General features: G+C 41.3%; 1 protein-coding gene and 1 long non-coding RNA gene across 6 annotated transcripts; one reads left to right on the top strand and one right to left on the bottom strand.

Moving 5' to 3' along the window:
• Positions 1-1,830: 1,830 nt before the first annotated feature.
• On the bottom strand, positions 1,831-103,575 carry GPR65 (G protein-coupled receptor 65). Of its 5 annotated transcripts, XM_070593698.1 has the most exons (7): positions 103,482-103,562; positions 78,225-78,534; positions 48,228-48,358; positions 39,411-39,525; positions 19,842-19,951; positions 17,346-17,474; positions 2,092-2,212 (listed from the first exon to the last, which is right to left on the bottom strand). In XM_070593698.1, exons 3-6 carry the CDS (start codon positions 48,308-48,310, stop codon positions 17,360-17,362), a joined length of 423 nt encoding a protein of 140 aa, XP_070449799.1. In that variant the 5' UTR covers positions 48,311-48,358; positions 78,225-78,534; positions 103,482-103,562; the 3' UTR covers positions 2,092-2,212; positions 17,346-17,359. The 5 variants fall into 5 exon arrangements, with proteins under 5 accessions (XP_070449800.1, XP_070449799.1, XP_070449798.1 ...); XM_070593697.1 differs by lacking the exon at positions 48,228-48,358 and having other exon boundaries at positions 103,482-103,568; XM_070593699.1 differs by lacking the exons at positions 48,228-48,358; positions 103,482-103,562 and having other exon boundaries at positions 1,831-2,212.
• Positions 9,667-20,682, top strand: LOC139079344 (uncharacterized). The gene is made up of 3 exons (XR_011532912.1): positions 9,667-12,105; positions 12,800-12,902; positions 19,799-20,682. It is a non-coding gene; the product is annotated as an uncharacterized lncRNA (long non-coding RNA).
• Positions 103,576-118,679: the final 15,104 nt, after the last annotated feature.

Raw genomic sequence — 118,679 nt, 5'->3', positions numbered from 1 at the left:
AGGCACCAACCCAGTTCTCTGACCTGGGGCACACACAGATCATCTGGGTTTGGGAAGCACAAAGTGCAGGAGCCCTGATTGCCTTGTTACGAGAATGGTCACCCAAGAGGTAGTGAACTGCCCTCAGGGAATGTGTGGGAGCTCAGGTATCAGTCTTGGGACTTAGAGGTTGGGATGGCCACTAGGGTGGATCCAGGCACATGGCTGTCTCCTAGCCACCATGGGTGGGCACCACTCCCCTGTCATTCTACAGGCAGGTAACCTAAAGCTAAGCCCTACCAGATGGGTGGTGGGGTTGGAAGGGGCAAGAGGGAGAGCTGAAGCAACACAATGGTTTCCTTCCTCAGGCCAGGCTTGGTTTGGAACTAGACTAGTGTAAGGTGCTGGCCTTGGATAGCCCAGTTGTGACAGGGAAAATGGAGAGCTGGGGTGGGAGTCTAGATGTACTGAGAGATTATTTACACTAATGTTCTGTTAAGCTGGGAGGTTTTCTGATTGATAGCTGGGCTGTCTGAAAACAGTCACGTACAAATGGATGCTTAATGTTGTTGTGGAGATTGATAATAAAGTTGAGCAGGAGAAAAAGCAAGACTTGTCAGGGGTTACCCAATCAAACTTGGATCAGTGGCAAACCCTCTGTCCATCTGACACAAGGCTGTCCCTGACCCTTGCTGCAAGCCTCTGTTCAGGACTCCTCCTAGGAGATGATGAAACCAGTCAGCTATCTTTGGATCCCCAGTTGTCTGACTTTATCTTGATTCTCCCAGACCCACTTCATTCAGGGAGTCCATTTCTACCTGTACCTTTTGCATTTTGTGGTCTGGCCCTGGCCTGAGACCTAGATCCAGAGCCTTGACTTAAGAGAACTAAGCCTTGGTTTCTGATCCTGTCTGCTCTTTGATCCGCCTCTATATTCCTGCCCCTCCAAGGCACTTGGTCCTGGACCACAGCTTGGCCAAATCTGTCTCTGATCCACATTGTGCCCTTGGTTACAGCTTCATCCATGCTCTCTCTCAAAGCCAAAGTTAAATCTCTGCCAGAGGCAGATGTAAATATTCAGAGCACAGTATTGTATACTTGGCCTACTTGAGTAACTTAACAAGGAAGAGAGAGTCTGAGGAATAATAACTGCTTCTGGGTGAGACTTAAAACTCAGTGCCAGACCTTTTCTTATAAGACCAGGGATACATTTTCTAAGCACCAAGGAACAAACAGCTTGTTAAGAGCAGCATCAGGTTCTTGAAGTCTGCATGAAATTCAGCCCACTGCTTCAAATACAGCATGTCTGAAATGGCATTTCTCTTCATGTTCTGAGACTCCAGTGGTGGTGGGCTTCATCCCCATTTCTTGCTTCGTGTGGCCATTTCCCTACCAGCCTCAGATTACGCACTTAGTGTTTTCCAAAAAATGAAAACCATGCCTAATCCTCTTGTCATGTGAACACTTTCACTTTTATTCTTTAACTGATCCAATAGCTTTCCTTTCAAACTGGACAGGCCTTATTATACCCCAAAGATGCCCACAAAATGCTAAATTAAATGATTTTTAAGGGCCCTCAGCCTCTGGTAAGGCCATGTCACCCTACAGCCCTAGCAATAAATTTCTCTCCACTGCTGCCAATGCCTTGGTCTTTTGGATTATTTGACTACTTTGACTAAATATGTGTGCATATACATATTTCAGTCCAAAGATTCAAAAGTGCTTAAAACATTATGGTAAAAATAGGGCGATTGATCACTGCAGTTTTGCAGCTAATATGACTGCCCTGATTTAAACATGTTTTGCTATACCAATTCAGTAGTAGGAAAATATTCAAGAAATTCATGAACCTTTTCTTTTTTTTTTTAGGGAAGAAAAATTAGTGTTTTTTTAAATACATGGAGTCCAGACCAATTCAGCACATATGGGATGCTGATGAAGTGAAAGAGTCAGTACCTTTTCTCGATGGATGCCCTGCAAAGCCGAGTGTTGCTGGGCTGATCCTTGTCTTCTGCTGGCAGCCCCAGGGAATGTGAAGCATAGATAGCACGTCTATATTTAAATTATATGTAGGGTATATTTAGCCTGTAACAGAGACACTTGAAGAAGAGTGTTCCCCGGAGATTAGTTGCCAGCTGGTGTTGATGATCCTTTGGACTCTCAAGCACCTCCTGGTGGGCTTTTATTTCCAGGAAATGGCTGGTGTCTTAATCATGGCTTCTGTCTTTGCCTGCTAAAATAGAATTGATATTTGGGAGTCTTTATTTGATGTAGCTTCTCTGTCAGCTGCCAATTAGTCTATCTCATTTGAAGAGGAATAAAACAGCTGGCCGCCCCATCAGGGCGGTAAAGGAGGACAATTCTGAGGGCCTGTGTAGTTCTTTCTGACCCCCTGAGTGTAGAGGAAGTCTCAATTCAGAGTGACGGGTTTCCTTGGGGCTTCCTAGTAACTCACGGTATGATCGCAACATGGAAAGGGCTTATCTTTGGAAAGGAAGTTGTTTCAGAAAAATATACTTGTTGAAATTCCTAGGTGTGGAGATGTTTATTTATGCAGAGATATTACCTAAATGTCAAAAGACCCAACAACCCCCTAACCCAAAAAAACAAAAAATATAGGCATGACACCTTTTGTTTCCATGTAGACAAGGCTTTCACCACTGTGAATGATGTGATTGGTCAAACCAGCTCTACCAGTAGATAGTCGTGGGGCTCTTGAAGAACACTGGGGATAACAATGGAAGAAAAGCCATTGGTCCCAAACACAGGCCTAAGTTTCTTCATCCTTACTTCGGGGTCCATATTCAGCAGGTGTGGACTAGCCCTTCTGTGCTGATTGTTTACTGCTGGAATCCGTTCTGATTGGTTGGTGCCTATACCTATACCAGTTGTTCAATATGTTGAGCATCTGCTCTACCTAGCTCAGAATAGAATAGGGAAAGGAATAGCATTTTAAAGGATGTGAATAAGTCAGAGGTGACACTCTCAGATGGGAACAGTCTCAGTTGTGACAGCACTCAATGGGAGGAGGATAGGTTGGTGAGGGGGGAATTGACTGGATCACCCAAACTGGGTGCCAGTAAATTTGAGCCTTTAAAAGCCTTTCTTAAAAGGCCTGACTGTGGAAAACACATTGACATGTGAAGCCCCGGGAACAAGAGTGGGCTGGAAAGGGAGACAAGGCCAGGGTTCCTTCTGGAGTTCACGGGAACGATGTGCCCAGGAGGGTGCCTGAGTGAGCACAATGCACAGAGCTGGAGTGTGAATGGCTTGCCTTGATTGGTCACCAGGCAGATGACCAATGGAGCTGGCCGCCCTGGATGCACTGGGTGATGGTGGGCCCAGCCTGAGTGTCCTGCCCTTTCAGCTGATTCTCCTCTTGCTTTCTAGCACTGATACCAGAGAGCCAGCTCAGACTAGAATGTGTCCTTGTGCAATGCCCTGGCTGAGGATTACCTGTCTCTCCTCTACTCACCACATCCTTCTCATGGTCCCTGTTACTTGTCTGAGTGTCTAGAATGGACCCCAGTTGACAATTCATATGGTCACTTGTTTTATTAGTGCTGGTAACTCAGAAAGAGAAAAGGTCAAACTTGCCTTATACTATGGTTATGGTATATCACCATCACTCTAACTTTCAATAGCTTTGATGTGTAAAAAAATTCAAGCATGTGCATGCTTTGGTTTTTCTTATCAGATTCACTATATTACCCACAGACAATTTAATGTAACAGAATTTCTGGAAACAATCTATATTTGGATTTAGCATGCGCTATGTGGCTTTCTCCTTAGCAGGTTAACTGTCTACTTCTCTTTTGGGGAGTGATGTTAAGTTAGATTTTATTCCTTGATGTCACACCAACACAAGGAGCAGGTGAGTCAGGCCTAAACTAAACCTGGATAAGATGAACATTTTCCTCTCAATCAATCACCCGGGAGTAACTGAGAGTGAATGCTATTCACAAGGTTCCACATTATCTCTTATTTTTTGGTGTGCCTTAGGTCGGCTACTTATGATGGTATTCTTGGGGGTTAGAAGAAATGTTTCATGTTTAATGAGCTAACGTGCTGCTAGCTAAGGATTTTCAATTTGTTGTATGTACATAGCCAGTTTTCATAATGTGATGCTTCAATACTATATGGAAGTAAAGGCTTGAAGACTCATTCAGTATCTGAAGGCCCCTCAAAAATTGGTTGGTGTTCCTTTGGGGAATGGATACCCAACCTCTTGTAGAGGGATCAAAGTACATAGGGCTAGACACATGACTTTGAGTGGAGGGTCAGTGCTAAGGACTCCTTGGCATTAGCCAAAGAGAAGTCCACTAGAGATGAGGAGATGACTGTTTGAAGCAGACAGCTCACCCTGTCACCTCATCTTGTGACTTTTTTATCCTGGTAGAGGTAGAATCTGTGTAATGGCCTCTGAAAAGAGACTTTTCTCTCTGCACTGGAATTTCTGCCGAAGCCTTAAAGTTGAGGGCAATGGACTAAATAAATACATGACTTCACTTTCATTCAGAACTTACCAAAAAATGAGCCAGACTTGTCCTTCGAACACCTGCACCACTCAACCAGGTTCTATCTTATAAATTGGAAGACTGGAATGTATTGGGTGAATTATTTTGATGGGAATTTGTACATGTAAACCCAGCTGTGGATCTCCTCCTTGGGGAAGGGAAAAGAGGAGAAGATGTTGCTTCTTTTTGCTCTCATCCATTAGCCAAATGAAGAGGACCCAATTAAGCCACCAGAACTTCTCATAGATTCTGGTGTCGTCTGCTAGAAAGGGGTGATCATGTCACATTCCTTGGCTGAATACCAGCTGGGGTTCAGAAACTCATTAGTTTGCCTGTATGAGCACAGAGTTCTCTAGAAAGCTTGAAGGGTGTCCCCTGGAGAAGCCAAGTGGGAGGCTGGCTGGGGCAGCTCACAACAGTAGGGAAAGAAGAGCAAGCTCAGTGGCTGGGCAAGCTGCACTTGCACCGTTTTGAGGGGCAAGAATGTGTCCCCAAGGCCTCAGGCAAAAAATGTGTAAAAGGATCAAGATTCAAGTTGTCTTGACAGAATCCTGTCTAAGAAGGCTATCTGCTGGGGTCAGGGGTCCTCAGAGTTATACTACCGGGGCAGCAGCTGATAGGGCTGGGGTCATAGGTGCTCAGCCAGGGGAAGAATTGTTTGGATTAGGGGATGGTGCCCAAAGGTGGTCTTCAACACACCGAAAACACCTATAATTGCCACCCACAAAATAAAGCCAGTATTTATATGATGGAGGCACTTCAAGAGCCAAGAGAGCCCTGAAAACAGCACCAATTAACTACAGCTTTCTTTGATCTTTTCCCTCTCATCTCTCTTGTTCCTGGAGAACCTACAAGACAGCATTGGGTGGAATGAGGTGGGGTAGGAGGTATTGCAAAGAGAGAAGGTCAGACAAGGACCCAAGATGCTGATTCCCAAACCTGAACTTAAGCCTGAGCTGGGTGGAGAAAGAAGTTTTAATTGAATGCAATGTTAAAGTTTTGATTTAGAAGGGTTTGGACTGGATTTTTAAATTCCTGAAGACGGGACTTTTTTTTAATGGCTGAAATTGACTAGAAAGTGATGTAATATTTCCTAGGCATTGGTGGGAGAAAACAAAACCATTTCTTGATTGTATCATGCCCAGTTAAACCCTGTACAAACCTGATAAAAGTCTGCATTCCCGATGTATCAATGCAGCTTTGCTTACTTTTCATAGCTATATTGGCTTTATTCTGAAGACCTACCAGGAGAGAGGTAGTTCCAGGCACAAAATGTCTATCTCCACTCCAGATATTTAAGGGTAGGCAAGAATTTACCTGAAGGGAACAGAAGTATAATGCTTTCTGAGGCAAGAGTATCACGGAGGAGACTTATTCCAGACTATCCCGTCCTTTCCAAAGCTAGGGGTTCTTTGGGCTCTGGCTGGATTTTTTTCCAAGAGAGTTTTCAGCCCTTCTCCATGGAGCCATGTGGCTCCCTCTTGCTGAGCCTGCTTTCTCCGCAGGAAAGACTCACTTTGAAGGGTCAAAAAGATCAAACTGAACTCTTGTGGACAGCCAAAAGCCAAAGACTTCTTTGGGAACTTTTCTGACACTTTCCACTTGAAAGCCCCAAGAAGAATTCAGAAACATGCATTCATTATCTGTATTTATACTAAGAATCAAGAGTGGGCAAGTTTTTGTCTCATCCATTCCATGAGCATTTTCTTTCTTCTCAGAGTTCACTTTAGGAGCCTTACAATTAAGTGCAGACCAAGAACAAATCAGGAAGCCTCAATAGCTTCCTTCATGAATGACAGATCAATAATCATTTACATTAATGGTCCTGGTTGGGTCTCTTCCTTTCCCACAAATTGCTCCACTTGACTGTATCTCAACTTGAAGATAATTTTCTTTGGTTGAATGCTGGCAGTTCCATATTAACGTCTCAAGAGAATATTTTCCAAAGAATACCAAGGCATTGCTCAGGTCCCCAAGGATTTATTTAAGGTGTTCTTTGATAGTCTTTTCTTCCGTAGATGACTAAACATTGCTTTAGTCATACTTCTTCTTTGCAGAGGCAGAGGCAGAGGCAGGAGAAACAGATGAGCAGGGTTTCAGAAGTGAGGGATTCAGGGTTCTCTTTGTACCACGGCCATGGACTTCCAACTAAACTTGAGGCTCAAAGCCCAATACATTGTTAAGGATTTAAGGCCAGAGGGAATTGGAGCCTTTCTGGAAGGCTATGTTTAAGTTGCCTTTTGTTTTGGAACAAGACAGCTCCTAACACCCAAATTTAGTTCATAAGGTCTTTTCCTTAATTTCAAACCCAAACCCTAAAATCTGACTTTGTTCATTTCTGACTTTTCTCTGGAGCTAGTCACATTTCTTATTACTAACACAATATTTTAAATTGTTTTTAGATTGAGTCGAACTTTTTTTGACAATATGGAAAAATCACAGGAAACATGCTCCTGACTCTCAAAAGTAGGAAAAGGTAGCAATTGGAGGAACCACAGCACTGTGTGCCCCGTAAAAACAGTGAATGAGGGTCAGTGGGTATCTTGGTTGGAGTTTCTTGGTTTTACAGGAAACATAGGATGAAACTTGTAAATCCTTTTATTTTTTGTAACTGGAATTTCTTGACTGAGGATTCAGCTCTATTTCTTTTGTTCATGCTGCAGAAAACTCAACTTTGGTTCTAAGAGGCTGAGTTGGCCAACTCATATCTAAATTTGACTTCAATGGATGCCAAAAATTCCTATAGCAAATGTCTGCTGTTTGGCCCCAATGAATAAATCTCCTTTACTTTTAAGGGAGTTAGGACTGTTAACTTTTGTTTTGAGCAACTGAGAATGAGGCGGAAGTCAAAATACATGGCCTTAGTGAGGTCTTTTGAACAGAGATCTCTCAAACAGCCAAGAAACCAGGGCAAAGGTCACTGAAGACAGCCATCAACATGGATTCATGAGGAGCTCCCCAATCTCCTTGCTGGGATTAGAATCTTGCCCTGACTTTGAAGCTTGCTTGGCCAGCTGACAATTTTCTTAGGTACTTTTATTCTTCCGGGAGGACAGATGCTGATTGGCATGTCTTCAAATGTGCACGGGGATAGTCCACTTCAGACAATAGACTCTCTAGGTTCACTGCACTGCTGGCTTTCTGAATTCCAATTGTCATGGGACTTCTTCCCAATAGGGCTGACAGCTTTGAGTATTTAGGGCTGGTTGAAATTTTTCATGGGTTCATCATGTCCCTCTAGGGGCTTGTGGCTTAGCTGCTGGCTGTGGCTTCTTGTCTTTTGTTGTGTGTGTGTGTGTGGGGGGTCTCTCTCTTTTTTTTTAAAGATTGGCACCTGAGTTAACATTTGTTGCCAATCTTAATTTTTTGGCTGCTTCTTCTCCCCAAAGCTACCCAGTGCATAGTTGTGTATTCTACTTGTAGGTCCTTCTGGTTGTGCTATGTGGGATGCCACCGCAGCATGGCCTGATGAGCAGTGCCATGTCCATGCCCAGGATCTGAACCAGCAAAACCCTGGGCTGCTGAAGCAGAGCGTCTGAAATTCACCACTCTGCCATGGGGCCCGCCCCGTTGTTAGAGGTCTCTTGACCCTTACAACCAAATCAGTTCCTCTCGTTCTCACAGTGCTAGCTCCTTCTCTGTCCCCATTAGCCCGTGGCTGAGGTAAACAGTATGCCTTAATGTCACTTCCATCAGAGTAGTGATACATAAGGGACGTGCCCAAAGGGAAATATTTTGAGAACAGTAATTTTTGAGAGCTTCAGAAATTTTTCTATTGGATGGTCCATACTGCCAGGGATCATAATAATTCTGTACAGAGGCAGAATTTCAGTTCTTTTGGTTATGTACTTTTGAGACTATCCTACAAAATTCTGAAACAACCAGTCAGTACAATTTGCTACTCCTTTAGCAGGAAGGACACAAATATAATCATACCTTAAATAGTGCAGTTGTAGTGTCACCTGTTTTCTATCAGCAAAGACGAGGGATTCAGTGACATCTCAAAGTAACATCCCTTGGCATAAATTTTAAGGGCTTACAATTCAGTGCAATGCAGTTGAAAAAATATTCATCGGGTTTCTACTATGAGCAAGGAATTATGCTAAACATTGTATGGAACTCAAGGATGAATGAGGTGGGATGAGAAGATACAGTGAAAAGAAATGAGAAGATCTCAAAACTTCATAAGAATTGAATTGACCTGAGAAGGAAAAAAAATATATATATATATAAAAGAAAAAACTACAGGCGAATCCTTGTGCAAACGCACAAGAATAAATATTCCTTATGAACCTCTTTCTTTGGTCATACTTTGGTGAGCAGCAGTGATGCTTAGAGTAACAAAAAAGGAAAGATCCCAAAGGGAAGGAGGACCCACAGCCGATGTGAGAGCACCAGGAACCATGGAAGTGTCTCAAGTGGGAAGGGAGGCACGGGAACACTTCCGGGTCAAGATGGTGGATTGGACACACATGTCTAACTTTGCTCCTTCCTGAAATACTCCTAAAAACTCACAGTAAAATGATTTTTTAAGGACATAAAGCTAAAAAGATGGAAAGCAGCCCACCTGGAACATTTGAAGAGTCCCTGACCAAGAGTATGGAGGGGCATGCTATATATTTGAAGTATTTAAAAGTTATAAATCAAGCTAACAAACTGTTATAGTTTCTCCTCCCACCTTTACAAATATACCCTCATAATGACAAAATTGAAATATATGTGTATATTCATACCAAACAATGGCAGAGTGCAACTAAAATTCATTTTACTTTTGTCAAAGCTGTGACTTGCTTTGGGAAGAGACAGTGGTGCACACACGCGGGCCCTGCAGCACATGTCCAGTTCCATTCTCATCCCTTGCAAAGAGCTCTTTCTTGGCCATCCCTCAGGTCTAGGGTGCACAGCCTGCTGGATTGACCCAGGAAGAAACTCTGGCAGGCCCTAGACATGTCCAAGGACTATTTGGAAAGGCAATTTGGGGATCTTGTATACCCAGAGTGTGATCCCAAAGGGATTTTAAAGACCCTGGATGGGCATACCCCTTGCTTCAAGGAATCTTTGCCTCCTTGGGGTGGGAGCTGCTCAGAGCCAGCCCTCTCTTGCCTAGATCTGAGGCTCCACCAATGGGACAAACCAGAGAGGAGTCCAAAGTAACAAAGTTTCTGAAACTGGAAAATGAAATGGAGAAGCAGTAACCGGCTTGGCAGACACAAGAAGGTTCAATTCTCAACCAACAGCCGGGAAAGGGAAGAACCAACCTGGTTTAACCACAAAATCCTCAAAAGACTCTGAAATTGGGAGGAGAGTGGTGGTTCAGAGACTTCCAGAAGAGAGGATCTCCTATGAGAAAGAAGGGTTGAGAGCTGTTTAAGAACTGGTGAGATCCCTAGATTCTCTCTCCTACTCCACACTGGTGGGGAAATCCCTCTTCTTTCACCCAGGAAAGAGACTAAGCTTATTATCCGGAAAGGGACAAGATGGCCTGTGGACCAGGAGCAGCCAAGCATCGTGAAAGGCAGGGTGCCAAACTGAAAATAGAGGGGTTTAACCGAAATATGTCTATGGAATGGAAAGACCTCACTTCTACCTCCAGCCATGTTCCTCCATTCTGTTTAGGAATATTGGCATCCAGGCAGAAAATTGGAAGATCTTATCTGGAAAATACGATTGGATCTTCAAAGTCAACAAGCCCCCTCATCTAGTTCTCCATGGGAGCAGACAACCAATGATTAGGAAAGGTCTGAAGAATACTTGTAATAATAAAAGCAACAAGAAAAAAGCATTTTGGAGGAAACCAATTGTGCATGAGAAAAACTTCAAACAAATAATATCCTGAAAGAAATTTTTTAGAAAAGATATAGTACCCATGGGTGAAGAACAGGCTACCATAAAAAAGTATTCTGAGAATATAAAAGAGTTTTTGGAAATTAAAAACTTGATGGTAAAGAAGAAAGCCCAATAGGGGCTGGCCCGGTGGCACAGTGGTTAAGTTCACACGTTCCACTTCTCAGTGGCCCGGGGTTTGCCGGTTCAGATCCTGGGTGCGGACATGGCACCACTTGGCAAGCCATGCTGTGGTAGGCGTCCCACATATAATGTAGAGGAAGATGGGCACGGATGTTAGCTCAGGGCCAGTCTTCCTCAGCAAAAAGAGGAGGACTGGCAGTAGTTAGCTCAGGGCTAATCTTCCCCCCCCGCCACCCCAAAAGAAGAAGAAAACCCAATAAAGGGTTAGAAGATTAAGTTGAGCAAATCTCTTCTGAAAGTAGAAAAATAGGAGAGAAAACAAAATCATGAAACTAGCCCAGGTAGTCTAATATCTGACTATCAGGCATTCAGAAAGGACAATAACAAAGAAAATGATAGAATATAATCCACTAAATAATTTCAAGAAAAATTCTCCAAATGGAAAGACATGAGTTCCCAGATTGAAAAACTCAGTGTCCAGACAAATGAATGAAAATAGATCCACATGGAGACAACCCATGTGAAATTTATCTCAAATATCTGGAGCATCAAGGAGAAAATTGTAGAATTCCAGGCAGAGAGAGAGAAGCAATAATAACAAAAAAATCCCCAAAATGAAAATCATGGCCTGTGTAAAAGAATCAGGATGATGAGACACTTCTCAAAAGAAATAGTAATTTTGGAAGCTAGAAGATCGTGGAGCAACGGCTACAAAATTCTGGAGGAAACTAAAATTTCCAATCAAGAATTTTCTTCTCAGACATGCAATTAATGAATGTGAGGCTAGAATAAAGAAATTTTCAGACATGTGAGGTCCCCCAAATTTTACCTCTCCATAACCCTTCTGAAGAAGTTACTAGAAGATGTGCTCCATAAAAAAAAAAAAAAACTAGAAAGAAAAAGAAGTGTGTCAGAGACAAGGCAATGTGTCCACCACCACACCATTTCCTCTTCCCAGCACACAGGAAGACTACATATCCCAGCATCCCTTGCAGTTATATTGGAGCCATATGACTGAATCCTGGACAATGGAATATGGGCAGAAGTGATGTAACCCTCCCCATCAGGTCTGGATATAAAAATACCCAGAATGATCTTCTGGTCTCTCTCTTCCATGGTCACTTTGAGGTCTTGTGTTCCAGATGGCTTTCTATGAGATGGAGAGCCACCTGATCTGCACTGGATAGTGACATGAGTGAGAAATAAAGAATTATTAAGTTAAGCCACTGAGATATGGGGTTTTTCTGCTGTAGCAACTAATGTTGCTTTCTCACACTCCTAGAAAGTGGGTGCTGATGTAAGAGAAACTTAAACTATGTGGCATTTGTTGAGTGGCTCAGCGGCAGGCAGCAAAGGAACTGATATCAGAAATTGGGAAGATGGGGACCCAAGTTATGCAGCAGCAAACATTCGATAAAACTCTCACGTGCTGTGATATGGGAGCCAGTGGCCTGAGGAGAACTGATTACAAAGAACCCAAGTGTTGGTGGGTGTTGGCCACTCTGGGACTCATTTATCAAGTTGTCAAAAGAAACAGACAGCCTAAGGAAATAACTGGCTGGTCTGCAAGGAAAAATAAAAGGAAATAAAAAAGGGGCAGAAATTTGGGCCCAGAAAGCCGTCTTCTTATAAACCACAAAAGGTAAGAGATAGAAATCTTCAGTAAAACTTCAGTTAGATAAAGTGACTTAGGTATGATGGTCCCATTTAAGCCTAATAGCCTCAGTGTGGTTGTCATTAAATTGGGAGAAAGATGTGGAGAAGAGAGGAGGCAATGAAAGCACTGTATATCTAGAAGCATAACCATGTTTAGAAAAGAGCTTTGGGTGTGGTTTTGCATACGAATGCCATTGAAAGCAAATACATCAGAAACTTAGGTCTCTGAAGGAATAGTATTGCCAAAGAAACCATGAATTTGATCAAAAAACCTCAAAACAGTTTCAAACTAAAACAATTCCTGTGGCCCAACCTCCACAACTGCAAAAGAGGCTTCAAAATCTCCCTAAACTTTCCTCCCAAAGAGACGTGCTTGTCAACACTCAGGTCAGATGTGACCAAGGAAAACACAAATCAGAATCTCCCAGAGAGCAGAGAAAGAGGCCACAGAGAATAACAGCCAAAGGAGTTCCTTCCCAAGGCAGAATCAAGGCCCAATCCAGGAACTCCCCCTGCCCCCAGGGTTGGGGCCCCTCCCAGTGCCCAGTGGGATTTCAGAATTGCTATGGGGCAGTGATTGTCTGAGGTCTGCTATTCTTCAAATTTTTTGGAGGTATTTTCTGTTTATAAGCTACCCTTTTATTTTATTGGTTTATGCAACTGATGATTTTTGGTTTTAGTTCATAGGTGCCAGAACAAGAGAGTTGGAACCAATGGAGATTATTGCTGTGGGTTGTCTTCTGTTTACGCAGTTGAAAAAGAATAAAACGGTTTGGTGATCAGGTGAGCAAACTTGGCAGACAGAATGCTAGATGTTCCCCACATCATTTCTTCTTCTTCACACACAGGAAGATGACGTGCCCTAATCCCCCTTGCTAAGTTTGGGATCTTAAGACTGAGCTCTGTCCCAGGAGGAGGGCAGAAGTAATGCAAACTGTTTTCAGGCCTGGCCCTTAACAATATCCCTCACAATCCTCCAACTGTCTCTTCCCCTTCATAGGCAACTTTGGAGGCACTTGTTACAGATGATATAGTTAAAAGATGGAAGCCCGTACATAATAAGCATTGCCACAGTTGCACCTGGCTGTGACAAACATGAGAAGCAAAAATGTATTGTGTAAAGCTCTGAAAGGTCAAGGTTTGTGTCTGGTAGCATTTCTCACTCTAATGCACACGTAATATTGGAATTGGGAGACGTAACATGGCAGAAAAGCATGTAAAATACCCAAGATGAATGGAGTACACCAAGCATAATGGACCACCAATCTAGATAAGGCAGATAAGGCTCTCCCAGAGCCTTCCTCACTAAGATGAAACTGATGGAATATCTAGTGTGAATGCATGTCTTCAGAGGGGACTTAAGACCCTTTTGGAAAATCGGAGATAGAATTAACTGATAAGAACTCGGAAAGTAATGGGTGGAGGGGGACAATAATTAACTCCAGGAAAAGGAAAGCGTGTTTCAGAAAAGAATAAAACAAGTTACAGTTTGCTGCATGTCTTATAAATAGCATATAGAATCATAATTTTATAAGCACTGATATAACCATATTGTGCAAAAGGAGACAGGAATGGAAAACGTGAAAGTGTTGGTGGGAGAAGGAGAAGAAAGGAGAAGACTTGTTTTTCATATCAAAAAACACCTGGAGACGAATGAAAATGAAAATACGACATACCAAAATTTATGGGATATAGCAAAACAGGTTCTAAGAGGGAAGTTTATAGTAATACAAGCCTACCTCAACAAATAAGAAAAATCTCAATCTAACAGTGCACCTAAAGGAACTAGAAAAAGAACAAAGCCCAAAATCAGTAGAAGAAAGGAAATAATAAAAATCAAAGCAGAATAAATGAAATAGAGACTAAGAAAACAACAGAAAAAAATCAATGAAACCAAGAGCTGGTTCTTTGAAAAGATAAACAAATTGACAAGCCTTTATCTAGATTCACCAAGAAAAAAAGAGAGAAGGCTCAAATAAATAAAATCAGAAATGAAAGAGGAGAAATTACAAAAGACACCTTAGAAATACAAAAAATTATAAGAGAATACCACAAAAAGCTATATGCCAACAAATTGGATAATCTAGAAGGAATCAATAAATTCATAGAATCATACAAGCTTCCAAAACAGAATTAAGAAGAAACAGAGAATTTGAATAGACCAATCACCAGTAAGGAGATTGAAAGAGCAATCAAAAACCTACCCCCCGCAAAAAGTCCAGGACCAGACAGCTTCCCTGGAGAATTCTACCAAACATTCAAAGAAGACTTAATATCTATCCTTCTCAGACTCTTCCAAAAAATTGCAGAGGTGGGGAACCTTCCTAACTCATTCTACAAAGCCAACATTACCCTGATACCAAAACCAGACAGGGACAACACCCAAAAAGAAAATTATAGGTCAATATCTCTGATGAACATCGATGCAAAAATCCTCAACTATATACTGGCAAACCAAATACAACAATACATTAAAAAGATCATACACAATGATCAAGTGGGATTTATTCCAGGGTTGCAGGGATGGTTCAACATCCACATGTCAATCAATGTGATATACCACATTAACAAAATAAAGAATAAAAATCACATGATTATCTCAATATATGCAGAGAAAGCATTTGACAAGATACAGCATCCATTTATGATAACAACTCTGAATAAAATGGGTATAGAAAGAAAGCACCTCAACATAAAAGGTCAAAAATGACAAACCCACAGCTAATATCATCCTCAATGGAGAAAACCTGAAAGCTATCCCTCCAAGAACAGGGAGCAGACAAGGATGCCCACTTTCACCACTCTTATTTAACACAGTATTGGAAGTGCATTTCTATATACTAACAACGAAGTAGCATAAAGGGAATTAAGAATACAATCCCATTTACAATTGCAACAAAAAGAATAAAATACTTAGGAATAAACTTAACCAAAGAGGGGAAAGATCTGTACACCGAAAACTATGAAACTTTGTTGAAAGAAATTGAAGAAGACACAAAGAAATGGAAAGATAGTCTTTGCTCTTGGATTGGAAGAATTAACATAGTTAAAACGTCCATGCTTCCTAAAGCAATCTACAGATTCAACACAATCCCTATCAAAGTAGCAAAAACATTTTTCACAGAAATAGAACAAAGAATCCTAAAATTTATATAGGACACAAATGACCCCCAATAGCCAAAGGAATCCTGAGAAAAAAGAACAAAACTGGAGGTATCACACTCCCTGATTTCAAAATATGCTACAAAGCTATAGTAACCAAAACAGCATGGTACTGGCACAAAAACAGACACACAGATCAATGTAACAGAATTGAGAGCCCAGTAATAAACCCATCCATCTATGGACAGCTAATTTTTGACAAGGGAGCCAAGAACATACAATGGAGAAAGAAAAGTCTCTTCAATAAATGGTATTGGGAAAACTGGACAGCAAAAGAATGAAAGTAGACCGTTATCTTACACCACACACAAAAACTAAATCAAAATGGATTAAAGTCTTGAATGTAAAACCTGAAACCATGAAAGTTCTAGAAGAAAACATAGGCAGTACACTCTTTGACATTGGTCTTAGCAGCATATTTTCAAGTACCATGTCTGACTAGGCAAGGGAAACAATAGAAAAAATAAACAAATAAATAGCTTCTGGGGCTGGCCTGGTGGTGCAGTGGTTAAGTTCGCACATTCCACTTTGGCAGCCCAGGGTTTGCTGGTTTGGATCCCCGGTGCGGACCAATACACTGCTTGTCAAGCCATGCTGTGGCAGGCGCCCCACATATAAAGTAGAGGAAGATGGGCACAGATGTTAGCTCAGGGCCAACCTTGCTCAGCAAAAAGAGGGGGATTGGCAGCAGATGTTAGCTCAGGGCTAATCTTCCTAAAAAAAAAAAAAAGAAAGAAAAAAAAGCACAGCAAAGGAAACCATCGACAAGATGAAAAGACAACCTAACAACTGGGAGAAGATATTTGCAAAGCATATATCTCATAAGGCGTTAATATCCAAAATATACAAAGAACTCAAACATCTCAACAACAAAAAAACTAAAAACCCAATTAAAAAATGGGAAAACATCTGAACAGACAGTTCTCCAAAGAAGATATACAGATGGCCAGTAGGCACATGAAAAGATGTTCAACATCATTAACTATCAGGGAAATGCAAACCAAAACTACAATGAGATATCACCTCACTCCTGTCAGAATGGCTATAATTAACCAGACAGGAAACAACAAGTGTCGGAGAGGATGTGGAGAGAAGAGAACTCTCATACTCTGCTGGTGGGAGTGCAGACTAGTGCAGCCACTGTAGAAAACAGTATGGGGATTCCTCAAAAAATTAAGAATAGAACTACCATACAATCTAGCTATTCCACTGCTGGGTATTTATCCAAAGAACACGAAAACACGAATGTGTAAAGATACATGCACCCCTGTGTTCATTGCAGCATTATTCACAATAGCCAAGACTTGGAAGCAACCTAGGCACCCATCAAGGGACGAATGGATAAAGAGGATGTGGTATATATACATAATGGAATATTACTCAGCTATAAGAAATGATGAAATCTTGCCATTTGTGACAACACGGATGGACCTGGAGGGTATTATTATGCTAATTGAAATAAGTCAGAGGAAGAAAGTCAAATACCATATCATCTCACTCATATGTGGAAGATAAAAACAACGACAAACAATCACACAGGGACAGAGATTGGATTGGTGGTTACCAGAAGGGAGTGGGGAGGGAGAAGGGTGAAAGGGGTGATTAGGCACATGTGTGGGGATGGATTGTAATTAGTCTTTGAGGGGTGAACATGATGTAATATACACAGGAATTGAAATATATAATGATGTACACCTGAAATTTATATTATGTTATAAACCAATGTTATTGCAATAAGAAAAAGAATTGCTAGGACAAAAAAGTTGTCCTTGAATTTAAGATTCTTAAAATGCCTTAAGATTAAAACATTTTATGATGATAGTGTCAATAAGCAATTATCAGTTGAATTTTGTGGTATACACCAGTGCCTCTAAACTGGGGTACTCAGACCCTTGGGGTTCTTTTTCTGACATTAGAGAGCTGTCCTTTCCCATTCGCCCTCTCCATAATGCATCTCCCATTTCATCTAAGAAATGTAAACACTTTATCTTTCACAATTCTTACTGTTGCCGATTGCTTTGGGTTATAAGGCCCTGCAGGATACAATCAATTTGAAATACTTACTAGAGAGAAATCTTTTAACTGGTGAAATCAAGGACCACTCCACAAATCTTCCTTTCCTTTTCTATCTTGTACATATTTCTGTTAAATGGCATGGCATTGGAAATGGGGATATTCTGGCTCCTTTGTGTTCTGAAATCAGAAATATATTAACTGTGGGCCATGGGTCTGACTTTCATTTAATGACCTACTTACCCATTGCTATTATCAAGAAATGCATAGCTCTTGAGAATTTGATGAATTTAAGCAAAGAATGTTGCTAAGAAATAATGAAAACTAAAAATGGCCCCCGCTTGGCGTCCTCCCCACCAACATATTTCACATAAATTGTTCTCAGTGCTTATCCCTAGGTTAGTCATTAGCCAGAAAGGAAAGCACGTGTGAGCAGCCCAAGTAGAATAGGTTTTAGATAGTTAATATTAAAAATGTAACTGGAATATTTGTAGGAACTATCAAATTTTCAAGTTACCTTGGATAAAGCCTATGGATAAAATTTTTGTGTGGTTTCTTTTAGCTTAAATCTGCATTATAATCATAACAGTAAATATATATTTAAACCACAGACAATGCTTATCTTATTTCACTATAAAATGTTTAATTTTGTCTACCTCCTGATATAAAAAACACAGTGGTAAAAACTTGATGAAAAGTTTATGAACCACATAGTCTTTTGTGTATATAACTTTTTCTTTATTTACATAAAACCTGTTTGATCACAATGTCTCAAAATTAATGGTGCTATTTGTTAACCTCATACATTACTCTTATTTAATTTTTCCTGTTAATGTGTTTTCTATATTATTTGAGAATATTCAGTTCTTTTATAAAAGGCAAGAGGGCAAATGGGGTAGATAAAACTCGCAAGAAGTGTTAAGCATCATAAGAAAGCTAGCAGTCCATGAGATACAGGCAAAATTGATAGGACATGTTTGAGATAGAAAATGGGCAAACAGCTTGTGAGACTCAGGCAGAATTAGTGTGTTAAATACAGATAGTAAGTAACCTGTAAGACATGTTGAAGAAAGAACAAATCGAATGCGTGATGGAACAAGCAAGAGTGTTGCTTACAGATACAATGACATGGAAAGACCATGTCACAAAGTAAGATGATGCCACTACTGGGCATCCTTAAATTGGTCATCCATTGGAGGCTCCCAGTGTGATCCTATTCTGGTCCCACATGTGCTCTGCCTAAGAAGCTCAGTCAGTCAAGCCCCAGAGCTATCGAGCAGGCTAGTTGCCAAGCTATTGTTGTGCATCCTTGTCCTGAGTCTCTTGGATGGAGCTAGTATTTGTATTGGTTCTAGGTACTTTCTGTCTGCAAAACCCTCTCTTCAAATCTCAACTCTGATTTCCATAACTCCATCACTACTGGAGAATATTGATGCGGGGGAGACAACGTGTGAACAGTGTGTGACCCCAAATTTGGGTAGTGTGGTATTTCCATTCTGGACTACAGGATATCTTTTCCTGGGCACTGGCCACTTGAAGCTTCCTTCCTGGGCCATTTCAACTACCAAGAAATATTTAAAATTATACCTTATTACTGCATTGGTATAAAGACTAATATATTCCAGGCTGGATTACATTTTTTCTTCCTTTGATTTTAAAAGAAATTAAAACAGTTTTGGGGGCCCTAGGCACTATGTCTACGGTGCCTAATGGAGAAGTTGTTCCTGGTTCCATCCGCTTGTACCCCATCCTAAGTATGTTAGCTTACTCTATCTCTTTCCCTTGCTTCTCACTGTGCTGTAAGTTGATTAAATCAACCTGTGTGATTCAAGAATTTTAATTTGGTTGCTGGTGCTTTCTGTTCCGTGACCTTTGAGATAGCTTGCCTGACAGCACAGTTGGAGGCCACCATTGCATCCAGGTAATTCCCTCCATAACAACATTCTCCGAAGCCCAACATTTGCGTTTAGTACAAACATGCACATCCACCTGACAGAGTAACATATGGCCTTTTATTCTAGGCCTCCCTTCATAAAGAACTTACAATTTTAACTATACATTAAATTTTGAACTATAGCAAGTTAAGTATTGAAAAACAGCAAATAGATTTATGCTTGATTTTATAACAAAAATCCATACATTAATGATATTAGATTTATATAATTTTAATCTTGACAACTTTAGTAATTTATTTTACGATATTGCAAGCTTACCATTGTGATATGTGTCTTTTTCAGTGGATTTTGTAATTAATGCGTTTAGTGGATAAAAAAAATTGTCAGAGTTTGTTTTTCCCTGACAGTAATTCCGATTTGATTGATTAACTTGATAAGGCAGACTGGCTTTGCTAACTAGGTTATGTGGTAGATATTTTTCATAAATATGTAGATCCAAGATTTTGACTATATATATATTCTACATATATATATATTCTACATATATGTCATATATTTATATATATAATTAGAAAAACTATATTGAAATTTGGAAATTTATTTTCATAGCATATTGGATTAAACAAGATAACAACAATAACAAAAAACTCACGTCAAAGTGGCATCTGTCTTGGTTTGAACTGCCTTCCTCTCTGCACTTGGCTGTGACCCAGCTTCAAGTTCTTCTGCGGTAGGCCCCTGAAGATGTCCATGCTTTAATCCCTGGAAACTGTGAATATGTTACATTACGTGGCAAAAGGGACCTTGCACTTGTAATTAAGGTTATGGACCTTAGAATAAGGAGAGCATCCTGGATTATTCAGGTGGGCCCAATCCAATCACACAAGCTTTAAAAGCAGTGAACTTTCTTCAGCTGGAGACAGAAGACAGAGGGATTTGAAGCATGAGAAGCATTTTACTCGCTGTTACTGGCTTTAAAGATAAAAAGAACTATGATCCAGGCTCTTGAAGCTGAGAAAAACTTCTGGCTGACAGCCACCAAGGATACAGGGACCTCAGTCCTACAACCAAAAGGAACTAAATTCAGGCCCTGAATGGGCTTGGGAGCACGTTCTTTCCCAGAGCCTCCACGGAAGAGCTGAGGCTGGCCAACACTTTGATTTTGGCCTTGAGATCCAGGAAGAGAGAGACCAGGCAAGCTCATCCTACCTACAGAAGTGTGACATAATAAATTTGTGTTGCTTTAAGTCACTAAATTGGTGGTCATTTGTCAAGGCAGCAATAGAAAACGAATATATACCCTCTTAACTTTCAAGAGAGTGCCATGCTTGCAGCTGGCTTATTTGCTTGCTTGTTTTATTCCCTCTGGGAAAGTAGTCCTTATAGAGAAAAATGTGACTGTACATGTTTTAGTCACACTGTCTTATTGTTATACTGACTCTAGTAGCATTCATTTGAAATGAAACGTAATTAAAAGAGATTACTTTTAAAAATCTTCTTATCTATCTATCTATCATCTATCTATCTATTTTAATGGCCCAGGTGACTGGGCAGGGGAATCTTGGAGAGGCTTCCTGTTGAGAAGATCAGTGGTTACATCTCTGGAAAATGACTCCACTGACCCTTGACTCAAGATAATGTAACAGAAGACTAGGTTCTTCATAATGGAAGGGAGGAATGAAACATTCCATTAATAAACAACTTTAGCTCCTAGCAGGTTACACATACCACAGATTGCAGAAGAATATTCAGGTGTTCTCTACTTCAGGTTTGAGTCTCATTCTTGAGTCTATTGCCGATTCACGGTGGGAGGGAAGATTTGTGAGTGGTTTCCATTCTGTACAATTCGTTCTAGACTCCTCCATGGTCCCAAGTCACGTCCTGGGTCTAGTGGGCAGTCTCCAATGTTCAATCTTCTTGCAGTATATTGGAAAAACTGTTACTGCACAAAATTGGGGTTCTCTGCCTGATGCACGTAAACAAGCCAATTAATTATGGCATCAGGCTTTGGGGGAAAAATCCGCTTTTGTTCTGTGTGATCAATCTGCAGGGAGACAGGTGGCATGTGCCCTCAGATCTGTCTCCCAGATCCAGGATTTGGGGCAAAATTTAAGAGGTTAAGGAACAGGCTGGCATGCAGAAATTGTGGTGGGACAGGCTTTGATAGGTGGGCTTCAACCATTTGTGGTCAGGTTTTAAACATTTATGACAGGGTGGAGAAGGAATTTCCATACTAGATGTTCCTGAATGAGGGACCCCTCACTTCTGATGAGTCCAACTTTCAAGTTCCGGTCATGTCCTCGTGCTTGAGTTCCGGTCGAGGGAGGATCTCTAGTTCTGAGGTTGTTTCAGGTCACTATTTCTTCTTTTGCACATGGCCTGGCTATGTGATTTTGCAGAATTTCCCACAGGCAACTCTTAATCACCCTGTTGAGAAGAGATGGGGTCAGTTGAACTGGAGGCCCTGGAGGGCCTGTGGTTACAAAGCCATCTCTCATCTTAGAGCCTTGTTTCTCCCTACCCAATACTCCCATTTAGTTCCTTGGTCCCAGGATCCTACCTCAGGGTCCCAGGATTCTTCTAAGCCTGGCTTCTGGCTAATCATTCGGTTCTATCTGATTTTCCTCTGGAAGAGAATGAAGTGATGGTGGTGAATGGGCAGGGAGCAAGGGGTGAGCTCTCCAGATCCTTTGGGTAGAGCCACAAGGCAAGCAGCCCTTGGATATAGCCAACATGAACTTCGTAATTCTAATGAATTAAGCTCAAAGAGTCTCTTATTCCCTTATTACCTTGGGCTAAATTGCCAAAAGCTATATTATTCTAGCTTTGTTACATGTCTCAACCCTAGTCAAGAATTGGGAAATGGAGAACAGAACTACAAGAAGTTAATGGAACTTGGAGAGAGAAAGCCTATGTGGACAGAGAAGAACTGTGACCTTCAGTTAACAAATGTTGTCAGCTCATGGCAACTCCACAGGGAGGGAGTTGGGGGGGATAAGTACTCTGACTTCTCTGTTCTCTTGCAGGGGCTCCCCACTCATTATACTCAACTAAGAGCTAAAGGGAAAGGCAACCCTTTTATAGTCGATGCAGGTCAGACGGCAGGGCACGGAGCAGGTTGGAGAGCGTACCTAGAGATAGAATGAAGGGTATCCAGCAGCCTTGAATAGTGTGGCACTAGAGGCAACCATAACTCCAGTTTGGCTCACTGGATAAGATCCTAAAGCTCTATAGGAGTAGGGGTTCAGATACAGAGAACATGGGTCCAGTAGTGACTATGCTCTTAGGAATCTAAAATGCTTACCTTGGAGTACTATGTCTGAGGAAACTGACAAATGGCATCACAAGTAATAGTCCTGGGGCACTGAGGGACATCCTGACAATTGCCTCAACTCCAAAGGATATATCTGTGAGTATTTCATTGAAAGCTCTGTCCTTATTCACGACTATGGCACTCAGGTCCCCTGAAAACAGGATACGTGTGTGTGAGAGAGTGTGTCCATGCACATGTGTACACATGTGCTTAATCCTGAAAAGTCAGGGTGTGGAGTGTATAAGACACATTTTGGGATTGTTGTCTTATTCATAAATATTCCTTTTACTACGGGAATAGCCCTTGATTTATAGGAGTTGGTTTCTCAATAGCCACATTTGTCCTAAATAACACTGTCCCTTTAGCTACAGTTGAGTGATTCAGGAATGGGTACCTGACCTATGTCAAGCTAATTTGAATCCTTCCCTAGTATCTTTCTAACTGGAAGTATGAAAAAATAAACTTTCTAGTCTAGGGGAGGGAGGTATTACTAAATGGGATATTCAGCCACTGTTGGATGTCCTAATTCCTGCCTCGTGGAAGAAGTCATCAGCTTTGAGAGGAAACAAAGTTGACTCCCAGGAAGCAGAGGCAAGACACAGAGAGTCCAGGAAGTGGTCAGTTTCAATTGTTCTTGAATTCCAGTTGCACTTCTGACCTTGCCATTTGATTGTTCAATCCTTTAATAATGTAAGTTACTCCAGTATTCTTTCAATAAATATTCCTTTTTTTTGGTCAAACTTGCTTGAGTTGCATTTCTAACAGAGTTCTGACCAATACAGTTAATAGTTCATGATGAGGATTATTTTAAGCTGGTTACTGTTAAAAACTGCAGACAGGGAGGAGGCTCTGAGGAGTGGAATTTGCTTGCCCTTTGATGAGAGACATTTGCATTTGTGAAGGAAGTTTCCATCTGTGGGGGGTGTCTCCCTCTCTGCACCAGGAGGAAGGGGGGATAACCTTATCTCTGGAAACTCTTAATGGGGATGGCAAGGACTTAAGTCTTGTTTATTGTGCTTGTCTGGTAACCTCATGTAGCTGACTCCCCCCACCACCAACATCCTCTTTTGTCTTTAGCTGAAGATAATATTTAAGGTGGTGGCTTCTGCCATTTACTTAATTCAGTTTGATTCTTATCTAAAAGTTATAAGACCACCCAATAACCAGACCCCACTGGCACTGATACCATTTTAACAACTCTTTTTTACATATTCTTTCCTTTGTCTTGTAAAGAGATTACTCACATACATATGCCTTAAATTTAGCCCTACCCTCAACTCATGTTTGCAGCAGCAGCAGCAGCAGCTCTTTACTGCCCACGGGTCCTGTCCCCATGCTATTCCACACTATTCTCTAAATAAAAGAGCACTACTGCCAGACCTTGAGAGTCCAAGAAATCTTTCTTTTGACTCTTTGGCTCGCCGACCCTGCATCATTTCATGTTAATTCTGCCATACGAAGTACAGATTATGGTAAGTATCAAGTGATAGGAAGTCAGAAGCTAGAGAGATCCTTATGGATGGGGAGGTAAGTTGAGAAGCTTGACTAAAGCTTTGACTTAGTTGGATGGGGAAGATTCTCAAGTTGCAGAATATGTCAGGCAAGGAGAATAGCATATCCAAAAGGATGGTGGTCCCAATCCCAAAGACATATTTACAAGACAAAGATACTACCTTATACCCACTAGGATGGCTATAATAAAAAAGGAGACAATAACAAGTGTTTGCGAGGATGTGGGCAAATTGGAACCCTCGGACATTGCTGGTGGGATTGTAAAATGTCACAGCCACTTTGGAAAACAGTTTGGCAGTTCCTCAAAATGTTAAACATAGAGTTACCAGCAATTCCATTTTAGATACATATACAAGAGAACGAAAACCCATGTCCACAGGAAACTTGTACACAAATATTAATAGGAGTATTATTCATAATAGCTGAAAAGTGAAAAAAATCTAAATGTCCATTAACTGATGAGCAGATAAGCAAAATGTGAAGTAGTCATACGATGAAATATTTTTCAGCCATAAAAGAAATGAAATACACGTGCTACAACATGGATGAACCTTGAAAACATCATGCCAGGTGCAAGCAGCCAAATACAAAAGCCCACTTATTATATGAATCCATTTATATGAAATATCCAGAATGGGCAAATCCATCGAAATGGAAAGTAGATTAGTGGTTTCCAGGGACTGAGGGTGGGGAGAATGGAGAGTGACTTCTAAAGGGTATAGAATTTCTTTTTGGGGTATCAAAAATATTCTGCACCTAGATAGTGGTGATGGTTGCACATCTCTGTGTATATGCTGAAAACCACTGAATTGTACACTTTAAAATGGTGAATTTTATAGTAAGTATGTATCCATAAAGCTGATACACACCCATTTATTAGCTCAATAAAGCCATTAAGAAAACATTGATTAGCTCTCAGTTCTGCAGGTCAGAACTCCAGCACGGGCGGCTGGGTTCTTTGTTCCGGCAGAGGTGAGCCCGTTGTTTGGCTGTGTTCTCACCTAAAGCTCTCAGAGGGCTCTTCCAGGCTCACTCCTGTTGTTAGCAGAATCCAGTGTCTTGAGGTGGTAGAACTGGGGTGGCTGTTTGCTTGCTGGCTGTACACGGGGGCTGTTCCCTTCTGGAAGCTGCCTGCCTCCCTTGTTGTGTGGCCCCTCCATTCCCAGGCCAGCAATGATGCATCGAATACTTATCCTTCAAACCCCTGACTTCTGTTATCATCTGAAGAAAAGCTCTGCTTGTAAAGAGCTCATGTGATTCAATTAGTTTCTGTCTTAAGGTCAATTGACTTGGTACTTGAGACTTTGATTGCACTTGTAAAATCTCTTCAAGACAGTAGCTCTATTAGCATCTGAATGAGTAACCAGCGGGTGGTAATCTGGGGTGTGTGTATATGTGTGTGTGTGTGTGATCTTCAGAATTCTGCCCACCACAACCCATGTGTTGACAAAAATAATCCATAACCAATCTCTAAATGAAAATTGGACTGAGTTTATTCTGAGCCAAATGTGACAACCATATACCCCAGGGCCTTCCTCCCCCAAGGAAGGAAGGGCATCAAAGAAGTGGGGTGTACAGAGTGGTTATATACCCTCAAAGAGGATGTTCCACATATGATCGAAATGTCCCTTTTACAATAGTCATGAGACTGCTCTGTCTGCACAGAGATTGATGGACACAGCAGGTAGTAGGTCTGCTGTTTCTGTGGACACAGCAGGATGGCAGGTCTGTTGTCTCTAGCTGGGTGGTCACAGGGTGGGTGCAGCAATCAGTTCCTAGCCTAAGGAGAGATGCTTATCCTTAAGGAAATACCAGTGTGGGGCAAGTTACATCTTTATCTCAAGGGCATTTGTTCTTGCCTTTGGGACATAGCAAATGCTTAAAGCAGATATATACAATGCATGCTCATCGGCCACGTCAGGCCCTTTTGGAAAAATAAGGTCAGACCGAATTAGGTTTACACCAAATGGCTTCCTCATATACTCCAATATATCCTATTGCTCGCCATTTATTTGTCACCTGTCTATGGTTACTCTTCTTGGGATGAGGGTGACTGTGACCTTTATTTACCTCAAGTTTCCATGTCACTGAGGTTCTGTCCAGTGTTTTGACTTCTCCCACTGGGCTTCAGCACCGTCTCTCAGGAACAGTTCACATGAACATCTGGTGGTGTTTGGCTCCAACCTTGGCCTCAGAGGGTCGTGTCAGACTGTAATGCCTTAAGTGAGTCAAAATGCCTCCTTATGAAGGTCCTATGAGGGGGGTACTGGTGGTGGAGCTCCAGGCCGCACAGCCTCCTATGACTGTGGTTCCCTGGGGTTTCTCCCTTGGTGACGAGAGAGTTGGGGAGCAGTAGTGTCCAGCCCTGTCAATGCAGCCCTGACCTGGGGTCTTGCCAGTGCTGTTCCAGGCGGCTCTGAAATCACCTCTCCCTGTTTTCCTAATTGGGATCTCCGTCATTTCAGGCTGCTGAAAACCCCAGGACTAATCTCTATGGCACTAAATGTTCGCTGTGGCGGGGTGGTGTTTGTTTGGGGGCACAGGAGGGGTTGAGAAGCATCATGTGGAAACAGAAAAAAGAGAAGTCACATTTTCTAGTACAGAAGGAAAGGCCCACATCCTCTGTTACGTTTCTTTGAAATCGTTCACTAAAAAGTCACGTCCTGGCAATAGGCAGTAAGTACCAGTGGAATGAAGAACCTGAGTGAAGGCTGTGTCAGGTGCCCTAATGTGCCTGGTTTATGAATGTGTCACAGGCCTATTTCCTTTTAAATTGTTTTCTTGGAGTCAAAATACAGACTCTCTCCTCCAATTATGACTAATAGTGGATTTCATTATTCACAGGCTAGCAAAGTCCCTAATTCTGAAGAAGGTTACAGACACAGGTACACATTAATTCTGCTCCATTTGGAGCCCAAGAAAGATGACTGACAGGCAGGCTGGCTGCTCTCTGGGCCCTTACTGCTGAAGCCTAATCTTTCCACGCGGATGCTGAACAGGCCTTGTGCAATCCGAGTGAGGCTCCCAGTGAATGTTTTCTTTCTCAGAATAATCAAATTTCGAGAATGTGCTACAGGAAAGAGCTGTCAGGTTGCATTAGGCTAGCTCTGTGACTTACATGGCAATTGTCAGGTAACTCAATTGCTGGGGCCCAATCATTTGCAGGCATCCTTTAGTTCACTTAGGGTTAAGAGAATGAATGATTAATAAAATGTCCTATTTGGGATTGTTCAAGGCAAGCAAGGAACTGCCGTGCATCCGATGGTTCATGGGAGCTGGGGGCGCTGACTGCTAGGATTAGAACAGGTATCCAAAGCCTGCATGATCCCGGAGGAACGCTTATGATTAAGTTATACAGTGCCCTATAGTTCACGAAGCACTCTCACCGTCTTTCTTGACTCTTAGGGCAATCTTTAAGGTATGTATTATTATTATTATCTCCATTTATAAATGAAGATATTACAGATCAGAAGCAGTGCCTCATTCAGGGTCACTTGGTTGGTTTGTAATAGAGTGGAGCAAGAAACTGAACTTAAGCTCCCCTTCTTTCACCTCCCCCACAAAAAAATATGTTCAAGTCCTAACTCCTAGTACCTCTGAATGTGACCTTATTTGGAAATAGGGTTGTTGCAGATCTAATTAGTTAAGATGAGGTCCTATTAGAGTAGAGTGGGCCCCTAATCCAATATGGCTGGTGTCTTTATAAGAAGAGTAGAGAGACACAGAGGGCAGATGCCATGTGAAGGCACGGAGACTCCATGTGAAGATGCAGGCAGAGATTGGAGTGACGCGTCTACAAGCCAAGGAATGCCAGGGATTGGCAGACATTGCCAGAAGCTAGGAGAAGTATGAAACAGATTCTCTCTCACAGTCCTCAGAAGGAACCAAACCAGCTTAGACTTCCAAGCCTCCAGAACTGTGAGAAATAAATTTCCGTTGCTTTAAGTCACTCAATTTGTGGCACATTGTTAAGAAACTAATCCAGCTCCTAAGAATAATAAGTTTCCACTTACAGTGCCCTGACTGTGGGCCAGGTACTTTACATACACAATCATGAAATCTTTTAGGAGCCCTTCAAGGTATGTTATTATCAATGACCTTTTTGTGACTTAACTAGGTCAAATAACTAATAGATGGTGGAGCTGGGATTCCAGCCCTAGGCCTGAATTTAAAACTATGCTTTGTCCACCATGTCCCTAAGCCATGATGGTGTCCAAATTATTTGTGGAGGGTAACTCCCAACTCTTTTGGGCTGCCCCTTTATTCTAGGTCTCCCAGGAAACTGCTGACTCAGTTTGAACTCCACCGTGCTAACTTGCACACGTTTGTTATGAAGAATCACAAAACAGTGACTGATACACAGAAAAAGCTCAGTATTTGTTCAATGAACAATAATAAAAACTCCTTAACCTGTAAAAGTGCATCAAAATTTATGAAATATTTTCACATAGATTCTTTTCAAGTTGCTTAAAAAATAATTTGAGGGGCTGGCCAGGTGGCATAGTGGTTATGTTCACACATTCCACTTCAGTGGCCCAGGGTTTGTGGGTTCAATTCCCTGGTTTGGACTTACACATTGCCCATCAAGCCATGCTGTGGCAGCATCCCACATACAAAATAGAGGAAGATTGGCACAGATGTTAGCTCACCGACAATCCTCCTCAAGCAAAAAGAGGAAGATTGGCAACAGATGTTATCTCAGGGCCAGTCTTCCTCATACACACACAAAATAATAATAACACTAATAATAATAATTTGAAGGCTGCTATACATGTACTCCTGCATTTTTTTCTTTTTAATTTTTTTTCAAAGATTTTATCATGTTGTCCTCAACCAGATAGTAATCTTCCAGAAGCTAATGAATATTTTCTTTTCTTTCTTCTTGAACGATACTGGTTCTTCAAGGGGTTTCACTGGATGTGGATTCATGGTCTTGAAACGATCACCCATATCATTCTGAAAAAGGTTACAAAGAATGAATTGGATAATCTCCACATAAGAATCAAGACTAGAACTCTCAATTTTTGTCTCCCAAATCACAGAAATCAATGCTAATGTTTCCTGAGTGTTGCTGTGAACCGTTGAAAGTTCTCTCTCACCTTTAATAGACTATGAGGTGAACCCTAATACCATCGTCCCTCTGCTCCATCAGACTCAGGGATAGGGAGGGATCAGCCACCTGTTCAGCTCTTCATAGGTTTTGGGGTCCAGGAAGGTGAGAAATTCCCCCCAGAATATTGACATAGACCAGGACAGCCTTTCCAGGATTCAAGTTGTGCTACAGCCATGTTCTTATCTATTGTAGTGTTTGGCCTTCTTGGATGACCATTAAATTCCTTACCAGTTTTAACATGTCATGGCTCATTTTTCTTCTCTCCAGTCTTAGTTTTCAAGATGTTCTTGTCTTACATGGATCCCCGAGGCAGCTTATTAAAGTGGAGATAGAATGACGTATTTGACAGTCTTTTACAAATTTTGATGAGTTACACCTTGTATTAGTTTGCTCAGGCTGCCCTAACAAAGCAGCACACACTAGGTGGCTTAAACAATAGAAATTTATTTTCTAACAATTCTGGAGGCTAGAATTTCGAGATCAAGTTGTCAGCAGGGCTGTTTCTTTGAAGGCCTCTCTCCTTGGCTTGGAGATGGCCACCTTCTTCCTGTGTCTTCACATGGCCTTCCCTCTGTGTGTTTCTGGTTCTAATCTCCTCCTTGTATAAGGACACCAGTTGGATTGGATTAAAGCTCACCCTAATTATCTCATTTAACCTTAATTACCTCTGTAAAGACCCTGTCCCCAAATACAGTCACATTCTGAGGTCCTGGCGATAGGACTTCAACATCTGAATTTGGGGGAACACAATTCAGCCCATAAACATACCTCCTGCACAGCCCACAGCCCACTGGGCTCTGCACTATTCTTCCAACCCCTGGGGGAAACCAGTTCCCTCTGCCTGGAATATCCCATCGGCCTCCTTGGCAGGTCCAGCCCTTCCTCCTTTCCAAAGTTCAGCTCAAATGTGGGAATCTTTGGGAAGTGCGTTTTGATCCCAACCATAAGGAATTCATCTCTCCTTCCAGGGCACTGGGCTCTTTGCTTATGCCTCTATCAGAGTAACACTATATCTTATTGATGTCTGCATCCCCGTAGGCCTAGGACAGGATCTGGCACATGGTAGGTGTTCAAGAAATAACTTGGTGAACTGCATTGAATGCCAGTTAATTAAACCAATGCTTTCCCTTTGTCTGACTCAGCCAAGGCACACCTTCATTTCACTGGCAGCAGAGCACCCTGGGGGTCCAGAAAATGGGAGGATTGACCACATCCCAACATTCCACTGAGACACTTAGAATAAATAAGTGTATTTGTCTTCCTTCCTGTATATTTTATGCTTAAGACATCTATTTGTGGAGATGTTTGAGGCAGCCTAACATTTATGGATGTCATCATGAATGTTAAGCTACTTTCCTGATTTATAGATATACTTTGAATTTTTAATCAATATAAGGAAATCTATCCTACTCAGGAAGTCCGGAATATCATGTGGGTGATTATTTAAATTGCTCGTGTAGGAAGATAATGAGTGCAAAAAGAAAGTCTGCTATGAAAATGTGCAGAGATTATTTAAACAGGGCTGTATTTTGAAATGTATGGAATGTACATAGACATATATTTTGATCCTAACAATTTTACTTAAAATGGACTCCCTAAGGGTATTGGGGATTACAGCACAACTAAGCGAGCTGCTGTGTGGAATTATTCTCACTTTAGGGACTTTCTCTTGCTCACAACACCTCGATTCCAAACAAGTGGGCCTTTATGAAATCTTAAAGCTAAAAGTGTGCCTCACACACTTCCCTTTTCCAGGTTAGCTGCTTGTGCAAGCCTGAAACAGCACCAAGCCAGGTGATGGAAAATCTTCTGTTAATAGCTCGAGCAGTGGAGCGTCCAACTCATTTATGCCTAGTCTAGAGGGTGCTGTATCTTACTACCTTTACAGCTGAGATGCCCATCTCTTTTAAAAAAACTGACTTTGTTGCAATGTGCAGCTTTAAAAAAAATCCTTTGTTCCTTATACAAATCCCTTTGTTCTTTACATGAGTTCAGTAAAAGGTTTTTGAATGGATGAACAAATGAACTGAAAATTGAGCTCTTTTCCAGCAAACTTTCGAGTCGTTGGAAGTAATTTAATTTCTCCTCTCTTCTTTTTCTTCTTTGATGACTTCACCATCCACCTAGTCTTCCAGCAAAGGCACATGGGGGTGCAGTTGATACCTCCTTCTCTCTTGTCTCCTACATCCTGTGAATAAGTTCCAATGATTCTTCTCAAATCCATTATCTCTGTTCCATTCCCTCTGCCCCCTGCCCACCTCAGACCATCTCCTTTCATCTAGGCAGCAGCATCTCACAGATTTGTTACAATATAGGTTTGACTGTGCGTGGCCGAGACCCAAAGTAACAGTGGCTTAAAAGACAAGACAGAAGTATTTTTCTCTGCCACGTAATGATCCAGGCTGGTCTGGGGCCTCTTCCTCTGCAGGGGCTCGGATTCCTTCTACCTTGTTGCCCCACCATCTTTAGGCACTGCTCTCATCTGCGTGGCCCAAGATGGCTCACCATTGAACCTGAATTCCAGGAAGAAAGAAAGGGGAGATGGGAAATGAGAGGGTGTGTCCCTTTCCTTTAAGGTAGGACCGAGAGGTTTCACATGTAACTTAAACTCACATCCCATTGGGTGGGATTGGTCACAGGGCCTCACCTCCCTGCAAGGAGACGGCTGGGAAATGTAATCTTCATTCTGGGCAGGCTTACATCCACGTAGAAATCCTGTCCTTATGTAAGAAGGAGGAATGGATATAGGTGGACAGCCTGCAGTCTCGACCTCATCTCTTAACTGGCTTTCCTGCTTCCTGCCTCACCAAATTGCCTCTTTTCTGCAACCCACGCCAAACGCAATCTGGGCACACCTCTCTCTGCTCAAAAGCATTCAACAAGCTCCTCACAGCCTGTAAATAAACTCATAGCCCCCAGCACAGACTGAAAGGTCTTCATGTTCTTGTTCCTGTCCACCTCACCTCTTATTTCTGTCCTCTTTGCACCTGATTCTCTAACAAGACTGAACTCTGTTATTTTTCCATGAATAACATGGTTTTGTGCCTCAGTTCCTTTGCACATGCTATTTCTAGTAGACTTTGAAGACCAAGCTCAGGAGTCACATCCATCAGGAAATATTTATTAGCCTTCCCTCTCCCACCCTTAATTAGGAGAATTAATTTGTCACTCCTTACACCTCATACCTGAACTTACATGTTCCATTTTTCCCTTAATATATTATGTAGTCATTTATCTCCTTTTCTATACAATGAACATTATCAGATTCACCTTATATCCTCAGAGTTCAGCACAATGTTTGCCACATAGCAGTTTAATAATTGCCTGTTTACTCTTGATTGATTGAATGAATGAACAAGTGACAGAATGATCACATCATGTCAGTCCTTGCTTATCACTTTGAACCTTTTACATGGGGTCTTCCTTAATAAAAACTGCTATTGAGCCCTTACTCTGATTGAGGTCCATTTACTTAGTTTGTGTTAGAGAATCAGCATAGTTATCTAACTTGATCTTTATAAACAGCCGTGTGAGATGGGCATTAGTACTCTCATCTTACAGATGGGAAAGTGAGGCATAGAGAATTTAAGTAACCCACCTCATTTCTTTCTTAATTTTTTTTTTTTTTGAGGAAGATTAGCCCTGAGCTAACATCTGCTGCCAATCCTCCTCCTTTTGCTGAGGAAGACTGGCCCTGAGCTAACATCCGTGCCCATCTTCCTCTACTTTTTATGTGGGATGCCTGCCACAGCATGGCTTGATGAGCGGTGCCATGTCTGCAGCCGGGAACCAAACCGGTGAACCCGGGCTGTCAAAGCGGAACGTGCACACTTAACTGCTGCACCACCGGGCTGGCCCCTCTTTCTTAATTTTGACTGTAGGGAAAGTGGAGCGTGGAAGAAAGTGGAGTAGAATTTTGCGTGGTATCGTATGCTGGTAAATATGTTGGACAGGCAGTTCCTGGGCTCTTGTCCAGCTCTGTGATTGATCAGCCTGAGTGACTAGGGACGTGTCACTTTCCGTCTCTGGGCTTCAGTTTTCTCATCTGTAATCACTGTTGGCTCAACGATCTCCAGCTTTCCTTCCAGATCTAAAAGTCAGTGTTTTTCTTGCTTTTCTAGTACAGCAAGTTGAAATGTAACCCTCCTCCACACCGACAAGCTACACTTGCACAGCTGTGATTTTGCTAAAAATGGACACTTTCGAAATGTTAAAACAGTGCATGGTAGAGAATAGTCAGTTTAGATCCAAAATTCCCCACTCTGCTAAAGGATTAACACTGAAGTAAAGCCTCAGATCCCTCTCAGTGCAAAATCCTCCCAGAATGGAGGATGTGAAATAGCATTGCTTTCACTGGAGCTTTTCTTTCTTTCTTTCTTTCTTTTTTTTTGTGAGGAAGATTGGCCCTGAGCTAACATCTGTGCCAATTATCCTCTGTTTTATGTGGACGCCGCCACAGCATGGCTTGACAAGTGGTGCTGGGTCTGAGCCTGGGATCTGAACCTGCAAACCCAGGCTGCCAGAGCCAAGCATGTGAACTTAACCACTACGCCGCTGGACCCACCCCTCACTGAAGCTTTTTAAAAGATAATGTCCAGATACATAGAGCCACCAAATACATTTTGGATCTGGGAGTATTGCAATTGAAATGTAGCCACAAATGCTCCCTGGATTCTCTGTGTGACATGAGTCCACAGTGTGGGGAATGCTTTAAAACTCCAGAGCATGTTGTCAAATTCCATGCAGGTCTCTTCTTCCTTGAGTTATATCGGAAATCTTGAAGGGTCTATAATGCTATCACCCCTCCCTTTTCCCCACCTGAGTTCTGAAACAATTGAAAACAAGACAAAGTTGATCAGCTGATGACGATAAATATTTCACCTTTGTGATGTTGAAGGTGATGTCGGAGAATACGGCTTCTACTGGCGGCTAAGGCAACTTTCTAATACTGAACCCTGGAATCAGACAGACAGCCACCCAGCCCTGCTGGCCTAGCACAAGCCTTTTCCCCAGCAAGAGCATGAATTAAGCTTTCTCAATCTCTCCTTGCAAACTCATTACTGCGGAGATTGCTAGTTAGCCCCCAGATCTCTTCCTCCCTCCTTCTACAGCAATGCATCCCCCTACTTTTTAGTGGGGTCTAGTGGCTCCTCAGAATAAAGGCTGCATTCCCCAGTCTCCCTGCAGCCAACTGTGGCCATGTGACTTAGTCCAAGGGGGTGGGAGTAACAGGAAGCGTTGTGCTCCATTTCTAGAAGACTGAGGATCTTCACTTCTCTGCCTGGTTTCCCTCCTCCCTTCTGGCAATAAGAAGCTGGAATGTCTACTTGGACCATGAAGTGGAAACTAAATTTTGAGGATAGCAAACAGACCAGAAGGAGCCCGGGGCCGTGGAGACATCATACTAGCCTTGGACTACGTACCTCGGACTTTACTTCTTGGAGAGAGACGACCTTTATCTTGTGCAAGCCACTGTGATTTTGAATTTCCTGGCACGTCAGATTGAGCCCAATTTTTTAACTGATATCTTCTCCAATCAGATAAATCGTGCCATCTCCTTGGGCATGAGAGGTGTGGAGCAGCCTCGAGTGTTACACTAATTGATGTCCCTCCACATGGAAGGCAGTGTCAGGGAGCAGGGAAAAAGAGTTCCCCTCCTGACAAATTTATTTGTTCAACAAATAATTACATACCACTTGCTATGTGCCAAGTACTGCTCTAACCACTATGTGACTATTAATTTATTTAATACTCATAACAATCCTCTAAGGTTAGTATTAATAATATCTCCATTTCACAGATGAGGAAACGGAAGCACAGAGAGATTAGGTAACTTGCTCCAGGTCACATTGCTTGGAAGTGATGGAGGCTGCAATGCAGACCCTGACAGTCCAGCTCTAGAGCTCATGCTCTTCATCACTACACTAGGCGGCTTCTTTCAAGGGACAGGAGCAGAGATGCTTATGTTTCCTCAAGGAAGGAATGTTTGTGTTTAGGATAGATGAAGAGGTCAGAGAAAATGGTAGGGGTCGTCTGAGATGTCCTGGTGTCTGTGTATCCCTTCAGCAGGATGGGTCCGTCACCCCTAGACTATTGTACCACCATTGTAGTGGCTCAGTCTCTTTCTGTCACTACTTCTCATGCTTCTGCTCTCCTATTGCACTCACCTCCTAGCTGTTTCAATTCAGCTTCTTTCCACCACATCTTCTTATGCATGTCTTCTACTCCCTATGGCTTCTGCATTTTGTCTGCTCTGTGTGTACACATTTCTGCCTATCCTATTATCCAGTAACAATACGGTCTTCTCCATACGAGAATTGGTGAGGTCAGCCAGTTATCCTCCTGAATGCTGGGGTGGGTAAGGCTTTTGCACCAGTCACACCCTTTGGAGGATCTGCCCAGCCCTCCAAGGTGACTAAGAGTGCCGCAGGCTGTGCCACACACTTCAGGGACTCTCAGTCATATAGTTCCTCATTCAGTTTCTTCAAGCAAGAGACATGCCCAGCAGGGAGTTTGGGCATGCCATATTTGTTATTTTCTCTTTCTTAGTCTTTCTCTTTATATCCTATAAATGAGTGTGAGAAGGAGTCTGAATTGCTATCGTAATAGACAAAGCCATAAGCAGGATATTCAACTTTTGTATTTTCTTTTCCTGTATCTTGTCAAAAGAAAGTCAAATGAGCTTTGGACATGCACTCAAAGCCATCTTCCAACTCTCACACCTACTCCATCTAGTCCAACCATTGCCCCAAGCTTCTTCACAGGTCGTCGGTCAGTCTATCAACAGTGGTCTTTGGATCAATGTCCACCCTGGTTCTGTCTGCTGTGATCGGAGCAGTTGGTTATAAAGAATTATGGGGACTGTAGTCCTGGAAGTCTCTCCAGGCATCATAGACCCTTCTCTAAGAATTGTAGCAGAGGACAAGGCATAACTTGTAAGGTTTGGCAAGAGGAAAGATCGGATAGATACCCTCAAGGTTTTGTAGATTGAATAGAAGTTTTGTATAACCACTGATTTCTGAAGTCTTCTTAGGGATTCTTGGTGTTTAGGATTTGAATTAGGAGTGGAAACAGGTACTAGACTGGAAGTCCCAATTCGAGCTGCCCGCCCAAGGAAGAGAGCAGGTCCCAGGCTTCCTGTCCTTTCTTCCCTTTTCTCCTCCTCCTTCATTTTTATTGTAGGCATACAGAAACGGATTAATTATAATCCTTGGTTCATGACATACTCTTATTATCGATTTGCAAATGGCTGGCTTTTATTTAGTTACTTATTAGTAACTTAATACTGGTGGGCTACATTTCAAAACAAAAGGTGAGATTTTGTCAATAATCTTATCTACCTTAGTTTTCTACTGCTGCATAAAAAATTACCACAAACGTAGCAGTTTAAAACAACGCCTATATATCTCACAGATTCTGTGGAGCAGGAGTCTAGGCATAACTTATCTGGGTCCTCTGTTCTGGGTTCTACAAGCCTTAAGTCACAGTGTTGGACAGGCTGTGATCTCATCTGGAAGCTTGACTAGGGAAGTTCCCTCAGGTTGTTGGCTGAATCCATTTCCTCGAGGCTGTGGAATTCATGGAAGCTTCCTTCTTCAAAGTCAGCAATGGAGACAAAGAGTCTGCTGCTTTGAGTCTCTGACCTCTAAATCCTCTTTTATGGGCTCACTTCATTAGGACAGGCCCACCCAGGATAATATCCCTTTCGATTACTTAAAGCCAGCTGTTAAGGACTTTAATTACATCTTCACAATTCTTTCACCTTTGCCATGTTGTATTGGTTAGGAGCAGGCACATTTAGGGGTTGGGTCATTATACAAAGATGTAGGTCATTGGGGGTCATTTTAGAATTTTGCCTACCACACTGCCTATATGGAATCCTTCCAATAGCCCGAGCACCTAGCTCTCTCCCTCCAAAATCTAATATCCTTCCTTTGCTTCCCTTTTTTCTGTAGGTTTATTCACTTTTTGAGACTTGCTTTTTTGTCACTTAGTATTATGTTACTACAATTCATAGATATTGATATGTGTTTTTATAATCCATTTTTAATTGCTATATAATATTCCTTTAAATGGATTTTTATGTAATATCTTCATTCACTGTCATGTTGATGGGCATTTGGGTTGTTTTTTGGATTTTTTGCTATTGTGAACAATGCTGATGGAAACATATGTATACATGTCTACAGTTGTAGATGCATAAGAATATATTTTGAGAATATACATAGAATGGAAATGCTGGGACACAGGGCATATGAATGTTCAACTTTAGTAGATAATGTCAAACTTTTCAAAATTCACATTTCCATCAGCAGCAAGAGATCCTATGGCTCTGTTCATCTCTAATACTTGTCATAGGTAGATTTTTATCTTTTTTATTTTGTTTTTGCTGAGGAAGAATGATCCTGAGCTAATATCTGTGCCTATGCTCCTCTATTCTATATGTAGGATGCCTGCCACAGCATGGCTTGATAAGCAGTGTGTAGGTCTGTGCCCGGGATCTGAACCTGCGAATCCCGGGCCAGCAAAGCAGAGCATGCAAACTGAACCAGTACACCACCGGTCAGCCCCAGACTTTTACATTTTTGCCCATCAAAGGCATGGAATTTGATACTCCATTCTGGCCTTAACTTGCATGTCCTTGCTCACTAATAATGTTTAATATCTCTTTATAAGTTTACTAGCCATGTGTTTCCTCTTCTGCGAAATATTTCTTCATGTCTTTGCTTATTTTTCTATTGAATTGTTTGTATTGCTTTAGTATTTATTTGCAGGCATTCTTTAAATATGCACACAAAAAATGAGAGAATAACTTGTTTTAGGGTGAAATGGGCCCAATAACTGGTAAACATGGAAACATTCAGCTTTGAGTTGAGAGGCAGCATACTGTGGCGATGAAGCACACAGACGTTTGCACCAGATCGCCTGGGTCCAAAACTTGACCCTGATAAACTTGACTTTTTTTCTTTTTATTGCATGGGTCCTTTTATTCTCGGCAGCAGAAATGATTCCTCCTTGCAGACCCAGAGCCTCGGGTCTGCAGAAAACTATATTCAGATGCGAGCATGACGATGGTGCACAGCAATCCCGGAGTAGTGGTTCTAGACAAACGGCACGACATGGAGGGCTCAGGCAGAAATGTAACGTGAGCACTGAGTCACAGACTGGCTCTTAGGTAAGTTGCAGATACTGCTGGGTTAGGAGGACAGATAGGGCGGTGTGACTATAATAATAGTGTGGCCATAGGCGATTTATTTAACCTCTATGCCTCAGTTTCCTTGTGGATCAGATGGATAGAGTAATGGTGTCTACCTCGTAGAGATTTTTTAAGGGTTAAATGAATTATAGAAAACACCGAGATCAGTGTCAAGCAAATAATAAGCACCATACTTGCTCAGAGTATTGTTTGAGCTGGATTTCCAGGTCCTGCTGGATGCTAGGGCAGTGTCCTGCTAATCAAATTCAGGAGAGTCACTTTTACACATCCCTAGACATGTATATTCTCCTCTCTCGACTCATTTCTAACAAGTCAAAATGGATTATTTTTTTCCTTCATGGATAACTTTTTCTTGAGTAGTGAATTAGTGGCTGATGGAAAAATATTAATTCAGGCTGCTGAAATACACATACACTAAATATAATACAAATAATGCATATAAAATAATATATCATACAATGCGTAATTCTGTCTCTAAGCTCTCTTCCAGATTTAACGGCTTGTGATTCTATAAGGGATGTTGAATCACTTATTGCAGACTGCACAAAGCTTGACAACGAGGCATGACGGAACTTCAACTGCACTTTTGTTGAGTCTGAAATCATATTCTGAAGCAACAGTCATTGTCTAAGTAAAACGAACTGCCAATTATTTGAATAAAGAGAAGTAGCATTGTCCTGTGTTAGCTATCTTTTTCCCCCCATTAATAAAGATCATTTGTTTCCATTTGTCCATCTCTCCTTCATTCTGTAGGGACTTTCTTAAGATTGCTGAATCCATGGACGCTTTTATCCACCCCAGGCAGGCCGAAGGAGTCTGGTTCTTCTAGTGAATATATTTTTAGCAACAATTAAAGCTTATGTCTCCTGCTTTTCTGAGCAACTGGCATGCTCCAGCCTTCAGAACCACCTGTGTTCAGCCTTTGGGGAACCGCACTGCTTTGCTGATGTTTCAACTATCAAATGGAGGCACAGACACAGCAGGGTGTGTGAAGCTGGAGAAGGTAGCTAATTATGCTAATCAGGAATACTAATAATGCAAGATATACAAACAAAAACACTCTTACCAATTTCAAGGCATGATTCTTCCTCTCCTCTTCCTGCTCCCTCGCTCCCACCTCCTGCTCATCTGAAGGACATGATAGAAGCAGAAAGTGGGTCTCCTCCAGCACATGCTGGATCCTGAAAAGCAGAGAGGAAATTGGCAATGAAATCACCCACTGTTAAAAAGAGAAACACCACGTTTGTCTGCCTTAGAGCTGGACTTCCATCGAGGGAAACTGTAGAAGTGTATTTAACTAGAAGAAACTGGAGGAGTCTCTCACAGATGCTCAGGTCGAAGGTTAGGATAGGACCTTGTCAGGGACATTCGAGGCCGCTTCGCCTCCAGCCCAGAACAAGGGAGGACTTAACATGTGGGCAGGTAAGGATTGTCTCCATTGGGAGGACCAAACTCTTCTTTCCTGTCCTCCAAGTCAGAACACCTGACTACCTACTGTTCTCAGGAGGTGATGTCAGCTGATGTAAACCTAGTGCTCTTAGGTTAAGCCCCCAAATCAGTCTTAACATGGTCATTGGAAGGTATTCTGATTATCTATTGCTGGGTAATTAACTACTCCAAAACTCATTGGCTTAAAATAATTTGTTTTTATCTGTCATGGTTTTATGAGTTGACGGGGCTCAGCTTGGCAATTCTTGCTTGGGATCTCTCATGCAATTGCGGTTAAGTAGCTGCTGGCACTGGAGTCATCAGGAGGCTCAAATGAGCTGGACATCCAAGATGGCCTCCTTCCTCACAGATCTGATGCCTTCGTGCTCTTCCACATGGCCTCTCTCTCCAGCTAAGCAGCCTGGACTTCCTACTGGGTTGCTCAGGCTGCCAAGAAAAAGGAAGCAGCCTTGGCATCACATCACTTCTGCCAATTCTATTGGTCAAAGCAGTTAAAGGCCAACTCAAATTCAAGGAAATGGAATGGCATGTGGGTACCAAGAAGGAAGGAATTGATGGCACCATCTTTGGAGACGAAGTACTACAGCAGATACCCATCCCTCAAGAAGTCTCCCAGGAAATCTACCCTGTGAGAAGCACAGAGGCCATCAGTGCTGGGACTGGCAGAGACTCCTCACTAGTTAATCACTTTCCATCCTTTAGCTCTCAGCTGAAGCATCAGTCTCCCCAGGATGGCTTTGAACTCTGTCATTGAATTAGATTCTCCTGCACTTTTCCTTCATAGCATTTATCACAGTTTGTGATTGCATATTTCTATGATTATTGCTTTAATGCATGTCACGAACACTGGACTGAAAACTCCATGAGGGCAGGCAGTCCTGCTTGCATACTCTCCATTTACTTCCTGTGCTCATTATGGTGCTAGCTTTCAGTAAAAGCTCAGGAAATTGTTGTGGTGGATCAATGAATGGATGAGTGGTTAATGTGAACACGTCTGATCTTCCTATTCGGCTCCAGTGGTTCACGAAGAGGTTTCCATAAAGGGGAGTCAGAGTACCCTTTCATTAATTTATGATGTTTTAAAACCAATATTTGCTAAGCACCAAGCTTGTTCTAGACACTATGACAGACCATAGGGGTAGAACCAAGGACAAGAATGCAGAAGTGAACTCTACAGTCTATGTGGGAAGGCAGACTTGTAAACACACTGCTACAATCCAAGTAGAAAGTGCTAGAATGGGGTAGTGCAGGTTATCACGGTGTGTTGTATGCAGTGTGTTCTCTCTCTCCTGCCTCCTCCTCCCTCTTTCTCTCTCTCACACACACATAGACATACACACAAGGAATTTCATATATAATTGCAGGGGTCCGTGGATTCTAGATTGAGAACTCCTGGTTTAGATACTGTAGCATAAAACATACTGTACTCATATTTGCAGTTATATTATTTGGGGTTTATTTAGAATGACTGGGCAATGTTCTTCTTTGATGAGAGGATTAAAAATAAACTTGCTACATTTTAGATGTTCACAATACTGGAAAAGCTAGACTTTATGTCAGAAGTGCTGAGGTCTATAACAGATTGAAAAGTTTCTAGAACATTCCCAAAGTCAGAGGCAGAGGTGAAGGTTTTTCCCTCTTGGACCTGCTTGCGTTTCGAATCGTGCAAACCAAACTTACCCTTGAATCTGCTCTGAACACAGTCCACACAAGTATTTACCTAAATGTGAATAAAATACAGAGCAGCTGCAAAACTGTCGAGCAACGCTGAAGTTTTATTGTTCCAGGCCAGCTGCCCATCACACTCTGAGAACCAGAGTGAACTTCTAATACAGTGGGGCGAGGAGTCTGAGTTTTGTTCTAAATGTGCAGTGATTGGAGGGTTTTGAGTGCAAGAGAGACATGACCATTTTTACATTTTAAAGAGCCATTCCAGCCTCTGAGTGGGACTTGTTTGGACTACAGGAGTTTAAGAACGAAGCAAGAAGACCAATCGAGAAGCTACTGCAATCGGCCAGGCTGGGACCAAGGGGTAAAAGCGGAGACTGGAGGGATTTAAAATCGCGTTATATTTGTATCTTAAAAAGCCAGGGGAGGCTTAGATGTTTCAATTGGGAATATGAGAGATGTGTTCAAATATGAGATGGGCTGTCATGTAAAAGATGGATTAAAATTATTCTGAGTCCCAAAAGGCAGACCCATGAATGGAAGCCACAAGGCATGCGATTCGTGCTCAGAATAAGGGAGCGTTTTGTCTCAGGACTGTGCAAAGATGGACGGGGCTGCCTGGGGAGTCAGGGGGTTCTCATCTCCAGCTGTGCAGGAGCAGGGGCTGGAGGACCCGTGGGAGGAGATGGGAGAGGCTGGGAAGGAACTGTGGGACCAGATGACACACAGACCTTACTCTAAGAGTCACTGATTTTGTAAACTTATAAATGTGGCAGGATTGAAAGCTGTGGATATTCTCATTTTGGGGCAATGCCACTAAGATAGAGAAAATTCATAAATATACTATCCGTCTTGGGGCTTTTTAGAGAACTCCCAAGTATTTGGCACACAGCATATCCAAGGTGGGGTAGAGCTGCTCCTGCCCTATTTAGTAGAGGTGTGTGAGCTTTTCTTCCCACTTCTTGGCTACGTTTCTCAATATTTTTCTTTAATCTTCTTTAGAGAGATGGTCTAGGGGGGAGTCTAGGCTCTGAGTTAGAGAAACCTAGTTTGAAATTCTCTGTCCACACTTGCTAATTGCATGAGGGTAGGCAAATTATTTAATGTCTCTGAGCCTCATTTATTCATCTGTTAAATGGGCATAACATTATCTATTTTCTACGGTTGTTGTAAGAGATAATCTGTACAAAGTTCCTGGTGCCCAGTAGGATTTTAATATATGGGAACCACACCCAGAAAAAAATAGAAATGAAACATTTTCTTGTGCAAGCAAACGGAACCTAGTCATTATGTGTGGGAATTGGGTAGTATGAGTCAGGGTGATTGAAGAGTTAACAAACAAAAGGAAATGCCCAGTGATTGAATTGATGGACTGCTAACTCCAGGATATTATTCATTTTTTCCCTCTAATTTAATGCATCTTTAAAGATCACCATTTATGCGAGTTTTTAAAACACTCTGAGAAATTAGCAACAGTTCAGGGGCAATGATGTATGATGCTGGGAGCTTTCTCCAGACCTGTGCTGGGAAGTTAGCGGGAGTAATTGATCCTCTTCAATGAATGCACTTCTTCCTGTGAATTCCGGGTGGGGGCGAAATTGATCTTCAAATAACTATGATTCATGGTTTAGTGGAAAAACTGCAAAGTTCCCCATGAAAATTCACTAGCAAGTCAGTTCATTAGACTGTAGTTATTGATGTTGCAATCTGCTTCCAATGAATGCAGTTACAAATCTATTTAGGAAGGAGTGCGATTGTGGATTTTGATTGCCTTCATTTACCCTTTAGGTGCCTGAAGGATGTTTTGCAAATGAGACCCGTCCCCTTCCACTGCCTTTGGGTCCTGTTCGTTTCTACAACTCCAGCACCTCTCATAGTGCCTGGTGCACTGATGGTTCTTGTTAATATTTGCTGACTGATTGGAAATGCCCTCATTATGTGTCTCTGATGTGCTTTTGCCCACTCAACGCAGGGACGCTCAGAAACTAGTTATAAAGTTACCCTATGTGTGTATCCACTATGCATGTCCCCTCACCTCAGCAGCCTTGCTTCTCACCTGGTGCCAACCTTGACACACAGCCTCCATATCTCTTTACATTTACAATGAATGACCCATTCACACCAATGCAATAGTGTGCATAACCTGCTAATTTATGAGAATTTCTCAGAGTTTCCTGTAAAGCCCCAAAGCTGAGGAGAGCAGACAAGTCCCCCCGTGTTCTTAAGAGAGTGACAGGGAGCCGGCAGACATACCTTTATGACTTTCTAGGATAATCTGTTGATCCTGTTACTATCACCAGCCACCCCACACTCCAACCATGCTATATAAAGTGAAGATATGACTTTTGAAGGGAGCTCACCCAATAGTACATTGATGTGGAGAGTTTAGGCCTCCTGGGGAGTGCTCTGGCATTCTCATCTCCAGATCCCAGTGACAGGCTTCCAAGAAAACTCTCATAGAGTTTAGGGGTGGGTGCTTCGAGAAGGGGAGGCTGGCATCTCACTGCCTGACTGGATTCTGGCTGAGCTCAGAATCATGACAGCCCTTCCAGCTCTACCCTCAAGGAGCAGAGGAATAGAGTCCTTGGAGGGCTTGACTCTTTGATACCGGAATTTTCGGGGCTTCTTGAATATGGAGAATGGAGCTTAATTATAACCTGGAGAATTCTGGAGGTATGAGAGTGGATGGTACAGTGTGCAATGGCCAGGAGGAGAAACAGGAGGGGAGAGGCAGCCTTTGGCCCACATTTCCCTTGCCACAGAAGGTGGTTAGGCTTAAGCCGTTGCCTCAGCTTGGGCTGCTCTAGCAGAACACCATAGACTGGGGGGCTTAAACAACAAATTTATTTCTCATAGTTCTGAAGGCTGGGAAGTCCAGCATCAGAGTGCCATCATAGTCAAGTTCTGGTAGCAACTCTCTGTCAGCCTTGCAAATGGCCATCTTCTTGCTGTGTCCTCACATGGTAGAGACCAGAGAGAGAAAGCAAGTGTTTTTCTGTCTCTTCTTATAAGGGCACTAATCCCATTATTGGGGATTAGGGTTTCAACATATGAATTTTGGCAGAACACAAACATACAGTCCGCGACAGCCATCTAGAAAGAATCTTCTCGAGAAGGGACTCAATTATGGGAAGAATCATGGGAGCTGGGACCTCAGAAGTGGTCTGAAGAAAGCAACTGGAGAGCACCTTACCCACGCCAGGCAGTGGCTCCCACCGTGACTTTGAAGAACCCACACACGTGTCCCACAAAAAGCCAGCATTTGAATGGGGGCAACACGGAAGTGGCCACCTGGTGTCAGCCAAGGGAGAAATAAATCAGTGCCCATCTAAGAAAAAAAGGACTTTTACCCTTTCCTCTAATCTATCTTTTCCATGCACTGACCTTGAAAGAGCAGAAAAGATGGGAGAAGGTGGAGGAAAAGTTCACGTTCAATCTCCAGTGCAAGTCCCCAAGCCAACGTCAGGCTTGACTGGGGAAGGAGTGGGCAGTGGAGGCAGATCGTGGTGACAAAGGAGAGGGATGGAGCTTGGAATTAGATACGAGCTCCAAGTTTTATTTTGTAGAACAGGACTTGATAGTATCTGAAAAGAGTCTTTACAGCTGAAAGGAGATTGTTCCTGAAACCAAAGAGATTGGAAGGTCACGGGATCTGCCTGGGATGTCATCAAAAGGTGGAGAAACAAGATCCATCTGAACATGCTGGAAGCAGTGGAAGGAGAGAAATAAGACTATTCCTGCTTGTATCCTCGCTGAGTTCAGACTCTTCATTAGACTGCTTCCACGTGCATTGTAGACGTTACTAAAAATTCGTAGGTGAGATGAAGGAGAGGATTTTCACCACACACAGCAGTCTGCTCTAAGCATCCTCCTTAGATGTGCCTTCCTTTCTGAATCTCCCCCAATTCTGCAGATCTAGTGGTCTTGCTCTCCCTCCCTCTTATGCTCATTCTCTTTTCTCTAGATGCCAACTTGCACACCCTTCCACGAAGGCATTTTAGTGATTCCTATGTGAAAGCTGTGACATCAAGGTCAGTATGCATGGGAAGGCAGCAGACACTCTTGCACACTCACCCTAGACTTCCTTTTTCCAAGAATAAAGTCTATAGCTAGGTATATAGGTCTATCTTAATTTAATAGAATGTACTTTCATTTACGTTAAGTAAAGCAGGTATTATGCTCAGAAAGGAAATCAAAGGCAATTTATTAAGGTAATCCTGGATTCTCACTGAAAAATTCAGTGGGGGTATCTTGGCTGTTAGACATGAAAGGCTCACAATGATGTTTGGTATGTGCTTTTTATACCTTCTTTCCAACCTTCAGGTGAATTTCCTGTTTTGGGACATTGTCTCCGCTTAATTGAAAATTACTGAGCTCTGTTATTATCCAGATGGTTTTATAAAGTGATTTTGAGTTCTCATTTGCTTTTAGTAGATGAGTTCACTTGGAAAAGAAAATTAAAAAAACAACATTAACCAACAAAAATGACAATGAAGGGCAAGTCTGTGGCAATCACAACAGGATGGTATGTAACTGGATGCGGTTGAAAGCATCCTTTCAGATGGCGTCTCTGTGGTAGGATTCCGATAGAAGGTAGGGAGTAATAGCATTTAAGATTTGTAAATTGTGATGGCCTTTGACAGTCTACTCCTGCAGTCTGTCCAAGTGTGCAATCTTTGAAGGTGGAGACATTTAGTTACCAGTGATCCTGTTGATTATATCTGTAAACCAAATTTTCAATCAACTCTCTTCTCTCCGCCTTCATTGCCACTCTTTAGTCTGGGCACCTAAGTGGCCTCTTTGCTTCTGATTTGCCTTCCTTTGATCCATTCCCCATACAGTAGCTGATGCGATCATAAAAACAAATGGATTAAGATGGTGAATCGCTTTTCTTCAATATCTAGTAAATGAGAGTGCGAGAGTACAAACCAGCCAAGAATATATCAGAAACCTGGTTGAATAAATGAAAAAAAAAATTCTCTCATTCTGTGTTTATCTCTCTAGATTTTGGAGTATTGGTGAGAATGCCCAGACTTTTGCTTGCTCACCAGAATGGCTTCTGGGGATGCTTAGTAGGTTAGGAGCAGGCTGGGCTACAGTCCTGAGTTTGTGCCAAAGCCACGTTTTCCATGGGCTGCTCCCAGGCACTGGCTGTGCATGGCAGAGATATTAAACAGGCTCCTTCCTGAGAGATACAGGACTCCTCTGATGGGCAACGTTGGCTTGAGGACTCTCCCACGGCCTTGCCCAACTTTCCTTAAACTGCATGGCAATCTAGGAAGCGTCCACCCAACCTTGCTTCCTTCCTTCCCTCTCTCGTTCCCTCAGAGTCAGACCTGCATCACGGTCTGAGGGCTCTCTCAGCCTTTCCTGGCGCCCTCTCAATTTTCTCCCACAGATGCTCCCCCTAATAAATTTCTTGCTCATTTAATCCTGTCTTGGTGCCTGCTTCTCAGAGGACCCAGAATAACACACTGATGCATAGGAGATGCTTGATAAATTTATTCAGGAAGTGAATGAAAAAATGAATTAAAACAGAGCTTTCTTTTAACTTTTCAGAAAAAAAAATCTCCAATATCCTTGTGGGGACTATGGGAATAAAAATCGAATGTTTTCCTTCCTTTTCTGGTTCTGGCTCTTTATGTCTCTGCGCCTGATTCTTTGTTTTAAAACTGTTCTATCCAAGGAGAAGCTTTGAGTCATCTTCCTCTTATGCCGGATGACTTTGGAACCTGGAACAGTTTATGAGATAGTGGAGAATTTACAAGAAATCTTATGTAAATCCATTAAAAATATTTTTCATGGTGCTCTTGTGAGGACTAAATTAGATAACCCAAGTAAAAAGCTTAGCACAGATCCTGACACATAGTAGGTTCATTATAAATAGATACGATGTGGTGGACACACACCACACTGTCCCACGCATCTGAAGCAACATAGTGAATGTACATACATCAACATACATGAATCATAAATTATACGTGTTGATTAAAAACAGGGTTGGATCTAATGTTTACATTTGCTTGGAGAATTCTGAGTGGTTATGGTAGCTGTGGAGGTTTCTTTATTCCTAAGGGGGCCCTGATTTATTATGATGTTTGATTCTGAAAAGGATTTTGAGTTGCAATCAGAATCATAGTAGCAGCTGATACTTTTAAAGTATTTCTTTGTTCCAGCATGTTCAGTAACTTGCTTAAGACCACACAGCTAGTATAGGAAAAGATGGGCTTGTTCAAGGTGACAGGATTGGCATTGATAAGAAGATGAGAAATGAGACAGAGAGTAAGTTGGAGTCTGCTGGAGCCCTCATGGTACCACGTTACCCTGGACCCCATCAGGGAGGCAGGGCTGCCATGGCAAGGCTGGAGATGCTTTCTCTTCAGCACCTGGAGGCAGCATCCAGCGGTAGACAAGCCTGGGCTGAGTTCAGAAACTGAGCTGTAACGTGGCTTTGCCATTGAGTAACAAGGAACCTTGGGGAAGTTACTTTATTTTAATATGCTATGATCTTCTCTTATGTAAAATGGGAAAATGCTACCTATTTCAGATGGTTGTATGAGAATCACATGAGATAATACATGTGTTCCAGTTTCTGTGGTAACAAAGCTTCCCAATCGTAGTGACTTAAAACAACTCACAATCCGTGGGTCAGGAATTTGGGCAGGACTCTCTTAGGTGATTATTCAGCTCCATCTGAATAACGAGTCCCGCTGGTATTCAACTGGTGGCTGGCTTTCTCTGGAGGGTTCAAGAAGGCTTCACTCACATGTCTGGGGCCTTGGAGCGGGTGGCTGGAAGGCTGCACCTGCGCCACTCACTGTCTCTATGTAGTCTTGAGCCTCTCCACATGGTCTCTCCATCAGGACAGTCTGATTTCTTACATGCAGACTCAGAGCTCTAAGAAAGAAATAGGAAATTGAAGCTACCAGTCTCTTAAGATCTGGGCCAGGAAACTGGTACAGCATCACTAACTCCACATTCCATGAGATAATTACCAAGTCAATCCAGGTTTAAGAGGAGGAGGCATTCCTCTTGGTGGAAGGAGTGAGTGTCAAAGTGTTTATAGTCTTCTTAATCCACCACACTAAGTAGTACAAATTGTGTAACTATTAGGAGCTTATGCTCTGAAGAGGGAGAGTATTTTGGTTTTACCACTTACTACTTGCAAGCAGACACATTATTTATACTGGGCCTACAGTTCAGTTTCCTTGTCTGAAAAATGGGATAAAAATGAACTATACCTTCTAATGTTAAAAGAAATTCTCTCTGCTTTCCATTTTCGAATTACATTTCAAAAACCTCGAAAGACATCAGACTCCAGAAAAGGGAGAACAGGGAAGAAAACCAACTTGCCATACAGTCAAATGTATTCAGAGTCCACTGTGTTCTTCATACTAGGCTAATTATTATATGCATCTTTCCTCGTTAACCCTCATGATACCTCTAAAAGGCATGGATTATCTCCATTTTTTAAAGTGAGAAACCTCTGAGGCTCTGAGACTTTAAAGCTAGTCTAATATCAGTTAGCAATGGAAGAGCCAGACTGTATTAACCAGAAATGTTTTCCTGACTTCAGGTTCTATTTGTGCAACAACTATCGCCTCTCCCCAAGACTTATTTTCCCTGTTGCACAATATAAATGGTTTCAAGGGCTATCACCCGTATAAGCCAACAGACAATTGTCTGAGCTGGAAATGGAAGGTGTTTCAATAAAAAGGAAAACATTTTTTTCTAATGTTTCAATATATCATAACTTTCTAAAAGCTGCACATTTAACTTGATGATTACTTTTATCTTTGGCCAATGAGTCCTGATTTTTTTAAGAAATTTGATATCCTCTCATATCATAGGCGAGGCAGCCTGGGAGAGTTTTGCAAAGTTTGTAAAGTAAACTTCTATTTCTACTTCTACTGGCCATTGGACATAAAATGATTATTTTTGCCTCCTGTTTATGACAAGTAATACTGGTTTTCTATTTACATTAGTGATATAAATGTTGCTTTTAAATAAATTTAAATGAAAATATGAGTTGATTTAAGAAAACTAACAAATAATAGTAAGATGGTGGGTGCACGTGGCACAGACTGGGCATCATTAACTGCTGAAATGTGGGAAATACTGGTGCAGTGGCTAGACAGATCTACCAGATATTGGGTATTGGGGTAGATGTTAAGCTCTAGATCTAGACAGATATAGATGTTGAGACATCATACATGGAGAGTCATGTTTAGTCTTGACGGCCACAGATTAGCTGTCTGATTTTGAGTAACTTACATAACATCCATTATGGACATCAGTCTTATCATTTGAAAAATTAAAGAATTGATTTAATTCATCCTGAGAATTCTTCTTTTTGCTCTAAGATTTTTGTGACATTACACTTCTTCTTCCAACAAACCACTCATTTATTCAGGAATAAAAAACAAATTTGGATTATATTTTATATGCATCTGAAAGAAGTAAAGATGACAAGGCTTTTAACGCAACACCATCCCCTAAGAAAAACATTTTTAACGACTTGTAGCGTGGGGTTGACATCTGAGGACTTCATTTTTCTTCGCTGACTTTCAAATACATTTCTGTCAGCATCATTAATTCCTCATCATAATTATATCTTCAGCCAACATCATAAAACACAAAGGCTATTATTATCTATCATCATTATTCATTGAAATACATCATCAATGACTGCCCCAATCCTTCATAATTACACTGCCAGTATGACTGTTGTGTATATCACACTCAGAAAAATTCATAAGAACACAAAAAAGATATATATTGTGTATATCAACTTCAAAAAAGTTCATGCAAAAGGATCTGAAGGAAACACCATAAATGCAGAGACATTTTCTGTTGAGGCCAGACAGTCACTGAGGTGTCCAGTTAACCCCAAGGTAGCATCTCTCACTGGTCAATGACCTTGTTAATGTTTTCCAAGTGGACAGGCTCCAAGTTATTAGAGGCTTTCACTCAACTTGTCCCTCAGTCCCTTAAAAGAGGTTGAGTGGGGATGACAAAAGACCAGACGAAAGGAACTCTACCATACTCAGACATGGGATGGTCTCCTGGCCATAGCGCTAGTCTTGGAGACTGCACCTATGTTCCAGTCTCGACACTTAGAGGCAGTTCAGTTGTGGGCTTTAGAGCAGAAAAGCCCACACATTTCTCAGATGAAGACATTGTAGACTAGAGAAGTTAAATGAATTGTTAAGGTCACGGGATAAAGTAGTAGCAAGGTCAGGACCAGGACCCAAGTTGCTTCACTCCTGTTAGCCCAGTGCTTTCAACCCTTATTCTAAGTTTTGAGCAGAGATCAGGTCCTAGGAACATACACGTCATCTCAGGTCCCTGTTGTCTCCTGGCCTGACTGAGACACAACCAGAGTTGATGGACAGCAGTCAGTCCCAGAGTCTCCCTGACACTTGAGGTCTACCCAGCTGGTCACTGATGTTACAACTCCTTTATTTGCCTAAGAGTAGAGGAGCAATTGTACCCCAGGCTCAGAATGACTGATGGATATAAATATGGGGCCAATTTGAGCACCAATCACGATGTCTGCAGAAACTATAGAGCTGGTGCAGAAAAACACAGCTTGCTGGTGTCCCCAGGCTCAGCAGCCTGGACTTCCCTCCTTGGGCTGCACAATGGACTCACCATTCTAGGAGCTGCAACAGAATGGGGATTCTTAGGAAGGGCTGGGGAGATGTTTTCCCAGTTTTTTTCTGAGAGTTTCTACAACTGCCATTGATTTTATAAATAATAGCTGAATACTCATTTATTGACCCATTACCCTTTATGCATTTATTCATACATTCAACAAATGTTTATTGAGCACCTAATAGATGTCAGCATCATGAAAACCACTAGGTGTACGTCAATGAATCAGACACAGTCACTCCCTTCAAGGAGCTCACAGTCTGTTGGGGAAGCAGTCATAGCACAATATTCTTGCAATGAAGGACCATAGGTGCTACAATAGATGAAGGATTTTGATTGGCCTAACTTGAGTCATATGGTCATTCTGAACCAATAACTGTAATCAAGGGAGCATGGTTTTATGATTGGCTGGGCCTGGCTCACATATCCATCTATATGATGGAGATTGCCCACTCTCATCAGACTACATTTGTTGAAGGAAGGAAGAATTCTCTAAAGATATGAGGGATGGGTGTGTGTGGAGAGATGACTATTGTCATCAGAAGAGGGGGGAAATTAATCATGAGTAGGCAAAAAGAAAGGATATAGCTTACTCTCTTTCCATAAACATTCCCCACTCTATTTCATAATGCCAGATACACTTTCATTAGGGGAAAAAGACTTGCAAAATTAGAAATAAGGTTTAAAATACATACTTTCAAATAACAATACCAGTGAGAATAAAAATGCTCCTATAAACTTAGTAAAAGATGGATTTTTCTATAGGCATGGTGACAAGTAGCTACCGGGGCCAGTTTTAAACCTGTTCACGTAGGTCTTGGCAACTCACCTCAGTGAACATGCAGTCAGTGGTTAGTGAACTAACTAGTTAGTGTTGGTCCCTTGCTTCTAAAAGTCAGTGATGGACTCACGCTAGTAAACGCACCAGGACTGTTAACCAAACAACAAGAGTCTCACCCAAGTAATCAAGTTTCTCCAGATGATGTCAACTCCTTACGCCTCTGAAAGTCTGCCAAATCCTTGAAGTCTGTGCTGCCCCAAACCCAATATAACATAAATACTCTGTTCTGTTCAGAGAGACTGTGCCTAACCAACTTAACTGTCCCTTACTGTAGTGAGCAATAAATTCAGGGTTTTTTTCTCTGGCTTCATGTGGGTTACTTAAAAATTTTCAGAATTCTGTTTTTATTAATAGTGTTTTTGAGTATCTTTGTACAGCTCTTTTGTGGTTATTCTAGGTATCACATACATAACATATTGAAGATTACTGGTGTCAACATTTTAGGAGTTTGAGTGAAGTGTAGAAACCTTACTTTTTACATCCCTTTACCCTCCCTCATTAATAATATATGTCTTAAATATTTCCTCTACATACATTGAGAACCACATGAGACTGTTAACATTTTTGCTTCAACCATGAAACATGATTTAGAAAACTCAAGAGGACAAGGACATTCTATTGTATTTACCACGTATTCCCTCTCATTGTGTTCTTTCTTACTTCCTGGCGTTCTGTGATGCCTGCTTCATAATTTGCTCTGTGTGCAGAGAACTTCCTTTAGCCATTCTTTTAGGGTAGATCTGCTGGGGACGAATTCTTTCAGTTTTCTTTCATCTGAGAATATCTTGATTTTTCCTTCAGTCTTGAAAGATATTTTTTATAGACATAGAATTCTAGGTTGACAATTCTCTTCTCTCAGCATCTGAAAAATGTGCAACTTTGTTCTGACCTCCATGGTTTCTGATGACAAATCCATTGTTGTTCCAATTATTTTTTCCCATATCGATAATGCATTATTTCTCTCTGGCTGCTTTCAAGACTTTTTCTTTGTCTTTAGTTTTCAAAATTTTGACTACGATGTATCTTGGTGTAAATTTCTTTGAGTTTACCCTGTTTGGGATTTACTAAGCTTATTGGATTGTAGTTTTATGGTTCTTTTTTTTTTTTTGGCTAAATTTGGGAAATTTTTAGCCATTGTTTCTTTGAATACTTTTTCAGCTTCCACTTTCTTTTTCTCTCCTTCTGGGACTTGTTATAATCCTACATGTCTCTGAGGTTTTGTTCATTTTTTGTATCTATTTTCTGTCTGTTGTTCAAATTAGGTATCTTCAAGTTCACTGATTCTGTCATCTCCCCCCCGATCTCCGTCCATTCTTCTGTGGAGCCCATTCATTGAGTTTTTTTATTTTAGCTTTTGTAATTTTTAGTTGTAAACTCTGAATTTTTTTCTGTGTATCTTCTATTTCTTTGCTGAGACTTTCCATTTTTTCATTTGTATCAAGTGTTTTCATAACTATTTGTTGAAGTATTTTTGTGATGGCTGATTTATAATCCTTGTCATGTAATTCTAACAACTGTGTCACCTCGGTTGGCATCTGTTGATTGCCTTTTTTCATTCAGTTTGAGATCTTCCTAGTTTCTGATGTAAGTGATTTTAAGTGATTGAAACCTGGACATTTTGGGTATTACGTTATAAGAATATGAATCTTATTTAAATCTTATATTTTAGCTAGTTTCTACAGATCTGATGGTGCTACTGCATTTCTACCAGGTGGGGATAGAAGTTCAGGTTTTCCCCTTCTTCTCTGTTGACACTAAGGGGGAGGAAATCCTTGTTATTTTGTTACTAAAGAAGTGACACTGAGGTCTTATAAATCTGGGTCAGAAAGACCTCCCAGCTTCCACCAGTCTCTGAGGGCACTCACTCTGGGAGCCTTCAGCCACAAGGTAAGAAGCTCGGATACCCTAAGGCTGCCCTATGGAGAGACTATACGGAATAACTACGTAGAGAAAGAGATGGCTGAGGAGCCCCAGCTGTTCAGTCCTCAATGATTTGAGTCTTCCAAGTCCAGGCATCAGCCATGTGAACAAAGAAGCCCTCAAGATGACCCCAGCTCCATCATCAACTCATTGCAGCTGCATGAGAGACTTCACTTGAGAACTGCCTGGCTCTGGGGTTCTCAATCTTGGACTGGATAGTTCCTCGTTGTGGGGGCTGTCTTGTGTATTATAGCATATTTAGCAGCATCCTTGGCTTCTACTCATTAGACGCCGGTAGGACCTTCCCAGCTGTGACAGCTAAAAATGTCTCCAGACATTTACAAGTGTCCCTTGGGGAAAAATCACTCCAAGTTGGTTAGCAACACCCAGACTCATGAGCAAAATAGATGATTGTTATTGTTTTTAAACCATTATTTTGAGGTGATTTGTTATACAGCAACAGTTAACCAGAAGGATGTTGGAGAGGCTAGGATGCATAACATCCTGACTGCCTCCACAAGCTTATCTGATGTCAGCGGAAGAGCTGGACTCTGGCAGAGACCTTATGGATAGTCTGTTTCTACCACCCCTGGAATTTTTATGCTGGGCAATCTATGGTAACAAAATATGTATTTATTTATCATTCATGGATAAATGATCCCATAGACAGGATTTGTAGAGGCATAATAAAAATATACAAATATGCTGTAGAAACATATACTTTAAAATATACACAAGGCAGTTAAATAAAAATAAGAGGAAAAATGGGAAATCATTCAAAATGGGCAAATAATTGTTTTAGGAAGAATAGTTGCTGATTCCATTTTCTTCTCATCTGTCTAAAAACTAAGAGAAACATGTTGAGTTTTATTATAAACTAATTTGTGAGTGTCGCATGGTTTTATGTGCCTACATCCTAAGAGGAATTCACAACATAGATTCTTGAATAAAGGACAGTGAAAATGTCATCAACACAGTTTTACTTTTTTAACAGTTGCAGAAAAATTCCCCCTATGACCCAAGACCTCACACTAGATCATAACTCAGAGGAGGTATTTCTGTCAGAATGAAGCTGATGTGGTCCAGGTGTTTTTGATGATTTAGCAAGACACCAAGATAGCGCTTAGAGAAAGCAACCAACCAAGGAATGTAACTTGAATAGTGCCTGGCTAATCAGCAGCCTTATTTCTGGCAAATACTATCATCTGTTAGTTTAAGTCCTTCCTGTTTGAGACCCATAGTTCTTAAAAACCATATTGTGCCTATGTAAAGGAATGCTTGTTTTCCCTTTCTTGTTTCATGGGCAGCGGCAAATCCGTGAATGAGATCAAGTTATTAATCAACCATTTAAAAAGGAAAAAGGGTGAGGGGACAAAACACTCCCTAGATTTCCACAACCACCTTCTTACATGCTTGGGGGTCCCTCCAAAGACTTTGACTCTTGCAACTGGGATTATGGTACAAGGATCTTTATTAGCATTCCTCACGGCCAAGGGTAGGACAACGGAGACCCTAAATACCTTATATTATCCGAGGTGGTTTTCTCCTCAAAGCAAGGAGTGTAAATCTAGATTGTGGAAGAACACTCTGGGCGGAACCTATTTGCTTTAGACAAAGAGGTGATTAGAACACCCCTTGGACAATTTATTCTCAACTACAGAACCATGGTGCTTTTTACAGCACTGTGAAGTGGACAGATTCTGGGGTGTTAGAAGAGAAATCCATTCGCTTAAGATCCTGGACCACCAGGCAGCCCTGGACAAGAGCTACGCCACCTCTGCCTGAGAGCGCAAGAGCAACATCTGTGGGAACACGTGATATTACTCTGGGGTCATGCTTGAATAATTTGGAGCATCAGCATCAGATCTGGTGTGTATGAATCTTAGCCTCTTGGCTAATGGAACAGATTCAATGTTAGAAATCCTTTGCTGGATTTCAACTTCTGTCTTGTAAGGTCAACCATAATGAGTAACTTGAGTGTCTTTTTTAGTTTCTCTAGTTGCTGAATGGGCAGCAAATCTGATCACCCCATGGGTGTATTACAATGATTGCTAAGGATGAAGAACTATGTTGCCAGTCATTGGGTTGAGAGGCAGACAAACTTGCTCTCCAGGTGGGTAGGCTACATTATCTTGTCACTTGCTGTGGGTGGCAATATGCTGCTTTCTTGAGAACAAACATCCCTCAAAGGCCACACAACTCTTGAGACAGCTTTTGTTGTTGTTTTTAAACTAAACAGACATCTCTGGTATTATTTTAATGGGTAGCTGTTTTTGTGGGACCTGTCCTCTGCAGTAAGTGGCTGCCATGGCGGGGGGGGGCGGAGGGTGTAAGTTTTGTCTTGGAGGATGTTGATTTACCTGTCTGCTGATTCCAAAAAATCATTGGAGGTTCTCCAGCGGGAAGAACCCAGGGCTACTGGTAGGCTGACTAAAGATGGGGAGCAGGCTCCAGAAAGGTAAATTGCCAAGTATGAAGTTCAGAGTTGGTGCCATAGGATCAGGCTGAATCGAGATTCTTGATTATGAAGACATATCCATTATGTACCTTGTGCCTCCACTTCTTCAAGACATCATTTCAGTTTTCAACAATAGAACTAGAAACAGCTTTTAGTTTCGTATGTCAGACGGACTAAGGAGATCACAGTGTTTCATAGAGTCAATTTCTTGGTTCCTACCAAGTCCAGAATTACCTTTGATCATCAGTCCAGCCCAGGGTCACTGAAGGGTTATTTGCCAGCCCACACTGTGAGAGTGAATCTTGACTCTGGTTTGGAAAGGCATACGTTCTTGATCTGTTGTTTTGACTCCTTGTGACGGATTTCACAGTCTGCCGGGGAAGCAACTCATCTGTAGGTCACAGTGATGAAGAGGGGGTCTCTGTGTGACCCCTAGAGAAGTCAATTCTTGGAGCAGCTTAGTAAGATGTCACTTTTAGAAGGGCCTTTCATCTTCATGTTCAGAACTCAGTAACACATTGGATCACTTTTATCCAGCCTCTTTGGAACTTAAATGTTTGGGTCCACTTGGAAAGGGCACTGACTGGGTATATAATCCTTTCAAACTAAGATATACAGATTAATCATGGATTCAAATCTCAAACCCCCACCTAGTAGCTGAGTGCTATACTGCAAGATTTTAACCTCTCTAACCCATAGTTCCCTTTTCTGTAAGATGAAGATAATAATAGTGCTTTCCTCTTAAGGTTGTTATAGAAACTAAATGAAATAATGTAAAGTTCTTAGCTCAGTTCCTGGCAAATAACAAGTCCCTGGAAAATATTGGGTATTATAATAATTGCAAATAATAATGGGAAGGGAGAATCCATCAAATTCAGTATTTTATAGCTCAAAGAGCTGGTCAAATGACTCCAGTGTCTTCCAATAATTGCAGATGGTAAGAATGTTTTGGGATAATATATAACCTCAACTTGGATGACTTCAGTGGATTGTTTTGTAATATAATAACATAGGAAATAAGAAAAGGTCAAATTTTAATTTCTAAGAATGAGTCCAACATTGGCATAAAGTATTAAGTATACCTTTTCTAAGGGTAGAACATGATAAAAATGTATTAAATACATACATACTTCTCTGCCTTTTAGGCACTCATCAGAAAAGAGTCATTTTAATATGTCTAGGATGTCCATTTTTCTCCAGACATCCCAACTCGCAGCAGAACTTCTCCCTCCCATATCTATTACAGTTGGCACTAATTTTCTGCATCTGTTTGGCATAAGCAGAATCCCGTGCTTCATTTGTGCTATTTTGGATTGTGACTCATGTCCTCTTGTTCCTTAAAATTATTGTCTCAGGGTTAGATTTCCTGTGAACTTTGCATATTTGGGCTGAGTGGTCGTTTTCTTTCCATTTCCTCTGAAAGATAATGTTTTATTACCCCAAAAAGTGTAAATCCCCTAGATACACAGTTCCAGCTAGAGGAATGCCAGCGAAGATGACAAGACTCTGGTCTAGTGGAAAGAGCAAGCTCTCTAGACGCAGCCAGGTCTGTGTTCTGATCTAGACTTCACCTTGTCCAGGCTGTGTGGCCATGGGCAAGTCCCTTTCCTTCTCTGAACCTATTTCTTCACCTGTAAAACGGGAAGATACTACGTTACTGCATACGCGTACGGCAACTGAAAGACTCTCCAGTTTATCGTAAAAGTTCAAGATGTGTACCTCTTATTATTTAGGATCATAATTATGCCCCTGATTATTGTAACCTGGTAATGTCATTGAGACAACATTGTGCTACAATAATGTGTACAAAGTAACTAGCACAGTACTTAGGTGCAGAGTAGGCACTCAATAAATGATAGCTATTACTGTTATCATTAATTTATGCCTTACTTATCGACACTTTAAGTGTTGTACCGAGTAAGTGTGTGAGGGAAGAGGAAGAAGGAGTAAACCTAATATGGCAATGTCGCCTCTCTTATGATTCGAACAAGGCCAGTCTCAGCTCTCTTGCAAGAGACTGATGATGACAATGACAATGATGGCAATGGCGATGATGATGATGACAATGATGATAGCTGGCATTTACTAAGCGCTTACTCTAAGACAGATGTGGTGTTCGGTACATTCTCTCATTTGTTCCTCCTAACAAACCCGTGAGGTGAATACGAGTATCACCCCCACACCTTAGCTTTTGTCTCCCCAAAGCACACCTTGAGACAAAGATTCAGGTCAAGGAGTTTATGTGGGAGGTAATCTCAGGAGCATGGTGAGACACTGGGAAATGACACACGGGAGGGAGGAGACCAGGAAATGGTGAGATGAGGAGTGAATGCTGCTGTGGGCAACTGGAGTCTAGAAGCACAAATTTCCCAGTGGGTCACTGGAGGTTACAGTAAGTAAGGCCACTTGTACGTCTATTCCTTGAGGCCTAACTATCGGGACATGGTGCCGTATAACAGTCATTGATTTAGGGAGTATACTATATCCCGGAGAATGGCACGCATCCTCACAGGTATTGTCTCCAATCTGGTACCTCAGCTGTGCATTCAAACCTGTCTCATTGCCCTGATGGTGTGGGACTCATGACCCCAGCTCATGGGCTCCCTGCCGATATCCTTTGCTGTAAAGTGGATTCATTAGTCTGAAGTGACAAAATTTTCCTAACAAAGCCCCCCTTTTTGAGTCCAGGTTACAGAGAAGTATCACATTGTGCATCCTTACTACCTATTGTCAGAACTCCCAAAGGAGGGGCTGGCCCCATGGCCGAGTGGTTAAGTTCGCGTATTCCGCTGCGGCAGCCCAGGGTTTCGCTGATTCGGATCCTGGGAACGGACATGGCACCTCTCATCAGCTATGCTGAGGTGGCATCCCCCTTGCCACAACTAGAAGGACCCACAACTAGGATATACAACTACGTGCTGGGGGGATTTGGGGGGAAAAAGCAGACAGAAAAAAAAAAGAACTCTCAAAGGGGAATTTAGTTTTGCAAGACTTGAGCAGGTGGCAGGGTGTTAGGAAACAATTGCACAGGTGTCTCTAGTGGGGAAGGAATATGGAAGCAAATGAGAGTGGGATGGGCAGAGGGTGTGTGGCTTGATGCTTCATGCTGTTGGTAGATGCTCCTGACATAGGGGGTCCAGAGGAGAGGTGTTACTCATAAAAGAAGAAATCCTGTTACCCAAGAATCCAATTAAAAGAATTTTTGTAACCAGCAGTATTCTTGAGCCAGAGCCAAATCTAAAGCCAAAAAAGGGAAAGTTTCAGAATCCATTCTAGCATTTTGTTGCAGAAAGGGATCACCTGGTCCTGTTGTTCTATTTTATTAAATAAGTGAGAAAAATGAGTTTGGGAAGATGGAGCCACAGTCAAAGTAGAGCTTATTTCAGGTACTTGGGAGAAAGTCTGGGTGGGAAGAGTTTGTGTAGACATGAAATTGTCAGCTTGGGACATTGTCTGAATCAGGGGATGAGGTTCGCAGAACAGAGGACGAGGATTGAGCAAAGCCCAGCACAGGAGGCTGGGCCAACCAGAATAAAGAATGCTTGGAACACTGAACGGCAAATGCAGATTGTTGTCCCAACTGGGTGCTGTTACAGGGCCTTATCGCACTATTCTTTCTGCTTTGTGCATGTGCAAAACTTTTAATAATTAATAGAAAAGCATGCAGGGTGTGTTTGGTGGGCCAAGTTGAGGTAAACATCTGTCTAACTAAAAATGAGGATGCAGTCTAGTATAGGTTACACAGATCTCCCCAGGGCATTGGGGAAGCCCAGCAGAAGAGCATCTAACCCAGCCTGCGGTCTGGGAAGGATGAGACAGTCTTTCTAGGAGAGGTCAGGACAGAAGCAAGTCTTGAGTGATAGCATGATGAGCAGAAAGAGCCTGGCTATGGAATCAGCAAGAAGACCCAGCTTCAAATATGTGTCCCACCACTGACCTGGGATAAGTTATTTGACCTCTGAGCTGCATCTGTTAAAGAGAATCCTAACACTTGCCTTATATTGTTCAGGTTAGGAGACTGGTGCAGAGATACCAGTTGTGGCTAATGGTGTAAGGGGCTCCCTCAGCACCCACTCCAACTCCTCTGTAGTTTGCCTCCCTGAAAAGTCAGGAACACATTTCCCAATCTCCCTTATAGCCTGGTTCAACATGTGACCCAGGTCCAGTGAAGCATTTGCACGTTCATAAGAATAGGAGACAAATGTGAGCAACAGGGATGTCCTTGAGTGAGGGAATGTAGCCTTTTGTGGCAATCACAAATGCAGAGGCATCCAGTTCTTCTGGAGTAGCTGGGGTAGGGCTTTCGGTGTCCAGTTCCTCGTCTCACAGGGGCCAAGCACCCAGCAGCAGTGATTTTGCTCCAACCATGCCGTGATACAGCCAGGCCTTGCTCTTGACCACCGTGTTCCTGCCTGTGAACCTTCCACATGGGGGTATCCGGCCCTCCCAAAGATTGTGTTGCCTCCTAATATCTGATAATAAACCCATTTCTGCTTAATTAGCAGAGGATTCTGTTTTCTGCCTCTGGGAACACAAACAGATGCCATTCTTTTTCTTCTGCATCCTCCAATCCAATCTATCGCCAAGTCCCGTTGATGCAATCTTTTCAATCTGCCCACTTCTCTTTCCCCTCTGCTGCTCCCGTGGTTCAGAATACTACCATCTCTTGCCCAGATCCCATCTACAGTCTCCTGGTGGCTCTCTCTGACCCCAATATCACCCCCACTCCAATTCATGCTCCACACTGACACCATAGGCATCTTCCTAAAATGCCTGGATGCACATGACATTCCCTGCGCAAACTCCCCTCCCACACACACACACTCTAGGCTTTAGCCATGTGGGATCACTTTCTATTAACAGTGTGTGCAACTGAGATTCATCTCCAGAACTGTATGCATTTGCTCTTTCTACCTGCAACACTCTTCTGTCCCCTTACCAAGAGAACTTCTGTTCTGCTTTCAGGTCTTAGGTTAAGTGTTATCTGCTTCAGGAAGCATTTCTTGACTTCTCAAGTTCAAGTTAGGGGCCCTTGCACTTCTATACTATCTAAAACATATTGTACTTGCTGTTTATTTATCTGGATTCCCTACTAGACAAAAAGCCCTATGAAGGCTGAACTCTTATCTGTTTAACGGATAAGTATGCCTCCAAAATCTGGCACATAGCCTGAGACATTGTGGGCACTTGATAAAAGCTAGTTAGTTGAAGCAAGGCATCAAATGCCCCAGAAAGATCTAATGTACATATAAGGATTGGCCATCATCCATGAGTTTTGGCAGCCTAGAGGTCCCTGATGACCTCAGTAGGGGCAGTTTCAGTGGCGTGGTGGCAGCTGAAGCCAGTTCCCACAAGAGTGCGGAGGAAGTGGATATGGGAAGTCCATTGGTTTATCACACCCTTCTGCACTTCGTTGCTGGCCAAGGTGTTCTGATGAGGTCAGTGGGCAGGACAGGCAGTGAAAGCAGGAAGCTATTAGATGCCTGAGATATTGGTGTGAAAAGAACAGTGTCCCAAAGAAGAGCAAAGATGCCAAAGTACCAACTTTAGGCTGAATTCTCCATTAGGCACAGGAAGCACAGAGTCTGGGGCCCCCTATACTTTTGTGGGGTCCACAAAACCATTTAAATATTCTTTTAAAATAAGAACAACAAAAAAAGTGACTATGATCATAACGAATCTATAATAATGAATCCAGTCTGGATTGTATTCATCTTTATACCAACACAGTCATAAATATAGTTTTTAATATTATTTAAGGGGGAAGGGGGCTCTGAAAGCAGAAGTGCCCAGGGCCCAGAGAAGTTGTAGTGCAGACCTGATCAACTTTGCTGACTTTACAATCTAGTCCTGCCTCTGAGATTCATTTGTCAGGAATTAGGTCACCCCTCTTCTTCTCTCGGCCTCTGGCTCCCACTGTGGCTCTGACTCACTTGCACTTCCTGAGCTGGCCTAGAGGGGGCAACTGTACCTCTGAGATCTGGCCAACGGTGGTTTGGAAAGGTCTTATCAGAGGCTCCTGATAAGGCCAAAGGGGATACTGTTTTTCATGATTTTCACAAAGATATTGGGTTCAGCATTTGAGCATGTCTGTTTCTGTTTCTGCGCTGGGTAAACAAAGTCTACAAGTAAAGATACCATCTTCCTGGAACTGGTGAGAGAGAGAAGACCCAGCCAAACTTTGCCAATGCAGCACAGCATCTGGAAACAAGAAGTGCTGACTTTGTTCGGTGAAGCAATTAGCAAGTACCACAAATCACTAGATGGATGAAGTAACCCAGGGAAAACAAAACAAGACCCTGGTCAATGATTACTTCTCCTTCAAGGAGAATAAGAGGAGCAAAGAAAGCTTAGCAGAAAACATTTTAACTTTCAGACTCCTTGTTCTAAGTAGAGGTCTAATTTGCTTTAGAGAATGCACAGCTTCCAACCAGGGAATCTCTCATCTTTATAAGAATCTCAACATTTTAGAGGAGCTGAAGTTTCTCTGAAGCCTTTGGCGTACTGTGGGTAGGGTGCAGAGGCCAAAACAAGGACTTCGGTCTCCTGAAACTGTTCCTTTGGGAAAACCCTTGCAGTCAACACACACCAAGGTCCCAGTTTTCAGGAGATAGAACTAAAAGCAGGCATGCCCTCACCCCACCCCAGTCTATGCCAATAGAGCAAATGTTCTGTCTGATCCGAGAGTCTGCAGGTAGAGTTTATCACAGTAAGTCATTAAGCCATTCATCTGTTCAAGCTCCTTCGAAGCTCCGATGCTGGTGACGTAAATGTGAATAAAACTCCATCCCTCCAGCTTTGTTGGTACTTTTCTTCACAGCCCAAAGTCTTACATAGTTACTTGTTTACTATCTCCATGCCCCCCACCGCACTGGCCCCCTTAAAACTATAATCTCCATGAGAGTGGGAACTTTGCTGTTTTGTTCCCTGCTGTGAATTTAGTGACTAAAACAGCGACTGGCATTCCTAGGTAAATATTTGTTGTGTGATTTTGCTGAATGGATGAGTGAATGAATGAAATCATCTTATAATAATTCTTAACCTTGAACAATCTACTAAAAAGAAAAGTCCGTGAGCTCCATTCAAAGCTGTTTTTATTACCATTTTCCGAGAATTTGGTTTGAAAGCATTTATAAAGACATGGTAAAATTAATATGGAAACACCAATACTTTTCTTTAATAAAAGCTCGATATAAATATGGAACAGGGCACTACTGGGCTCTCCATAAACCTCTTACAAGTAATCTACTTTGAGGAATTTGAATTTCACTTCAGCAATTGTTTGAATTTATGTTTTAGTAACTTCTATATATAGCATTTGCCAGCTCAATAATGCAATTCACCTTTTAGTTGTTTAAAATATTAGTTCCTTGGAACAAGGCTAGATCCTTTCCTAGGAGAGAATAATCTGTTTGCAATAACCTCTGCACATGTTCAAAGCCTGGTTGGTCTGTATTGACATTTAAAAAGAAAACAGACTTGGGTTCTGAACCGAATCAAACAACTCTCCAGGACTGAGGCATATGGCTTTGTAAGTAATTGGATAGATGGAGTTCAGCCTTAAGAGCAGGAAGTATAGAAAGTTACTAGGTGGAAAGGTTGTCTCTTGATGCCTGGAATTCCACTATTGAAGAGTCGTTCCTTTGGGTCTCAAAAAGCCTCTTGATCTTTTGAGTTTTCCCCTACAAATTTAGGAGAACTAAAATACTCTAAGCCAGTATCTGCTAACCACTGGCCTTGAGGAACCAGACAAAATGAATTAGTGAAGCAGGGGGATGTATGACAACAGGGAGTTGGGGGGGGGGTACACTGTGAACTATAGATGCCTGTGCCACCCAATTTCTAGCCAGTGCAAATTCAGACTTTATTTACAATGACCCTCTAGCTGGAAGTGGAGAAGGGATGAGAGGTGGTGGTGCTTGAAGCTAAGTTTGCATACCAGTTTATGTAAAACAAACACAATATCCATTGCTTATGTCAAGGAGTCGGGACAAAGTACTGATGGAAACTACATAGGAAGAATAATTAAAGCTCCCCAAATCTCTATCTTGGTGCCATTCCTGGCTCAGGTCCATTGTTGCCCTGTGAGAATTGGGCCAAGTATTGTCAGAGCAGTTGTATTTTCTAAACAACTGGAAATCCCAATTTTTGTGGGAAATGTCCTGATAGTGGTGGTGGTGGTTTAGATTAGGTAGTCAAATGGTTTGTTAGAGAAGGTGACATCTGAGTACAGTCTTGAGGAAAGTGAGAGAGTGAGCCACAAGGTAATAGGGTAAGAGTCTTTGGGAAGAGGAGAGAAGTACACGGACCTGCAGCAGGACTGTGCTTGAGAGTCAGCAAGTGGCCATTGTGTCTAGAATGGGACAAGTGGGGAGAAGAGTTGATGGTGACTAGGACAGAGGAGAAGCAAGAGGGCAGAGCATGAAGGTCTCTGAAGACCATCATGGGAGTGGCATGTGAAGCCACTGGAGGAGGGCTTTGACCACAAGAGTAGCATAAGCCAAACTGGGTTGTAAAGAGATTGTTCTGGCTGATGCTGTGGGGAGAATAGTTTATAAAGGAGCAAGAGGAGAGGAAGGGAAACAAATCAGAAGGCATACTGGTTTGGATGAAATTCTGCGGTGACCGCGTTACCCAAGTAACAGTAACTTTAAATAGAAGTTGGTTTCTCTCTCACTCATAAGTCCGGAAGTCTGAATCTAGAGGTAGATGTATTTATCAAGTCCTAGGGACTCAAAACCCTTCCAACTCGGTGTTCTAAGGACTCACCGAGGGCATGAATGCAGTCAGGAAAGTGTAAACATAAGAATCCTCCCTGTGGGCTAGGAAGGCATCTGTGTACCAGGAAGCAGGATGAGGAAAAGATAAAGAAGCTACAAAGGGTACAGTACTACTGTCTCTTAAGGAAGATTCCCAGAAGTTCCACAAACATTTCTGTTTACATCCCCTTAGCTATACTAAGCTTGAAGAAATGCTAGGGAATCTACATTCTGAAAGACCCAGTGCCCAGTTAAAAATTCTATTAGTAAAGAAGGAGAGGATATAGATGTTGAGAGGGAATGAACAATTTTGACCACAGATACTATTGTAGTAATCTGGGTGAGAGATGATGGTGATGGGGGTGGTGAGAAGTGGTCAGTTTCTAGATTTAGTTTGAGGTAGAGGCAAGAGGATATGCTGATGCACTGGTTGAAGGGTGTTAGGGAAGAAGAATAGTCAAGGATGCTGAAGTTTTGGCTTAAGCAACTGAAAAATGGACCTACTTTTATTGAGCAGGCTTAAGGATAATCATGTGTTTGAATTTTGGGAAAGTTAATTTTGACGCCCACATGAAGCTGTCAGGAAGGCAGTTGGATATACAAGCCTGGGGTTAAAAGGAGATATCTGGCTTAGAAACAGAAACTTGGGATCTGTCTGCATAGACATGGTGTTAAAAGCTATGAAACTTGACAAAATCGCCTAGAGGATGAGCAGATAGGAAAGAGTAAACACAAGATACTGAGCCTGAGGCCGTCCAACATTCAGAGGTTGGGGAGATGGAGGAGTGACTAGCAAGGAGGACAAAGAACAAAGAGAGTGGGGTCCTTGGAAGCCAAGAAAATAAGGCATCTGAAAAAGGAATCATAGTATCAAATGCTGCTGACAGTTGAGTAGTATGAAGATTAGTAATTGACCATGGATTTGGCAATATGAAGATCACCTGTGATCTTGATGTCAGCTGTTTGAACAAAATGGGTTCAAGAGAGAATGAAGTGAGTGAAAGGAAGAGAGTGAATATAGGCAATTTTTTCAGGGATACATAAAAAATCTAGCAAAGAAATGAGATGGTAGTTGAAAGATGGTTTTTCAACAATTTTTTTTGTGTTTCAAAATGAGATACATTGCAGCATGTTCTGTGGGTTGATGGGAAACATCCAACGTAGAGGCAAATTTTGATGATGCAGGAGAGAAAAGAGAGAGTTGGAGTAAGATCCTTCAGTAGATGAAAGGAAATGGTGCCCAGTGCACATATGGAACTTTTGGCTTTAGAAAGGAGCACAGACAATTCGCCCAAGAGGGAAGGCAAATTACATGGGAACAGATGCAGGTAGGCAGTAGAGGCGATGGTGGGAGCTAATGGAAATTCTCCCCTGATTGCTTCTGTTTTCTTGTTGAAATAGAATTTAAACTCATCAGCTGAGAGTGAGGAGGAGGGTGGAGGAAATGGCGATTTGTGGAGAGAAAAGAAAATATGAAATAGCCCTGTAAGAGATTGGATGTGCGAATGAACCATGGAACTGTAATGACGTTTCTGGGCAGCACTGTGGATTTATTTCTCAGTGGTCATGAATTTAAAGTTTGTGAGTGTGACAATACATAGCAGAGCTGGGGAAAACCAGAGAGACAGAGAGAGAGAGAGAGAGAGAGAGAGAGCAGTGGTAGGGGAGGGAGAGAAGAGATTGAGTGCATTTATTCAAGGGAGTCATAAGAAATAAAAAGAGACGATACAATCTAATCTGGTCGTGAAGGGATGGGGTGCTGATGAGGGACAGTGCAAAGGCCTTGGATTCAACGGATCAACCATAGCCTGTCTTAGAAAAGTTGGCAAATTGTGCAAAAACAGACATTGCTTCTTTTTAACTTGATGTGTTCGAGTATGCTAGCCTGCAGTTAAAAGAAAACCCAAATTTCAGTGTCTTAAAAAACAAAAAACCATTATGATGGGATTCAAGCTGATGTCAGCTCTCCTCCACACATTTAAGAATTCAGGTTGATGGTGGCTCTGCCAACTTCAACATGTGACATCTGGGTTATCCAAAGCCTTGCCACATCAGTCAGCCAGGAGGGAAAAAGGGCACAGAGGGACAAGCGTGAGAGGCTTTTCTGGGCCATGGTTGGGAGTGGCATGTATCATGTCAATCATATTCCACTGAAGAGAATTTAGCGACTTTCTTGCAGAAAGGACTGAGAAATGAAGTCTAACTGTGCGCCCAGATAGGAGGGGAGAATGGATTTTAGTAGACATCTAGCAATTTCTCTCATTAGCCCCTTCAGCCACCATCATCCCTTACATGAAACATACTTGTATACTCATTAGAGGAGAAAACCCCAAATTTCATCCAACTAATAAATCTGTCTCAAAGTCTAGGATCTCCCGGTAATGCTCAGACCTCTCCCTCAGGTCCAGATATGGTTCCTCAAGGTCCAGGACCCTTTCAACTAAAAGACAAGTTACCTGTGCTTCATCTGCCCACTCATCATACAAAAGTGGACAGGATAACTGCGATAAAAACTCCCAAAGCAGTCTTTGGGCCACAGCAGTGATGGAATCCTGTTGGGGAAGTATCACGAAGATCCCCAGCCCCCAGAGGAAAATGCCTTGATAGACTCTCAGTGCGCCCTCTGCAAAGAACTTTCTTGGCCATTGTTCTCAGTGACCCTAGGCTCTGCCCTCCTGGAGAATATCCTTGTCCATTATCCCCATGACCACATATGAGGTGGATATTGGGGAGCATGTTGTCAGGAGTTGTATATCTTTCAGAGCCCACTTTCTGCTGGTGCGTGAGAGTAATTTTACAGACGCAAGCTTGTGGTTTCTGGGCAATACAGTTTTCTGAAAAACTTGATAGGCTTCTGACCTACTTGTGTCTACTCAGTTTCATGTAGTAGTAAATAAGCCCAAAATTATTTTCTAGACCTGTTCTAAAGTCTGCTTTTCTTGCTCAACCCATTAATCTCACCCTCATGGAATCTACATTGACATCTGAAAGGACAGGCTTGGGTAAAGCAAAGCAACATCCTTGATAATATCTTTGCCACTGGGCTGGTTCTCCTTTTTTGTTTTCTTTGACCTACAAAGTTATCTGCTAGTATTTGAGGTCCAGAAACCACTGATTTTCCCAGCCCTGAATTTTTAACGTTTTTTAACTCATTTTTTCTTCAGCTGGCAAACTAGTCGATTCTAGCCTGAGTTCACCTTTTTCTTGCAACACTTTGCCAAAAGCAATAAATAGCAGCCAACATATACTAATATTCTTGCTCTTTCCAGTTGCTTTCCCTAGAGCTACAGACTTAATAGGCTCTGGGTCTGCCTTCCAAGATCACAAGTGACACTTTTATTGGGTTTTGTTCCATAGATAATATGGGGCTCTAGCTGTCTAGCCTCTGATAGCCATTTTCTTCCTTCCTCCAGTCTGAATTCTAAGCTAATAGCACACACTTTACATGTGTGTTTTGGCGCTCACTTTCAGGTCCTGATTTCCATATTTATTAGGGAAGATGGTAAACAAAAAGACTGCTAAAATTCAATGCCTTAAATAAATATGTGCTCCTCGCCCATGGTGGGAGTTGAGGTCAGCAGCAGCAGTGGCATAGTTTCTCCGGGATTCAGGTGTGATGGTGAGTCTGCCATTTTTCACGCATGGCTGCCAAGGTTTCCTTATGGTCATCTTCTCAGTCTGCTAGAAAGAGGAAAGTGCGTGGAGCACGAGTGGGAGGGTTTAATGAACTAGGCCTGCAGGGGTGCATATTATTTTTGTTCACATTTCATTGGTGAGAACTTAGTCACGTGAAACAATTGCAAGGGAGATAGGGAAATCTACTCCATCCATGGATCCGGGAAGGAGGAAAGAGTGGATTTTGGTGTCCAGCTGTGGTTTCTGTTGCACACAGTACTAAAGAGAAGAACAAAGAGGGGACTAATTCTTCCCGTAGGATGGCCTAATAACTGTGAAGTGTCATTATCACACTGGAAGAATTAGGGGAGGTCCTAAGATTTGTAGAAGGAGCCAAAGGCTAAAGGAAGGGATTTTGGGGGCATCGATAACTGGAATTAATTATAATGAGTGCCTAATACAGATAAAACTCCATTCAATTTGATCTGATTTGCAGCAATGGAAATAGATGAGAACTATCTTTTCAAGGTTGTTAGTTTTTCTTTTTCTAGAAGTTGCTATTTCCTTTGTTTTGAGAAGACCCCACGATAAGATTTCAGAAAAACAAAAAATCACAACAGGGAAGCTATTTTTTTTTCTCTGAAGAAGATTAGCCCTGAGCTAACATCTGTGCCAATCTTCCTCTGTTTTATCTGTGGGTCGTGGCCACAGCATAGCTGATGAGTGGCGTAGGTCTGCACCTGGAATCTGGGCCCACGAACCCAGGCCTCCAAAGCAGAAGGCACTGAACTTAACCACTATGCCGTGGGGCTGGCTTGAGGGAAGCTATTTTAAAGGGGAAAAACAGTGCACCGTACATCTCAATTTATATTTCAGAATAAAACTATAATGCTTTGCTTATGACATGAATTAAGGTCAGCCTTAACCAGAGTATGCTTTTGAAGAGCTAAAGAAATTGTTTTTCCCTAACTATATAACTGGACTCAAAAGGTGGCATCCTCTATCTGGAGTTATATTTATACTGAATAACCCAGACTTTGGGAAATACACCAATGGCCGGCTGTTATGATCCCTTTGCTGCCCTGAGGTCAGATTACACCCTGAGAATGGAGGTGAGAATTTCCATGAAAGAAAATAGATGTTCCCACTGTCAATCATTCTGGAGCAGGGTTGAATGAGTAGGCTTTATTCTGGGGAAGGAGCAGAGCTCTCCTCTTACTGATGCGATAGGGTGGGGAGATAGAAGGTTAAAGAGGCTTAGGTATTTGTGATGGATTTGAACTAGTTTTTCTCTCCTGGAACCCAGCAGGAGCTAGATAGGAATGCAAAGCTTAGATTTTGGCTTGTGATCCCCCAAAATAACTAGTTTTAGTAGCACTTCGTCGTGTTTTGAATGGTAGTGCTATTATCCCATAAGTACCCAACAAAGATTTTTTAAACTTTTTTCATTGTAAAATGAAACACAGATAGAGAAAACTCTGATACAAAATTATACTTTAATCAATTATTAAAAGGCAAATACTCTTGTAACCACTACGTGGTCAAGAAATAGAACTTTGCCAGCCAGCTTAGAAGTCCTCCGTATACCGGATCCCCCTTTCCTAAAAGTAACCACTATCTTGATTTTCATTGTAATCGCTTCTGTTTTTGAAGAGATCATTTGGCACCCAATTGTGCATCCATAAATGCTGTAGTTTAATTTTTTCAGTTTTTAGATTCACCTTTTAAGTGTCTTTTAACGCAAAATTTCTCCCCATTCCCCTTTTACCCCTTGTAAAGTATTTGTTGAAGAACCTAGGTTCTTTGACCTGCAGAGACTCCCATAACCTGGGTCTTGCTGATTATACCATCATAGCGTAGTTTCATGTGTTCCTCTGTCCTCTGTATTTCCTGTAAATTGGTAGTTGCAACAGATTCAGATTGGTTTGTTTGTTTGTTTTGGCGGGATTATAGGGGATATTATGTTCTTTCATCAGGGACATAGGCTATCTAGTTGTTTCTCTTTTTGTGATGTTAGCAGCTGTTCCAGATCTATGAATTACACAGGGGCTGCAAAATGGGGATTTCATTTCTTCTTAATTTATTAACTGGAATCTTTCTTTGAAGTGTCACTTGCTCTCATCTACTGGTTGGCTATCAAGATAAAACTCATATAGGAAAGACAGGATGAGTGCTTGATTCTTTCCCCTTCATTAGTTTTCAAGATAATGAGTTGGTTTCCCGAATTCTTCTCCAAATATCATCAATTGTTTTATAAGGATAACTATAAATTCATGGATTTAAACATTTTTGATGTGTAGCAATCCTTTGCAGTTAATATCCTTATTAAAAATCAAATTGCCTATTTTGGGTCTTAGGAGTCTCTTCAGGTTGGTTCCTTTTGACATGACCCTTATGAGGTAACAAGTGTTCCAAGATCATCTTGTATATTTCCTGCCAGATGTGAAACTAGTCACATCTCCAAGAAGCCCTCATTTCAAATCATATTCTGGGTGTTAAGGATGATCAATGTTACTGAGTTGGGTCCTTGTTTCCAGAAATTTTCAGTGGACAGATCTAGGACAGACCCAGTGACACTGAGCACCCCTTGTACCAGGATTGTGATATTGAAATGAGGGCTTCTTGAATGTATATACACACATATATTCTCAAATTTAAATTTGAATTGTATCAGTATTAACTCACTCAATTCAAATTTAGGACAACTGAGTTTTTACTTAACTTCTTCTAGCGTACATCTGTCTCTTCATTCTTCCATACTAAGAATCCTGGTTCTCTAGAACACGGGGGATGATAGAGTTAGAATAGGCCATAATTATATGAATTTGTTTTATCCTACACTATATACACAATGTTTATCTCACAATATCAATATCAAAACTACCCCCCCAAAGGATTATTGAAAACAATTTTAAAAATTTTGTGTATGCCATCTCCATTTTTCCCTCCACCTTTTTTGCTTATACTGTAATTACATTGTCATAGCATATTACTATTGCGTACTATAATCTTGCCTTTTAAACGTTCATTTCAACTAAGTTCTATAAGTAACTATATACCAGTATTCATGCTGATGTCTCTAGACATGTTGTGTGTCTGAAGTTTGTTCTTTAGTAGATTCAAAAAAGGGTTAAGGGAAAAATATTCCCTGAATTCTTAGATTTGGAGCCTTTGATATGGAAAGTCAGTTTGGCTGGTTATAAAAGCTTTGGCTCACATTCTTTTTCCTTATCACCTTCAATATATTACTTCATTTTCTTCTGGAGCATTGTTTTTGAAAAGTCTGATGACAGTCTAATTTTCTTTCTCTAACAGGTCACTTGATCATCTTCTCTAGATGCTCACAAATAAATGTGGTTAAATACAAGAGTTTGTTCTTAGCTCTACTTTGGGAATTATAAAATAAGATCATGTCCAAGCTTGGAGAGAATCTGAGGAGGATATGAAATTCATTACGAGGTGGTGAGAGAGGATCTACCTGGCTTTGGAGAAGCAGTGGTTCAGAACACGGGCTGCAGAAGCTAGTGAATGAGCCCCTCAATAGAGAGTCATTTACATCTATACATTCCTTAGAGAGTTCCAAAAATTTACTGGAAAGTCAAACCCTAGAGAAGAATAGATTTCAGATAGTCCCTACAACAAACCTAGTAATCCTTATATCTTGAATACCAAAGAAAATAAAATATTATTTTGCAGTCATAGACTGCTGAGTCTGCTAATACGCTTTGGATACATTTTAATGGGTTTGGCAAAGTGATTAGAAATGAATGCAAATGTGCACTCTATATCAGTCTTGATTAATAAGGCTATATGATAAAATAGAGGCAGGCTTCATTCACAATAGTAAGCAAAAAAAAAAAAAGTTTTTAAAGAAGTAATCCAAGATTTCTGATTCTAGGAAGCTGGTGGATCAAGTTAGTACAAAAATTTGAATAACATGCAGAAATTCAGGAATTTTATATGATACATAGTAATTTTAAAAAAACATGCTTGCTGACTTCATGTGAAAGAAAGAAATTCTGTAGGGGTAAGAAATAAATAAAAAACCAGAACTATAAGTTCAGATAATGTTACAGAGACGTTCTAACAATTCTTTAAAGGACAAATAATGTTCATGTTATACAAACTGGATTAGAAAGTAGAAAAAGAGGGAAAAATCTTCATCTCATTTTATGCCATATGCTAATCTCTATAGATGCAGAGAAAGTATTCATAATAATACTATTAATTACTAATGCTAATACTAATTCATAATAGAAACTTATATCAAATTTCTTTAACCTGAGAAAGGAAATTACGAAAAAGCCAAGAGCAAATATTATACTTAATGGTGAAAACTGACAAGGATGTTTTCTATGCAAGTTTTATTCAACATTTTTCAAGAAGTCCTCGTTAGCACAATAATGTACGAAAATAGATAGAAGTTAAAAGAATAAATGAAGAAGAATCAAATTTTCATTATTTGTTAGCAAAATTAATATCTACATAGAAAACTAAAGGAATTTAAAGACAAACAACTAGAACTAGTTTGACTTCATCAAAGTTGCTAGATACCAGATTACCTTATGAAAAATGAATTCATTCTGATACATCAACAACAAGCAATTAAAGGATAAATTTTTAAAGTGCCATTTACAGTATCAAAAATTGGTAAGTGACAAAATACAGAAGTGACCTAGGACTAAATCTAATGTAGATGCCTAAGATCTTTATGGAGAGTGTTATTAAACTTTAGTGAAGGACATAAAAGAAGATTCACATAAAATAGGAACATATGCTAACTTTCTGGATGAAAACTCAGAAATATGGAAAAATTCCCAAAATTTATCTGTTAAATTCAATGCAATTCCAATTAACATCTCAACAGGGTTTCCTCACGGAACTTGATAAATTGATCCTAAAATTCCAGTGGAAATACGATGGGCCAAGAAAAAAAATTTTGAAGAAGAAAAATTAATAAGGGGAGGGAAATTTGCCTTACCAGATACAAAGATTTATTGTAAAACTATATAGTAACTAACACAGTGTGGTTAATGGTGCAGAAATAGGCACAAAAGATCAATAAAAGAGAAGAGACAGTGTAGATATAGAATTAGGTACACACCAGGATTAAGAAATATGGGGCAAGCAGCATTGCACAGTGAAGGAGAGATAGCTTTTCAATAAATGGTGCCCCAAAATTGGTTTCTCATGTGAAAAAATATAAAAATATAAAAATATAAGTTGAGTGTTACCACACACACACTACTCATTAAAGTAAATTTCAGACAGTGTTCTGAGTATTAATCACAGACTCCCCACCTGAGGAAGTGGCATACTTATCATCTACCTGACGATTTATAATTGGCCATGTGAAGAAATGAGGCAAAGAGTGTCCCAGGCTGAAGGACCAGCGTTTGCCCTGATGCAGAAAGGAGCGAGGCATGATGGAGGGGGCCACTGTGATGGAAACTTAGGGAATGGGGCTAAGTGGCCAGAGTTGAGATTTGATATAGTGTTAGCATCAATTCAGACCACAGAGTTCTTGTGGGTCGTGTTATGAGCTTTAGAATCTATCCTAAGAGCAAGAGAAGCCAAGAAAGCTTTCTGTGAAACAAGTCCTAATCAGACTTTTAAACGCTCCCTCTAGCTGCTGTGTGAAGAATAGATAAGAAGCAGGAGTGGACATGCAAACACCACACTGGAGTTTATATCAGTTGTCCAGGGGCTTGAATTACAGAGGAGGCTATGGTATTATGAGAGTAGACATTTTAGAACAATATACCTAAAATGGGAAAAGGTCACATGAAGAAAAATGTATTTTGTTACAGTTCTTCCCATAATTTCATAAGGAAGGTAAGAGTCTCAAGTGAAATGAATCTTCCAAACATTGTTAAGGCCAACAAAAATGGCCTGCTCCTTTATGTTCGGAGCTAAGGATCAAGGAAGGTGATGGGCCTTGTCTTTGGGTGGAAGAGAGGAGAGATGAAGGAGAGAATGCTAGAATTGCTGAAAGAGATTTGTTCAAATTACATGCATTCTGGCCACCCCAACCTTCCAATTCAGACATCAGAAATTCTATTAGGGGGACAAAATTGGGTGAATTATGGAGAATTTACTATCACAGGATATGGAAATCCTATCATATTGTTGGCTTACTACATCTAAGAAAAGCTATTCTGACTATTCTCGGGAGACGGGAGGAAGTGTATTGCACTTGTAAAGAATGAGCTCTTCACAACCTCCCCCCAAATATTTGCTTTATTGTGAGATCTCAAGTAGTCCTTGAAGAAGTGAACGCCAGGGGGACAGAAGGTGGTAAACTTCGAGTCAGGGACAGTTGCAAGGGTAATAGAGAGGACTGAGCATGAAGGACCACGGCCCTGGCCACCATGGCTGAGTGCAGGAACATCATGGCTGGACTCACAAGCGAATGGCCAGAGTGGGACAGCAACATCATGTAGACACTCAGGGCCTGGACTCCTCACCATTTTTCCAGCATTGTGTAACCTCCAAAGGAGCAAGGGAAGGAGCCCCAGGAGTGCCTGAAGCTTTCTCAAACTAAGCATCTTGCTATCCCTATCCCCCGGCCCACTGAGAAACATGGCCTCTTTCTTAAGAAGGGAACTTTCCTAAGAAGGCCCTTTTTGAAGATTCTGAACTCTCCAAGATTTCCCCTAGTAACTTTGGAATGCTTATACTTATTATCATACGCTTATCCAGGTACAACTAGGTTCCATCTGAAAGATACCTTCGGGATCACCTAACCGTCACTTTACAGACGAGACAACTGAGTATTTGCCCAATGTCACACAGAAAGAGTGTGGACTAGAATTCAGGTCTCCTGCCTCCCACTCTAGAACTGTATCCATCATATACTTTCTACCTGAGTAAAGGTAACTTGACCCAGAGGCACAATCTATTTCTAACCTCCTGCTATTAAACGTTAACTGCTTCTAGGTTTGCATTCAATTTATGGAGTCATATAGTGAATGTACAACAGAGGAAATTCAGCAGGATGAATTCTTTACTTTCAGGCTCCCTACTGTTCTCACGCATATTACTCCAACTCTCAAAACAGAATTTGAGTTTCAAGGAGTCAGTGAAATAAACCCTGCAGAGCCGTTACATCATGTACGTCTATTGGGGGATGAACATCCACAGAAAACATGATGCCTCTGGCAGATTAACAGTTTGTTTTGAAAAAGGCTTGTTTCTAGAAAAAGATATTGAAAGGGAAAATAACTTGCTTTTTTTTTTTGAGGAAGATTGGTCCTGAGCTAACATCTGTTGCCAATCTTTCTCTTTTTTCCTTCTCCCCAAAGCCCCAGTACACAGTTACATATCTTAGCTGTAAGTCCTTCTAGCTCTTCTATGTGGGACGCTGCCACAGCATGGCTTGACGTGTGGTACATAGGTCTGCACTCAGGATCTGAACCTTTGAACCCCAGTGTGCAGAAGTGGAGTGCACAAACCTAACCATCACACCACCAGGCCAGCCCCTCTTGCTTTTGTTTTTGATTGAAAAAGAAGGCAAATTTAAAATGTATTAGTGTGTGTCCTTAGATATTTGTGTCTCCGGTCATTTCTTGCAAAAATATCCGTGTGTCACCAGTCATTCATACATAGGCCTATGGGAGTATTTTCCACAATGACTCTCAGGGAATTTAGGTCTTTGAGATATTTCCTGAGAACATGCAGATAGAGCTACAGCCATGCCTCCCCTCTTGGAGCATCATCATAGTCATTTACATACTAAAGGCTTTGGAAGGCCTTTCATTTAGACTGATTCCCAGACTTCTTTGACCATGGAACCCTTGTTAATTTTTTTCATTACGCATCCTTAGAACTCAAGTTCTACAGAATACCCTTTGGGAAGTGCTGGTTCATGATTACTCTCTAGAAGCTTAACACTCTGGAGGGGCATTTTTGGTGACAATGGCTCTCTGTGGAACTTTATAAATGTAGCTTTAGCTGTGAGCCTGTCACCAAAGTAAACTCTTGACATCAGCAGACTTTCTTTTGTCACAAGGCGACAGTATCTGTCAACTTTTTTTCCAACTCCTGAATGTCTAAATTATTCTTAATGAATATTAGCCATTGCCATGGTTGAGATCCAGACCTCAGCAGAGCCATTCTTGTCCCTCCAGCTTCTGCTTTCATACTTCCCAGATCACCTGGGCAGAAACCTTAGCGCTTATGCTTGTCAACAAGAAGTCTATCCCAAGCACTGGGAGTTCCGTCTGTGGAAGGTTTGGAGCCTCACAGCAGCTTCTTTGCCCTTTTTCCTTTCCCATCTCTCTTCTTTGTGTTCTTTTCCCCAATCCCTCAAAGGCCATCTAATTCCTTTCTTTGTCATATGCATGCGATTTTAGAAACTACTCTGGGCGTGCCCTTGAGAGGACTCACCTTTTACCCCAAGCAGTTTATCAAAGTATTTCTACCAAATTAATGGAAGACTCCAGGTAGAATTCTGATTACATTTCCCATATCTTTGTTATTGAAACTACATACATATATAGAGGAAAGACGCCAAGAACAGTGCTTGCTCAATAACTGTCAGTTCCCCTCTCTCTCTGTTGGTCTTTCAGAAGTGCCGAAATCAACCCTGGCTGCACATTACAACCATGTGAGAAGCTTCTAAAGTACAATTATCTGGGCCCAACTTTTAGAGATTCTGATTTAAATGGTAGGGTCCAGCAATTTTTAAAGCATCCCAGACAATTCAATCGTACATATTAGGATAGAGTTTCACTGATTTAGAACATGGAAGCAATGAAAGTGAAAAATGCCATCAGCTACCAAATTATCAGAGAGAAGAAATGTTGAAATATTCCACAGGGAGCGAATACACCTGATCACTCACAGCCGCTGTTCAGCTATCCACCTGCTCATCCACAGCTCTTCACACACAGCTTTCCTTCTAGATGCTCAGAAAAGTGTGACAACATAGTAATTTATCCTTGCTCCTACCCATTGAACTCCAAGCTTGTGAGAATGACAAAATAAATCTAGAATATTTAGGCACTTTTCTCATGGCTGTCATTAATATGATGTCACAGTTAAAAATTTACAAACAGGGGTGAGTATTTGACCAGCTTCCACGCACCCAGCGCAGGGCACTAGTAACTACCACCAGAGGTTGAAAATCCTGTCCTGATGGTTTGATTTCTAGGGCCACTCCTGATACCAACCAAGGGAGTCTGGGCTCCCTTGGAAGCACAGCTTAAAGCCAATGGCAAGGAGAAAGTAGAAGGGACGTAAGGAGAATCAATATGAGGATTTGTTAGCAAGCAGACTGCCACTAGGTGTGACTGATTGCTCACTCTGTGGGTCCACCCCCTAAGAAGACATAAAAACTGCATCTCAGCACCTTCCATTGGTCAAGGAAGAGATAGAAAATCACCCAGCGGGAAATTGATGAGCAGTAAACTTAGGCATCCTCTTTGTATAGATGACTGGTCTAGAGTCTGGAAGGAACAGGATTGGAAAAGTAGTGACAAGACAGTCTAGGGAAGAGGTATGGAGACTGACCTGTAGGAATGGACAGGACGCATGCAGATATTATTGCCTACTGGAGAACATCCACTGCAGAGGGGTCTTCGAACAACCAGTGGGAAAAGATGACTCATCCTGTTTGCGTAAGCCAATCTCTCTTGCTGATTGCCTCTGTGCTGGACAATGGCCCAAGAACAGAGTGGTCATGTGGCAGAGACAGAGGCTTGCATGGGCTCCCTCTGATCTAGTTAATGCCACTCTTCAATGTCCAACCTGCCAGCAGCAGAGATCCAGGAGATCAGCCAGCCTTTTGGTAGCAGATTGATTACAATAGACATCTTCCACTCTGTGGAGACAGAAATTTTTCCTTACAGGAATTGATACTTAATCTGAATATAGGTTTGCTATCTATAGAGTTTACACATAGTTGCACTGTAACAATTATGGTCCAACAAAGTCAAGGCAAATAAAGCTTCAGCCTCCTCAAAGATGCAGTTCAAGTCACCCCAAGAGGACACCAATCCAGACCAGTGTCCTCTTGCACGCTGAGACAAGAATAATCTTCCTAAAGCACAAATTTGATCATGTCATTGACCTTAATATAAAAGTCCAAATTATTTATCTTGCTAAGAGATTCTCTAAGATTTAACTTCTGTTTCTTTCCATCCTGTATCTTTTGCTACTTCCTCTCTCACAGTCAGCTCCAACAACACTGAACTACTTTCATTTCCTTAAAATGGAACCAGGCCTTTGCACATGCTGTTCCTCAGCCTGAAACTCCCTCCCCCACTTGCCTAATGCCTACTTAGCTTTCATGACTCCAGCCTTTCCTGGACGCTCTAAGACTGAACTAATTGTGGTCATGCCCACCCTCCCTTCTTAATTAACTCTCACTGTTGTTAGAGCTGTCGAGTCAATTCTGACTCCTAGCGACCCTGGTCCAGCAGAGAGGAACCCTGCTCACTCTTTCTGGACGATCCTCTCGTGTTTCTGGTGCTATATCAGGCAATGCTCTGCTGCTATTCACATGGTTTTCATGGCCAAATTTTTTGGAAGTGGGTGGCCATCCTCCTTCTTAGTCTGTCTAGCCAGGCAGCTCCACTGAAACCTGTCCATCATGTGTGACTCTGCTGGTATTTGAAACACTGGTGGCATAGTTCTCATGCTGCCACATGGGTGGTGTGGTTCTCTGACAGGGAAATGAACCTGGGCTGCGGTGGTGAGAGCTCGGCATCCTAACCACTAGACCACCTGGGCTGGCTAACTCTACTGTAACACTCACTATATGTATTGTTTGCCTCTAGATTCCCTGTTAGACTATTATAACTTTCCCAATACTCCTAGAATCCAGCAAAAATTAGACACTTGACAAAAATTCATTGATAGAATTAACAAATGAATCGAATGTTTTTCTTTTCTATTTATTCACGATCCTTTATAATATCATTTAAAAAGATGTGTACATTTCTTTTCTCATACACTTCTTCAATGTACTTAATAAAATGAAATGGAATATGAACAGCATGAAATTGACGGGAAAATTAACCAAGGGTAGTTTATATCATTGGGCTTAACCTCTTACAGTAGCATATAAGAAAATAGGTTAAATTCCATATACAATTCTCAATCATTTAGCATTCTCCTACTACAGTTTTATACTTAAAAAATCCTGTGTTCTATTTTTATCATAACAGTGTATTGCAAAGCTGAACATGCAACTTCTTGACCATTTATCTCACTGATAGCCTTGAATTTTATGTGATAGCATAATAATTAGAATTTAGACTTCACAGTGACTGATAGAGAATAGCAATTTGACCTGGCTGTTCCCTTCTCAGCTGTTAAAAAGGGTCTTCAGGAGACAGCGGCAGTCTTTTCCCAGTAAAGCATCTGCAATATGTCTATGATATGTGCAGTCATGAGCCACATGATGTTTTGGTCAACGACCAACTACATATACAGTGGTGGTCCCATAAGATTAGAGGCATGGCCTAGGTGTGTAGCAGGCTATACCATCTAGGTGTGTGTAAGCACACTCTATTATGTTCGCCTATGAAATCGCCTAATGATGCATTTCTTAGAATGTATCCCTGTTGTTAAGCGATGTATGACTGTATATAAGTATCTCCTGAAGTTAGAGGAGTAACACTCCCTTTGCATCTTGACTCAAGTAAGACTACTCCTCAACAGGGATCAATCAGACTTTACTGAAAGAGAGAAAGAAAGCCAGGCTGCTAGAACAATATGGAAACTGATAGGCTATGTAGGATGGTGGTTAGGGTCACAGGCTTTGGACTCAGACATTGGGTTCACATTCTTGTTCTGCTTTTAGCCTCTCTAAGCTTCAGTCCTTTCATGTACAATGGAGATAAAATTACTTCATTAAGATTGTTGGGGGAAATTAAGTAAAGTATTGATGTAGAGTTCTCAATACATAGTATACTGGCAATGCACTCATGGCAGCTATCACTGAGTTCCCAGGAAACTGGGACAATAAGGGAATCTGATCAAAAGTCTTCCAAAGCAGAATATTAGAGAGGGGTGTGGGGTGGAGGAGCAAACGGGACTTGAGAGGGGACAAAGGGAGTGGCCATTTTTTCTACCATAAATTTTATCAAACCACAGCTTTCAATCTGGGGTTTGGAAATCTAAGCAGTCATCCTAGGACCCAGCAGTGCAGAAATAAACTGTGGTAAGCCTGGTTATATTATGGAAAACATTCTCAGTGAACTGCAGGGGGGAGATAGCAGGAAGATCCATGGCTGATGCATTACTTTTAAAGGATTTTCATAACTCACTGGGACACACAGGGATGTTTTGTGCTTTTGCCTACTCATAAATAGATAATAAGCACAGTGACTCACTTGTCAGGGAGAAAACTCGATTAGCTTTTTTTTTTTTTTTAGCAATAAGCAGAATCACAGTAAATCATTTCCTTACTGCAAGCCTGGAGTAAACTGGAGGTTAATTTGTCATTAATTCATTTCAACTTTCATATAGTAAAAAACACTGCCACAAAATGGAATGAGTCAAATGGCTTTAGAACGTTTCTTGATGTAAGAATTACAAAAAATCATGCCTATAAAGAAAACATGTATATATATACATATATATTTTTATGGTGAGGAAGATTGGCCCTGACCTAACATCTGTGGCCAATCTTCCTCTTTTTGCTTGAGGAAGATTGTTGTTGAGCTAACATTTGTGCCAATCTTCTTCTGTTTTGTATATGGGACACCTCCACAGCGTGGCTTGACGAGTGGTATGTAGGTCTGTGCCCAGAATCCAAACCTGTGAACCCTGGGCCAATGAAGCAGAGTATGTGAACCCAACTACTATGCCACCGGGCTGGCCCATGAAACATTAATATATTTTTTATGCTCACATATTAAGGTTGAGATGATCTATATAACATTAGTACTTTATCACTTTCAAATCACTTTTATATCCAATGTTTCATTTGCACTGAATAACAAATACCACTAGATGGAATAGCTGTTTAGATCTGTCAAAAAAAAAATTGCAAGCCCAAAATGGCATCATTCATGCCAAAAGCCCATGATACCAAACCTAGATTTAATGCCTGATCTGCTCACAGTTCCAATTCTCCCAGAACTGTAATCTTAATTGACTAGTCTGGAATTTTCTGGTCAAGCACCAGTAAGGTAATCTGTCACATGGGCCCTCTCCACCCCCCAGAGGAAGAAGTGGTGATCTGCGTGATAAAACCCGTGCCAGTCTCCTTCCCCAGAAAAAGAAGATGCCCTGGCCCAAAATAACCCTTTCTTTTCTTTTGCTAATGGCTCCCTTGCCCCACCCTTCTTCCTATAAAACTTTCCGTTTTGTATAATGCCTGGGTGCATCCTTCTACTTGCTAGACGGGATGCTGCCCGATTCATGAATCACTTAATAAAGCCAATTAGATCTTCAAATTTACTCAGTTAAATTTTGTTTTTTAACAGATCTTCATATTAAAGAATAGGAACCTCAGTCTTGGAGAAGTTGTCGGATTCGTTCAAGGTCATACAGCTAGTAAATGAAGGAACAAAAACTAGAACAAGTCCTGTGATCCCAAAGTGAGAAGAAGCCCCACTCCCTGCCACCGCTGTTACATATGTTCACCATCCCATGTGTTGCAGTGGATTTTTATCACAGGTGTTTAGCAGGCAAGACCATAGTATGGGAACTTAGGGGCGCATGTTCAAACGACTCATGGATATTTCCCTGATTTGGTGAAGGAATAGAGTGTACATATAACTGAGAAATTGAATTCTCATCTATTTCTTCTCCGGATCCACTCTTCATCCTTCTCCATTCAGTTTTGTGCCCTGGGAGGCTGACTTTATGAAACCACTACAAGGAGATTCCTCACCTCTGGCTTCCTGGTGCTCCATCCAGTAGGAAGCCCCTGCAGAAAACTGGAGGGAGGGAGGAGAGGAAGCTTTGGGTATCTGGCCCTCTCCCCAGCTCCCATTTTGAGACTGTGTCCCTACTAAAGGTCATAGCTTCGGTCCAGCCACCCTCTCCAGACAGTCCTCTGTGCCTCCAGGTTTGGGAACCACTCCATCCTCTTGCCCCTTCAGGGCCAGGGGTGTCAGGGCGCCCAGATGTTACTACCCCCAGGAACTGTAGCATCCCTGTGGCCCCCCTACACTCTGCCCTTGCCTTTGTAAATATGTCTTTGTTAAATTCGCCTCAGATTGTCTGAATTTGAGTGAGCCCTCTGGTGGCTGCCAGGATCCTTCCTGAAATTATCTTCCAGAATGAACAGTGTGGAAGTTCCATATTCTCTATGCAGAGAAGTCCAATTTCTCCCTCTCATAAAATTAAGTAAACTAACATCCCCTTCAAGTGAATAACACAGGGTATATGTCTGGTATGACAGGTGTATCTGGACCACACAGCCTAGAGAGATGCAGTCATAGAAACAGACTCTTTTCCTCCTTCTTTTGAAACAGCTTGTTGATTTTCCTTTGAGAAACAACCCTCTCTTCTTTCAGTCTCTGAGGTTAGGGCGTGACTGCCCTACACTCCAGGAGCAGGCGTGGTCCAGGAGAGAACTGAGAGCTGTCCATCTCTAACCACAGTGATGGGTTTAAAGTTGGGAAGAAGGGCAGAGGAACCAGAATCATGACTTTTGCCAAAAGTATTAAGAAAAGATTTCTCTTCACACTGTATTTTCTAAGCTGTGGAACATAAGCCTGGAGATGCTAGTGACTATCTTTGACGTGATATAAAAGCCAACATAGCAAAAGGTGGAACTGGAAGATTGGAAAAATGTCTACTTGAAAACATGAGCTGAGCATCTGAATTCAGTCATATCTGAAATTGCCCCTGGACACTTCTTCCCCGGGCGGATAATCTTTTCTTCCCTTAAACAGTTTGACTTGTCATCTGCGTCCAGAAGAGTCTGCAGTAAAGGAAAAACTCCTGATTTGGGAGACTTGACACTTATTTCAGACTCTGTCATTTAGGAGCTGTGTGACCTTCGGTAAATTGTTTTACCCCTCTGGGCTCAGGTTCCCTATCTATAATATGAGGATTTTGTACTAGATGTTCTTTAAATGCCTTTCCAGATCTGGATATGGAGAAGGATAAACAGTGACCAATCTTCCAACTCAGCTAGAACTAAGCGGAAAGTTATGCTTCAAATTGAGCTCCTTCTCTGTCCCCAGCATATTGAAGATAGCCGAGAGACAGCCCTGCTCTCCATCCAATAAAGGGAACTGCACAGGAGGACCATAGCCAGCCCTTGTTAGCCCATTGCTATTCCTACGAGGTCTCATCTCATCTTCCCTACTTCAGTTCAATCAACCAAGTATACCACGTAATTTTTGTGATATCCCTCTTCAAGTCTAGTCAGCTCAGCAAATGACCAAATAAATATTCAATGCCCACCATAAGTAAGATGTGGGGCTAGGTACCATGAGTATTAGTACTCTATCTTTATGTGTTTCCTGCTTGAAAAGGACTGAATTCATTTTCATCAAATGAATGCCAGAGAAACAAATGAGTTTCAAAGTAAAGAGGAAGGAAAATTTTGAAGAGTTTTAATCCTCCTCATTATCCAAACACCCATTTTTCCAGTAACCAACGACCAGGATATTGTTTCTGGGCTCTTCAGTGTAGCCCTATTTTCAGCTATTGTTTTCCAGTGGATGAAATATTAGCTCGATTAAACTAGGCTTATATAAAATGAATGTAATAACATAGTCCTGCACAATTGCCAAACGTTTGTTGAGTTGTGAGGTCACATATTTACATACTACATTTGGATGTGGGAAAGAAACTATTATCATTTTCCCTGGAAAACCCCATTCCCATGGGTGGTGGGGAAAGAACCCTTAAATTTGTACATGGAAGGTATTTCAGTCTCTGATGGCTTGAACTATCTTTTAAAGACTTGTTTAGTATCTTCTGGATAAACACTCAGTTGAATTCAAGATTCATGCTTTCTCTTAAACTCTTCTTAGATATCCACAAGATGGCGCCTTCTACAAGATGGCTCCTGGGTGGAAAGGAGAGTTTATTTGTCCTCTTTGCGGTGAGGAAAGGGTGCTGTTTACCTGCTGGTCCTGACTCTGTTCCCTGGTCCTCTCTGGCCTTTGAGAAGAAGTCCTGCCCATCCACTGGGCATCCTCCTGGCAGGAACTACTGATTCTCACAGCCAGTGTGACTTGCGGTCTGGTGGGGGTCTAGTGTTTCATCTTCTGTGCTCTTCCTGTGGTCCTCACTAGAGCCACAGATCCTCCAGGTCTCAGTTGCCTATTCTATCCCACCCTGGGTCCAGATTGTCCATCCTTCAACCCCTGACACAGGGTCATGTTTCTCTCCTGCTGTGATCCATGGTAGGCCCAATGGCCCTCTTTGCTCTTCCTTCCCCTTCCCTCTCTGGGAGCATGTGAGAGTATTTGCATACCTACCCTGCCCCACACGAGCTGACCTATTCTCAGCTATCTTTTTCGCATGAGCATGGCATACCACCATGTCTGTTTTTCTGTTCTTTGGCAGTTTTCCTATTTTGGTGCAGGAGTTCCCTGAAGATGCTTTCCTCTTTGAGCCCCAAACAGGAAATGGGCAGGAGCCCCCTCTGCTTCTGGCTTTCCTTGTTGACCTCTCTTGATTCGACCCTAGGGGGCATGTCCTCTCTCTTTCTCCAGCTTGTTCTACCTCATGGCTTCCTTCTAGAATCAGAAGGCATATCTGCTTCATCTTACTGCCCACTGGGGCATCACCAAGCAGTATCTTCTTTTGTGAATGATGGCTTTTTGATACCCCCCTCCTTTTCCTGGGCAATAAACTGGGCTTTAATGATGGAAGGGCTTCGAAAGAACATCACTTACCTGAGAAAAGAAAGTATAACCACTTAATATTTTCTAAATATTATTGCTGTTACATTTGATGAAAATTTTTCATGTATTGAAGTATATAGCATTCTGCTTTAAACCTGATTTGGCCTCAACTAAAGCAGCCTGACTTGTGGCCTGTCCAACATACATTGTACATCTGCTTTAACCATTAAAGATAAGGATGCATTAAACATTATCTCAAAGTACAAGAAAGCATTCTTTGAAGATAAGAATGCATACCTCCTTTTCCACAACACCAGTATCAGTTCTCTTCTGAAGATAAATTTCCTTTCTGGGACATCAGGGTCATGTTGATCTGCTAATCTGTCACTAAATATCTCTTAGAATATGTATCCTGGGCATGTTTGATGTATGTTCTTTGTTCTAAAAAGGTATAAAACTGTGCTGAAAACCATGCTTTTCCAGAACGCTTTGTTCCTTTGTGGAGACTGCCTTCCCGGGCTGGTCCTCAGCTTGGTTCAAGTAAAACTCACCTGCCTCTCTTATCTATAGAATAATTATTGGTTATTTCTGTTGACACATCTAGAATATGTACAACTCTCTGCTCTTTTCTAGGAAGGGAGCTGAGCACGGGCTTGAGGGAGATAAAGAGGTGAATAAAACACGGATTCTGCTCTCAAAGAGCTTTTGACCTGATGGAGGAGCACCACTGGCTGAGGCATGGCAAAAGAACCAGATGTGGCCGCACCACGGGGCCGCGAGATCAGAGAGAGGGGAAAGGCTACACTTAAAATCTGGCAGCTTTCAGTCTAATTGCTTCTTTTCAGTTCTGCAGGTTAGAAACCACAGCCAGAAACCCTACTGGTCAGTTTTTGAGTCTTGACCATGGCTTGAGGATTTCCATCTCTCAGCAAACTGCGGGTTGGGACTGGACTCGGGAGTGGGAGGGCCCCACAAATAGACTCCTTGCCTGCAGGCCGTATGCCTGTTGTATTGTCACCGTGGAGGGCCTGTACCTTTTCTCTGGTAGGTGGAAATTGACAAAGAGGGGCCTGGGAGAGGGCTGCATGATGTTAAAGCAGGAGTCCTCCAAGTGCAGCCCACCTACATCAGTGTTACTGGGGAACTTGTCAGCAATGCCACTTCTCAGGCCCTACCCCAGGCCGACTGGATCAGAATCTCTGCGAATGGGGCTATGAAGGAAAAACCCACCCAGCTTTTCCTTACTAAGTGTGTCCTGTGTGCCTCTTTTACTGCTCACACACAATACTCAACCTCTGATACTTCAGGCTACCATGTGTGGAGGTTTTCCCCTACAACAAGCAATTCTTTGCGACACCAGCTGAGTGTCCTGCACTTTAACTCAGTTCTGACACTCTCTACCTGGAGATAGCGTCTGATCCCACAGGTTGACGACTCAGTTCCACAAGACTGCCCCTCCTTGCTTCAGATGCCAATTGCAAGTAGCAGGTCCCCAAGTGACCCCTCACTTCTGTCTCATTTGGCTACAAATTGAGGGTCCCCATAAGCTGTTGTCAGGTTCCATTAATTTGCTAGAGTGGCTCACAGAATTCAGGGAAACACAGACTTATGTTTACCAGTTTATTAAAGGATGTGACAAAGGACACAGACGAACAGCCAGATGAAGAGATACACAGGGCAAGGTCTAGCAGGGCCCTGAGTGCAGGATCTTCTGTCCTCGTGGAGTTGGGGTACGACACCCTCCTGATACATGAATGTGTTCACCCACCTGGAAGCTCCTGAACCCCGTACTTTGGGGATTTTTATGGAGGCTTCTTCACAGGCATAATCAATCATTAATTCCATTTTCAGGCCCTCTTCCTTCTCAAGAGAATAGGGCGGAGGGCTGAAAATTCCAAGCTTCTAATTGCAGTTTGTTCTTTCTGGTGACCAGCCCCCATCCAGTCAACCAGTCACCTCACTAAAACAAAAGACACGCCTATCAGCAAGGAAATTACAAATGGTTTCAGGAGCTCTGTGTCAGAAACAGTGACAGAGACCAAATATATATTTCTTATTATAAGTCACAGTATCACAGAGGCCCAGCACTGTGTGTTTTTCTTTCTTTCTTTTTTTGTGGTGCAGAAGATTGGCCCTGAGCTAATATCTGTTGCCAATCTTCCTTTTTGCTTGAGGAACATTGTTGCTGAGCTAACATCTGTGCCAATCTTCCTCTATTTTGTATGTGGGATGCTCCCACAGCATGGCTTGATGAGTGGTGTGTAAGTGCACACCTGGGATCTGAACCTATGAACCCCAGGCCACTGAAACAGGGCATGCAAACCCAACCACTACATCACAGGACCACCCCCTGCCCCCTCACCAGCACTCTGTTTTAACAAGTCCTCCAGGTGATTCTGCTGCATGTGAAAGTCTGAGAACCATTGCTCCAGACTCTGAAACGGTACAACTCAACCCCTGGACCAGGGCTTAGCAGCATTCGCATTACCTGGGAATTTGTTAGAAATACACTATTTCAGTGTCCACACCTGATTTATTGACTAAAAATCTTTTAAATCAAGATTCCCAGATGATTCTTATAACCATTAAAGTTTGAGAACCATTGCACTAGCGATGGGACCTATAGTCAGCCTGGCTTGTAGGTCACAGGGAGACAGGATTATTTTACAGAAAGATATGTTTTCTTCTCTCTCTGTTCCAGTGGCCACCTCCAGTGAAAGGTTGGACATCTGAGAGGCAATGATCACCCTCTGACTCAATTGTGGACACACAAAAAATTGCTTTATTTCTTGTTACTGGTCTGTTCTTCCTCCTGAGTCACCAACCTGCTGGGGAGCGGGGTCCATAAAATGATTTCACTTGTGAATGAAAGATATCTCTGCCTCTTCCTGCTTAAACTGTCTCATCGGGTTAACTCAGCTACTTTGGGGCAAATGCTCAACGTTTCAGATATATTCCATCTGTCCTAGCTCCTCCTATGGTGGCTCTGGGGTGGGAGAGGCTTACACGACCTTGTGGCAGGGGAGAGGCAAGGTTAAGCTGCTCACATGACATTCTGTGTGTGGACGGAAATAACTAATAACCATTCTATAGATAAGAGAGATAGGTGAGTTTTACTTGAACCAAGCTGAGGACCAGCCCGGGAAGGCAGTCTCCACAAAGGAAGAAGGGGTTCTGGAGAAGCATGGTTTTCAGCACAGTTTTATACCTTTTTAGAACAAAGAACATACATCAAACATGCCCAGGATACATGTTCTAAGAGATATTTAGTTACAGATTAGCAGATCAACATGAGCCTGATCTCCCAGAAAGGAAACTTATCTTCAAAGGGGAACTGATACTGGTGTTGTAGAAAAGGAAGTATGCATTCTTATCTTCAAAGAATGCTTTCTTGTACTTTGAGATAATGTTTAATGCATCCTTATCTTTAATGGTTAAAGCAGATGTACAATGTATGTTTGACAGACCACAAGTCAGCCTGCTTTTGAGGCCAAATCAGCTTTAAACCAGAGTGGCGACCCCATATACCTCAATATATGAAAATTTCTTATCATATGCAAATCCAAAAAAGGTGTGTCTTCCTTAAGATAGTTTCCTTCCAGTGTTGCAAAATTGTCACGCTGATTTTGTTAGAACACTTTGTTGCCGTATGCTCTAAAACTGCCATGACAAATGTGCAAATCTCTGATGTCTGTGAAATGCATGGTGCTCCATAGACATGGATTTCTTGTGCAATGCTCAACTTGCACAACTGTATGTTAGACTCTATTTTTGTACCATATTGATGTATATCAGGAGAAGTATGGGGTCTCTCCCAGAGGTTTGCAGCCACCTGCAGGCACCGCAGATTACTAGCACTGACTATTCTCCTCCACCTACTCTGGAAGATTCTACAGCCCCCCTCAGGCCCTGTAAAATCTTCAGGTTCTAGCGGGTTCAACATTTTGTCTCTAATTTCCTCATTCTAATTCGAATTCTTTCTTGCCTCCTCCTCGCAGTCCACTGGGGTCAGATGGGCAGGCTTTTCCCATTTTCTTGCGTAACAGGAGCTTCATTTACATCATAACTGAGTTCTCACTTCCCTTGGCTTACAGAAAACTCCAAGTTCACATCATCCATCACCCTTGACATGAAATGGCAACCTAAGGAGTTTTTAAAATTCTTTTCTTTCTCCATAATGTCTGGCTTTTGAGACTCTGCTCCACTAGTGACTCACAAATAATAGTGACTTCCTTTTTTATTTTTTAGCTAAAACTCAGTCTTTTCTTGAAGTGTGAAAACACACGGCTTCAGTGGACGGGTCTTCAGGGCGGCAGTATTTTCTAGATGTGAATATATCAGGAAAGCTCTCACAAAAATCGTATTATTTTACCTTTCTCTTGTGAGGCCTTATCGAAGACTGTAAAAAGAAGCCCAAAGACTCCAATGTCTTGAGTTTTTCCTAACAATTCCCTCATTCGAGAGTCTTGGTAGGCATTTTCTGAGTCCCAGGAGGTAGCAGGAAAGAGTTTAAGCAGCTATTTTGTTACCGTTTAATAATAAGGATTGCTAACTTCACGAACTAGAGATATCCTCACTGCCTTCTCCATCATGCCTCTTCAGCCTCTTTAACAATCTAGAGTCTGAAACTTGCATCACTCTCACTTCCATGTTCCACATTCCATTAGGACGCTTTGGGGTTCAAGAAAGAAAAAAAATCTGACTCAGACTGCTTAAAGAATGAGGAAGTTTATTTGGTTCACGTAGCTGCACTGTGTGGAAACTCATCATGTCATAGGACCCAACTCCAGTGCTCTTTGATTCCCTGAGCTCTCCTTTCTTCCACGTGTTGGCTATTTCATGAGCACAAATGGCCACAGAGATTCCAGGCTTCTCTTCTGCATATCACATCATCCAGAGCAAAGGAAAGAGCCTTTGTCTCAGCATTCCAAGCAGGTTAGGTCACACGACCACCACTGAACCAATCATTGTTCCAGGAGACTGGACTGCTTTGATTGGCTAATGTAGCTACTGTATGTTCCACTCCTGAAACCAAGGACCTCATGGATTTTGAAGGGAATGTCTACCTGATGCACAGGAATCTGAGTCATTAACTGGGCTTATCAATGAGCCTTGTGTTCCAGGATAGTGAGGGAGGCAGCAAAGAACCACTGAGCTTCAGAGGGCTGCTGAAAGCTTAGATAATGTCACTGTCATTGGCGATTGGTAGAGACTAGAAATCAAAGTACCCCCCTCCATTTTCTTAGCATCATGTAAACCTCCCTGATTCTGGCATGAACCTGAAAGAGAAGGACAGCCCAGTAAGGACTGAGATAGAATTTCCTAGAGCTTGGTGGTATGTGGGCTCGGAGTTACAATTAAGTTGACTTAGAGAAAAGGCAGGAATATTTTTTATAGCACTGAATCAGTGAACAGAGACTCATGCCGTCGTATAGTCTGCAACAAAATTAAGTCAGTTTATGAAGATTTTACTAAAAATTTATGGAAAGAACATCCTAAAAAAATTTCTCATGAGTTAGAAATGATAGATGGAAATCATTATAATTCCTGTTATTACCAAATTAAGATGAATAAAATGTCATTGATAGTGTCTGTTTCTACTGTTTTACCTTAACAAATATAAAATATATTCATAAAGGCTTTCCTGAATGGAAATTCTTTCTCCTTAATCTTATTTTCCCATAGAAGCTTGAAAATTTCCAACTGAAAATACAAATAGTCCCAAGGACTTCAAAAACTGAACTGTGAAGTTAAGACAAAGTATGAAATTGCACCATTCTTAGTTCATTACATGAGTTAACTTATTATTTCTTCACTCAACAAACAATTCTGATTACCAGTGAGAACATGGTTAACATTAGTCCTTTTAGGGACCAGAACAAGATTTGTAGATTTGTAGACTTGTAGAGCAAGAAGGAGAATCTCTGCTTATGCCAGATCCTGCTTTGCCTTGGCAATCCTTTCACCCAAAGATAACCGGACAAGTGAGAAATGCATTAGGTTTTCCCGTCCTGCAGTCCTTTTGAACACAGGATGTCATACTCTCCCTTCTTGGGGGACCTGCCAGAGAAACACTAAAGGCATTGCCCTGAAGATTCAAAACAGCCTTCCTTAGCATCAGCGAGTGTCACTTCCATGAGTAGGAGACTGGCACGAAAGAGGATAATTTTTGGTTATATGTATTTTTAAAAAACACTAATAAAGCCTAATAGAGCTGGCACGCATTATGTGCACACTCTAAGGGGTCACAGGATACCTTTGTGTGGCTTTTCCACAGAGGCACTTTTTAGTCCATTATTGCAATCCTTTGATTTGATCCATTTAACTGTCAAAAGAAATTAGGGTTTCCAGGTTAATCCCTAAGTGTCAATAGTCTTGGACCAAGACCAGAAATTTTATGATAATTTTGAAAAAGATTCTTTCAGAAGGATGTGTACAACTTCAATCACATATCCAAGAAGGGTGAATGAAACGCTGAGAACCGAAGTTAGTATTTTTCATAGCATTGGCCAGTCAAGTCATTGTAGGGCAAGATTTCTTGATTGTATTTAATTTGAAATAAGTTGAGCACACATTTCCTAGATAACACAATTTATATTTTTATTCTGAAGCTTGCACTGAACAATGATTTGGGGCCTTCCCTAGCTCATTCTTTTATGGGCTTGCTTTTTGAACACCTCATTGTGACATTATTTGAGGAATCACAACCTATTTTTCAAATGTGTAAAAAGCCACTGGTGTTTCATAAAGGGTTTAGGAAAATTATAGGAAGAAGAAAAATAGATTACAGGCCATTGTATGTTTAATGATATGCAAATGCTGTTAAATTATAGCATGATTGTATCACTGTTCTTTGGGGAAGAACAGATTTAATTCAAAGTAGCATATGTAACATTTTAGAGCTGAGATCTAATAATAATAAATTAGAAATTAAAAATCACGCATGTTTGAATTACATCTTGACTTTCATAGATAATAACTTCAACATAGTAGACAAGACTGAAAATGGCTTATAGCTTAATGTTTTATGTTTCTATTTATGTGAAAAGTGGCCAGTATTTTCTTATATGAGTAAGGAAACTAAATAAGGACAAGTCATCAATGTTATAGCCACAATTCTGTAGGAATTGCACAGTTTAGCCTATGTTCTCTTACATGTGGACTGACCAGTTTTAACCAGCTGAAAAAAAAATACTGGAATGGCACAAAGTTTAAACCAAGTGAAATTATCTGATGATTACTGAACTTTCCAGAAAGCAAAGAGATAAATGATGCAAACTGAATATCAGCATTTTCCTCCATTCATTTCCAATTCATAGGTGATATTTCTTGTTTCTTGGATAGAAAAACGTCGCTCTAAGCTACCCTTTGCTCTTCGGGAGTGGCAGCTAGCCATGAACTACAAGGCTCTGAATAGAACGTGCTCGACCCCTAGTGGTCACAGACAGAGAGCCTTGTGTGATTTTTCTTGGCCAGAAACAAATGATGGAGTAAGAAAAGGATCTCTGGAGGAGAAGAGGAATCTTAACTCCCACATCACTTCCCTCTCACCCACATTTGACCCGATTTTGCCGTTGTCAGCTTATTTCTGCAAACAAGTGGCATTCAGCTAATGCAGCTAAATAACATGAACTTAATCACGCTCTGCTCCATCTTTACGCTGTATGAAATGTCAAAGAACAAAAGAAATAACAGAGGTCAAAAAAAATTTCTTTTGACTTGAATCGAATCAGCTGTTTAAACAAAGAACAAAAGAGGACATTCCTGCTTTCCTTTAAACTTCTGTTATTTTCCCTCAAAGGTGTCTATCCAGATGTAAATAAAACATCTCAGTCAGTAATGGATTTTTCCAGAACAGTAAAGCAATGAAAAAAACACACAGACAAGTTTTCTTACCACAGCTTGCTTGGCAGCCACTTCTGGCTGGAGGAGGATGAAGGGAGGAGGGGTAGGGAGGCAGAATCTTAGCAACGTCCCCCTGGCTGCTCATTTTTAGTAAACAAGAAAATGACAACACCCACATGGTGCATTATTTCAGAAGTTAAGGAGATAACATGTGTTCTACAGGTTGATATTAGATGTCCTACAAAACAGTACAAGCACGTGCTATAACAGCCCAGGGATTTTTTTATTTGTTTGTTGTTGTGAGATGGGGCAGGTTGTTTGTGTGTGTCTATGAATACGTGTTATTTGTGTGTGGGGATGTCAGTTGGAGAAATAGCCTTCTGATTCACGGCAGGGTCACCCGATGGACCTTGACAAAGAAGTCTATTATCACAGAGGCCTTCCTGGGTCAGGGTTTTATAGTAGCTGTTGCATTTCCATAGAAATCTGTGGATGGGTTTAGCCAGAAAAGAATAGGGGCCTCACGCATAAATGACAGAATGATGACAGTGATGAAGGGGCAAAAAAAGCCCAGGGCAAGATAAAAGTGTTAGAAAAAGAAATGCCTATATGCTATGTTTCACAAATTCTATTTTAGAATCCATATGTCTAATTAAAAATAAATAAATCAAGTTCACAAAGTCAATAGAGGCAATTAGTAAATAATTATTTATTTTCTCATAACATTAAAGAATGGAAATATTATGTCTTGGGGAAAATTTTTAGCTTAAATTGAAAAGGGAAGAAAGAATAAATCAGGTTGGGGATGCAGATTAGCTCAGGATGCTCCTGGGGAGATGAGGCTGTATAATTTGAACCAAATGAGGTGGTTATTTTTGATGGTTAGTTTTTTAATTTCTCCTTTACCCAAAAGGCTTCCCCAGACGAGGTAGGGAAAATGGAGGTTTTAAAAACCTGTTCTCAGTCCCTTTACTGGCTTATCCAAGATATCTAATAGAGTTCATTAAAATAGAAAATAACATTCTGAATAAGGAAATGAAAAGTCAAAAATTTACACAATTTAAAAATGGATATTTACCTGTCTGTTTATGGTGATGTCCATACCGTGTGTCTCCTAGAATTGTGCGCTCCTAGAATCAGGCACTAATGAGAATGTGCCACAGAACCAGGAGCAATGAAGTCCTAGAGTTACCTTAATGGATGTGTTTGACCATCTGGAAGAAGTACCCACAGCAGCGGTGTGCTGGAGCCAGCTCCTACCAGCTTGCATTGCTACATTCCTATCCTCAGTGTGTCTCCAGGGACCGTTCTGTCTCTTGGCTGGCTGTCCAAGTAAAGAGGAGAATAGCTACTAATAATGAACATTTAGAAATCTCATCACAGTTTACAAAGTGCTTTAACATCTACTTGTTAAAAGCACAGGGTACTATTGTCTCTGCAGTTTACAGAAACTGAGCCTTAGGGAGAACACGAAAATTTCTTGAGGTCAAACAGCTCATAAGTGGTTATCCGTGGTGTTCCACTCCAGGTCTGCCTACAGAAAAGTCCCAGGCAATGATAGCTACAAGGTTTTATTCTTTCCAGAAGTACTTTCGGTTTAACAAGGATCATTAATCAGGAACCTCAAAAGCCTTTCAAAACTAGAGAATTAACTGTGCAATGTTGGGATTGTAGATTACCTGAGACCATGTCGAGAGTACTTTGCCCCGAATCAAATGAGCAGCCTCCCAACACGGATTCTCCATGATTGGCCCTGCTCTGAGGGGGAAGGATGGTCGCTTGAAGCTTTCGGCAGCCTGGTTCATTTTGGAACTTACCTCACAACATCCTAAATCAATGATTTTGCTGTTAATTGTTAAATAGAACATTCTTCTCAAGGGTGCCACAAATTTGTCTTTGCCAAATCTCTTCATACACCAACCGAGGTAAAATCCGAATCAGTTCTCTGTAACAGACCAGTTTAATTACCATCTATATGGTTTACTACATTTCCAGAGGGATTAGTTATGAAAGAACTCTCCTTTTTCCCTTATTCTGATCTAAATCCAGTGACTATCCTGAACAACTCTTCATGCTTATATGTCTTTTGCATCCCTAAAGAAAGAAATGGTAGGAATATTTTTAAAAAACCCAAACCCATAAAGAAGCAAAAACTAGTCTGGAGGGAAGTCAGGATTTTGGGTTCCAGGTCTGGTCCTGCCTGCCTCCAGCTAACTGTGTGATGTTGGACACACACTTACCCTGCATCTGAGTTTCCAGATGTGGGCAAAATTGTTTCTGGATCTTTCACTTTTACAAGTAGTCAACTCACAGGCTGCCAAAAATTGATCAATAATCAATCAAACAGCCCAAACTATTTTGGGTACTCTTCATTTTTATGGTATATCTTTAGCCTTTAAGCATATGTAAGTGTGTCTCAGAGTGTCCAGACAGAATCTATTGATTCTCTGAAAACTTTATGACCAGAAAAATGCAAAGAACAGAGAATGCACATATGGCCTCAAAGCAAGGTGGTTTTCTATTGTGTACTCAAACTGTCATGGAAAACTAACGGAAAATGTAGTCAGTTTGTACACTCACAGATTTTTCAGTGTGTGTCTAGAAATTCATTATGGAAAGGATATTAGTATTTCCTGCTATCAGGATTTTTGTTTTCTAATGTGAGGGCACCAGGTAGTACCAAGACATCTGCAATCTGATCATTTTGAAGGGGAGTAAAAGGAACAGATAGATAGGAAAGAGAAGGGAGAGAAGGAGGAAGGAAGGAGAGTAGGATAAAAAAAATCTTAAAAAATACTTCTGTCAGGAAAAATATTTATCTAATATCTACTTAAAACTAGGCAGAGTAATTTCCATGCGAAAATATAAACATGAAAGAATATATTATAACAAGAGTCTCTAAATATTCTAAGTCCAAAAAGAAGTCTCTGAATGTAAGATTTAATGTCATAAATGTCTTTTTTTTGGTCTATAATATGTCTTTTTGTTTAGAAATTAAACTGCTGGTAATTTCAATTATGTTGGACTGAACCTCAAATTTAAAAAAATCAAAATTAAACAAAAATACTGTGATTGGAAAGAAAGTAAAGAAGGTTTCTGAGTAGCTGAAAGAACTTTCACAAAACTCATGTGCTTTATGTCATGGAAGAGGCCTTCAGACTCTCACTCAGAGACAATTTACTTTGTCAAGAAGGCTTACAACTCAGTGACTAGGTTTCCAAACTGATGTGAGCTTCATAAGGCTTCATGAGACCAATTTTTCTGTAACCCCTGGACTTAACACAAAACCTAGTACATAGAGAGGCCTCAATAAATATTTGTTGGCAATGAGAAGGTCAGAAGCAGTATTTAGCTGTTGGGGTGGTCGGAGACAGGGCCCCACAGTTGGGAGAAGTGATAGCTGACCATCTGAAATCCATAGAAAGAGTGAGACAAATCATAAAAACCAGACATGAAGGTCACTGATTTCAAGAAACACTGTCCCATACATCTTACCAACCTCTGAGGGATCATAGCACAGACACAAAAACAATTGCCATCGACAATAATGCTCCCAAGTCATTAGGAAAATATGAAATTTTATTTAGTACTCACTTAGTAAAAGTCAGGGAGCAATACAGTGCGTTTTTAAGATATTTCCACTGGAGAGGATTAAAATATTCACTCAGATGGAACACAGTCTTCTCCTATGTTAGATTTCCTTTTCAAAACGTAATCTTGGTGATACAGTATTGTAAACCTTAAAAAAATTCCGTGGTTTTATTCCAGAATGTCTAATTCTACAGTATCTTTTGTAGACATAGACGGTATGCGTTTTCTTTGTCTTTGTGATGTGTTGAGCCTCCCAGTACAGAATTTTAGTACATTCCACATATCAGATCTTCCTGTTTCAGTCACAAAACAGTACAGAATTGGATCCGCAACACAATTTAAGCTTGTTAAAGCAACCGTGATTCTATACATCTTATACGACTGCTTCCCAGACTTGTGGTCAAATAGATTGTTGTCTAAGTTCGCATTCCGCTCTAGAATGCAGCGAATCAGCAACATCACATGAAAGGGAGTAAAACACAAGATAAAAGTCAATGTGATACTAACAAGTAGTTTTATGATTCTCTTCTTTTCACTGTCTTCCGTGGCTCGATTATGCTGCACAGCTTGGTAGACCTTCAGGTTGCAAACCATTATGATGACCAGAGGTACGGCATAGCATGCACACGTCCTAAACAAGCTGAGTTTGATTTGCCATTTTTCCAAGGGGTATTTGTCATAGCATAAAGTGAAATTAGACTTTTCGGCATCACAGTATTCGATAGTCGTTTCATCTTCCCAGAGAATGACAGCATTGAAGATGGTTTCCAAGATCCAGACGAATAGGCTGACCATGAATGCAAATCTTCTTGTTTTTAGGAAAAAGAACTTCAAAGGGTAGACGACTGCTAAGTACCGATCGACAGCAATGCAGGTGAGGAATGCTGTGCTGCTGTAGAAGTTCATGTACGTGAAGAAGGCACTCACTTTGCACAAGGCAGGAGAGAAAGTCCAGTTGTCTTTATTCCAAGTATAATCAATCCATAGAGGGAGAGTTAATGTATACAGCAGATCTGACAGTGATAAACTGAAGAGGTAAATTCCCAATTCATTTTCCTTTTTTACTTGCAGAAAAGACACACAGAGAGATCCAATATTGGCTGGAATGCTGACTATGACCACAATGACGTAGACAATCGGAAACAAATAGTGATCCAGGTCATGCTGTTCTTCAATACATGTGCTGTTCATCTTTTCTTTTTAAGGTAGCAATTACATCTGTTCTTAGAGGATAAATAGCAAAGTAAGTCTTGCCTCGTTGTAGTTTGTTTTCAACATTCAATTCTCTTTTACTAAGATTTATTCCATTTTTCTTTGTTTTCAAAAGTTCTTATTAATTCATCAATGCTTTTAAAGGGTGGGTGTAGATCAATTTTCACACAGATATCGATGGTTGGAAGTCAGAATCCAGGCTCCTGGCTGTTAGCTAAAGTGGTCAGTCGATTTTAATGAGCTGAAGTCCATGCGCTCATTGTCACAGAATGCTGATGATGTCCCTCCGAGGAATGACCACGTTATCCCTCAGCTTTCATAGAGTGCTGTCGCCACTTTGCTTCTCTTCATGAAACCCAGAGGAGATTAGTGCAAACATGAATACATAAGGCTTTATTTTTACAGAGATTGACATCTCTTTTTAAAATGCCCTCGTTTCTGTAATAAAAGATGAACTAGAATAGTTTAGATGTTTAAATGATACATCACGGTTTTGAAACAGTCTTTTTTAATTTCATTTATTGAAGATGCCCCAAATGCATTAAATTACAATGAAGCTGTTTGAAAAGGGAAAATTACCCAATTGACTTCAGTAAGTGAAACCGAGCTGAGATATTTTACCTCTTTCAAATAAGAATTATCCAAGGGATGCTAGATTAGAGGGAATTCTATTTCTCATAGGCTATGATCTAAGAACACAAAACTAAAGTTGAAAAGTCATTATAGGAGCTAATAAAAAAGGTCGTAAATTCACTGATTTGTTGGTAATCAGTAAATGCTTTTGAGTGTATGATACAGTGAACAGCTACATGATTTCAAGTTTTTAATTACATATACAATCAAGGTATAAGGCACTTTCAAAATCGGCTGATTAGCCGTGAAAACATTGTCACAAGAAATTTAATGAAGTATTTTAAAATATAGCAGCTTGCTGAACCTTCATAAATGATTCTGTTTTCCTTTGCTTCTTTTGTTGCTAATTCATTTTGCCTATCTCATTTCTATTTTCCACCTAAGTAGTGGCACCAAAAGATTCGTACAAGTCTTCTAGCTATAATAGCAATTCTAATTCTAGAAAATGACTTGTGGATGATCATTTCTGCAAATTAGATATAATATAACCCCACATTTTCTAGAGGACAACACTTTTATGTGCTCTATTACACTACATGGGCTTCAAATAAACTTGCATTTTTTTTTTCCCTAAGATTGGCACCTGAGCTAACAACTGTTGCCAATCTTTTTTTTTCTTCTTCCCCTGGAAACTCCCTAGTACGTAGTTGTATATTCTAGTTGTGAATGCCTCTGGCTGTGCTATGTGGGACGCCGCCTCAGTGTGGCCTGATGAGCCGAGCTATATCCGCGCCCAGGATTCAAACCGGTGAAACCCTGGGCCGCTGGAGCAGAACGTGCGAACTTAACCACTCAGGCACCAGGCCGGTCCTCTAAACTTGAAAAATTATCATGTCACATCACGTTCTCACACTCAGTGACAATGTGTTGTTATGTTTCCATATATCTGTCAACATGTTTTCTTTAAAAGGTTAAAAGTGTTTCTTTTTGATAAGTTATAATGGGTAATGTAACAGTTTTATTAAGACAAGCTTTTATTTTTCCTGCACTCGATTTTAGAAACAGATGGCTAAAAGGAGCAAATATCCTGCTACTACACTAAAAGAAGACAATCTCCCAGTTCTTAGAGGCACGAGGCTGAATTTTGAAGAGTCTGTTGTTTAGTTCAGGAATCCGCTGTGGATTGTTTTAAAGTTGCAATTAATTATCTTTTCACCACTTATGAAGAAGATGTAAATTACACGGGCTGTGAGATTGAGATAGAAAGATGTACATAACTATCTCAATGGATGTGTGTGTATATATCTCAAGACAAGTAAGACGAACCATCATGCATTTCTTTTCCTTCTGTCTGCATTGTTGCAAACAACAATATAGAGTGCTATATTAGACATTTAATTGCTAAGAAAAAAAAAAAGAAATCAGGTGGTGGTTGCCTTTGGGGAGGGGCTGGGTACTGACAGGAAGAGGACACTGGGAGCACTTCTGAGAAGTCGATTCTGTTCTGTTTCTTGAAATGAGTGTCGATTCCACAAACAAGTTCAGATTGTAAAAACTTATCAAGCAGTACAATTAGGATATGTACACTTTTCTGAATGTACGTCACATTGTGGTTAAAAAGTGGAATCAAAAGGCCATATGGGGGCTGGCCCCATGGTCAAGTGGTTAAGTTTGCACGCTCTGCTTCAGGGGCTCAGGGTTTTGCTGGCTGGGATCCTGGGCGCGGACCTAGCACTGCTTGTCAGGCCACACTGAGGCGTCGTCCCACATAGCAGAGCCAGAAGGACCTACAACTAGAATACACAACTATGCACTGGTGGGGCTTTGGGGAGAAGAAGAAGAAGAAGACTGGCAACAGATGTTACCGCAGGTGCCAACATAAAAAAAAAGGCCATATAGGATGGGATGTAAAGAGCCTAGACCACCAACCAACATCTGTTTTGCCTGCAGATGGAGCAAATATGCCTTCCTAAGAAATGACGTGATTTGACTTTTTTCTTCTTATATAAAAAGTAATTCATAAAAACAAAATGATACAAAAAATAAATAATTTAAATAACATGAAAAGGAATCCACAAAAAATAAAGGTTTGCTATATGAAACAATAAATATTCTAGGCACCTGGAAGAAGTAAACACAAATAGTCCCTTGAGGAAAGCTCCTCAATCTAAGCTTCAAAGAATTCTCACAGATAGAGTTCTAACAAACATGGGCTCGTTAAAACACACACATCCGCACACACATGCATACACACTGAAATTAGCCACTATGTGTGAGATTCAGCAAAAACAAGAGAGAAGAGTACCGGAGCCACAAAAGCTTTAGAGATAAAATTGATAGATCACATAACACAAAGCATAACCATATTTAATGTTTAAAGAAGTAAAAGCAGGAATATGAAGGCATGAGTATGGAGCAAGAGACTACAAAAGATGACCAGGCATAATTTTAAAAAGTTTGCAATAGACCTTCTAGAAATAAAAAATATAATAATTTAAATTTTAAAATCAACACAGGGACTAACCTCGGATTAGCTCCAGCTGAGAGGGGAATTAGTATGTTACAAGATAGAACTAAAGAAATAACACAAAATTATCAGAGTGCGAAAGAGACAGGAAAATACCGAAGAGACGTAGAGGATAAAGTGAAAAGGTCAGCCTGTGTGTAACTGAAACTCTTTAAGGACAGAAGGGAGAAAATAGGGATGAGGCAATGTTTGAAAAGATAATGACTGACAGCTAACTAGAATTGATGAAGGACACGGAATCCTCAGATTTATGAAGCCCAGCAAATCCCAAATAGGATTAAAAACACACAAAGGTAGAAATTTACACTTTGACATACTACAGTCAAGCTGCAGATCACCAAAGATTACGAAAAAAAAGAGCCAAAGAGAATAGATGGGCTACCTACAAAGTAAGAAATTTAGACTGACAAAAGACTTCTCGATGCAATAATATTCGAAAACAGAAGACAGCAGATTGATATTTCCAAACTACTAAGAAAATATTTGTCATCCTATATATACCCAAGAGAACTAAATTTCAAAACCAGAGCAAAAATAAGGACATTTCCAAATAAACTACCATCAAGAAAGTTCCCTTCAACTTCATTAAACAAACTTCAAAAAGATATAAGTGAAGAAGAAAAATGACACTGAAAAAAGTCTGAGATGCATGAAGGATTGAATAAGCTACAGAGGATGGAACTCTGATGGGTGCATGACATCACGTCCATTACTAGGCTCCTGTGTCTTGGGGAGGATACCTGAACCATGAAAATATCCTTTCTGGGGACCAGGACTAAAAGAGCCAAGTGATGGGAAATGGGTGCCCCTTCCTCCCTTATCCATATTAATTAATAAGTATACATATTTTCTCTTGAAAATATAAGATGAATAAAATGGAAAAAAATGATTTTAGGGGGATCTATAAAGTTCTCAATGGGATAAACTTCTTTCTCTGTAAAAATGTTTCCTGCCTTGATTAAAACAACCACAAGATTGAATGGTTGGATTCAGATACTGAGGTGTCTTCTCTGTTGGGCAACAGAGACAGTGGTTGTGCAGGCTTGTGGTTGTGTGTGTGGGCTCTGGAAACTGCTTGAAATGTTCTCAATAGCCCTTGGGGTATTTGTGACCATGTGGATTTCTTTACTTCTCTAAGTTTCAGTTTCCACTGATGTGAGATAGCACCCACTTCATAGAGTTGTTGTGAGGATTAAATGAGATGACACATGAAGCAAAGAACCTTGCTTCAGCCTTCATATACATTAGTTAATATTGTTTTAATGACAATACCCCTAGTCTGTAGCTGTCTGTAGCTGTCCTTCATGCTGTTCCTTCTATTTCCTAAAAGGAGGTCATCTTTGGCCATCTACCCAGAGCATAGCAGGGAAGTCAGAGGCACCCAGAGTGTGATTTGTACAGCAACATTTCACATATGATAGCAAGCTCTGCAGATAATAGTTAAATTAATTTGTGTGAATCTGAGATTTTAATTGAATACATAGTTCTTATTATTCATACGTCCTTTCAGATATTATTTTGACTACTTTAATCAAATTGTTTTGAGAACCAGTGCTGAGAAGTTTGGATAAATTTTTCACTTTGATTTTAATTTTTGCCAAATGCCAAAAGAAAATAATCCACAGTACATTAAAATAGATCTATTCTTAACCAGCTCCTAAAAGGGTACAAATCACTGAGGACAATGATCAAAAGATAAAATATTTTCCTACAGTGGTACGGGAAACGTTTGCCTTTATTTGTCAATTTAATAGCTACTTGTTAAGACTCTACTGGGTGTCAGACACCGTGATTGTCACTTATTAGGAATTATTAATTCTTATTAATACTGGAAATATTATTTCCAAACTTCACAATATTTCTGACCGTATAAAAAGTATCATGAGAGGATACTGTCTTGATGAGGAAATGATGCCATACAGCTCTAGAGCCAGGAGCTGGTAGATTTCTTCCAAACCATTTAAATCAGTTTGCCAATATACTGTTCCTGAAGAGGACATTGAGTATAAACATTCTTCTTTTGTATTTCAATAGTTTTACCCGACTATTTCTAAATGTAAATTTTGACGTCCCTTTACCACTGTTCAAAGTAGAGGAAACCACGTGTCGTCTTCATTTCTCTCTATAATAATGCTTTGCACTGCCACATTTATACAGCCTAAACTAGATAAAATGTTGCAAACATTACTGACAATCATGAAAAATATGTTATCTACTTAAAAATCCTATTTTATTTTTTAATCTTATACTTACCCATGTTTCTTGGGGTGACGATTTTGTCGACTGAGGAGCTGGAAAAAACTGCTGGCACCAAGAAGAGAAACCAACACTGTTGAGGGCACAGGAAATTGCACTCATAGTTTATCATAAACCAAAGAGGAAGCAGCATGTTAACAAGAAGGATGTACATTATCCAAGTTTGAACAAAAGAAGTCTCTTAAATATTTTAAAAGATGTTCTCATTTGTTTACTGTAGTATAGTTTTTATAACTCTCTTTTCTCTTTGCATCTTAATTATAATTGTATTCTATTATATGTGCTTTAAATAATAGAATGTGTACTAGAATTCCATTTAGTACACTCAGTTCATTATATGTGCTTTATTTAATAGAATGTTTACTAGTATTTCGTTTCACTCACTCATTCATTTGTTCCGTCAACACATATACCTATTATAGTCTTAGGGCACTGTGCTGGGAGATATGTAGGACCTGGATATAGCCCATAAGGAGCTTATTACCTAGTGAAGGAGAAGGGCATGTTCAGTAATAGCCATAATACAATGGCAAAAATGGATAAGTACTCCAAGAGAGGTACAAAAAAGATAGGATGAGTCATTGGACGAGTGAGATAGGAAAGGACATTGTAGATGGACTCAGAGTGGTCAACTTCCTTGGAGAAAAACAGCAAGGGAGAAGGGAGGTTGTGTGTATAATAAACATGTTTCATTGCTTAATGGCAATGATAATGGAGCTAAGGTAGCCAACTTTTAGGAAGTCTTTTTTTCCCAAGGGACCAACGGCATTAGCTATACAGTATTTTATTGCAGAACCATTTTCTCTTTTGATTCTTCTCTTAGAATAGAGGGTAGAGATTGACAAAACCTAGTTGAACTAAACTGGCTTAGGCAAATCAATAATTTTTGAAACTTGAAAATTTATTTGAGGAAGACATGAATTGTTTTTTTTTTGAAGAAGAAGATTAGCCTTGAGCTGACATTGGCTGCCAATCCTCCTCTTTTTGCTGAGAGAGACTGGTCCTGAGCTAACATCCGTGCCCACCTTCCTCTACTTTATACGTGGGAAGCCTGCCACAGCATGGCTTGCCAAATGGTGCCATGTTTGCACCTGGAATCTGAACTGGTGAACCCCGGGCCACCGAAGCAGAACGTGGGCAATTAACTGCTGTGCCACCGGGCTGCCCCGAGACATGAATTGTTATAATGAAAACTCATGTAGTACTTCAACATGTTGACAGTTGTTGCCAAATCTATAAGTAGTTTAATATGAAGTGAAATTAGCTCTTAGAACTGAAAAAGTCAGAGATCACTTTTGAATCTTGCCTCATAAACTTTTATTACAAATGAAGGGGAGAATATTAATTTATAAGGACAGAATCAATTTGGAACGGAACAATTTAATTTAATTTTAAAAAATGTAATCAGGACAATTTGAGTCTGTTTTTATAAAAGGTCATTGGAAGTTGCTGTTGGTAGGGTTTTTTTTCTTCCCAGAGACAGAAAAGATGATCTTGTGATATAATCATGACTTTTAATCTTGGGATTATTTAGGATGCAACAGGAATGTAAAGGTTTTCAATATTTCCTTTGTGGGTCTTTCACTGAGAATAATGAAAGTAATAACTTACATTTATAAAGTACATGAAAGCTTGTAATTTAACATACAGTAACTTAAAAATTCAGAATCCCTTATATTTTTACTGAAATAAAAAGAATTTAAGTATAATGTGGAAAGTTAATAATAAAACCCTTAAGACTTTACAAAAATGAAAGTAATGATTTCACTTTAGTTGTGACTCTAATCCGAAATTCTCATTTTTGCTTGGTGTCGCACATCCCCTTACCTGTGGCCTCCATACATGGGCATTTCATGATTCTCACAATCTCTTATTTTACCTAAATAGATTGTACTTCTTCTTTTACAGAAAGAGTATTTTCATATCCATATCTTATATTTGTGGATTTTGCTCTTCAAAAAAAAAAAAAACGATGTTGTTAAGAAACACAAAAAACAGAACAGGGGCTGGCACCATGGTTGAGTGGTTAAGTTCGTGGCCTCCAATTTGGTGGCCCAGTGTTTCACTGATTTGGCTCCTGGGCACGGACATGGCACTGCTCATCAGGCCGTGCTGAGGCGGCATCCCACACAGCACAACCAGCAGGACCTACAACTAGAATATACAACTATGTATTGGGGGCTTTGGGAAGAAGAAGAAGAAGAAGAAGAAAAGATTGGCAACAGATGTTAGCTCAGGTGCCAATCTTTAAAAAAAAAAAAGAAAAGAAAAGAAACACAAAAACACAATTAAACTTTCACTTCTGGTTAAATAGGGGAAAAACCACGGCTGACCTATGCTAAAACCTTGCCGGTTCTACACAATAAGACATTTAACAACTTTTAATAAATTTCCTTCTTATTTAGTCCAGAATATTTGGCAATACTGCATGTTCAACCACAGGGCTGTCTAATGAACAGTTGGAGATTTCAGAGCCTTGAGTCTCTGTGCCATTTTAACAACTCCAAGCTGAGAAAAAGCCAATTACCAGTTACTCAAAGCACTGCCTTTAGGGGGTTGACGTTCATGGTGTGTCAGTTATCTAGTCTTCTGAGGCCACGAAATGGACACCCAATACTGGCCAGTGGGAGCACATTTGAGCCACCCACGAGGAAAAGGGGAAGAGAATGTGGATGTGCCCGGTCCCAACTTCTCCATGCAGACAATGCAAGAAGCCTAATCTGCTGATGAAGAGTCTTTTGCAAGGCCACGTGGTCCATTTGGTGCAATTTCACTAGGTAAAGCATGAACTAAACAGGGCAGGGTATGTTCTGAAATACTGATATCTTTTCCCAGCCCTATTTCCTGGTACCTCAGTCCTACACCCACACACTCACTTAGCCATTTTGCATTTTTTGCCTCAGAGAAGGAATTCTCAGCAGAAAAGAAGGGAGAGCAGTGTGGGGAAGAAGACAATCCTAGGTTTTGAGTTTCAAAAGATTTGGGCAACTCAGGAGGATGGAAAGGGCTGAGGCACAGACAATAGGCTTGGGAGAATGCCTGTTAAGATAAAGCAAAGCTTCCCACCCCCAAAAACAGAAAAAGATTTTTCTTGCCAGCTAGGGGTTGGGCTTCGGGTTGAGAGAGAAGAAATCATGAGAGCTTAGATATGATGGCCTCCGACAGGGACCCTGCATTGTGACTGCTTGCACCCCTCCCCAGCAATCTCTGAAATGGAGGTGGGGCAATAGATACCCTAGTGGAGTTGCGTGATCTGGGGAGAAGAGTGGACCTGTGTCTCATATCCAGCGTGAAGTCCAGACAGGTGGCGAGACTCAAGAGCACGTGTGAGAGAGTCTTAAGACAGCCTCGCCAAGCTCCCCATGCCTAGCACAGCAAAGGCAGAGTAGAATAATTTCTAGAAGGCCATGACGGGCACACAGAAGTGATAGAAGGCCTCAACCCACCTCATGGTACTTCCAGTGGCCCAGTGTGTCACAGAAGCAGCCTTGTAGCCATGGAGGGACAACTCATGTGGGTCCTCCTTGGGCTGAGTACTGAAGACCAGAAGGGAATCAGGGCATCTCAGGGCGGCGGGGGGGGGGAGGGGGGCGACAGGATGGATAGAAGGCAGCCTTGAGAACCAGGGGTTGAGCTGCTGCCCTCCAGCCTCAGCAACACGAAAGCTCTCTGGATCTTAGATGGTGTTGTAGGCTGAATTGTGTCCGCGTTCCCCCACCATATCCATATCTTGGAGTCCTAGGCCCTAATACCTCATAATGTGACTGTATTTGGAGACAGGATCTTTAAAGAGGTGATTAAGTTAAAGTGAAGCTGTGAGCATGGACCTTAATCCAATCAGACTGGTGTGCTTATAAGAAGAGATGATTTGGACACACAAAGTGACACTAGGGAGGTGCATGCAGGGAGCAAAGACCATGTGGGGATGCAGAGAGAAGGCAGCTGTCTGCAAGCCAAGGAAAGAGACCTCAGATGAAACCAAACCTGCTGATACCTTTAATGCTCTTGGCCTTGCCAGCCTCCAGAACTGTGAGAAAATTGATTTCCGTTAAGCCACTTAGTCTGTGGTATTGCATCAGGGCAGCCCTAGCAGACTAATACAGGTGGAACCCAGAGGAAGGAGAGGTTGGCCCCTGAATTGACTGCGATGAACCTTCCACCACCCTGGCAGAATGGGGGATTGAAACAGAATTTTAGTTGAGTTACAGAAAGATAAAGAACGTTCCATGTCTTGCATCTGTGAATACGGCCTGAGATTGGCATTTGCAGAGTAATGATCATATCTTTGGTCCAAGGTGTGTCATTCAACAAACTTTTGTTAAGCTTTTGAGTAGGACTACTGAGCAAAAATATTTTCCTCATTGCTTGTCAAGGGGCCTAAAATGGGAAAATCTTTCTTTTGGGTCTTGAAAATTTCACCTTCAGGCTTCCTTGCTAAAGATTCCTGGGAGGGGTAAAATCTTAAGTTATCAAGTAAAACCTTGGTTAGCTGCCACGTCATGGCAAAGCTCCCCAGGATCCATCTATGTCAATGCTTCTCCAAGCGTGGTTCTCGGATTAGCAGCATTGACGTCACCTGGGGACGTTTGAGAACTACAATTCTCGGTCTCACCCCAGGCCCAGGGAGTCAGAAGCTCTGTGGGTGGAGAAGAGGGATGTGTGTTATCACAAGCCCTCCAAGAGGTTATGATGCTCCGAAGTTTGAGAACCCCTTGGGTACAGGATGGGTGCCTGGGTAAGAGGTGTGTATGGGGAGAACAGAATCTCTGGAAAGGGAGGAGGATGGAAACACTTTCTGTTCCAGTCGTGGCCTCGTTTGTGCGTTTAACCCTATTGTCCCTTCAACACTGATTAAATGCCATTCTGCATCATTGTACCATTAGTTCATTTGGCTCCACCTTTTTTTTTTTTTTTTTTTGAGGAAGATTAGCCCTGAGCTAACATCTGCTGCCAATCCTCCTCTCTTTGCTGAGGAAGACTAGCCCTGAGCTAACATCGGTGCCCATCTTCCTCCACTTTATATGTGGGACGCCTACCACAGCATGGCCTTCTGAGCGGTGCCATGTCTGCTCCCGGGATCCGAACTGGCCGAGCCCAGGCCGCCAAAGCCCAATGTGCACACCTAACCGCTGTGCCACTGGGCCGGCCCTCCACCTTCTTTTTTTTTAGTTTACTTGAGCTAATACAGCCTCTCAGTTCAGGCTTGTAAATGTTTTTGACTTCAAGGTTAAGTCAGAACGTGCTTAAGTACAGTAATAGTTAAAAATGGAGATATCAAACCAAAGACTAGAGTCTTTAATGTCCTAAATAAATCTTTAGAGGACCTAATTTGTATTTCGTGAGGTCTGTAAATTACATAAATAACTTTTAATGCCTTTGTCGCTCCTTCTTATTAAAATAACTTAACCAAATGTTTAGAAGGATTTTAATTCCGAACAGTTTGCTCCCACGTATGGCGGATGTGTAGACCGCTGATTAGCTTGCCTTTGGAAGTCAGGATAAGTGTTAAGTCCTTGTGGAGGGATCTGTTCTGTCGAGTTTTCTTATGGTAGGGATAGCAAGCTAATGGTTTAAAGATTGAAGATCCAAAAAGTGTTTTATGAATTCAGGTCTAACCAAGGCATGCATTAATATTTCCAGAGGTTCAATCCCAAGGACAGGCAGAGGAGTACGGATTATCGGCCAAAATTTGAGTCAACTGGGGCAGAGGAGCCAGGCACAGGCAGGAGGGAGGACCTGGAGCCAGCTTGACTGAGGTGGGTTCTGTGGCATCAGGGCTAGTGAAGGCAGGTTCTGTTACCCAAAGCTGTGGGCAATACCAAAATCCACAGAATAGGCAGGGCAGAGATTACAGTGAAAATCCAAGAATGACAGGAATACCTGCAAGTTTATAGAAAAGAATGCTAGGGTCTTTATTCTCCCTGCTGCTTTTTAGAGGATGCTAAAATATCTTCGCCAATGAGCAGTCATTGATTAAATTCCTTATGGTGTTTTGTAATACCCATTTCTTTAAATAAGTCTACCAAATATTCAAGAGTTATCCCAATATTTAATACTACATCATATGAGTGTTTTGCTGAAATGTGTCATGGGTATGTGTGGTTATTTGAAAATATATTCACAAATTCTTTGACATTCCTCCTTTCGAGAGGTAAAGCCTGATTTCCCTCCCCTTGAATGTGGGCTAGACTTGGTGACGCACTCCCAGGGAAGAGAATAAAGCAGAAGTGACGGTGTGCTATTTTGGAGACTAGGTCAGAGAAATCCCGTGACTTCCTCCTCATTCTCTCTCTCTCTTTTCTCACTTGTCTGAAGGAAGCCAGCTGCCGTGAGAAAAGGCCCATATGGCGAGCCTCTGAGTATGCCAACGGTATATGAGTGAGCCACCTTGGAGGTGACTCTTCAAGCCTTCAGATGTTTACAGTTCCTGCTGACATCCTTACTGCAAGCCCATGAGCCATCCTGAGCTAGAACCAGCCAGCCAAAGTGGCTCCTGAATGCCTGACCCACAGAAACTGAGAGATATTAAGTATTTGTGGCTTTAAGCTACTGAATTTTGGATAATTTGTTACACAGCAACAGGCAACTAATTCAGCATATATATTCTTGAGTCAATGTGAATGTTTTGTCGGGGAGAATGGGTGCCAGTAGTCTAATGTAGGACTAAATCTTGAATTTAGGATTAATTCAGGCAAGGGTCAATATTCAAGAACTTTTTCCTTTTTATAGCCCAAAATACTCTGTTAGCTCTGTGTTTGTGGCATGTTATTTTATTTTATTTTATTTTTTTATATCTTTTTTTTCTTTGAGGAAGATTAGCCCTGAGCTGACTACTGCCAGTCCTCCTCTTTTTTGCCGAGGAAGCCTGGCCTGAGCCGACATCTGTGCCCATCCTCCTCCATTCTACATGTGGGACGCCTACCACAGCATGGCGTGCCAAGCGGTGCCACATCCGCACCCAGGATCTGAACCGGTGAACCCTGGGCCGCTGAGAAGCAGAACGTGGGCACTTAACTGCTGCACCACTGGGCTGGCCCTGTGGCATGTTATTTTAAACAAAAGTTTCTAATAATCATGTTTAGCTATTGCTGATTAAAAAAATATTATTTGAAACAAAAAAAAAGAAATTTCAATCCCCTGGTTTGGACATGCAAGCAGTACAGACAGCAGATGTACTGGTCAGCTTGGGCTGCCACAACAAAATACCAGAGACGGGGAGGCTGAACAGTAGAAAATTACTTCTCATAGTTCTGGAGGCTGGAAGCCCAAGGTCAAGGTGTCTGCCATTCGCTTTCTAGTACAGGAACTTTTCCTGTCTTGCAGACAGCTGCCTTCTTGCTGTGTCCTCACATGGCAGGGGTCGGGGATAGAAGGGGTAGAGAGAGAGCACTCTAGTGTCTCTTCTTATAAGGACACTAATTGTATTGTATCAGGGCCCCACCCCTACGATCTCATTTAACCTTAATTACCTCCTTATAGGCCCCATCTCCAAGTACAGTCACACTGGGGGTTAGGGCTCCAACATATGAATTTGGGGGGGGGGGTGCAATTCAGTCCATAACATTAGGTAATAATCAAAGTCTAAGATGGGGGAGGGAAAGTATGTTGTTGTCCAAATTCTTCTCTCCTGCTGTTGGGGATGGGGGCAGTAAGTGGAGGAAGGAACCCAAACTGCATTTGAGGTTTCCAAGGAGCCAGAATGCAGGAGGGGGAGATCTTCTACCCGAAACTGTTGATGTCAAAATCAACTAAGTGGGGCTGGCCTGGTGGCGTAGTGGTTAAGTTTGCGCTCTCTGCTTTGATGGTACAGGGTTCATGGGTTCGGATCCCAGGCACAGACCTACACACTGGTCATCAAGCCATGCTCTGGCAACATCCCACATACAAAATAGAGGAAGACTGGCACAGAAGTTAGCTCAGGGTAAATCTTCCTCAAGCAAAAAGAGGAAGAATGGCAATAGATGTTAGCTCAGGGCCAATCTTCCTCATCAAAAAAAAAAAAAAAAGAACAAAAGAAAAAATCAATTAACCAAAGTGGGGAGACAGGGCTTATGAAGAAACCTCTGAATCAAAGTGCAGAACCAAAAACAACATCGACAGCCAGAGTATGGAGCCAGAGATCTGAAATCCAGGGAGCAAGATCAGAGAGCAGTGAACGCAGAGCAAACACTGGCAGGTGGTTCTTGCAAATAGGCACAAATGCACGTGATGGGCTTACGTTTGCTGTGGGTTGGTGCATGGGAGGACTGGCCACTACCATGGTCTGTTTCTACTCACAGAACACTTCTGACACCAAATAGGTGAGGTTTTTCCTTACACCAATGACCAGTTCTCCAACACTTCAGACACCGGCTAGATGTCCTACAATTTATTTCAATTTTGACACTATCTACCCAGAGATCTAATGCTACCCAGAGTTAGCATTAGATCCGATAAGTTAAGGACTCAGTCCCACAAGACTGTCCCCATTTCGGATGCCAGTAGCAAATCCCGGGCCTCCAGTACTTCTGACCAACCAGCTGTAAATTGGGAATTCCCATGACTCCTCCTCTGGTTCAATAATTTGCTAGACTGGCTTGCAGAACTCAAGAAAACATTTTACTAACACTTACTGGTTTATTATGAAGGATATTTATACAAAGATTTATATAAAGGATATTTAAAGGGATACAGATGAACAGCCAGATGAAGAGGTCCATAGGGCAAAGTCTAGAAGTGTCCTGACCACAGCAGCCTTTGTCTTGTGGAGCTAGGGTGCTCCACCTTCCCCCCACATGGATGTATCAACTAACCCAGATGCTCTCCAAACCCTGTAGTTTAGGGATTTCTATGGAGGTGCCATTACATAGGCATGATTGAGTAAATAATGGCCATTGGTGATTAACTCAAGCTCCAGCTCCTCTCCCCTCCCAGGAGGTCAGAGAGTTGGGCTACAAGTTCCAATCTTCTAATCATGCCTTGGTCTTTCTGGTGACCAGCCCCTGTCCTGAAGCTATCTAGGGGCCCCAAGCAACCAGTCATCTCATTAACATAACAAAGACACTTATCACTCTGGAGATTCCAGGGGTTCATGAAGCCCTGTCAGGAACCAGGGTCTCAGACCAAATACTATAACAAAAGATGCTCCTATCACCCCTATCACTCAGGAAATTACAAAGGTTTTAGGAGCCCTGTGCCAGGAACTGGGGACAAACACCAAATCAATATTTCTTATTACATCACAATATCATTGCCACATTAAGATGTACAGAGATGAGATGGACAGTTGGGGGCTCCAGGCACTCAAGCCATTGAGAGCAGGACTCCAGGTGGCAAGCAGAGAAAGGAGAATGTGGCCTGGTCCCTGCGGAGTGGGCAAGAACTAGGGACCATGTTGGGTCCCAGGTGCATATACTGAGGTTTAGACAAATAGAAAGCAGACACAGAGGCCCAGGCCCAGCTGGCAGGATTAGACTAGAGTCACTTCCAAGAGCTGGTTTTTCCACAGGGTCTTTGTTCTGATCAGGGTCCACTCTGAGTACAGTGATAAAATGGGTTGACCGTCTCAGTTCCCTGCCTCTCTCAGACGCCCTGGGCCTACTTGCTCTATTCCTTCCTCCCACAACTCAAATATGATCTCTTGAAAGATTCTGTGGCTAATTCACATTCAGGTAGAAATTCATTTTAACGACATCTTAAGCACATGAGTTGAATCCTCTAGGGTAAAATTTGGGCAGCAAGTTAAAGAGGCGTTATTCTCAACCTTGAGATTTAACATTCATTCAGCAAATCTTTATTTGGTGGTAGGCCATTAATTCCACAAATATTTATGAACAGACACTTATTAGGTATTTATTATGAACAAACACTGAGCCACTGTGGTAGAAATTCCAATGAATCAGACATAGGACTTAATTTTCGTCCAACTTTACAGTCTTGTAGAGAAGATACATGAGAGACCAGAGGGAGGCAAGGAAAACTTAAGAAGGAGGTAGTATTGAGATGTATCTTAAAGAAGGAAAATACTTTAGACACTTAGATATGGGAGAAAGGATATTTTCACTCCATGAGAACGGATGAGGTAAGTTACGGAGGAGAGCACGTGTCAGGTGTGTCCTGGGAAGAAGAAGTGGTTGCCCTCTAACACAGAGTCTATAAAAAGAAATGAAGAATTATTTTTTTCCCACCTCCAGTTCTGACTATGCATGCACAGCTGTGAATTCTCAAAACATACAGTGGTATGTTGTTTAGGTGACAGATTTTCCCTTGGACACCAATATATACCTTCACATTTTTTGAAGTAAATTCTACATTTTCCTGATGACTTTGATTGTAAGTTTATTCATTGCAGATCGACCATATACTCAATAGTGTGCTATTGTTGAACAATGGGATGATACTTAACCATTGCTAGATATTGTTATGGGTTGAATTGTGTCCCCCTCAAATTCACATTCAAATTCATATGTTGAAGCCCTAACTCCTGGTACTTCAGAATGTGCCCTAACTCAGTCTGACAGGTGTCCTTATAAGAGAGGAAATTGGGACACACAAAGAGACACCAGTGGTGCGCATGCACAGAGGAATGACCATTTGAGGACACAGAGAGAAGATGGCCATTTGCAAGCCAAGGAGAGAGGCCTTAGAAGAAACCAAAGTCCCCAACACCTTGATCTTGAACTTCAGAACTGTGAGCAAATAAATTTCTGTTGTTTAAACCCCTGTTCTGGTGTATTTTGTTATGGCAGCCCTAGCAGAGTGGATATTCCTTCAAGCTTACCTTTAGCAGCCAGAGGTTGACATTTACAGAATGTACCTGGCCCAGGGCCCGCCATACACCGGATCTGCTCCGTCCAATACAGGAGCCACTGGCCACATGAGGCTACTGTGCACTCGAAATGCGGCTAATCTGAATTGAGATGTGCTATACAAATTATATATATATATGATGTGTTATATAAAATACACTCTAGATTTTTTAAAACTTACTACGAAAAAAGAACACAATATTTTGTGGATAAATTTTTATACTAATTACATATTCATTGATAATATTTTGGATATTTGGGGTTAAATAAAATATAGCATTAAAATTAATCTCATCTTTTTTTTTTACTTGACTGTAGCTACTAGAAAATTTCAAATTACATGCGTGCTTTGCCTTATATTTGTTGGACAGCATGTTTAAAAAAATCTTTTGAGTGGTGGGAACCTCTTGCACTGTCATTTTTTTCCTGCCTAGGTCTTGGAATTAGGAGGACTCTAAAATTCTTCCCCTGGCAGGAGTGCAGAAAACAGTATTGACAAGGCAAAGAAAAACAGACAGATCATGAGTGAAACATAGGAGGACAGCAAAACTTCCTGGAGTTCCTTTATTTGAGCAAATCCATGCAGCAACAATTACCAACAAAAGAACTACAGGCGGCAAAGACTGTTCAAAGCGGGCGAGGATCCCACCTGCTCTGGACTGTAACCTGGTGTCTCAGTTGGGCTCCTTGGCTGCAGGCAGCAGCACCACCTGTGGCTAACCTGAGCAGAAAATGAATGACTTAGGAAGAAATCAGGATATGACACAGAATTGTTGCTGAGGCTGCAGAATCAGGCTTGTGAAACGGGCTAGAGCCAAAGGACCAGAAAGACAGCCCAGGTCACCAGCCTGAGCAGCAGGTTAGGATGGTACTTCTGACCCCATTGTTCTGGACACTCCAGGCCCCTCTGATGGAGCCTCTATGCCGCTGCCTCCTCTGGAGTCTGACATGGCTCCAGCGTGCTTACCCAGCTGTCTGTATGTACAGGCACTCTTCCGAGATCAAAGTCACAGGTTGGAGGAAGTGGGTGAGGGAGCCTGGTCCCTGCCAGAGCCGTGCTGCTGGGAGCAGGAAGAGAGAGGATCTGGCCTCTTGACTCTTACCAACCCTCACACCATGGGGAACCAGCCACATAGGACATGGGTTTGGATGATTGTACCCAACAAAAATGAAATAAAAAAATTCAGACCAGTACAAAGACAGGAATAATCCTTTTACTCAGGATTGTCGTAGTTTTTCAGAGAGCAGTAAACTCAAAAGTTATACTACAGTTAAGTCTGTATGCCATTTACGTTATAGTTTATATAATAAACACCTCTATAGCCTGCAGAATATGCCGCTCACTCTTCTAAGTGTTGTATGAATGTTAACACAGCTAACCTTCATATCAACTAATTACTATCATCATCTCTATTTATGGATGGGGAAACTGAAGCCTAAAGAAGTAAAATAACTTGGCCCAAATCACACAACTAGTAGGTGGTAGGAGAGACTGGAAGCTATGCAGTATGGGGCTCCAGGGCTGATATTCTAACAACACACCACATTGCTCCTTGCTATAGCAGTTTTTATCCGTAGTTAACTTAAGAAAATGTTTCATAAGAAATATATAGTTTATCCCATTATGTGGATTCTGTCTTCTGAACTATTTTTATTGTCCTTATAGAAAGCCCTGAGTTAGCAGAACCCCTACACATATTTTACAGAGAAGCCACCAAACAGGGTGATGTAATTAACAACTGCAATCAAGCAACATAAGTAAAAGTTGAAAAGATCAGATAAATGGCAGATTATAGGATAGTTCATGAAGAGAAAATACTTCATCTGCTAGTCCCCACTTATCTACAGTTTTGCTTTACGTGGTTTCAGTTACCTGAGGTCAACCGTGGTCTGAAAACACTAAACGGAAGATCCCAAAGTTTTAAATTGCACACCATTCTGAGTAGCATGATGACATCTCCAGCCATCCCACTCCGTCTCACCCAGGACATGAATCATCTTTTTGTTGGATCCTCAACCAGTGACATCATGCAACCATCAACATCATCATGGCTCGATGATGATCCTTCTCAGTACCATGAGAAGGTCAACGGTAGCCTAACACTATGTCAAAATGCCAATGCCATTCACCTCACTTTAGCTCATCACATTGGTATTGTATCATTTCACATCATAAGAAGGGTGAGTATAGTACAATAAGATGTTTTGAGAGACCACATTCACATAACTTTTATTACAGTATATTGTTATAATTATTATATTATTAGTTGTTAATCTCTGTGTCTAATTTATAAATTAAACTTAATCATAGCTATGTATGTATAGGAAAAACCATAGTATGTATAAGGTTCGGTACTATCTGCACTTTCAGGCCTCCAGTAGGGGTCTTGGAACATATCCCCCGTGAATGAAGGGGCACTAATGTACTCTTTTATGCCCCAGGGAACTCTTACTTTAAGCAATGTTTCCAACTTCTTTAGTAAATAATCCTCTTTCTCTTAACCCCTTACATGATTATGGATTTTTTAAATCAAACTTTCATTTTGTTGTATCAAGATACTGAGTCATATTTACACCCCCAGGTTATACAGGAACTTACCCATGTCTTCTACTAGAACTTGTAAGGTTTCAATTTTTACATTTAGAGTTTTATCCATTTGGAGTTTATACTTATGTGTGGTGTGAGGCATAGACCTAAAATTTGACTTCTTTCCAAATAGTTATCCAGTTATCCCAACACCATGTTTTAAAAAGTCCATCCTTTCCTCAGTGATTTGAGCAACATCTTCACGGTGTTTTTTTTAAAAGTTCAATTCAACTAAAATACACTGAACACCTACCAGGAGTTAGACACCGCACTTAGGAAATACAAAGGAGGAAAAACACTTGGCCTCTGCCCTGGAATTTCTGACAGCCTAATTCAGATTTCTAAGACTAAAGCCACTTTCTGTAGTGAGACAACAGATTGCATCAGACTTTATCAATAACTTCTCACTAAAAGGGAAGATCTCTCATCTCTCTTAAGAGACCCCCTATTTTGATCCCATTTTTCACTTCAGAAAAAATGAGAAATTTGCTGTGGCTGAAGTACAGTTGTGATACTCAGAAACACTGCTCATGTAAGAGAAAAACAGTCATTTTTTAAACTCATCTCAGGGACCCCAAAACCACAGAGGCAAGGGAAGCCAAACACATGATCACTTGTCTGATAACTGCCATTTCTCTTTATCTAACATCTCGAGCACACTGGAGTGCTGCACCCAGTAGGCAATGATCTCTCTTTCTTAGCTTGTATTTATCACTTTTTTATTAGAAACTTTCTTGTTTCAAGAAACAAGAGATATTTTGAATGTTGAAACAAGAGATATTTTCTCTGGTAAGGAATTACCTTGGCAAATGAATTAAGAGAAACCAGTGGTGTGTCCTAGGTGGTGATAACAACTTTTCTGCTAAATATTCTGTGTTTCCCCTCCTTCGCGTATCACACATCACACAGATATTTGTGGTGTGCCTTCCAAGTACTAGGTGCAATGGTGTGCTACAGGATGACGTATGCTGGGTAATGGTTTCAATTTCGCAACTTCATGTGTATGGTACTTTCCTCTATTTTCACCTTGGTACTTCTCTTCTGGTCACATTATTATGCATATGATATATGCATGTCTCAGATATAAAATCTCAGCGTTGGTGGGAAGTTTAGCATTCACTTGATTTATCCTTTGTGGCTTGCATGTACTGTTGCTCCAGATAAAGTTAAAATACTGTGTTAAACCAGATGGATCAGAGTGAGTTCTGGGAAAGTAAATCTATGGAACTTGGACAGTTACTGACTTGTCTCATAGAATGGTGGTGGTAGGGAAGGTAGAGAGTTCAGATATGTGCTATACTGGGGGAATAAGAAATAGAAGAAGACAAGTGGCCCAGACATAGGGGATCATATAACATCATCCAAACCAGAACACTTCTGAGAGTGAAAGGGGCACTATTACTAACTATGCTGGTGGACTTTTGGTGGTGAACATGACGTAGTCTCTACAGAAGTTGAAATACAATGATGTATACCTGAAATTTACATAATGTTATAAACCAATGTTACCTCAATATAAAATTAATTTAAAAAAAGAAAAAATTAATTATGTTGAGACAAAAGACATAGCTGGGATTGTCCTTGGTAAATCACGAGACCTACAGTAATTTAAGAAGAGAGAAAGAGCTAGTATAGTTATTGTCCATTAAGAACCTAGCGACATCAGAATGGCCTGATGAGTGTGTCTATGGGACTGCCCAGATACAGATTTTTCCTTCTAGCATAACTGGGGTCCTAAACTTAAATTTAGGTTTGTGGTTAAGGGGCAAAATAATCTGATTCCATGGACCCTGTAGACAAAGGCTCATGTCCTATAGCCTT

Source organism: Equus przewalskii, chromosome 25 (genome assembly GCF_037783145.1).
Source record: "Equus przewalskii isolate Varuska chromosome 25, EquPr2, whole genome shotgun sequence".
NCBI classification, from domain to species: domain Eukaryota; kingdom Metazoa; phylum Chordata; class Mammalia; order Perissodactyla; family Equidae; genus Equus; species Equus przewalskii.
This window is presented reverse-complemented; position numbering and strand designations above follow the sequence as displayed.

Coding starts and splice junctions, on each gene's coding strand:
- GPR65 (XM_008521420.2), bottom strand. CDS start 98,107: ATGAACAGCACATGTATTGAAGAACAGCATGACCTGGATCACTATTTG.